We start from the raw sequence: 121,896 nt of genomic DNA, 5'->3' as shown, positions 1-121,896 counted from the left end.
TGGAACATTTACGATCGTAAAGCAGGCCTTCAAGGCCTATCACCAGAGCTGATGTCTCTGCAATTCAAATTCAAGTCTGAAGAAAACTAGGAGGTGGCACCCGATTGGATGATGTCAGTCTCACGTTCTTGATACACAAACAAGAACCTCTTACTGTTAACAAGAAAAGGGCTTATCTGTCCTTTACTTTGGCCCATCCCTCTGTTATGCACAGAGTTTATCAGTTGTTTGTAAAGGTCTAACCACATCCACCTCAAGACAGCCTTGATGGAACAGACCCTATCTCTTTGTGACCTAGTCCCTTATAGCTAATTAGTTTCCTTGATAAATCTGATCAGCCTGTTAGCAGAATTAAGTTTCTTTCCATTAAGTTTGCAATTTCTCCTTTCTTTTTCTCTTATGAATCTAGATATTTGAGAGAATGGGAACACACCAGTCTGATTTTAGCTGTCATTACTGTGTTGATGCTGGTTAGATTATTAGGCAAGAGAGCAAAAGCCACTTGAACTACAGAAGTTCTCAGTTTCCCTCAGTGGTGGTGAATACGTGACTACCGAGTGCAATGGTCAGACTTGTAGAGTATTTTTATCCACAGCATCCAGAGCCGTGGAAGAGGCTGCACAGTGATGGGGATCTGAAATCAGAGGGCTTAGACTCTAGGTGTGGTCCTGCTACTTACTGGCTCTGTGCCCCTGGCACATCCTCACCTGTAAAATGGAGAGCTGAGAGCTCATGTCTTCACAGAAAGCAAACCAAAGAACGTCGTAAATCATAAAGCAGTATTCAAGTGGCCAGTTTCTGTTTGTTTTCAGGTTGAGAGCCACATTTCCTTTCTCACATAAACATGCAAACCCTGAAGTGTGAACAGCTGGGCGGGTCAGGAATCACTGCAGCTGAGTGGCGTTGTAAGCTAGAGGCGCTGTCAAGTGCACACCCCACCTGAGTGCATCCTTAGCCCTGTGATGTTTCCAACACCTGCAGGTGCTACCGAAGGCAGGCACAGATTCAGCCACCTCCAACAACAGACTGGGGTTCAGCAGAGTAAGATGCATCAGTAGCCTGGGTACCACAGTGGCTTTGCTTCACGTTAAAAAAAAAAAACCCTTAGTGGGTGTCAAAACATTTTTTTGTTAATTCATTTGCTTTTCTCCTATTCACTGGAAAGTAAAAGAAATCATTTTTTTCTCTATTTTTCTGACATGAACATAAGCCACTGTGGATGGAGGTAACTTTAGTTACAAATACCACAGTGATGTTCAATACATGCATGAAACTAACTCTCGCTGTCTGAGTCTTGGGGTACTGAGGGACTACACTCAGATGCGAAGCAGATGACTGAAACCAGATTCTAGATCAGCTATGACACGCCAATCCGTGCCCCCCCAAACAATACAAAATCATAAAAATTTCTCATTTGTTTCTTTTAAAAGCACAACTGCCACTTAGAGAGATACAGATCTATTTTTTTAAGCATCTATTTGTTCTGAGGGGTGACCGAATTTCACACTCATTTTACAGATGAGTCCTTGGTCACAGCATTACGCTGTTTCCTTTGCTAGATGGTATTCTTTATTTTCTGTGTAGACGGCTTAGGAAATAAAGATGTCTGCTCCTACCCACGACAGTATTTTCCTCCGCCCTGGTTAAGAACTGTCATCTATTAGCCAGGTCAGGGAACACACTCTTAAACCGTGTGTGGGCTCCAGGGTACATGGTCTGTGTATACTTCTCTAATGCTGCCTGAGTCTATGGTTAAATATTTTTATTTTTGATAAGTATTAGAAAATATTGTGGCAGTGTAGCTCTGTTCTGAAGCTCATCCTATCAAAGGATCCAGAGGTAGAGAACCACACACATGCTTAGAACTGCAGATGACTACAGGTATATAATTATGTATGAAGACTTTTTTTTGGTTGTTTTGTTATTAGATCTTTTTTTCTTAATGGCGCTGGTCTGGATGAGTCAAGTCAGCAAGATCAAAGTGAAACTTAGAGAATAACAGTCAAGAACTGGCTTCCCATGGGTGCTGTAGATCAGTGAGTTCATTCGCCATTCAATTTCAAAGGGATAGAGTGTTAATTCTGGCACAATTATTAATTCACCAAAAGAATATGGAGAAAATTAATGTAAGATGAGCACATTTATACACTACTCTGTAGACTGAGCTAAGCAGAGAAAGTTACAGACTTTCTAACATTGCCTTAAGTCAGTATTCAAACAATGTCTACTACTATTAAAAGCTGCCTTTTATGACTATTCAAACTGTTACATTTAAACACAGGTTCAGAGACAGGAAAACTATATGATGAGTTCACTCAAGTTCAAATAATATTTCAAGAAAAACATGTTTTACTCAAGAAACAGAAAAGGCGTCATTTGGTGCCATGCTTTTATTGAAATGAAAGGGGAAACTACAGTGTGCCAGGAAATAGCAAATACGACAGCCTTTTACAGCACAGCATCTTTAAAAACCTGTACACAACGCTCTAGAGTGGACAGGTGAGCACACCATACGCTGTACATTGCCCAACAGTGTCCATGAAACCATAATTAAAAAGCGGAATTTGGCTTTAAACAGCCAAATAAACACTGTAACAGTCATTCTAAAACAAAACTGAAAAGCTGGGAGGAATTAAAAGCTTTCCAAAGCTGTGTTAAATAGCAGAATTTGACAGGCTGCACTGATAACTGTGACAAGTATTTGGCAAACTTAATTGAATAATTATAATAATAATTTGACCTCCAATGATGAAAGCACCAGAGTGTTTCAATAAGGTTGATGAAAATCTCCAGACTGTACGAAATGGCATAATTTTCATCTGTATAATTTTTAAAACATAATTCAAAAGAAAAAAAAAAGCTGCACCATAAAAACAAATCTGCAGACTTAAAGAAATATATCCATATTCCCTCTGCATGGATAAAGTAAAGTAAAACATTATACTGAGAGCAAGGGACTTTTGTGGCAATATTCACATTCTACCTTTAGACATCATGGACATTCAAGTTATACACACGGCAATTTAAGAATAAAGAGTGGTCCTGTTTAGTTTTAAATACTTCCTCCATTGTCTTGTGCCCAATTTTTAAAAACTTAATGGCCAAGTAACATCATGAAGAAGACTGCTCTGATAAGGGAAATTTAATTGATTGAAAAGAACAAATTTAGTAATGTAAAATGCTTATTAATTCTCCTTTTGACTATTATTTACCACATTTTGTTAGGTTCATTTACTACTTTTTTAAACTAATCTTAATCTAAACATGTATTTGACAATCACTTCCTTCTAACTGTGACAGAAACTTGTCTGAAAGGTAAAATGTGCAATTTCCCATTTTTAATATTCATATATTATATACACAGTATGTAGACACTTAAAATATAAGAGTTACACATCCTGGTTTCGTACATGCAAACAGTAGATCACAAATAGTTTTGAGCTACACATATATCTTGCACAGGTATTGGAAAAAAATCTGTGAAATTTTTTTTTACAGTTTTAACCAATATACATAAATATAAGAACATAAATTACAGTAAAATATTGACAGCATTTGAGAACATGTTGATAACCCAGATGCACTGCTGTAACAACAGAAAAGTACAGTTCAGGGCATCTCCTCTTTTTTTAAAATAAGTAAATACATCATATGAGATATTAGTAATTTCTCTAAACAACTCAATTAGAGAAATGGATATATTTTAGTCTCTACTTCCCGTGAAAGAAAACAAACTATGCATCTCATTTACGATAAATACTGTCTTTCCCCTAAGTCTACACAGTTGTCACAACACTGAAACATAACAGGGTCACATAATCATTCAAGTCTTTTCCTGAGAATGAAGTTTCCCCACTAACCCTCTGGTGTGCACTGCTAAAGGAACAGAGACCACGTAGAGAAGAGTTCAAGTGTGCACTTCATCTAAGCTGTTCCACTTGAAAAGGATAAAAAAGAAAAACTCAATGTAAGTAAAATAATGTGAAGCTATTTTAAAATTAAAATGTAGCCCTTTGTACATGTTTAAAAATTCTAAATATAATTTTTATATCAGTTATAAATATACCATAGAGACCTCTTGAGAACTAGGGGCAGAAGTCTTACATCTTCAGACTGAAAGACTACTCTCAAAGTGTCATTCACTTCCGCCAGCTTATAAAGTGACTTACTTTAAAAGAGATAGAAAGCCTTTTTTGTTAAAAGAAGAATCTAAATTATTCTGAGTTGGCCAGAAGTGGTGTAAAAACAGCACTGATTTAATCAGCAACTTCTTGTAACATATTCTTGGTTAAGCTCATGGTTTAAAGCGAGCCTACTAGCAGCTCTTTACAACACCTCCTCTTATTTAATAGAGAAATGTTAATACTTGAGTGAATAATAAATACAGACTTGTAAGTACTTAGTAGAATAATTCTTGCAAATGCTCTAACACCATTAAAACATGAGGGTTATTGTAAAACTAAACACTAGTGTTTCTCTTAGCATCATAAGAAAGGTGCAAGTTACCTCTGAAGGCATCATTTCCTACTCTCATGATCTCCAGGTGAAGCAAAATACAAACGTATCTTAGAACAAACCCCAGGAGAGAAAATAGCAAAATAAACCATCTGAAGACAAGCATGTATATTAAACAGTTAAAAAAAAAAAAAAGCAACAAATAAAACACGTAATTTGTCATCTTAACCATATTTCAACTGTAAGTCCAATTAGTGTCCATGAGAATTCAGTGCTTCACTGTGTCTAATATCAAGCAGGTGAACTCGATGACACAAATCTCCGTTTGTGAATCAAAACACTTCCTTCATCACTTATCACCTAAGTGAGAATCCTCTGCGCTCCAAAATACTATGGTTTACATTCCAGTTGTTCATGACAACAGAGCTTAATGTCCAGTTTCAACGAATAAAAGTCTTGTTGGCAATTAGAAAGATGTTCTAGAGGCAGGAAAGCTGAAGTGCAAATTTACTACGAATGTTCTGAAGCAAATATTTCTCAGCTCCTATGCTTTAGTGGGTAAAAGTTTTTTGGGTGTTACTGGTCTCTTAGTCTGCCATAAATGGCTATGAATGGTAATTGCATCAACACTGGCAGATAAAGTTTTAGCAGGTATGTGGCTAAACTGTTTCCTGTCAGAATTATATTTGTAAAGTCCCTCAATCATTTTTTTAGTGATAGATTTAGGGCCTATCCCAGTCAGTTTATTAATTTCTTCAGTTTCCGGGCAATAAGTATACAAAGACCTGAATTGGCAGCCTGAATCCCGGAACAAGATTAGGAAGTTGTTGGCATCTGACTTCTCCATTTCCTTCAGAATAAGAAACAAAAACAAAACAAAACAACAACAATAAACATCTCACTGAATAAAATTTATGTGATTGTATTACATTTTTTGGTCAAATTTTATGACATTTAATTTAAAATATGAATTTTTAATAGCCAAAATAAGCATATTATAAAAGCAAAGCACGCTTTAATTAAAAATGCATGCAAACACCTTACTATCAAGGTTCAGTTGGCTCTGTGTGGATACTATAATCCTGTAGGAAGTTGTTCAAGATGTGAACTATCTGCTAAATCTTGATCTTAGTCAAACTGTCTCTACCATTAACATCCAGGCGCTGATTATCTCCTTTACCATAGAGCTTAATTTTAAAAAAGGAAAATTATGTTATCTGTTTATGAATCAGGGAATCTGGGCAAGAAAATAATTTTATATTATCATCTATGTCTATTCCTGGTCTTTCATTAAATGTGCAGTCTTTCAGAACCCCACTTGAAAGTGAACTCACTCGATCTAATAATTAAAACATAGTTACAGATCTTATATATCATGTTGAAATTCTAGGAGCCTATGAAGAGTAATTTCTCTTGAATTGATAGAGAAGACTCCTACAATTTAAGAATGTTGCCAAACTTAATTTTCATGCAAACATGCTTACCTCCAGTATTTTTTTCTTCTGACCTTCATTTACTTTTCCAGCCAAACAGCAATGAGCTAAAGCATTCTGTATTATGTGCTTATTGGATTTTGCACTGGGTTCTTTGTAAAGCTTTGGTCCTGTGGTAAGAATTTAACAGTAATAATAAAAACATTCCTAAGTCAGAAATACTACTGTGTTTACATGATATAATTGTTCCTACACTGATAAAACACTGTAATAGAAAACCAAATTCTGTGCTGGAAGGCCCCTGACTGGCTGTACAGCAATCAGAACCCTGTTTTAGCCACACAGGGACACATCTTGAGGATGTCCTAGGTCTCCTGAGGCTGGTCCGGGAGAGCAGTGCTGGCAGGCTCCCTAGGCCTTTACAGAGCTTCCAGTTCCAGTGGGTCACAAGTAGATGGAGGCAACCTCCATGGCCCCCTGCTCTCCCCATGCATGTTCTCCTGGGCCTTTCCATCTTACCACTCAATAGCTGCTCACATTTCTTCTCATGTTCTCTCCTGCTTCATTTCTTGAGAAGTGTTCTTGAGCCAGCCTCGTGGCTTAGCGGTTAAGTGCGCACACTCCGCTACTGGCGGCCCGGGTTTGGATCCCGGGCGCGCACCGAGGCACCGCTTCTCCAGCCATGCTGAGGCCACGTCCCACATACAGCAACTAGAAGGATGTGCAACTATGACATACAACTATCTACTGGGGCTTTGGGGAAAAAAAAAGGAGGAGGATTGGCAATAGATGTTAGCTCAGAGCTGGTCTTCCTCAGCAAAAAGAGGAGGATTGGCATGGATGTTAGCTCAGGGCTGATCTTCCTCACGAAAAAAAAAAAATAGAAGTGTTCTTACCTACATTCTAGTCTTCAATTTGCTTTTATTTCAATAATCCTACCCAAACAAAGGCTAGAAGAGGACCAGAGGGGGTATGTGAGGCTGGATGTCCTCCTAGATCCAATGCATTCTTCTTATCTTTTAGAGCCTCTTAATTTTTTTTTTTTTTTTTGGTGAGGAAGATGGGCCCTGAGCTAATATCTGCCAATCGTCCTCTTTTTGCTGAGGAAGACTGGCCCTGGGCTAACATCCATGCCCATCTTCCTCCACTTTATATGGGATGCCGCCACAGCATGGCCTGACAAGTGGTAAGTCGGTGCGCACCTGGGATCTGAACCAGCGAACCCCGGGCTGCTGCAGCAAAGTGCGCACACTTAACCGCTGGCGCCACCGGGCCAGCCCCTCTTAATACTTTTTAAAGATGCACAGTTCTAGATACCTGAAATCCCAATGTTAGAGAGAGGATTTCATGGATTCTAGCCTTTTCTCAGTCCTCAGGACCTATGTATTCCTGACAGAACCTCTCTAAAATTTCTTCAGACCTAAACTACAACACAGAAAAGGCCAGCATTTTTTTTCTTCTCTTTTTCTCTCCTTCTTTCAAAAAAAAGAAGAAAATAAAGGAAAAGAAAGAAAGCAGAGAAGAATCAAGAGGAAAAATAACCAAAAAAACTCCCCCCCCCGACCCCCATCCCCAAGACAGTTTTCCGAAGTTCCTCACGTGCACGGGTAAGGCCAGCATTTTTCAGAGAGAAGCAGAGGGATGAGGTGTAAGTGGTATTGCTAATTTGGTGTACAAATGTATCTCGATTCCTCTGGGACAAGTCACTGCCTCCCTAGTGGAACTGTACCACTGACACTGACCCACCTGAGAGTGACCACCTGTGTTCACTGGTTTTGATCAGTCTCCCATGTTTAGACCCAGAGGTGAGCCAGTGAACCTTCTTTATAGCCTTTATCATTACTGTGTTAAATTGTTTCCCTAAAAATGTACAGACACTAACCTGTGTATTCCGTTCCAGAAGCCACTGAAGAAGTTGTTGATGCGTTTTCCCAGTCTTTTTCCCCATTTCGACTGCCACAACGACTTGGAGATAAGAAGGCTTCCACAGACTCTGATCTAAATAGTATATAAAATATTTTTTGTCTCAAACAGAGAAAGAACATTTGGGGGTCAGAAAAGTATATCTGACAGTACCAACCAAAATCAAACTAGAGACTTAAAAATAAAAAGATGGTGGTAACTTTGTCTTATTCACAGCTATACATCCAAGTGCCTAGAACGCAGAAACATCTGTTGACTGAAAAGAATGAATGTTCTTCCATATGAAAATTGGCAACTAACACAACAGACGGTAATACAAGGATGAGAACTCAGAGCTGATGTCTGTCACTAGAAACATTCTTTTTCTATATGGCTATTATAGTCTAAGATGAAATACTGAATTTTAGCTTCTAGTCTATATCCTAGAGAGAGAGAATCTTTCCTAAGTCATAGGCAATCTACTTTGGAATTATTCTAATGGGGAAAAACTCTTCACATTAGGTGGGAAACAAGCTAGAGAGGCTGGCTCTATGTAAACAATGTGCCTTCTATTTCTACAGACTGTGATTTTATCACAGCCACATTAGTAAGTACTGTTAGTATTTTATAGTTTATAAAAAGTATCTTATCAATGTCAGTGATCCTAAAATTGTACCAGAAAAAGTGAAAAATGAATAGACCTCTTTATATATACAGAAACCCAAACTGTCCTCGTCAGCAAAACTTACAAAAACTTGTGATTATAATCATTCATTAAAAAAAAAAGTAGGGGCCGGCCCGGTGGCGCAAGCGGTTAGGTGCGCTCCGCTGCGGCGGCCCAGGGTTCGCCAGTTCGGATCCTGGGCAGCCACTGCTGCACCACTTGGCAAGCCATGCTGTGGCGGTGTCCCATATAAAGTAGAGGAAGATGGGCATGGATGTTAGCCCAGGGCCAGTCTTCCTCAGCAAAAAGAGGAGAATTGGCAGATGGTAGCTCAGGGCAGATCTTCCTCACAAAAAAAAAAGGTAATTGCAGGAAACATTCTTTTCTAAGAAAAATGTTCACGTTACGGATTTACCTTGGTGTCCTCTTGCCTGAATGCACACTCTCGTTATCGCCTGTGTTCAGTGATGCCAAAGAAAGGCTAGAGACTGAAAAAACACGATAAATTCGTGATCCTGAATAAAAACAAAATTAGAAATTTAAGAGGAGGAACTAGAAAAGAGTCTGTTCATTAGATAACACCAGCATATGAAAATTGAGCTTCTGTAGTTTCTTTTCTTTCTCTTTTAATCTAAATACATAATATGCTTGCATGCATATATACACAATTTATTTAAAATTAGCAATGAGCCTACTTTTAAGAAATATTGATAAAACAAATTGCTGTTAGGACTTATTCCAAAAGGAAAGTGGTAATATGAGGCATGATACTGTGATCATAAGAAAAAAAGTTAACAAAAAGAAAAAATATGTTTAGGAGTATCTAATTCCTAAAATTAATTTATTAAATTATTTCCTAATTAATTAGGAAAATTAATTTATTAATTTCAGTCAATACTGGGTATCAAAAAACTCACTGACTAGAAAAGAAAGAGTTCTCTTTAAACAGTCAATGTTATGTTCTTTTCCCTCAGTTTTAGAATAACTATGGGAATTCTCTAAAATTTTCTGTGGTGTTTAGTTTAATAAAGTAAATATTTTTAAAAATGAGCATGCATGTTGAATTTTTTAAAAAGATATGTTCTCTCAACTCCAAAAAGTATAAATTTGACCCTTTCTGTCTTACAGGAGGGACTCGTGAACTCCTGATCTTATATTCCTTACACTGATGTGTTTCTTATACATTTCATGCACACTTTTATCCTTAAATTTACAAGTATAGAAAGGTTAGTTAATAATTCAGGGAGATTATATCAGAGGGCAGAGCTTCCTAACAGGTTAGTACTTAAACTGCATTTTTGAGCATTCACATTTGTTCTATTGAATATATGCATGCACACATAATGCACCTAAGTCATAAAAAACTACATTTGCTCATTTTGGTTTTCCAATAAGGAGCATGCATAATCTCAAATCGTGTATCCAATTTAGCATACCAAAGCACAGTCAAGTTAGTATGACAAACCAGGCTGGTGTTTTTTTATGAACAGACTCTTCATAATAAGCTGTGTTACCTGGAGGACCTTTTACTGGTGTTTTGGGAGATTCAATATGATCTCTGTGAATGGATTTCGGGCGTTGTTTTTTTTGTTTTGCTATTTGAGGACGGGGTTTAATTACTGTATCCATGTCTTCCATCAGTTTCAGCTGTTTTCGCCTCATATATTCTTGCCTAATAAATTCTCTGCGTGCTCTCTCATCTTCTTTCTTCTGACGTTCTTCCTCAGTTTTACGCCTATGAAACCAAATGGTTATATTTCCTATTCTGCACACCACAGAAAACAGACATTGGAGAGTACGTATTTGATGTGAGAAGGGAGAACTAGTGTATTTCAGCACTTTGGGAATAAATGGTTCATTTAAAATATACTTGAGGGCCGGCCCCGTGGCTTAGCGGTTAAGTGCGCGCGCTCTGCTACTGGCGGCCCAGGTTCAGATCCCAGGCGCACACCGACACACCACTTCTCAGGCCATGCTGAGGCCGCGTCCCACATACAGCAACTAGAAGGATGTGCAACTATTACATACAACTATCTACTGGGGCTTTGTGGGGTGGGGGGGGAAGGAGGAGGATTGGCAATAGATGTTAGCTCAGGGCCGGTCTTCCTCAGCAAAAAAAAAAGAGGAGGATTCAGCATGGATGTTAGCTCAGGGCTGCTCTTCCTCACAAAAAAATAATAAATAAATAAAAATAAATTAAAAAAATAATAATAATAAAATAAAATATACTTAAGATAATCTAGGTCATTAAAATATATATAAATAGACCATTAATAAATAAAATAACTACTTTAAAAAATGTGTGTGGGTGTGTGTAAAACCCAGTGAAGTTATTTTAAATTAATGTTTCCGGAACACTTTACTTTGAAATGCCTCAAACTTAGGATAAAAATATACAGTCAAGTAATACTTTGAGAAAATAAATTAACTTCTAAAAAGCACCAAAAATCAGCATTAATTCAGTTGTCTATATATACTGCAAATGTCTCTGAAAAATCTGTTAATAAAAAATTAGAGAAACTGCCTCCTCAAGTACATACTTACCAAATTTTTCTAAATATCCCCATGCATCATTTATCTCAGAATAAAAATTGGTAGAGCATTTCCTTTACCTTGTCTCCTCTTTCTTATGCTCCATTTCTGCTTCCAGCTGCTGTTTCCGAAGCTGAGTCTCTTTTTCCCTTCTTAATCGTTTCTCCAACAAAGCTGCCCGTTTCATTGCCATATCATTTTCTGCTTTTTGATCATCCTAAGAATGAATTTCATTGAAAAAGATGAAATGTTTTAGGTACCAATATTCTCATTTTCAACTGTTGTGGTCACAGTTAGCGGTACTCATAAGTGAAAATCTGAACAATCTGTTCAACCTTATTCCAACCCACCATATATGGACATGTTCCAGAAATTATGAAGGAAAAAATGAATTAAAGTGGTAACAGTTCTATCAAGTAAAAAGGACACTTGAATTAATTTAATTATATGTTTTCAAAACCTAGGAAGTTAGCAAAGAACAACCGCAAAAAGGAAAAAAAGGACAGAGCTTTTTTGGACCCTAATAAGAGAGGAGCGTTTCCCCCCAATTTTTAAAATTGCATCTAAATTGTATTGAAAATGCATGCTCAATAAAGAAAACTCAAGTAAAAGCACCAATTAGGTACCCAAAGTTATATCACACAAATGAAACTACTGCGGCAATGATTTTTTTTTTAAGTTGAGGTTCTGACTGTTTGCTTGATAGGTTCTGAACTATACTGAAGAAAAGTTTTTCCTTCAAAGAGATGATGGACATAATACTCCTCATCTAAACTTCCTTCAATCTGAGAGCTGGTTCATGATCTGTAGGCCTCCTGAGCCTGCCTCAGTTTCTACCTGAATCCTTAGGGACAGCCCCAGTTTTCCGAGAGCTTCCAAAATGCTTCAGAATTCAGGAAAGTAACAAGCTGTAGAAATGGTTCACTGTCTTAATGACTCCTTGTAATAAGTCAACAAGCATTTCCTGGGTGTCTAATATATTCACAACACAGTGCCAAGCACATAGATATGAAAATATGAAAAAAGATATGGCACCTTAGGGGAAGAGGTACAAAGTGCTTTTTCACAGGAACCCAGAGAGAGATGAACTCTGAATGGAGAAAGTCAGACAATACCATTCCAACAATCAGTCCAAACATTCATATGTCATATCTAACAAACTCCAGACACTTTGCAATTTGCCAGGCACTTTACTATGTACTCTCTGGGGATAAAAAGATGCCCATATAAAAACCTCTAGGAGTTCACAGTCCAAGAGAGAAATCATAACAAAAGAGTTGAAAACCCTGGGTCACTGGTACTACTATGAGTATGTCTAGGATCCAACACAGACACAAAAGAGAAAATATTTAACTTCTACTTAAGGAATTATAAAAGGCTTCAGGAAACAGATGAAGCTTGAAGTTAGTCTTAAAGAACAGTCCAAAAGAGAAGTTATGGGCAAGAGGGTGGACAAACAGGCTGGGGTTAGTCTGTGCAAGTCCCTGAATATTATGCTAAGGGGTCTGAACTTTATTCAACAGGCAACTCTAAGATTTCTGACTAGAAAGAGACTCAACTGGAGTTACGCTCTTGGAACAATTCTCTCAAGTTGCAGTATGAAGAATGGAATGGCATGATTTGAAGCAGGAAGCCCAGTTAAGAAGCAATAACCACAGTCCAAGGGATGAGTACTGGGGCAGTAAAGATATGGAAATGGAGGGAAGGGAAGGCGAGGAATGGACACAGAAGTACAGATGTACTGCCTGTTTTACGTTAAAGGAGTTTTTCTCTTCTGTTTTCCTTTCTCTGCAAGGAACAGAGGCAGCAAGAGTCTCTAAAATTAAACAGTAAACTATATTAGTGTCTACAGTAGCATTCTATTAAAAAATGGTAGTTTTACATGGTAAGAGACAAAACATGACTCATATTCAAATTTCTAAACATTAAAAAGGGCCTAAAGGGCAATCACCCTGAGATCAACTTTAGAATAAGTTACAGATTTCCAATGTTAAATGATCAAAAGTAAAAGTAGCAATTGTAATCACTTCAATATTCTTGGCTTCTTATTCCAGTAGGACTGCTGGTGTTTCAATTTAAAAACCTTAAATTTTAAATTGTTGCTGTTGAATGTTGTCTTTTCTATCTATATTCCAAATTGTGGAGCTATACAGGATCAGAGATGATCTACTTTAGTCCCTTAATTAAAAAAAGAAACATGAATAACACACACATATATGTTTCTGATTATAAAAAAACCATATTCTTCCCTATAGGTAATTTGGAAAATACAGAAAAATATAAAGATGAAGAAAATGGATGATAATTAGGAGAAAATTTTAAAATTATGAAGCTTTTCTTGTTTTTCTAATATCTACAATAAATTTTAAGATCTTCCCCATCAAGCGGTGACACTGTTCCATATTTGTGTTAGCTGGCGACAGTACTGTTTAAATATGTTATATCCAATACCAACACTGAGATTAGGAGTCATATGCCAGACCTTTATCCTATGCTTTTAAAGGAGCTATTTCAATGACAATTGTTCAAACCATGTATGTTTTTAAATGTTACACTTTGCAAGGTTCTGCCTGGGCAGTATTTTTAAAAGATTTTTAAAAAACAAAACATATAAGGGAAGATGTTCAAGATTAAAAAAAACTAAAACATACTTACAGGCAATGCCAAGTTTTGAGCTTTTTACAAATTGGTAACTGAATACCTTTGAAGAGATCTGAATAGCTTAATTTTTAAAAGGCTTTTGTGAAAGTGAGATAGAGAGGAAGAGGAACAAAAACAGCCTATGATAAAAAGAAGACTGTTGTAGAAATCACAGTGTGGCATTTTACTACAGTCCACCAGGGGAGCGCCAAAACCTGTTTTAGGATTAACGGCAGACTTGTAACAAAAGGGCTTGCTACTGAAAGAAGCAAGCATGCCAACGAAAAACCAACCCCATCCGACAGAGACGTCGAAAACTATGCAGGGTTAGTATTACCTTAAAAAAGAATCCACAGCATACTTTCTGGTCATCATCAAACTGTTCTCTATCACTTTCCCCATCATATTTTTCAACAGATACATCAGCCTTTTCAGGAGGTTTCAAATCTGAGAGGGAAACTTCAATCAGATTAACATTTTTAGGAGCCGTAAGTGGGAAAATGGGTTTAGAAGGAGGTTCTGCAGGTTGATTCAACTGGTCCTCATTTGGGGTCAGACATACAGTCTCTGTGATAGGCTGTGACAGGACTTCAGAAACTGTTGACTCAAAAGGTTTCATCTCCTTTTCTTCTGGATTATGTACAAGCTGTTCCAAAGCACCTTTAGATTGCAATTCCTCCTTTTTAACTTCTTCCTTAGGTTTGGATTCCTTTAACTGAGGTTCTCCATCATCCCCAAAACATACAAATGACCTAGTCTGAATAGGAACTTGACTTGGTGAAAACCTCCTTAACCGAGGAAGACTATCCACAGACCGAGGGGGTGTCAAGGTTCGATTCAAAGGTGTTATTTTTAGTTCATTTGGCCTAGGAGTCCTTTGATTTTTAACAGAAAAAGATGTGCTTTTCCTGTTAGTAGACTGCGGAGATGGGTGAGTGGGACGAGGGGAGTCTGACGAGAATGGTACAATGGTTGATGACAGGCCTGCCTGCCTAGAAGGTTTAAAATCTCTGATCTGTTTCTGGGGAGAGGGCTGGGGAGGTGAAATCACCCAAGACTGATGCTCTCTCATCTGCATTAGCATCTCCTGCTGAAGTGACAAGCGCTGCATTTCTTGTTGCAGAAAATGCAGAGATGAATTCAGCTTTTCAATGGATTTTGTGTATTCCAAAATCTCTCCTTCATTTAAAGTTTCCTCTGAGGGGCTTGCCAGGTTCCACTGCTTCTCAGGATCAATGGGTGCTGTTGGAGACTTTAGCCATTTGACTTGAGGATTCTCCATGCCTTCTTTTATATCTGCCAGAGACTTACTCCTCTGCCCATTAGCTTTTTGGGATTCCTTTTCTTTTGCTCTATCAGTATATATTTTCTCATCTTCTGCACCAGCTGCTTCCTCTCGAAGAGGGGAAATGCCATCCCCTTTCTTTTTCACTACAGTAAGAAATGCCGTCCTGCCCATTTTCTGCCTCTGTTTAGTAAAAGCGGCTTCCATCTTCTTCTTCTGGGCTTCTATGGCCCGCCTCTTCTCTTCTAGTTTCATCCTAAGATGCACCATTTCAGAGGCCAACAGCTGGGTAGTGTCTCGTCCTTGTGGAAGGCCTGTTTCTTCTGGAATGTGTGCCCAAGCAACCACATGAGGAATATTAAGTTCAGAGCCCTCTGGTGTAGTTTTTTGAGAACTGCTTCCACTACTTTTTCCATCAGTATGATTCAGTTTCCTGAACTTCTGTTCAGCAAAGCTGGTCATTTTTACTCCAGAACTAGAAGAGGCACTGCTGCCTGGTTGAGACTTGGTACTCACAGTACTTGGACAAGGACTCAAAGCTTCTCTGGGGTTGCTGGTTCGCATGTCATAATCCTGAAGAAATTTGGATGCATCGTCCATGTCAGAGTCTAAGCTTACAGTATAATCTCTCAAAGAAGAATCTTCATCCATAGTTTCAGGAATATCTTCTGAAGGAACATGAATTCCAGTGTCTACTTCAGTATTGTCAGTTATGGGACTCAAGGCACCTTTTGTATCAGTTATGTTATCAGGACTAGATTCATTTAGCTTGATATTTGAATTTAGGATACTCATTTCCTGGCGATGAAGAAAGAAGCCATTAGCAATTTGGTCTGGCTGAGGTGTATGGGGAGATTTTTCAGTATCATGAATTATTTGCAATGCTTCTTCAATGCTTGGTGTCTCGATCTGATTGCCAAACTCATCCAGAAGTACTCTATTTTGTAAAGCTCCATTTGGAAGCTTGTAGTGAATATTCTCATTAGAATTTAGTTCATTTGTATTAAGGGGCATGTAAGATTTAAAGTCACTGTAAGAGTCTATATTAAGTTCTTCTTCAATGTTTTCTTCTTCCTCTTCTCCATTTACTGGCTTGAAGGACAAATTTTTCCTAATGTTTTTAGAAACACGATTGTTGTTCAGAGTAAGTCCTTCGTTACTAATAGAACGAGTGATTCCTCTGTTTGGAGTGGATCTCTGTACAGTATTTTCTTTATCAAAAGAAATATCAAATGAAATTCCATGTACTGATGATCTAAAAAAATTTAAAGAGAAAATCCTTAAATAATCCCAGAAAAGAAATGATTTATATCATTGAACAACAACAAACATTTGAAACTGTACTTCCTTTCTTTTCCCATTTCTCATAATCATACTGTCCTCGAGGTAAGGTTAGGGCATCAGGCTACCTCTTACAGTTAGCCCCTTTGATCTATCATCTGACCCTGTTGCCCTTTCAAATATAGGTACTAATTAAAGTCTACTGCAACTTGGCTAACAACTAAAGAGAGACAGAGAGAAAGATAATTAGCATTTCTTGATAATGTGAATATACTAAAAATAATACTCTTTGTTTACCTTTTCTCTTTGGGCCATGTCCCTATGAACCCATCAACATAAGACATAGATGAAGATCTTCTAATTCCTCCTTCAAATGCAAAAAAGAAAAAGTCATTAAATCATGTAAAAAATTTTAACTTAAAGCAATTTAACAGATTTCACATATTTGAGGATTGATTACTAGCACTAAAAAGTAGGTACATATGGAGACACAGAGATCATTTTATTAAGAAAAGTAAGCACAGAGAAACAGATCAACCTTTTAGTGTGGATATAACACTTTTCAGAAAAAAAGACTGGATATTTTTGTTTATTGACATGTATTCTCAATAATTTCCTGAGCTTTTTAAATATATTACCTGAGGCTGAAGAATGAGCTTGGGGACTTGAATGCCGAGAAGGCAAATGATGATGAGAGTGTGTAAAAGTAGCTCCTTCTCCACTGCAATGTAAAATATTTTTAAAATGTTATGTTTTAGCTCTTTAATATAGATTTTATATAGAATGGCCAAAATTAGAAACACCACTGTTACCTCTGACTCTCCACCCTAAATTTAAAAAAATTTAAGAAAACATACTATATTGTTTAAACCAAAGAATGGCTATAATTATATGTATCTCTATGTATTCTGTCTTTTAGCCCGAGTTCCTGAAATATTTCACATACATCTTCTCACTGTCCTTGCAAGATACAATACGGCATATTATTTTCAGTTTACAAATAGAAAAACTGAGAAATAAAGAAGTCAAATGACAGTCATCAGTTTGAAATATTTTGGTTGAATCCAAAATCTCTAGGAACGATACGTATGATAAACCCTATAAAAGGCCCTGGCAGCCTCCCTGCTCACGGACCTACACCTGTACATCTCTGACAGTTACGTCAAGACTCATAAGGTGAGCTGCACCTTGAAGACCTCAATGCCTGCAAAGATAGGAAGCTTTCCTGTTATTTCTTCTTATTTAATTCCACCCTATTCCAACTAATGCAGGGGATTAGACAGTCAATTTCTCAAATTATAGTGACATTTGAGCAGAATTTAATTTTTCTCTTCCAAGTTTCAAGTCTGCCATGGCCTATCTTGTAGTCAGGTGAAGAAGTTAAGCATCCCCACCCCTAATCAGTTGAGAATACATTGGGGAACAGGTGCAGTGACTTCTGTAGCTCTCAAACCACATTATCTTTTGGCTACTGTAAACTGAGAAGATGAACAAGTCAACCACAGAATTCTAACGTAAACAACAATAGTGTATTCTTCTATTTAATGAAATCTTAATTAAACAGCTTTTCCAAAAGCAACAATACCTGAAGAACTGACATCACCCTTCTCTGTCCAGAGCAAATGCTGATCTGCTTCCAAGTGTCTTTTCCCCTCAAGTGCACATCATTTTCTCTCAGTTTTGTTTGTAATCGTTTGTTAGGACTATCAGAGAATCCTCACACTGCTCCCGTGTCACGTTTGTTTCTATTATCCCTCCCTCTACAATCATTTCCAGTTTCTACTCTCCCTTACATCTACAACAGCAGGGTGATCCTGAATACATGCATGTTAGTAATTAAAATATATTTACTCTTTTCTTCTCCCCCAAATAATGGCTAAAGTGTTGTAAATTCCTATTAATTGTCTCATTTTCACATTTGCACAGAGGATTTTGATCTGGTGTAACTGCTGAACAGGCTAGTAGCCCAGCGTGTGGAGTAGCTGCTAGAAATGTCTTCTGCTTTGCCCTTCTTCCTTTGGTTTTCTTTTTCTCATAAGATCATTATTTAGGTGGAATAACATTTGTAGATGGGACTGCATTATTCCCAGGAAGAGCAGAAATTCTTGACTCCTTCCTCAAAAGTTCTACAATGGGAGAGCTACAGTGGACCATATGGAGACATATAGAAATGAGAGGATTGCTAGGATGCTAGAATGATGGCTGCACAATGACTCTTCAAGGAAAGAAATTAGAAACCCATCTGGGTTACAGAAAGTTCTTCTGCTAGGAGAACAGGAATAGGTAGCCACTGAGATGCCTGACAGACAGAAAAGAGATGAGTCTTCCAGGGGACCTTAAGACATTTTCCAGTGTCAGAAATGTAGACTGTCAACTCACGTTCCTAGAAATAATAATTATGGAATAATCTAGTCTTCAAGTGGAAAGTTTCAGAGATTTTAAAGATTTAACAGAACAAGAGTTACGACCTAGTATACTGTTTTCTAAATTTTCAAGGAAGGAAATGTCACTATGTAACCAACCCAGGAAAGCATTGAGGAAATAATATGTAGAAAAAGGTTTCCCATGGGAAAAAATACAGAGAAACTCCTAGATGAGCAATATTCTAACTTAACCTCTTTGTGGTAAATATTAGGGATAGTTAGGGAATAGAAAACTTAATGGAAGTAGTAAGAAAATTCATAGTAGTAAATCAGAAAGCAAGGGAAGCAAAATGCTTTCTTACTTTGCAGGAAATGCTTTATAGACATAAGAAAGTTCAGAAGTAATAAGAGTATTGTAGGGCTTCCATCAAGGCTCCAGTTTCACACTCATTAGCATGCACTTGAGAGAGAAACTTCTTAAATGTGAGGAGTGGGTGACAGCTTCAGTACAAGTTCATATTTTTATGTTAAGCCAAGAATTCATAAAGTACTTTCAATTTCTTACTCATGATTTTTAAAATGTATTTTTAATGAATCTGCTTGAATTTCTAAAAAACCACAAAATACATCAATTTTAAACTTAAAAAAAAATCAGATAAATTAATTTTAGGTTCTAATAAATACACATCAAAAGCTGCTTACAGGAGCTGGTTAAAAGCATTTTTTTTTTTCCTGGCTGAGGAAGATTCGCCCTGAGCTAACATCTGTTGCCAATCTTCCTCTATTTCATATGTGAGCTGTCGCCACAGCAGGGCCACTGACAGGCGACTGGTATAGGCTGGTGACTGGGAACCAAACCCAGGCTGTGGACACAGAGCGTGCTGAACTTAACTTAACAACTAGGCTATGGGGGCTAGCCCTTAAAAACATTTTTAAACAAACTAAAGTCTCTATCATATACTTGGGTGAGAAGTCAGGATTATCCTGATATTAAATTTTTGCTTTGCTTTCAATTCAGTTCCTGATATTAACAACTAAAGCAATAGCTAAAGATTCAATATTACAATAAATATTCTACTGTGATCTCTCAATAGCTACAGTAACCAGCAAAAAAAACAGTAAGGAAAACTGCCTCAAAGATTAAAAAATCATTAAAACATTGAAAAATCCAAATAGAACTTAAAAATTTCCCCCTGAGGCCTAACAGTCCACCTATCATTTAAGCAGTTCTCAATTATAAACAAGTTATGCAGCAAAAGCTTGTTTTTAGGCTGGTTATTTGGACCTTAGAATATATTCTCCCACTTTTCAGTGTGATTCATAAATGCCTACTTATAAAACATTCATTTCAGTGTAAATTTCAATTACATTTAAGTTAAAACAGGCTTTAATAGGGCAAGCTAATTAAAACTTATTTAGTTCAAAGTCCAACTGAAATTTTAAAAACTCTAATGTAATAAATTTTTTTTTGATTTCATTAGTAAATAGAACGGAAATAGTGAAAATGAAGCATTCAGCAATCTACCTTGAAGTGAAGTCAGAACTACATGAACTGTCCAAGACATTTCTTTTGGCAGCATTCAAGACAGGAATTGAAGGCATATCATTCACAGGTTCAGCTACAAAAAAAGATAAAAACCTTAAAATTACATATTTAGCATGATTCCCACATTATTTCAAGAATTCTGGACCACAAATGGTTAAATTTAATCTCATTGTCCTTTATTACTTATAGAGAAATCATGGCATAAAGTTTTCTTCTTAAACTTAATTTTCAAAAGGTAAAATTTTCATTTGATAAAGATGTCATATATATACAATGGAATACTACTCAGCCATAAAAAAAGACAAAATCGTCCCATTTGCAACAACATGGACAGACCTGGAAGGTATTATGTTAAGTGAAATAAGTCAGACAGAGAAAGACAAACACTGTATGACTTCACTCGTGGAATATAAACTAACACATGGACAGAGAGAACAGTTTGGTGGTGACCAGTGGGAAGGGAGTTGGGGGGTGGGCACAAGGGGTGAAGAGGTACATATGGTGACTGACAAATAATAATGTACAACTGGAATCTCACAATGTTATAAACTATTATGACACTAATAAAAAAAATGACCAAAAAAAAAAAGGTAAAATTTTCTTTAAACTCTTCTTGAAGTGTTCTGGTTTAAAAAAATTCACTTGATTAAGGCTAATTGGGGGGAAAAAAGCCTAACATAAAATACAGATATTTAAGATAAAAATAAATCTGAGTGTCTAACTGTGCTAAAGCTTTCATAGAACTTTAGTTACATGTGGTCATTTTTTGCTTCTTTATGAGACAGTTGGTATTTTGGTAATCAATTAAAAAAAGAGAAAGAATTTCATTGGTTAATAATTAAACCCACTGGTATAGTTTACATTTTTGTAAATAACTCTGGAAGAAGATTCTAAATTACTTTTGGCCTTTGAGAACAAACATAACAGCTATTGAATATTTTGAATAGCGGGCTTCACAAATGAAATCATAGAAAGCAATGTATGTGAAAATTCTACATTAATTGTGAAAAGTTGTACAAATATTGGTTATGATAATTACTAAAGACATCTGACTTTACTTAATGGCCTTAGGGAAGGATTTCAATTTCTTTATAGGTATTCTTTGTTACATAATAGCTCAATATTCAGAATCTGCCTTAAGCAGCTTAGAGATGGAACAGATTAAATATTCATTATTGCCCATTTCACAGAATTTTGACTGAGATGGAGTGGGCTGCCTGAAATAGCTCATTCTACTCACTAGAGTGATATGCCTCCCCCTGATTACGTATTTTTTCCTCCTTCTTGATCTCTTTCTTTCTCTTTAATGTTTTTTGGGGGGAGGTGGTAGGGATGGGGATAAATAATAGTAGTGGTGAGAAAAATACCAAAATTTAGAGCCAAGGAAAGCAGCTAAGTAGTTGGGATGCACAATAATTCTGTTTTGTGTTGGGCAAGACAGCCACTGGTAGCAGAAAGAACTGGTCCCATAGTTCATAGTTATGCTGGAACAAAGTTCTTTAGTGGGGCTAAATTTATAATACAGGATCATATTTTCCCTGTAGAAATAAACCTCTGGTTTTATAATGGAAGCCAATGAAAAATTTGTTTTGCTTTAGAGAAAGTGCAGGAAGATTTTTTGTTCTTTATTTCTAGGGATCTTTATAATTATCCCTTTATTTCTTATTAGTTTTCTTATGTGCAATCAACAGATCATGCTACTGTAATAATCACAAAACCTACTAGGTTTAAAAATACATATACAGGGCCAGCCCCGTGGCTTAGCGGTTAACTGCGCACGCTCCGCTGCTGGTGGCCCGGGTTCGGATCCCAGGCGCGCAGGGACGCACCGCTTCTCCGGCCATGCTGAGGCCGCGTCCCACATACAGCAACTAGAAGGATGTGCAGCTATGACATACAACTATCTACTGGAGCTTTGGGGGAAAAAATAAATAAATAAAAATAAAAATACATATACAAACCTTTTTATGGTTTAATGGCAAATTCAAATTATAGATTAAAACCACGCTGTAATTTCAGGATTCTGGGTAACAATGTTAAAAAACTCCGAATTTAATACAGAATAAAAGCTAGGGGTAAGGGTAAAAGATGCAAAGAGAAGAAATGGGTAAACAGTTAAAGCTCAAAGTTCCACAATAGAAGGCTTCAAATTCAGAGCCATTCTCTCCATTTTCTTTCTCTCTCCTACATCATGTGTCTCTCACAGAGAATTTAGTGGCTTTAAATTTAAAATATTCAAAAGTTATCAAGGCTAACAGCTGGAATATGAAACAATAATAGGCTTCCCTCTAAAAGAATAACCAGGTGAGGTATATAAACTTTCCATTTTGTTTGTTTATAAGAAAACACAAAATTTAAGACTGTTTACCTCCCTGTGGACAAACAACACGGGGCTGTACAAACGACGGCTTCACAACTTCAAACCACCAGAAGAGTTCTGCCATGAACACCAAATAATTACTCTATATAGAAGAGAGTTAAGAAAAATTAGTGAAACTAGACCAAAAAGTAATGATAAATAGAATTTTATTCTGTTCTACTTACTAAAATATAGGTTTAAATCTCACTCATTCATCACTGCAGTATATCTACTCTAGGCTATTAAATGTAGGACAGAATATTAATGCTTGTAGGTAAAATTTATAACAACTATTTAAAACCTCTTTGCTGATTTGCTGTCTAGTTCCAGAATGCTAGTCCAGTTGATCTGGCAGGCATTAATATCTCTGTGTAGAACTTTGAGATAAGGTATAAGGCCCTCTTCTTTCAAAGTCAATATTAACAACTTCGCCTCTGACATTCTGAAGTCGTTATCATTTAAAAAAAAATAATTAAGTTCTTTCCAGATCCCCGGAAATTTCTTCAAAATGTAATCAGGCTGGGGCCGGCCCGGTGGTGCAAGCGGTTGGGTGCACGCGTTCCGCTGCGGTGGCCTGGGGTTCGCCGGTTTGGATCCCAGGCACACACTGACGCACCACTTGTCAAGCCGTGCTGTGGCGGCGTCCCATATAAAGTAGAGGAAGATGGGCACGGATGTTAGCCCAGGGCCAGTCTTCCTCAGCAAAAAGAGGAGGATTGGCAGATGTTAGCTCAGGGCCGATCTTCCTCACAAAAAGAAAAAAATGTAATCAGGTGTCTAGCTAAAAATCTTATACCTATACGCTTGCTAACGCTAAACTCAACAGCAATCCAGGCACTAAACAAGACCAAGACTCTAGACTGTTATGGCTAATTCTTAATAATTTTGAAATGTACAAAAACGTTATTCATACAATTTGATGTATCTACTTAATTTTGAAAAGTTATTAATAAGGATAAGTCAATAATGTCATTTGACTTTTATTATTTTTATTTGAAAATGTGAATAATTTTTAAAATGACTTAAAATTAAAAGAAAGGATTAAGAGGGTCCTCAAAAGCACACTTCTACTATAAACTTGTATTTTAAAATGCATACATCATAAAAGTTGAAAAACATGAACATGAAGAATTATTTTAATTGTAGGCATTTGGTAAGTTTAAAAAAATAGCACTATACAAAATCTGTTTTTATAATTATTTAAAATAAATCACACCGGGCCAGCCCGGTGGCTTAGCAGTTAAGTGCGCACGCTCCGCTACTGGTGGCCCGGGTTCGGATCCCTGGCGCGCACCAACGCACTGCTGCTCCGGCCATGCTGAGGCCGAGTCCCACATACAGCAACTAGAAGGATGTGCAGCTATGACATACAACTATCTACTGGGGCTTTGGGGGAAAAATAAATAAAAATAAAAAATAAAATAAAATAAATCATGCTTTTTAAAGTCTGGATGTTTGGCATCTAATTAAATTGTTACTATCAAATTGATTAATATTTGATGAGTGAGGTCTTACTTCATATTAAATTTCAGTTTTCAAAATTATAATTGGAAATACGGGTGTTTTCCAATGCCTTGCCTTCTTCGAACTACCTGTTAACTATAATCCCAAGGCTCTATAAACTCTCTTAGAGGTCATCCACTCTCTCTGTTTTCTCATATATAAGCTGGTGACTTTCAAATATTCATCTCTTATTTGATAGTTCCAGACAGCTATCTATCATGTATGTAGGAAGTGAGGAAAGAGAAGAATCAAGAGTGACTCAGGTTTGTCTTCAGCAACTGACAGTACCACTTAATAAAATGAGAAAACTTAATATAGTGGAAGGAGTCATGAGCTATTAGCTCTGAGATGCTGATTAGACATTGAAGTGGACTTGTCATGTAGGTGGCTGAACATAAGCGTCTGGAGTGTTACAGAGGATACGGCAGAGTAGGGAATAGAATTTGGTAGGTTTCCTACTTTCAGCATTTGCTTTTAACTATAAATTCCCAGAATATTCAAACATTTATATACAAATACATATTATTTTAAGCAGTCAATAAAATCTGTGATTTGTTTGTTTGTTTGTTTTTGTGAGGAAGATCAGCCCTGAGCTAACATCCATGCTAATCCTCCTCTTTTTGCTGAGGAAGACCAGCTCTGAGCTAACATCTATTGCCAATCCTCCTCCCTTTTTTTTTTTTTTCTTTTTCCCCCAAAGCCCCAGTAGATAGTTGTATGTCATAGTCGCACATCCTTCTAGTTGCTGTATGTGGGATGTGGCCTCAGCATGGCCGGAGAAGCGGTGCCTCGGTGCGTGCCCGGAATCCGAACCCGGGCCACCAGTAGCGGAGCGTGCACACTTAACCGCTAAGCCACGGGGCCGGCCCCCGAGCAGCTGCTTTTTAACTGGCACCTCAGAAGCAGTTATTCCTGTGACACATGTCTGTCTTCACCAGCGGAAAGTCAGTTCTAAAGGGACAGGGATCTTTTTGTGTTCACTGATTTATCCCAACCACCTAGAACACTAACAGGTGCTCAAGAAATATTTCTTGAAAGAATGGCAGTAAACACTGGCCTAAAGCTAACAGGCAGTGTGTGATCGTCTGCAGCAAAGGACACATGTAATCACTAATAAAATTGAATTCCTTTTTAAAAAGTTCATTTCCAGACTATTTCCTTCCCTTCTTTCCCTAGGTTTTGTCAAGTTCTGAGACCTGAAGGATTCCTTTTCCCCAGATGTATTCCCCTGCCCTGCTGAATGTTGAAAAGTGACCACTACTTCCTTTATGCTCCCACTATACTATGTTAGCATTTATCTAAGATCCAGAAACATTTAATCTATGCTGTGGCAGCGTCCCACAAAACAGAGGAAGACTGGCACAGATGTTAGCTCAGGGCTAATCTTCCTCACCAAAAAACAAAAAACAAAAAATAAGCAGAAAAATCAAACAAAAGCTGTTTTTTCAAAAGCTCTTTTGACTGATATTACAGTTAATTTGTAAGCTTAAAGTGGCTAGGCCATTTATACATCTAGTTACATGTTTTTTCAACAAACAAACAGAGCAAAGGAAAAAAGAATTATTTAATTTACCTTTATGGATGAAGCAGCATAGAGCATATCTTCCAGGGTGAAATGGCAACACTGGTTCAAATATTCTTGGCAAAATTCTTGAATCAGCTGCAGATTATACAGGCTATCAGCCAAAGACATGGTTTCTTTCAAACAAATATCTTCAAATAGCAAAAGAGGAAGGTGGTGACTTTGGGTTAATTTCGATAATATCCATTTCATTATTAGTGACTTAATACAAATACACAATTACATGGAATCTGTTTAACACACATACACATATAAATACAGCAGTCATTACACAGAAAGACTCAGAAACCAAGCACTACTTTACTCAACTCTCTTCCTCAGGATTATACGTAAATGTTCTTTTTAAAAAAGCCTTTATTACTTATTAAATATTGTTGTCTTAAATATTTCTTACCACCTATAGTTCAGAAATATCTCACTGGAACACTTACCCTCTAATCTGACAACACCAGGACAGTAAAAATGAATAAGGGCAGCTAAAGCACAGCCATCTGTACCATCTTTCAACAAATTTTCTACCAAGGGAATGCAAGGCAGTTGCTTCAGCAATGTCTGCTCTTTCCTATAACGAGCCTACAATATAAAAAAAGAGATGAAAATAAGTAAGTATTAAACAACATACAGAAAACACCAGTATTGTAGATTGTAACGTATCAGTAATAAAATATAAGCCAAGAGAAATGAGAACTACTCACCAACATCCTTCTTTTCTAAATAATACATTAGTTCCCCCCTTATCCAGGGTTTCAGTTAACCACAGTCAACCACAGACATCACCCGCTCCTGACATCCAACTATCGACAACATCATGCTCGACGATCCTCCTCTGACATACAGTCAGAAGGTCGATAGCAGCCTAACGCTAAGCCCCAATGCCTACGTCATTCACTTCTTCTCATCATGGAGGCATCGTATCATCTCACATCATCCCAAGAAGTGTGAGTACAGTACAATAAGATATTCTGAGACAGAGACCACATTCACATAACTTTTATTACAGTATATTGTTATAATTATTCTATTTTATTTTATTGTCATTAATCTCTTACTGTGCCTAATTTATAAATTAAACTTTATCACAGGTATGTATAGGAAAAAACATAGTATATATAGAGTCTAGTACTATCTGCAGTTTCAGGCATCCAATGGGTGTCTTGGAACGTATCCCCTGTGCATAAGGAGGGACTACTGTACTAGACATTACTTTACCAAGGTTAAATATGGAGCAATAGCACTATAGTTTCCAAGCTAAGTACTTAATATAATATTTTATATTGCTAATTTACATGTAATGACATTTAGCCTAAATATTTAAATATAAAAACATCACAAAATGGATTTGGAACTTTGCATCCAAATCATCAGTTCTGCTCTTCTGTAGATAATAAAATTCATTTACTTCGATGTTAGACTTAATTGAGACCACAAGTTCTTCTATGGAAAGACTCAAAGTTCTTACAAGAAAAGCACAAGAGTACTACTTGAGGAGAAAGAATTACAAGAGTTATCAAAATCAGGGAGGAGGGAGAAGAATATGACACCATTCTTAAAGGAAATTTGGCGATAAAAAACATCACTTTGATGGGCCAGACCGGTGGTATAGTGGTTAAGTTCTCGCCCTCCACTTCGGCAGCCCAGGGTTCGCCGGTTCGGATCCCAGGCATGGACCTACACACCGCTTATCCAGCCATGCTGTGGCGGCGTCCCATATAAAGTAGAGGAAGATGGGCATGGATGTTAGCCCAGGGCCAATCTTCCTCAGCAAAAAGAGGACTGGCAACAGATGTTAAAAAAAAAAATCACTCTGAGAAACTGCAATAATATCACCAAGATACTCTGGCTTATCATTTGAATGTTACGCTAACACAAACTTGAACAACTCTGAAACAGAAAAAAACCCTCCCAATTGAGGTTTCATTAACCAATAACAGAGCAAGATTAAGGGTTTCTCCTCCCCCTCAGAAAAACAGAAGAAACCTTTATTTTTTAAAGACTGCTTGGTGTGACTAGATACAAATTTGTAAGACAATTTTGAGACATGCTGTAAAACTCAGTGGTTAAGAGAACAAGCCCTTGAATCAGATTATCTAGGTTCAAATCCTAGTTCTGCCACTTTTTAGCTCTGTGATCTTGGACAAGTTACTTAAACTCTCATTTCTCAGTTTCCCCATCTGTAAAATGGGGATAATAATAGCACCTACTTCACAGAACCACTGGAGGATGACTTAAGATGAAAGACATGAAGTGCTGTGCACACTGCTGGGCACATAGGAAGCACTCACTAAAGGGAAGCTGGTATTAGCTAGCAGCTCTCCTGAGGCGAAGAAAAAATAATGCTGACTTAATGAAGATGCATACTGAAGTATTTTATTAGCAAAATATATGATTATATTGGTTACTGATATTTAAATAGTTTTTTTAAAAAAGTAATCAAACTAATTTTTCTTCTAACTCCATCTAAATTGGTCATCTCCATACATTATAATTAAAATGTAATTATGAAATAAAATACTTTTGTGAGAATAAAAATATAAAAACAATTTACTGAAAGAGAAAATTTAACGTTCAGTGGTGAAGTTAGAGTTCCTTTAAATGCTATCCCTCAGGGCCGGCCCCAGGGCTTAGCGGTTAAGTGCGTGTGCTCTGCTGCTGGCAACCCGGGTTCGGATCCCATGCGCGAACAGACGCACTGCTTGTCTGGCCATGCTAAGGCCACGTCCCACATACAGCGACTAGAAGGATGTGCAGCTATGACATACCACTATCTACTGGGGCTTTAGGGGAAAAAAAAAAATGCTATCCCTCAGAAAAGCATATGCACTAATGAAGAACGAGATATCTATTCCTATTTCTCTCTCACTGGCTACCTAAGAACAAGATTCATGGAACATTTTTTCCTCTTGAAGATTTTCAGAGGAGCTTGTTCTTATTAATCAGTGCAGGCTAGACATCTGTATTTAACTGTATGTTCCAGACTCATAGAGCACCTATATTCAGAAAACACATGACATACATGCACTATACAAATTCTTTGATTACTGATGTTTACATAAGCCTTAGAAAACTTCCTCACTTTGCTGCTAGCAGACAGTTTAAAAATCAACCATGAAAAAAGAGGAGAGAAGAGGTGAGAGGAGAGAAAGAAAAAACAAATCAACCAGTAGCATCTTCTAGCCTTAAGCTACCTTTCTCTCATTTGGTAAGCACTGTTCCAGATCCTTATACTCCTTTCTTTGGCCAGCTAGAAACAAAACAGTCTCCCTTCTTGGAAATCCTCTAAATTGGCTGGACTCAGTCCCTAACATCCCAGATCTCTAGGGCTAGCTTGTTTTCAGCCTACAACCTGAACTGAACTAAGCTGAGCACCCAGGGTCATGGAACAAAGAACTGAATTGTGTGATTTGTTCTACACTGCTCTCTGCCAAGTAGCACTTCCATACAAGGCACACATACATCCACACACAGCTTTTATAACGCTTTAGCAATAAATGCCTATGGTTTAGAATAGACAATCAGAGATTTACGAGTGGCAGGCCAAAACATTTTCCTGAAGATTATACCCTAAAAGATGTATCAGGTAAATTCAACTTTTAATCTTGAAGTCACATACATCTCCCAGAAAGTTCATTTGCAGTTCATGAAAGTTATAGAGTCTTTCTATAACTTCTATAGCAAATATGCTATAGAGCATATTTGAACATGCTATATGCTTTACAAACTTGTTGCATGAAAATATCCCCTGTTCTTTCCACAATAAATTGAGAAATTTGGCATTTAAAAGGGGCATCATATTGTCTATCTTTCAATATTATCGAGTCTGTCTAAATTATATTTTTATTTCTGAGGGTGTAAAATACCTCTGAAGTGGTCTAACCCCCCAGATTTAATCCTGAAAGATCAACCCTTAAAGTCGTAAGGATATGGAGAATCTGTCGCTTTTCTGTCACACACAAAGTGTTCCCTACAATTCAAGCTGAAAAGGAAATGATTCTTTCAAAAAGATAATTTAAAATACAAGTAATTTATACATGCAATTCATATTAACTTTTAGTAAAGTTATTAAAACTAATGATAATCTACATCCATACTTCTTTTTTTACCTAGTTTCTGATGGTCTCTGAATATTGACAAAACTAGCAAAAAGGTGCTTACACTTTAAACTATTTTTAAAGATTCTAATCCAAACTTTGGCTAGATTTTATCTTTTTATTTTACATTATGATCAATACCTTAAAATCCAATCTCTATGCAGTGACTAACAGAATTATATGAAATGACTATACCAGCAAGACATACATAATACCATTCTACAATTACAATTCTGGAGAGCAAATTGAAGTAGCTGGGCAAACTTACTGGAACCAGTTTCCAAAACCATTTGGAAGGAGACTTCAGAGGAAGCAGCGGAAAAAAAGGGAAAGCAAAAGGCAAAGGGAAAATTCATCAGAATGATTTTCGATTAACAAGTGACAGTAAAGCTGATAGTGGAGTTCCAAGTTTATAGTTCTCATAACATTTTTTAAAATGTTAATTAATACTTTAGTTTAAAATATACAGGCTCATGAGGATAAAGACCACCACCTTCTCCTCCCCTCATCTCCTCTCCCAGTACTGAAATTCATTTAGGATACTCAGGATATGTTGTGTACTTTGGCAGCAAAGAATTTTATTTCCGAGTTCTGGAATCACACATCATATTAAAAAATAAATCTACATCACAAAAGATAGGGAAGTAGAAAGTTTCTAGGGCTGGATTTGCAATCATTGTAATTCTTAGACATTAGTAGACCAAGTCTGATAAGGCAGTATTCTTCCTGAATGGAAAAGAAGAAAGATTGCATCAATAGCGCACAGATAAAGCAAAGAGAAACGCAGACTTGAATAAGATGATCATTTCTTTCAACTATATAATTTCTTTTAATTAATGGGGGAAAAAAACTAGTTGGCAATTCTTAACAGTTAAGATTTTTACAGTTTCTAAAGCAAGTAGCTACTTACATAATAATTATTAATTTTACTATCTAGAGGTGTCCCAAAGAATATAATTTTACTTCTTTAAAAAGATGAATAAACTCATAATTTCAGATAATATAAATTAATAATTTGTGATTGTTTATGTTTGTATTTCTTAGCACAATTTGCAGTAGCCTTGAATAAATATTTGTTGAAGTGAACCAAACTAATGGGGACTGAGTTAAAACTGATATTCAATTTTTATGTAGAAAGTTTTCCTACTAAATTAATGGTAAAAATAAGATTATTTGGAAAAATAATTTAAAGTATTTTCAAGAATTTCAAGAACCAGAAAAACGTCACCTCAAGAATCAGAAAAATACCAGCTTCCTCCAAAGAGGTGACATTTTAAATAAACTGTTCTTATTGCATCAGGAAGCATAACCCTAATACTTTTGTTATATTTGAATCTCTCATTTATCCAGAAGTTGTTGGCAGCTGCAGTTATAATAGCCATAAAAAGGGCAGGGGCAGAAGCAAAGAGCAGGAAGCTACTGAGAATGGGTCAGGGTTCCCAATGAATAACAGAAAATTCAAATACAAGTTGTCTTGTTTTCAAGACTAGAAAAATCCATTATATAGAAACTGATGATAACAAGAAATTATTGTGGACTGTTCAAAACAGGAGACGTGCAAAGGAGTCTCTAATGGTTCAAATTATTCTATATTTCTTATAAAATACTCAATAGGACTTTTTACTAATTCAGACTGCTCTGGCCTTCCTCCTGCCTCTCCATTGATCTAAATTCGTGATAGCAATCCTATTAGAGGAGAAAGGAAAACCATACAGATTGGTTATGTGAAGGAAATATGACTAAAAAAAGTAAATGTACTAAAAGAACAAATAAGTATCTACACTATTCATGCTTATAAACTTATGCTTCAAAAAGTTAGGGTTACGGGAAATGCTGAAAAGGGACAGGATATTTACAGTCTCAAAGTATATCCTCTCAAATCACTTCTTACAAAAGGAAAAATAATAACCATGCACTCAAGAAACCGGACAATATCATAACCAACCGATCAAGATGAACAGCATCTAGTAGGGGCAAATGGACATAATACTGTGAGAAGGACACACTTTAAACAGTGTTCCAGTCTAAAAAGCACAACTTTTATCTCATTATGAGAAAATATCAGAAAAACCCAAGTTGAGGGATATTCTAAGAAAATAACCTGGATTCTTCAAAAATGTCAAGGCCATAAAAAAAAGAAAAGCTAAGGAACTGTTCCAGTTTAAAGATGACCAGACATATGATAACTAAATATATTACATGATCTTAGATTGGATCTTGTACTGGAAAAAACAATATTATAAAGTACAACTGGAACAACTGACAAAATCAGAATACAGGCTGCAAGTCTGATCAAAGTATTACACTGACATTACATCACCTGGACTGTGGCTCTGTAAACGAACAGCCTTGTTCTTAGGAAATGTACATTGAAACATTAAGCGGTTAAGGGATATAATGTACGCAACCCTCTTTTAAATGTTTCAGAAAAATTTACACATATGTGTTTGTGTAATATATGTGTGTGTATAAATATATATACATACATAGAGAGAGAGAGAGAAAGAAAGCAAAGGTGGCAAAATGTTAAATTGATGATTCTGGATAAAGAGTATATAGAGTTCTTTTTACTATTCTTGCAACTTTTCTTAAGTCTGAAATATTTCAAAATAAATGTTTTTAAAAAGTTATACTAAGTCTACACCAATCCAAACCTTTGTAGAGTCTTGTGTCCAAATGCACACCACTACAAAGCTGTTGGAGACACCTAACTTTTTACTCTCTGGTAAAGACGAATATCATGGTACTAGGACAGCTACTAACAGGGAAGTCTCTTCAGGCCAAACCATCTTTATAAAATATTGCTTGGAGGAAAAAAATCATGGTATCATCTCTGAATTTAAAAAATGTTTAAAATGCCAAGTTCCTCATTTAACTATGCTAAATGAGTTGCTAACCCAACAGGACATGAATCTAGACGGGGGTGCTGTTTTACCAGTGAGGGCGAGTAAACGACTATGAAAGAGGAAAAGTACGTTAGCAACAGGCACAAAGCACGAAAGGAATTAGCAGTGATCGAAGTCCACACAGGGATAAACTGGAATTATAGAACAGAACCTTCGGGGTAGATACTTCAAAAATGACCTAATTTAGGCAGATGAAGTCTTCACAACTATTTAACTGAAATAATAGTATGAAAAAGGAAACCAAAGTAAATCTAAGAGTCAAACCAAATGATGTACCCGAGAATGACACACTATATTAGAACACTACATGTTCGTTTTATGTATTTACATGTGTATGAAATAGACAACTTGATCAATTACAAAGTTATAGGTTATAAATCAATGTTTCCCAATGTATGCTCCAAAGAACATTAATTCTATGGGACGTTAGTAGATGTCATTCATAAACGAGTTCAAAGATCATATATGTTTGGGCAACGGCTAGACAGGCTTCTTAACTGGTGGCCTTTAATGTACTAAAATGGGTTGTAACATTCTTAAAGGGACACAGAGTAGGCAGCATTTCTCAAATATATCTGACTTCAGAATCCTTTTCCCAAATAGTATCTTAGGTACCGTACGAAGAAATGCAGTTTAAAAAAAAAAGTGGGTTATAGTTTTTAATTTCCAAGGAACCTCGGTCAAGGTAGAAATTCACATGGGCTGAGGTAATCAAGCAAAGATGTCTAAGTGTTCACCTACTGTCTCACTGGGGAAAGTGTAGTCTATTTTGAGATTATACCTCTAAATGAAAAGCAATTAAAGCTCAGTGAGTATCCTTTCTCCAAAGGTAATTCCTTCATTCATCCAATTCCCACCCCTCTGTAAAATGCCTCACAAATATTTCTCTTTTAAAAGTGGCAAATGTTACAGTGAATAGACATGTATCTTTAATATTGTGAGATACAAACTTTACTCTATATAGTTAGTATTATAAACTTAAGAATACAAACCCATGAATTCACAGCTCTTTCAAAAATAATCCAAATGGTCTACTCACTAATTCCCAAATGTGCCATTTACTTGCAACTTAGTGTCTCCACTTATGTTATTCCCTATGACCTACTGCCCTCCTTTGCAAGTATCATAAAACCTACTAAGGCCCTGTTCAAGTCCCACATCCTCTAGAAGGCCGTCTTAGATACCTGACTCCCACCGTTACCATAAATCTACTAGTAATACATATATGGGAAAAATTTATGATAACCAGCTACTTAGTATTTTCGCTAACCTTTTCTTTTGAGTCCCTTAACGATTAGTAAAATATTGAGAAGGGAAGATTTGAGAATCGTTTTAGTCATAGAATTTAGGACCCATTTAATCCAACTTTTTAACTTTTACAGATTAAAAAAATGAGGCCTAGAGAGGTCAAGTGCCTTTGTAAAGGTCATGAAGCTAGTTAGTGGCAGAACTAATCTACTTTAAGTCCAGTATTCATTTTACCATAATACTTTGCACAAAGTCTTTAAGAGAACGAATGTTGGACTTAATGCCATTGGCTATAAACTTTAGAGATTTTAAAGTAGGGTTGTCAGATTAAGCAAATGAAAACAGGAGATACTCATGCAACTTATACCAAAAAATTATCTGTGGTTTATCCGAAATTCAAATTTAACTGGGCATCCTACTTTAGAATCAAAAGGATTATTAGAAGCAAAACGAGCGACTTGAAAAAAAAGAGAGAAAATAACATTAGTAAACTGTTTAAACAAAACATTTTCCTGGGGCATGGCACTGTCTAAAATGCCTTCCTCTCAGGACACCAACCAATCCAACAATCAGAAATACATCATCAGAAGATCTAATAATCTAAAGAAATACCTTTGGAATTTTAATTTTGGCCCAACACTAATAATATAAAGTGCAAGTAGCCCCCAACAAATGCATGTGTTTTACCAAGATGGTTGTAAAAAGTAGTTTCATAAAATAAACTCTACTGGACATCTGAGTTGAGAACAGTTGGAAAAGACAAAAGGTAAGATATGGTATCATCCAACACCACGGGCTCTGTCTATACCTGGGTAATAGACAACAGGGCTAGGCATCTGGGTATGCCTCACTAGGAAAGCTAGCTCAAGTAGGTGGAAGGCATGGCAACTTCTTACCAACTGTATAGCAATAAGAAAGAACGAGTCATTCTATCTCTCACCCCTAAAAGGAAACAAGATCAAGAATTTTGCTTTTACAGGAATAAAAATCAAGAATGAAACGACTGTATTTCCAGCCAAACCAAGTAGTCCAAATGCTAAAAATCCCATTGTTAGGTTACAGAGATTTCTCTCCCTAGTTTATGCTGTGACAATGTGTTTCTTCGTCATGCTGACACCTGTACTTTGCAGTAAGACTGTGAAATTAACACTTATTTTCACGAAGATTCTAACAATGGAAAAAAAGATAAAATTCATATGCAAATGAAGGTGTAAATGCTATGTTTGTGCTAAAACTAAAAATGTGTGCTTACCCAAATATTTAAAAGTGAGTCACATTCATTTATTCATTTACTCAATCACTCACTCAACAAATACTGATTGGGAGGTTAGTATGTGCAATTGCGTGGGGCTGCGTGGTATGAAAAAGTCAAAGCTTTTTCATAACACAAGTAGTGTCTAGATTCCGTATAGTTTGTTTTTCTTAAAGATCGCTTAATCTGGTTGTTTGGAAAACAAATGGCATTTTTTTCCATAGAAATAATGTTTATTGGGTCCTATGACAGCATATAAAATCCCCATTTAGTTCATATCGTGTAGGCAATACTACAGAATTTAATCATTATATATACTAAGATCTCTAGGGAGAAGGGTCATCAGTGTTACAATTTAGGATGATGCCATTTTAACCTTATTCCTGATGAGAGCCAGGAGCAATATGGGGGGGGCAAGATCTCCAAGGCAAAGGTTTCAGCTCCTATGGTATGGGAAAGAGAAAGGGAGGGCACCTAATAGGATAGAACCGGGGGAAGTGAGATGGGAGAGACAGGGAAAGAAGTTGGTTAAAGGCGGGAAAATGGAACACATAATCTGGGGTGATGGGGAAAGAGATTACCATTCTGATTGTCCTTTGGGGAAAGGAGGCCAACACAGTTAAGATGAAGTATCGGGCATTGGGCATGGACAGCATTTTCAGAAGCTAGGCAGTAAGCTAAATGAGGGAAATCACTGTGATCCCAAAACATCAAATTCAGACAAAATTTTAGGTGTCTTCTATAAAATTGTTCTATTGAAGTTGATAATACGCAAAACAGCCGTCCCTTTCCTTCCTTTTTTCTCTTTCTTACAGAGGTTTCAATTACTAACAGCATTGGCCCAAAATGAACAGAAGTATTGTATAATAATGAAGAGATTTAAAATAATCCAAACAAAAAACTAAGTCTCTGAATAATTATATCTTACACCTCAATTCAAATGCTACAAATTATGTTTAAAAGGCTTCCATTATAATACATTTTAAAAGATGTAAAAAATATACTTTGGTCTTAGTATATGACAAACATATAAATAAATTTTCAAAGAAGAAAACTCTAAAAGCCTGTTCAAGCATTTTTAAGGAATGAATCCATGTTAATGTTTCTTCTTTACTCACAGAATAACCATAGGTAAAACTTACAATTCCTGAATACATTTTAAAGGTTGGGCCTATTACAAATCATTATAAGGTTGAATACATTGAAAACTGTTTTCTTGTTGTTTCATATATTTTACCAAACAAAGCAAAACCATTATTTTTGCCAAAAGAACCTCAGAAATTGAGCTCTAGTCATTAACAATTTTTCCTAAACGCCATCATCCAATTAACTTTCATTTTGTACTTTTACTTACTTGGTGTTTATGGCACAGCTTTCTAGGGCACAGTTAACATCACCAAAAAATAATCCAATGAACACAGTTATTAACATTTCCCAAAACACTACATATATGTGAACATATATAGAGTCTCATAAAGGCATCTTTTTTTTTCTTTGAAATATATACCTTTTGACCTCCTGGAGCTTCAACTGTGTGATGTTCTTTCAATTTCTGTTCTTGTTCCATTATATCTTTCAAATGTTCATTTACCTGAAAATATAAAAATTTTATTTTTACAAAATTTTTTAATAAAAATACTAATTTGAATTTATATTCAAATATAACAATAAAATAACATGCACCTTAAAATGCCTATGGTCAGATCTCTGCTGTCAAATATCAGTACCACTCAAATGAAGAGAATTTCATTTTCCCAACCAGAAAAAAGTATTTTACAGGTGCTTTGATATTCTAAAATTCATTCATTAATTTATCAAATATTTATTGAGCACCTACTGTATGTTAGGACCTGGCTGGAGTGCTAGAGGAAAAAAGGTACTCCATAACTTCAATTTTAATGGTTAAGCGGCAATAAAACTTTTTTTTAGTAAAAATTTTACAATCTCTTTTAGGACTAGTAGATAACAATTATTTTCCCTAAAATTAACGTTTTCATTATCAACAGAAAACACTTTGAATCAAGTTCTTAAGCTGTGATTTCACAGACATGTCCCTGGATCATGAGTGGTTCTTTTACAGTGATAAGGCCACAGTTAACATGCATGAAAAATTTTTGCATATGGGAACATTTTCGGGAGAATGTCCAATTTATCTATCAGATTGTTCAAACAGTCCATAATCCAAAAACGTTAAGAAACAGTCTATCTAGTGCATAGAGTAATTCTTGAGACCAGTTTAGACAATTCTGGATTTTGAGTTAATGATTTTAAGGTCACTCTAGTAATAACAAAGTTCAAATTAATTAATAATGGCATTCTAGAAGATAGTAAAGCCATTATCAACCACTATAACTCTAAACTAAATCAATAATTTTCTAAACTCTTCTACTGTCTTTTTTTTGTGTGTGTGTGTGTGAGGAAGATCAGCCCTGAGCTAACATCCATGCCAATCCACCTCTTTTTGCTGTGGAAGACTGGTCCTGAGCTAACATCTATTGCCAATCCTCCTCCTTTTTTTTTTTTTTTCCCTTTTTCTCCCCAAAGCCCCAGTAGATAGTTGTATGTCATAGTTCCACATCCTTCTAGTTGCTCTATGTGGGACGCGGCCTCAGCATGGCCAGACAAGCGGTGCGTGGGTGCGCACCTGGGATCCAAACTCTGGCCGCCAGCAGCAGAGCACGTGCACTCAACCACTAAGCCGGGGGCTGGCCCCCTCTTCTACTGTCTTAAAATTCAGTTCAGTGGCTAAAAAAATTACTGGAGAGTTTTAATTTATGATAAATTTAAATAATAACAGTTACTAAGAGTCTTCTTAACTCATCGCATTTCTAAGGCATTAACAAGGAATTTAATCAACAAACAGGTTTACTTTGGTTTGTGAAGCTGCAGCACTCTAAGATCTCTTAGTTAATCATAGATCGTCAACTTGGTTGTATAAAATACTCTAAGAGACAGGAGGATTAGAAAAGACCTGGGTCTGACTCAAAAACCGCACTTACAAACTGTGACTTTAATAATTTCTTGATATTTCTGAGCCTTAGTTGCTAGTTTGAATAAGGTGGTTTGAGGGATTACGGCTCTAAAATTAGTCCCCAGTGATGCCCTTGAGTGTGGGTAGGACCTGTAATTTGCTTCTAACCAACAGAATACAACTAAGGTGATGGGACATCACTTCTGTGATTTCTGTTACATAACACTGTAATGTCCATCTTGCTAGCTGACTCTTGCTGGCTTTGATGAAGCCAGCTGCCACTCTGTGAGCTGCCCTATGGAGAGGCCCACATGGAAAGGAACTGAGGGCAGCCTACAGCCAACAGTCAGTAAGACAGTGAGGCCCTCAGTCTAACACCTGAACTGAACCCTGCCAACAACCAAATGAGCTGGGAAGTGGCTCCTTCCATGATCAGACTGTCAGATAAGACCTCAAGCCTGGCCAATATCTTGACTGCAGCCTTGTGAGAGACTCTAAGACAGAGGACGCAGTTAAGTATTGCCTGGATTTGTGACCCACAGAAATTGATAATACTGAGATAATAAAAATAAGCAAGTAATGGGGCCGGCCCGGTGGCATAGTTTTTAAGTTTGCGCGCTCTGCTTTGGCAGTCCAGGGTTCGTAGGTTTGGATCCCGGGCGCAGACCTATGTACTGCTTATCAAGCCATCTGTGGCAGGCATCCCACATATAAAGTAGAGGAAGATGGGCACGGATGTTAGCCCACGGCCAATCTCCCTCAGCAAAAAGAAAAATTTTAAAATAAGCAAGTAAATACATAAATAACTGAGGTAATACAAGTGTGTTGTTTTAAGCAGCTAAGTTTGTGGTAATTATTACACCACAACAGTTAATACAGAGAATAAAGAGATAATGTATAAAATGTACCAAGTAAAGTACATGACACACAGCACATATTCCATAAACAGAAACTACTGCCATTATTTATAAACAATATATCCCCAAAGTAATACCAGATAGTTAAGTGTCTATAAGGGCTTTAATAAATCCTAATCAAAATACTGTAAGCTGATGTAATGGTATAAATCATCCAAAATACCAAAATCATGATTATAAGGAAATTTTACATGTTGATAATTTATTAACTTTCATAATAGGGAGAATACAAGAAAACTATAAGATATGGTGTCACTTCAAGTTATTTAACCTACAGAAGACAGATAAATGAAATAATTAGCTTAGCGAGTCTCAAACCAGTTCCAAATGCTGGTAGAAAGTTCTACCGCTAAAGTTGAATCATGACATTCTTTGTACAACTCAAGGATAAAAGTTAAAGGAATGTATCAAAAAGCTCACCATGACTTAGAAATAGCTCACTACCTGAACAAGTGTTGAGGACTAATGAATTAGAGAACAATATATAACAAATAGTTGGCTCTAGCAATATGAATTAGTTAAAAATAAATTTGCTATAGTCACATACTAATTTTAAAATAGCCATTAATTTAAAAATATACACTACCTTTTATTTAAATTTTTTCATTTTAAAATACAAAATAGTAATGTGTATCTTTGCCTTAATTTAAGTCTCAAGTTAGTCGTGTGTGTGTGTGTGTGTGTGTGTGTGTGTGTGGAAGATTAGCCCTGAGCTATCATCTGCTGCCAATCCTCCTCTTTTTGCTGAGGAAGATTGGCCCTGGGCTAACATCCGTGCCCATCTTCCTCTACTCTATATGGGAGCCTGCCACAGATGGCTTGATAAGCAGTGCATAGGTCTGCACCCGGGATCCAAACCTGTGAACCCTGAGCCACCGAAGCAGAGCACGCAAATTTAACTACTATGCCACCGGGCCAGCCCCTGAAGTTAGTCAATATTTTTACCTTCCTCCTGAACAATACAAAGACCTCAGAAAGGCTTTAATTCCAATCACCTTCTCTCATCTTCCATGTTATTTTACCTAGAATTATAGTTCTTTCTTCTTATGGGCCTCAAAATCAGACATTATGATGGTTTTTTTCAACACTTAGATTTACTCATATGTATACCAATTTTGCTCTTTATCATTGCTTCCTACATCCCACTTCTTTCTTCTAGGTTCAATTTCTTTCTTCCTGAAGTACAACATTTTAGTAGTTCTTTCTGCCAAGGTCTGAGTGATAAACTACCTTTCTTTGTTTGAACAAATCTGATTTCACCTTTAACCCTAAAGGAAAGGTATAGAACTCTAGGTTCAGTTACTTTTCTTCAGCACTTTGAAGATTATGCTGCATTGTCTTCTGGCTTCAACTATTACTGCTGAGAAGTCTACTGTCAGTCTTTTATCTTTGGAGATCTGTAGTTTTATTACTATATGGGTGGGTAGATGTGGATTTATTTTAATTTATCCTGGTTGGAACTCGCTGTGGTTTCTGAATTTGAAAGTTTATCTTTCATCAATTGCAGAAAAATTTCATCCACTATCTCTTCAAATATATTCTCTCCTCCCCTTATCTCTGTTAATCTGTTTTTGGAATTCCAATTAGGCTATAGGCTTGTCATGTCAACCTTGGTTTTATATATTCCATCTCATCTCTCTGGGCTCCATTCTGGGTAATTTCCTCTTAGTTAACTAACTCCCTCTTCAACTATGTCTAATCTTCTATTTAAATTTTTGATTTTGAAATGACTAAAATTTTTCATTTCTAAAGTTACATTTGATTCTATTATACCCTCCATGATGCCTTATTCTTTCCTATGGCTTTTAGTTCATGTTCTATTTTCAGTCAATTAAACATTCATTTTTGTAGTCTTTTTTAGAATGTTCTACTATCTGAAGTTCTTAGAGTACACCCCCTTGTTTGTTATGTTTACTGACTCATATGTGCTAGATTTCTTCTCCATATGCGTCATCATTTTTGATTGTCAGCACTTTTGCATCTGCAGAGAAAATTCTCCCTCCCCCACTGCTGAAAGGCTTAAGGCTTTGGGTGTGGAAGTGAACTTGCAGAGCAGCTTCATGTTTGCTTCTCTGCCAGGTGCAGAAAGACACCACTGGCCTGGCACTAGCCTTTCTGTAAATTTGTTGCTTTCTCCCTCGTTATTCTTTGCCTCAGAACCACAGTTGGGTGCTCATCTTCCCATACGTTCAGTTAAGGAGGCCTCTTTCCCAGACCTAGAGGAGACTCACAATCAGCCTAACACAATCATGACAGTCTCATTCTTCTTGCCAGACGTTTAGGTATAGGCACGCGAACCAATCTTAGTCAGTGGGATCTCCTGGTGAGGGGACCTTCTGGGGGAAGGTTTTCCTTGCAAACAGAAGAGTCCAGAAGACCCTCTCATCTTTGCTGGATATTGTTATGACTGGAATCACTGCTGCCATTATATAGCCATCGTATATAGCTAAGAATGGAAATATCATATATAGTTAAGAATGACAGAATAGAAAAGATGGAAAGCCCCTGCATTATTGATGATGCTGTTGAGCCCCTAAATTAACTAACCCTGGACATGCCCCACCTCCAGACATCTTGCCATGTGAGATAATAAATCGCTTAAGCTACTTCTAGTTGATTGTTCTGACACCTAAAAGCAAAGACGTCACTGCTGATACTCTCCCTTTTACTGAGGGCACAACTTTTTATGGCTTTTAACTTTGTGGGTCTAAACAGAGGTCACAGTTTCAACTTTCTATAACAGGCAAAACTAAGGCCTCATCTTGTGTCCAAGCGACTTATAAAACTCCAGCCTAGGCTCAATACTCCACTAAGAGGGCCACCAAAACTTTCAGTCTCCACTTTGCTTCTGGCATCTGAGGAGTCCCTTTTCTTTCTTTAAAGCCCAGCTCTGCAGTATAGACTTTTCTAATTATATTTTATACAAACATGTCTAAGTGTTTTTAACAAGAAAGGTTGTAGTTTTAATCTGCCGTGTAGCCAAAATCACTAATATTTTCTGTCTTGGTAATATACGTATCATAAGGCAGTTTTATAACTTCCATGCATCTTGAAGTATTTTGGTCCATTTACCAATAGTGTGTGTAGGGGTCAGGGATACAAGTGGTGACAGGACCAAAACCTGGGAAAGTTTATAACTTTTTCTGTTTTTTGCTTGTTTTTAGTATTTTCATTCTTTTTTTTTTAAGTTAAAAAAGAAACACTTTCTAATTCATTGTCAGGTAGTTGTAACTGTTCTGTCAGTTTGGATATCTCTTCAAGATTTTTTTTTTAAGTTTTTATCTGATTCTGTCCAAAAAGCAAATTGATCACACATTAACATTTTAAACTACTCTTCACTCATGTATTTATTCACACCTTCAATAGTTAGTTACTGAATACTACTTATGTGCCCGACACTGTATTCAGGGGCTAGGGATAATATAGTGTATAAATCCAGAATGGTGCCTGTCTTCGTGGAGCAGGAGAGATGAGACCAAAAAAAAAAGGGTAAAAGACACAAAATGCAATTTATAAGAAAAGCTATAAATAAATAAGAGGTGAGGAAAAAATAATGGGAGCAGGGAGACCTATTTCAGAAAGGATGGCTGTATCGGAAAAGGTACCTCTTTGAAAGGTAACTTTAAGCTGAGACCTAAAGATGAGAAGTAGCTAGCCAAGATAAAAACAGAGAAAAGAGCATTCCAGACAGAGAATAAAAAACACAAGCAAAGCCCCTGTAGTGGAAAAATTTGATGTGTTTGAGGAACTGAGAGAAGAGTGTGGCTGGGACACGGTGAACCCCAAAAGAGGGGTTACAAGATGAAACTGGAGAGAGAGGCAGGGCCAGACAACAGGAGGCTCATGCAGTCAACTTCTGTGTGCCCCTGCTCAATTTAGTCATTTAGGATAATCTTGTCTTCTGTGATTTTGCTTTTCTTTTAAGTTTAAATTCCTTTTCAGCCAATAATGCTGATAACTATTTTAGCCATGTTATTCCTATTTTTCTATGGTAGATTTTTTACACTTCTGGATGTATTATACAGAAAAAAGGCTACTAGGTTAGGATGAGCCAAAGTAAGAGCCAGAAGGAACAAATACATGCTAAATCTGAGAGGCAACGGTGAAGTCATAATGACAGAATAAATAATGAAGCTGGCATTGGTATAATGAAGCAAGAAAAAAATACCCTCAGGTGCAGGTTGAATCAAATGGTTACAAACTTAATCTAAAAACCAAATAGGGTAGATATGGCTGCATAAAAGTGCTGAACATTCCTAATTAAGTGATTTCCTTCTCTTTCTACAGTAGATTCCCAGAGTTCTAAAGTACCTAGCTTAATTCTGCAGCTTAAAGTTTTATTTATTAAACATAATCTCTTTGCCAAACACTGCACTAGTCTAGGCACTAGAACTGAAAAAAAGAAAGATGAGCACAGTACCTGTCCTCACATGGATTATTCTAGTTTGTTTAAATGATTAAGTAAAGTAATTACAAACTCTGAAAAGTGCTATGAAGGAAAGAAATAGAGTTTTGTAGCAGAAAATAAGAGTTGACAGGCACCTATGTTAGATAAGGTTGTGAGGAAAAAGTGCTATCTAAACTGAGAAATGATGGAACAGAAGAAACGCACAAAGTTGGGAGACAAGCTACCAAGAACAAGAGACATCCTGTTCAAAGGCCCCGAGGTAAGCCATACAGCTGGAATGGAGAGAGAGAAGTGAGAAAGAACAGTGGCCATAAGCCCAGGACAGAGAGGCACACAGGCGTCAGACTAGATGGTGCTTTGTAGGTAATGGCAAACTTTGCACTTAAGTGTAAAATGAAGCCACTGAAGAGTTTTAGCAAAGACATACATGATCCAAGTTACCCTGTAAAAAAGATACTCTGCGAGTTCTGGTTCCGGTAACAGTGGAATAGCATCTATCACACTAAGCTTCCTGACTCTGGACAAACCATAAGGCAACTGTTGAAGGTCCTAGAGAGCAACTAGAAGCAAGTAGAAATGGGAAAGGATTTAACCCCTGAAAGAAAGGAACACACTGAGTGAAATGTATGTTTATTTTTTTATTTTGTTTTTTGTGAGGAAGATCAGCCCTGAGCTAACATCCATGCCAATCCTCCTCTTTTTGCCAAGGAAGACTGGCCCTGAGCTAACATCCGTGCCGATCTTCCTCCACTTTATGTGAGACATCGCCACAGCATGGCCTGACAAGCGGTGCATCGGTGCACGCCCGGGATCCGAACCCGGGCCGCCAACAGCGGAGCGCGCGCACTTAACCACTACACCACGGGGCTGGCCCCGAGATGTATGTTTATACGGCTTTCCCCTCAATCCCACAATGCACAGTGGCTACAACTCAAGCAGAAAACTGTAAGCTTGTTGGCTTGAGGAACAAAGGGAAAAATTTGGGACTGTCTGACTGAAACTCGGGACTGACCCAGAATGGCTGGATGTTGAGGAGGAGTATCCTGGAAAGGAAGGAATCATAAATGGGGGAGACACCAAATCCGCACATAAACTGCCCTCAAACCCTTGGGTGAGCTTTGAACTGTGCATGCACAGGAAAGACTCCATGGAGCCCAGGGAGAAAACAAGTGCTGGGCGGCTGCAGAAGCTGCCACTGCAGGGGAGACAGTGGCACTCAAGTCCCACCAACGTAGAGGGAGCTTGGTAAACACCTTGAGTTTCCCACAGAAACTTCAGAAGGGTCACACATGCTTTAGAAGACTGAATTTAAGATGAGTACAGAAAAGTATTCACTGGATTTGTCAAAATGGAAGCCTGTACTGACTAACTCAGGAGCAACTTCAGGGTAGGAATGGGGATGGGGGAGAGCATAGACAGCTAATGAATGAGTAAACAACTCTTTGGAGAGGTTCTGTGTACAGAGAAATGGAGTTGTGCCTGGATGGGGAAGTTTTGTTTATCAGGATGGGAGATACTAGAGAAAGTTTGCATTCTTATGAGAATCATCCAATAGGGAGGGAGAATGAGATGATGCAAGAGTGAGGGAATAACAGTGTGGTCCACAGACCAGCAGCATTAGCATCACCTGGAGCTTCTTGGACATGCAGACTTTCCACCTCTACCCCAGACATATGGAGTCAGATGCTGCATTTTAACAAGTTCCCAGGTGACTGTTATGCACAGTAAAGAGTGAGAAGAACTGAAACAGAAGACCAAAGATCACGAAAAAGGGAAGAAAGAGGAGTTCTAGAGTAACAAGTAGTGGGAGACTGGCCTTTGACAGGAAGGGGGAAGCTTTCTCCACCGTGACAGTCAGAAAGAAAGACAAGGAATGCTGATGCAGAAAGGTTTACAGATTTGCTAGTAAGAAGAGACAATTCCCGCCTGATGACTTCCCACCTCTGGTCTCAAAAAAGGATGAGGCAAGGTCCTCTGCTGACATGTAATAGGGGATGGGTTACGGGAAGTCTGAGGATTAGAGGAGAAAGGATGAAACAGTCACCTTGAAGTGTGGGAAAACGAACACCTTAGGGACACACTTGTCAGAGTGGCAGTGAGTGCTGAGTGTCCCTTTGAAGTTAGAGCTTACGAATTTAAAGTGAAACTAGATTCCTTGTGTAAATTTCTCCAGCAACATTTACCTCCATAGGTGCACCTTAGAGATAAGGTGGGTAACTGAGCTCAACCAGGGTTCTATCAGATAAGTAACGGAGGGAAAAAGAGGCAGAATAACTGACAGTACTTGCAAGAATCGAAATTCAAGAAGGAAAAATGTGAAGTCAAGTGAGATTGTGAGAATTAACAGGCTCAATGGTTTGGAACTCATGGTGAAGTGGAACATTCTTAACAGTAGAGGATATTAGAGTAAGTGAAGGAATTGTTCAAGAATGGGATGTGAAGGTCACACAGTTTCTGGTGGTGAATATGTCTAGGACGTGACCATGAGTCTCTGTAGCTAAGGAGGAGTGGAGAAAAAGATCGCTAAAGATGAAGAAATAAAGGAACTCCAGGGGCCGAGTATTAAATGGGCCTTCTCGGGCCGGCCCGTGGCTTAGCAGTTAAGTGCACGCGCTCCACTACTGGCGGCCCGGGTTCAGATCCTGGGCGTGCACCGACACACCGCTTCTCCGGCCATGCTGAGGCTGTGTCCCACGTATAGCAATAGAAGGATGTGCAACTATAACATACAACTATCTACTGGGGTTTTGGGGAGAAAAAGGGAAAAAAAAAAGGAGGAGGATGGGCAATAGATGTTAGCTCAGAGCCGGTCTTCCTCAGCAAAAAGAGGAGGATTAGCACGGATGTTAGCTCAGGGCTGATCTTCCTCACAAAAAAAAAAGAAAGAAAGAAATAACACAAACCCCCCCCAAAAAATAAATAAAAATAAATAAATGGGCCTTCTACACTGATATTGATATTATGGATAATGATGATGATAAATGTACTAGTCTTTACATTTAGCTTCTTGTTACAAGCTTCATACAAACATTCAAGGAAGGATACCTGAAGATATAACTTTCCTTAGATCTATTCAGATCTTGCTCATGGATAAGGTTTCATTTTCTCTCAGGTGATAGTTGTAAATGAAAGAGAATCAAGAGGAATTAACTACTCAAACTAGCAAAGGGGGTAATAAATTGATAATTTAAGCATCTTCAGAGCACAAATAACTAATCACAGTTTCCATAAAAATTTCTAAGAGGACTCTACAATCAATATAATCTTATGCAACTCAGTCAAGCAAACCTAAGAATCATCTAATAGGAAACATGATAAAATTATTTCATTCTTGTATTCAACAAACACTTACTGAATACCCCCAGTATATAGTGCCCTGCTCTGAGTGCTCTGAATTTTGTAATAATCGGATATGAACTAAATCAATCATCATTAAATGTAATTATAAATACTGCAGAATATATAGAAATCTATTTTCATCATTTTAACAGTATTTAGTCAAAAAGGAATGGGAAATTATAAGTAACTTACACAACTTTAGCTTTCACTGATTTAAAACAAAAAGAGTAATGGAGTGTGCCTTAGACTGGTCAGGCTGCTCTAACAAAAATATCATAGACTAGGGGGCTTATAAACAGCAAAAATTTATTTCTCACTGTTCTGGAGGCTGGGAAGTCCAAGGCATCACCAGATTCAGTGTCTGGTGAGGGCCTCCTTCCTGGCCATCTTCTTGCTGGGACCTCACATGGCAGAAGGGGCAAGGGAGTTCTCTGGGATCTCTTTTATAAAGACATCAATTCCATTCACGGGGGCTCTGCCCTAATGACCTAATCACCTCCCAGAGGCCCCACTGCCTAATAACATCATACTGGGGATTAAGATTTCAACATATGAATTTTGGGAAGACACATTCAATCTACCAATCTATAATTGAGGATTTCACTGTTTCTGGTTATAAGACTCATTTTTACTCATGTGAGTATATACCTACCTTATTTATCCAGTACATGACAGCATCCTCAATATCATAGGGCAGATCTGTGGCTTGAAAAAAAGCTGAATACTGTTGAGCACATGCAATTACTTTCTCTATACTGACCATTTCCACGGTATAAGCCATCATTAGGGTATCTATCATGGCCAAATGAGCACTCTGAAAATACAAAACAAGAAAAAATAGTTAAAATTACACTTAGAAATATTTATATATTTGTTTGCTGTATATATATTTTAAAATATTAATAACATTTCCTAACAAACAGTAGCAGAACTAAAGATTATAGAAGATGAGCATTAATAAGAAAACACAAATGGTACATGCTAAAGATAAGCTAACTGAACCAAACCAATTTATCAAATTCTTACTGAGGATCTATGTTTAAGACCCTCATGGGCCGGCCCCCTGGCTTAGTGGTTAAGTGCGCACGCTCCACTGCTGGCGGCCCGGGTTCGGATCCGGACACGCACCGACGCACCGCTTCTCCGGCCATGCTGAGGCCGCGACCCACATACAGCAACTAGAAGGATGTGCAACTACGACATACAACTATCTACTGGGGCTTTGGGGAAAAAAAAGAGGAGGATTGGCAATAGACGTTAGCTCAGAGCCAGTCTTTCTCAGGGAAAAAGAGGAGGATTAGCATGGATGTTAGCTCAGCGCTGATCTTCCTCACAAAAAATAAAAAAACAAAAAAAAAATAAAAAGACCCTCATTATCCTCTACTCAAAAGATGCTCCTTTTCCTGTTTTTCCTATTTTTGATAATGCCATAATCATTTACTCAGCAATGCAATTTACAAACTTCAGAGTCATCTTCAACTACGCTCTTTCCTCACACTTCACATTCACATAGTAGAAATTCATAGATTCTACTTCTAAAATGTCTCTCATATCTACCTTCTTCCTCTTTCTGATTGCCAAAGTTCCAGTCAGACCATCAATAACGCTCACACTTGAACAAGGCAAAAAATCTTCTAACTGATTTTCCTGGCTCCAATCCTTTCCTCATAACCTATTCATCCAGCATAAGGACTTCTTACCTTTCCTTTGGCTTTTTTTTGGGGGGCGTTTCGGTTTTTTGTATTTAAATACAAAAGTGTTATATGGTGGTTTTCCAAACATTACAAAATATATAAAGTAGAAAGTAACCCTCTCCCAGCCCTACTCCCCTAGCAATGTCTACAATTTGATATGTATTCTTACAAAAAAAATTAATGCACACCAAACAGGTAGACATTTACATTGCTTCCTATTCTTTAGCATTACAAGCAATGCTACCACACTGTATTTCTCCAGGGATAACTCTTCATTGTGGGGCTACTGGGCCCAAAAGCAACCACATTTTAAGTTTTGATAGATAACCATTAATCTGCTCTCTACAAAGTTCGTAGCAACTTTTACATCCCACCAAGAAACGTTATCAGAGTGCCCATTTCCCTGCATTTTTTGCCAACATTAGATATCATTCACTTTTTATAATCTCTATCAGTCTGAAAGATTAAAAACCCACATTCTTATTCAACTTTGCATTTCTCTGATTAATAAGGATGAGCATCTTTTTCTATGTCTAGCAACTATTCGTATTTTTTGCTTGGAAAACCGCTTGCTCATATCTATCACCTATTTTTCTCTTTGGGATGTTCATCTTTATTTCTTGATTCATAAAAACTCATTATATATTAGGTACATTAGCTCTGTGTCATTCAGAGAGTAAACACTTCAGAAAGTATTTATTCTTTCCCAATTTGTCTTTGGATTTTCAACTTTATTTAGAGTGTCGTTTGCTGCACACAAGTTCTAAATATTTACTTGGTAAACTCTGTCAATCTCAATGTTCTCCTTTGGAATGTATCCTATGTTTACAAACGGCTTCCCCACCCCAAGAATATAGAAATAATGTCCTCTATTTTTTCTATTACTTTAAATAAAGTAAATTACTGAAATTTATTTTTGAAGATGTTATAAACTAGTGACTAGTTATTTTTCAAAATCACAGATTTCATATCATTCTCTCAAAGTCTACCTCATTTTCTACATAATAAAGTCTGAACTCCTTAACAGAGGTAAAGCTCTTTATTAGAGGTCCCTACCTATCAGTCTAGTTTTATAATTTACGATTTCCTTCCCCCAATCTATATTCCTTTCAAAACAGCCACAGAAGACTATTTGCTGTTCCCCAAATCTGTCACCAGTTTTCCAGCTTCCATGCCCTTGCCTGTTGTTGCCCTCCTTACAATGTAGACTAAGTCCTGTCCCTGGTCTGACTGTTACCCTCATTGTAAAGGCTTTTCCCAATTCCCTTTCCAATCAAAATGGCTCAGTCTTCCCAAATACTGAGTATAGGTTCCTATAGAATATTGCTTATACTTGCATTAAATTCTGATTTAGTTATCTGAAGCAGGGCATAGGCACTGGTATTTTTAAAAAGCTCCCCAGATGATGGTAACGAGCAACCAGGGTTGAGAATCACTGACTTATCTCACTGTAGTACAGTCAACAACACTATTTCTCTAGTTAAGACTCTTAACGGTAAGGACATTATCTTAGTTATCATTATATTTCCTACACCTAACATGGTACCTGGCAATTAGCAAGGGCTGAAGAAAGGAAAGAAGGCAGGAAAGAAGTCTATTGGTCACTTCACCACAAAGAATGAAGAGCTGGCTTTACACAGGAAGCTGAGGAAGTGGGTTCTGACTAGGAGGTGCTGGACTAGCCTATCGATAACTGAGAAGTTTCTATAGGAAGGCAGATGCTTTGGCTGAGGCAGAATGCTTAATAATGGCAATCATAAAACCAATGGTGATTCCTACTCATTAAGTCTAACTTTATGTGCCAAATACTATGCTAAGTACTTTATTAATAATATTAACTCTTTCATTTCAAATCTTTTCTGAAACAGGCTGGAGAAAATATACTTTCTATAACCCTCACAACTCTGAAGGAAGTATCATTTACGTTTTATATGTGAGGAAGCTGCAGTTCAAACAATTAATTTGTTTGTCCAACCCAATGTGCTCTATCTACTGTATCACACAGTTGGCAGAAATTAAGTCATTTAGTTAGGCAAGAAATATGTTTTGGAAATGATAAATAGACGTCATATGCAAGAAAGAAAAATAAGCATCAATAATTATTTCAAATTCAAATCATATTTTCATATTCTACCTCATCCATGAAGTCTTTCCAGATTGCTACTGCCCAGACATCCAAGCTCCTCCTTCAGACTCACAGTGGCACGCCACATCAGTTCCAGCATGCCTTTCACTCAAGTCACTCACCTGTAGTGTCCTCTCTAGTAAACCCTAACCCTAGAGAGCAGGGATCCCGTCTTTTTCATCTTTGGTCCTAGCACAATGTTTTAAGGATGAAAGCTTTTAGTAATTAGTATTTCATAGCATTAAAAAGCATAACTCTTTTGAACAAAAACGTGGGAAAACATTTCAAGAGCTGTAAAGCCACTCATGTACTCTTCATCAAAACCCTTTCTCTTGGGGCCGGCCCCGTGGCTTAGTGGTTCAGTGCGCGCGCTCCGCCGCTGGTGGCCCGGGTTCGGATCCCGGGCGCGCACCGACGCACCACTTCTCCGGCCATGTTGAGGCCGCATCCCACATACAGCAACTAGAAGGATCTGCAGCTATGACATACAACTATCTACTGGGGCTTTGGGGGAAAAAATAAATAAATAAATAAAATTTTTAAAAAACCCTTTCTCTTGGCAACTTATTTTATAGATATAATTTGAGAGAGGAAAAAAGGGCTATATGAATGAAACTAACCATTAGAGTATTATATATTACAACAAGAAAAAAAACAATGTTATAACTATAATGAGCAATGTACAATATCTTAAACTATTTAACAACAGGGGAAAATGTGCATGATACAATACTGAGTGGAAAAAAACACCACCATACTATAATAATGTTCAAAATATATATGTACACATGTATATACATACATCTTGAACATATAAATATAATGTATAAAAAACAGGAAGGGAAAAGGAACGAATGAAAGTAAAACTCACTTCGAAACTACCTGTTACAGTATGCAAAAATACATATAAAGTTTATAGTTTACTTCAAAAATTAGGATAGTAAACACTAAGTATAATTAGCAATACATTTTCAGAACAAAGCTCATTTCACTAATTACTTAACTTCCTAAATCAAAAAACAGATTTTAAAAAATCCCACTATTGCGCTTATAGTTATTTCCATATGATATTCACCCACTTTTAAACTACGAACCTTCAAATTTTAGTATGATCTTTTTACCCTTTAACTTTACAATATGAGGTAGTGGTAAATTAAAAATTATGTATAACAGAAAGTATATACATAATGAATCTAGAAAATCAACAGTAAAAAATAAACTCTAAGCTACAATCAGTCAATATGGAGTGATTTGTGTCTCTAAATAAAATACACATATTTAATTTCTTACCCAAAGCATTAATGTCAGAATAACAACAACAATAGCTAACACTGAGTGTTACGTGCCATGCAATGTTTTCAGCTTTTGTATTAAACTCATTTAATACAACAATTCTGTGAGAGGCACTATTATCCCTACTTTACAGATGAGAAAACTGTGTAATCTATTCAAGGTTACACAGCAAGGAGGTAGGAATGTAGGGATGCAAACCTAGAAGTCCGGCCTTAGAGCCCATACCATCCAACACCAAGCCTGCAGAATTATCCCACACTCTACACTTTGACTCAGCATTTTGCAGTAGGAGGCAACAGCAGCAGCGATAGAAGCAACAGTTGTACACTGAGACCACCAGGGGGCAGAGCAGAATGTGATGTCTAAGAGTAGCGGTATTAAATACTAGTCATGGAAAAAAAACCAGGAGAGCTTCCTGGCATTTCAATGAAAAAAGAAAGAATGTGGAGTTGCAAGGAATTTGCTAAGTGAGAGCTTCAAGTATCATGCAAAGCTCAATATTAGGTTCTATATCTGTGTTACAAGGGTTATGTTTTTGTTATCTCCAATCAGTGGAGTCTAGAGAAAAATAAGTTACATTTATGTATTAGAAATGAAAGTTAAAGCTATTAAATCAAAGAAAAGCATTTAAGTGTTATAGGCAAGAAGTTTATTAGCCTCATAAGTTAATAAGATACAAGTTCTAGTATTGTATGGCTTTTATTATTCTTGTATCAGATTTATAACACAGAACTAAGAAAAAATTTCCTAAAATGGACTCAGGTCTTGCCCTACAGTGGTACAGTGGCTACAGCTACAGCTACAATGTCCAAGTACTCCTAGAGGGAGACAGGAAGGAACAAAGGCTTAACCATCAACCACAAACATTAAGTATTTGAATTATTCTGCTAAAATGGTAAAACCAGCATATACATATCAGACCATAGTTTGTCAGTTAATTCCAATTTAGAAATAATCTTGGACATATCATTTATTTATATAAATAGGTTTACTGTAAGTTTCACTGGTCTTCAATTTACATGAAGATAAATGTAAACCAGCACTTATAAGCCTACTGAGATACCACTACACACCCAAAAGAAGGCTATAATTAAAGAGTCAGATAACAACAACTGTTGGCAAGGGTGTGGAGAAGACGGAACCCTCATATACTGCTGGTGGGAATGTAAAATGCTGCAACCGCTGCGAAAAACAGTTTGGCAGTTCCTCAAAAAGTAAAACAAAGAGTTACCATTTGACCTAGCAATTCCATTTTTAGGTATATAAGCAAGAGAAATGAAGACTTACGTCCACACAAAATTTGTACACGAGAATTCAGAGTAGCATTATTCATGATAGCCAAAAAGGTGGTAACAACCCAAATATCCATCAATTGCTGAATAGATAAAGCAAAGTGTGATACATCCATACAATGGAATACAATTTGGCAATAAAACAGAATAAAGACTGATAGATGCTACAAGCCAGATGAACCTTGAAAACAATATGTTAAGTAAAAGATGCCAGTCACACACACACAAATAAATACATACTGTATTAATCCATTTATATAAAATATCCAGCATGGGCAAATACAGAGATAGAACGTAGATTAGTGGTTGTTTAGGGTTGGGGCGGGAGGTGAGGAGATAGGGAGGGTGACAGTAAGGGGTGTGGGGGTATTTTTTGAGGTGATAAAAATTTCCTAAAATTGAGTGTGGTGATGTTTGCACAACTCTGAATATACTAAAAACCATTGCGTTGTACACTTCAAATGGGTGAATTGTATGGTATGTCAATTATATCTCAAGCTATTACCAAAAGAAAAAAAATCAGATTAATTTATGATGCTCTCCTCCCACTTTTCCAGTGTAAATACCTCATAAATCATCATTTATGGCTCTAAGTAAGGTAGTTAGCCATTATCCATTTGTTTGCAAAGTATCTTTATAAGTACTTCAAGTTAGAGGGTCATTTATTTTTCTCGACAGTGGGGTATTTTAGATATTATTTAAAAATAAATGAACATTTTCTTATTTCTGTAAGTTTGCATTTATGCATACATTTAAGCAGGAAACATCTATATATAGATTCATGATAAAAAGAAAAATAAATAAATATGCTAAATTAATTCTATTTTCCTCCCACAGATTTTTATTTTCAATTTCTTAAGGCTCCAACTAATCTGGATAAAAGGTATATAGTTTATTTTTAAAGATCATCATTTATGATCTTTCTTAGATATCTCAATTATTTTAGTGGCTAGATACTTAGATAGATTTCTACAGTTGGTATGAGAATAGACATTTTCCAGAAAAAAAATTTCTGTTTCCAATCATAATTTCCGTCTTCTTATATGATAAGGAAATCTTAGCGTATTAAAAAATCCAGCCTATCAAAAGTGGGTTGGTCCAAGAAGCAAAAAGCACTGGCATTAAAAACAAAGTCAGAAATACACCCTGACCAGCAAAGATTCTAGGTGTAGCCTACAGGAGGATTACAGCATTGTTGTTGCAGACATACTGCTATTGTATCCAAGCTGTATTAAATCACGTTCAGAAACAAAGAGGACTACTGCTGCTCTGCTATACCCAGATGGAATGGAATGGCAGCACTGACAAGGGAGGTGATGTCCACGAGATTCAAAATACCTCTCTTAGGAGATTCAAAATCTTAATACGACATTTGCTTGTGACTACACAAAACTGATACCTCTATTTTATTTGGACCTCCCTAGTTAGACACATGAAGGAATTACAGAGAGAAAATAAAAAAGTATTACCAGCATGTAACTTATTACTAGCATGATACTTATTTAGCTACCATTTAACTCTGCCTAAATTTAACAAATATAACATATAATGAAGCAGTTGCGAGTTCTCTTTAATCTGTTTCTATAAGGGTAGTGGGAGCATCTGGTTTACATTCTGTCATCTGGTGAATCTGATAATCACACCACCCAATGGAGAACTGTTTTCAAGATAATGTTGAACCAAACTGACATTAAGCTTTATTGCAAATGGAATATACACAAGAAACAGTACAGCCCAAATGTCTATTAAAATGCAAGTCCCAGGCCAATGAAAGATATTATGGCTCCTGAGCAGTTCCATTCACTTCATCTGGACTATATTTAACCTCAAACAGCAAGTTAAGTATGTTTAAATGAGGCTCTAACTGGGTGGACACATACAGGAACTACATACTAGTAGCCAAATAAATATGGTAAACAAAGGAAATAGTTTACAGCAGTGGGTCTAAATCCGGCAGAGCATCAAGAAATCACAAATTCCCTGGCTCCAAACCTTAGAGACTGCGATTCATTAGATCCCTAGAGATAGGCCCACGAACAGCATCCTAACAGGAATCTTACCTCCAACAGGAATCTCACCTCCAACAGTCGCTCACGGCCACAAGAGATTAACCTTTCTACAGCGCATCTCCAATCACATCATTCTACAATCAAAAGCCTTCAGTGACTTCCCAGGGCCTACCAAACAAGTCCAAAATTACTTGAATAATTAAGTTCTTCATGATCTCAAAATAGTCACTCCTTTCAGGTCTCATCTTCTACTTCTCTATGCAAACTCTATGGTCTACCAGCATAGATTAAGAGCAAGGACTATTTAAGCAGAGTGCCTGGGTTCAACCTTGACTCTACCACATACTAGGTGATCTTGGGCAAAGTCCTCAATTTCTCTGTGCTTCAATATCCTCATCTGTAAAATGGGGTGACAGTAATGGTACAAAGCAATTCATGCCTAAAAATAACATGGTTTATGTCAAGAATAGGGTTGGGGTGGACCACTCAAAAGCTAAACATTTTGTAACCTGGGCTGCCAAAACAGAGCTCAACCTGGCTGGAAGTTCCCACAGTATATATTGAAAAATGTACAAAAACAAGTGTGGAAATGCTGCTGGTACTCTAATTAGACCATGGCTGGTGGATGCTCAGATAACGCAGATGGATGTGGATCTCAGCCAGGAGAGCTGTATTAAGGTGGGCATAGGAGGCAATGTAACTGTCCCTAGCCAAGAGCTGCATTAGGCTGGGGAAGCACCCCTCTGGGAAGGAGTGCTGGGGGCAGATGCTCATTTTAACATTTAAATATGGATGGATCCTGTGGTGTCAGTTTTGAATTAGAGGTTACCAGTAAAAACTACTCATGATTATATACTTACACTTTTCCTAGCCCTATCTTGAAGAAAGGGCCTAGAAGCAGTCACACCAAAGTGGCAGTCAATACATCTGTGCCTAGATCTTGGTTTCTAAACAACACTTTCCCATTAAAATAAACCCAAGGCTCTTTGGAAAATGGCTGATTCCAAGACAGAGACCGGAAAAGTACAAAGGGAGCTTGGAACAGATGGTTGTGTCAGAAAGAAAAAAGTATTCAAAGACTGACGGGGAGACGCTAAAAGGATACAGGAGCCAGCCTGAAGGGGACTCCCACTGGCCAAGTATGGGCTGGCATAAGTATAAAAAAGATTAATAAGAGTGACGTCAGCATCACGATGGAGTGAGCTTTCCTGTAAACTCTTCCGCCGATAAGATACAACAAAACGGTCAGGCACAGACCAACAACGGACTCCTACACAGCAAAAAGGAAGATCGGAAAGATCCACACTGCCACATCTGAGAGAGGACATGCTGGGCCCCCAGAGGAAGTGGGGAGAGTTAAGGAGAAATCCTGTCCCTCCCCATCAGATTGATCCGGGACCGCACGGCTCCCAGTGAGGGGGGAGGGGCGGCCCTCTGCAGGGAAACCATAGCTCTTCAGGCTCTTTCAGCCAGTGGGAAACTCCCACACAGAGGACTCAGCACTGCTGCAGGGGTGCCATCAACATCTGAGCACGCCAGGAGAACGGATAGTGAGGGGCAAGTGAGAAACCCCCCACTCCAGGGACCCAGCGGGCAAAAGAGAGAGCCCCCCCACTGCCATGCCCGACACTGCAGCTCAGCCAACCAGACCAGACCAATTGCAGGGAGGAGCTGGGGCAGAGCACAGGGGGCTCAGATTACACAGCCCTTAACCCCCACACAGTGGCGGCAGGTGGAAACTACAACCAGATATCTCCAGGATGAGGAAAAACAAAGCGAATACAGGAACCACAATGCAAAGGTACATGAAATCACCAGACCAAAAGGAAAATGACAAGCACCCAGAAACCAACACTGAAGGCACAGAAATCCATAAGTTATGTAAACGACAGAGATTTCAAAATAGCTATCATAAAAAAACTCAATGAAATACAAGATAACACAGACAAACAATTCAACGAGATAAGGAGTTTCTTCACAAAAGAGATGGAAATCATAAAGAAAAACCAATCAGTACTGATGGAGATGAAGAACACAATGGAGGAGACAAAGGAGAATCTGGAATCTTTAAGGAACAGAGCTGACAATATGGAGGAAAGAATTAGCATTATAGAGGATAAGAATACAGATATGCTCCAGATGGAGGAGGAGAGAGAACTAAGACTAAAAAGAAATGAAGAAAGTCTCCGAGAAATATCCCACTCTATTAGGAAATGTAACATAAGAATTATAGGTATTCCAGAGGGAGAAGAGAGGGAAAGAGGAACAGAGAGCCTAGTCAAGGAAATAATAGCTGTGAACCTCCCAAATCTGGGGAAGGAGCAGGAAATACCAGTAAGTGAAGCCAATAGGTCACCTAACTACATCAACAAGCAAAGGCCCACTCCACAGCATATAGTGGTAAGGCTGGCTAAAGTCAACGACAAACAATATTAAGGGCAGCTAGACAAAAACAAAAAATAATGTACAAAAGAACTCCCATCAGGCTCTCAGCGGATCTCTCAACAGAAACTTTACAGGCTAGGAAAGAGTGGAACGATATATTGAAAATACTGAAAGACAAAAAACTTTCAGCCAAGAATACTCTATCTAGCAAAAATATCCTTCAAATATGATGGAGAAATAGGAACTTCCCCAGATAAACAAAAGCTAAGGGAGTTCATGACCACGAGACCTCCACTATGAGAAATACTCAAGGCGGCCCTCAGGCATGAAAAAAAGAAGAGACAGGGAATACGAACCTTGGAGCAAGGAGAAAAATAGGTAGACAAAATCAGAAAAATAGTAGATCTTTACCAGAATAGGTTAGCAACCTCTTAAATACCAAAATCAAAGATCAAAGGAAGGAAATCACCAAAAGTAAATATAACCTCATCACTGTAAACATACACCCACAACACAAGACAGAATAAGTTGTAACAAAAATGACTTAGAAGGGAAAGGGAAAGAGATTGAATTGTCTTAGTATAAGGAAATAAGAGGCCATCATAAAATCGACTATCTCATACACAGGATTTTTTATACAAACCTCAAGGTAACCATTAAACAAATAATCAAAACAAAATCACATATGATAAACAAAGAGAAAACTAGAAGAGTCATAAGACAGAGTAACCAAACTGAATTGGCAGTCTGAAACACATGGGACAAGAAACAAAGGAAATGCAACAGAACCAGAAAATAAGTGACAAAACAGCAACATTAAGCCCTCATATATCAATAATTGCCCTAAGTGTAAATGGATTGAACTCTCCAATCAAAAGATACAGAGTGGCAGGATGGATTAAAAAGCAAGACCCAACAATATGCTGCCTCCAGGAAACACATCTCAGCTCTAAAGACAAGCACAGGCTCAGAGTGAAAGGATGGATGACGATACTCCAAGCTAATGGCAAACAAAAGAAAGCAGGTGTTGCCATAGTCATATCAGACAAAGCAGACTTCAAGATAAAACAGGTTAAGGGAGACAAAGAAGGGAAAAATATAATGATAAAAGGGACACTCCACCAAGAAGACACATCCATTATAAATATATATGCACCCAACATAGGAGCACCAAAGTACATAAAGCAACTATTAACAAACCTAAAAGGAGATATTAACAACAACACAATAATAGTAAGGGATCTTAATACCCAACTTACACCAATACATAGATCATCCAGACAAAAAGTCAATAAAGTAACAGTGGACTTAATGAAACACGGGACGAGATGGACCTAGTAGACATATACAAAGCACTCCATCCAAAAACAGGTGACTACACACTCTTCTCAAGCACGCATGGAACATTCTCAAGGATAGACCATATGTTGGGAAACAAAGCACGCCTCAATAAATTTAAGAGGACTGAAACCATAACAAGCATCTTTTCAGACCATAATGCTATGAAACTGGAAATCAACTTTGAGGAAAAAACCAGGAAAGTGACAAAGATGTGGAGATTAAACAACAGGCTACTGAACAACCAATGGATCATTGATGAAATTAAAGGAGAAATCGAAAAATATCTGGAAACAAATGAAAATGAAAATATGCCATATCAAATCATATGGGATGCAGCAAAAGCAGTCCTGAGAAGGAAACTCATAGCGATACAAGCCCACCTTAACAAACAAGAAAAAGCCCGAATAAGCAACCTTAAATTACACCTAACAGAACTAGGAAAAGAAAAACAAAGCCCAAAGTCAGCAGAAGGAGAGAAATAATAAAAATCAGAGCAGAAATAAATGCAATTGAGACCAAAAAAACAGTAGAAAGGATTAATGAAACAAAGAGTTGGTTCTTTGAGAAGATAAACAAAATTGACGAACACTTAGCCAGACTTACTAAGAAAAAAAGAGAAAAGGCTCAAATAAAATTAGAAATGAAAGAGGGAAATTACAATGGATACCATGGAAATACAAAGGATTATAAGAGAATACTAGGAGAAATTATATGCAAACAAATTGGACAATCTAGAAGAAATGGATAAATTCCTAGACTCATACAACCTCCCAAAACTGAACCAAGAAGAAACGGAGAATCTGAATAGACCAATCACAAGTAAAGAGATTGAAATAGTAATCAAAAACCTCCCAAAAAATGAAAGTCCAGGACCAGATGGCTTCTCCAGTGAATTTTACCAAACATTCAAAGAAGAATTTAATAACCATCCTTCTCAAACTATTCCAAAAAATAGAGGAAGATGGAATACTTCCTAACTCATTCTACAAGGCCAACATCACCCTGATACCAAAGCCAGACAAAGACAATACAAAGAAGGAAAATTATAGGCCAATATCGCTGATGAACATAGATGCAAAAATCCTCAAGAAAATATTGGCAAACCGAATACAGCAATACATTAAAAAGATCATACACTATGATCAAGTGGGATTTATACCAGGGACACAGCGATGGTTCAACATCCGCAAATCAATGAACGTGATACACCACATCAACAAAACAAAGAATAAAAACCACATGGTCATCTCAATAGACGCAGAGACAGCATTTGACAAGATGCAACATCCATTTATGATAAAAACTCTTAACAAAATGGGTATAGAAGGAAAGTACCTCAACATAATAAAGGCTATTTATGACAAACCCACAGCCAACATCATACTCAACAGGGAAAGGCTGAAAGCCATTCCTCTGAGAAGAGGAACGAGACAAGGCTACCCACTCTCACCACTCTTATTCAACGTAGTACTGGAGGTTTTGGCCAGAGCAATTAGGCAAGAAAAAGGAATAAAAGGGGGCCGGCCCCGTGGCTTAGGGGTTAAGTGCGCACGTTCCGCTGCTGGCGGCCGGGGTTCGGATCCTGAGCACACCAACGCACCGCTTCTCCAGCCATGCTGAGGCCGCGTCCCACATACAGCAAGTAGAAAGATGTGCAACTACGACATACAACTACCTACTGGGGCTTTGGGGGAAAAAACAAGGAGGAGGATTGGCAACAGATGTTAGCTCAGAGCCGGTCTTCCTCAGCAAAAAGAGGAGGATTAGCATGGATGTTAGCTCAGGGCTGATCTTCCTCAAAAAAAAAAAAGGAATAAAAGGACTACAAATAGGCAACGAAGGAGTGAAACTCTCACTATTTGCAGACGACATGATTTTATACACAGAAAACCCTAAAGAATCCATCGCAAAACTATTACAAATAATCAACAATTACAGCAAAGTCGCAGGGTACAAAATCAACCTACAAAAATCAGTTGCATTTCTGTATGCTAACAACAAACTAACAGAAAGAGAGCTCAAAAAGATAATACCATTTACAATTGCATCAAAAAGAATAAAATATCTAGAAATAAATCTTACCAAGGAGGTGAAAGACCTATACAATGAAAACTATAAGACATTATCGAAAGAAATCGATGATGACATAAAGAAATGGAAAGACATCCCATGCACATGGATTGGAAGAATAAACATAGCTAAAATGTCTATATTACCTAAAGCAATCTACAGATTCAATGCAATCCCAATCAGAATCCCAAGGACATTCTTCACGGAAATAGAAAAAAGAATACTAAAATTCATATGGGGCAACAAAAGACCCCGAATAGCTAAAGCAATCCTAAGAAAAAAGAACAAAGCTGGAGGCATCACAATCCCTGACTTCAAAACATACTACAAAGCAATAGTAATCAAAACAGCATGGTACTGGTACAAAAACAGACAACACAGATCAATGGAACAGAATTGAAAGCCCAGAAATAAAACCACACATATACGGACAGCTAATTTTCGACAAAGGAGCTAAGAACATACAGTGGAGAAAGGAAAGTCTCTTCAATAAATGGTGTTGGGAAAACTGGACAGCCACATGCAAAAGAATGAAAGTGGACCATCTGCTATCGCCATTCACAAAAACTAACTCAAAATGGTTCAAAGACCTGAAGGTGAGACCTGAAACTATAAAACTCGCAGAAGAAAATATAGGCAACACACTATATGACATTGGTCATAAAGGAATCTTTTCGGATGCCATGCCTACCCAGACTAGGGAAACTAAAGAAAAAATAAGCAAGTGGGACTTTATCAGATTAAAGAGCTTCTACAAGACAAAGGAAACGAGAATCAAAATGAACAGACAACCCACCAGCTGGGAGAAAATATTTGCAAAACATAACTGACAAGGGGTTAATCTCCATAATATATAAAGAACTCACACAACTGAACAACAAAAAAACAAACAACCCAGTCGAAAAATGGGCAGAGGAAATGAACAGACACTTCTCCAAAGAAGATATACAGATGGCCAACAGGCACATGAAAAGATGTTCAACATCACTAATCATCAGGGAAATGCAAATCAAAACAACACTAAGATATCACCTCACGCCCGTTAGAATGGCTATAATCACCAAGACAAAAAGCAACAAATGTTGGAGAGGACGTGGAGAAACAGGAACCCTCATACACAGCTGGTGGGAATACAAACTGGTGCAGCCTCTATGAAAAACGGTATGGAGATTTCTCAAAAAATTAAAAATAGAAATACCCCATGATCCAGCTATCCCACTACTGGGAATCTATCCAATGAACCTGAAATCAACAATCCAAAGAGGCTTATGCACCCCTGTGTTCATTGCAGCATTATTCACTATAGCCAAGAAGTGGAAGCAACCCAAGTGTCCCTCGACTGATGACTGGATCAAGAAGATGTGGTCTATGTATACAATGGAACACTACTCAGCCATTAAAAAAAGGCAAAATCGTCCCATTTGCAACAACATGGATGAACCTGGAGGGTATTATGTTAAGTGAAATCAGCCAGAAAGAGAAAGACAAACACTGTATGATCTCACTCATATGTGGAATATAAACCAACACATGGACAGAGAAAACTGTATTGTGGTTACCAGGGGCAATGGGGGTGGGGGGTGGGCACAAGGGGTGAAGGGAGACATGTATATGGTGATGGACAAACAAAAATGTACAACCAAAAATTTCACAATGTGATAAACTATTAAAACATCAATAAAAAAGAATAATAAGAATAATGACATAACACAAAGAATTAAAAACAAAAAGAATCCATGAGTCCATGGTGATAATCATTAAGGGGCAAAGAAGGAAGAGAAAGCTCTTCTTTACAGAACAATGCCAGGTGAGAAACGTAAAAGGAATGCAGAATTTAAAAATCACCACATTGCAACCACCAATGTGGTAATTAATTCAGGCACAGATCATCAATAGATGCTAAAACCACTAGGTGGAGCATTATTGGGAAACACAACAATGTCAAGGTATCACTCCACATAATGCTTCCTAATTATAAAGGGAAAAGTGGTCAAACTTAGTATCACCAATAATGAGACCAACTGACACGATATGCCTCCTGATTAAATTCAATCGCAATTATACAATACCACCTGTGTAGCATTCATGCCAAAAAATTTTAATCTGAATCTAATCAGGAGGAAACAATCAGACAAATCAAGATTAGGGTATATTCTACAAGCCAATACGCTTACTTTCTTTGAAAATGTCAAAATAAGGTGGAGGAGGCAACTGTTCTAGACTTAAGGAGAACAAAAAGATATGACAACAGGGGCCAACCCAGTGGCGCAAGTGATTAAGTGCGCGCGCTCCGCTGTGGCAGCCCGGGGTTCGCCAGTTCGGATCCCGGGTGCGCACCAACGCACCGCTTGGCAAGCCATGCTGTGGCGGCGTCCTATATAAAGTGGAGGAAGATGGACATGGATGTTAGCCCAGGGCCAGTCTTCCTCAGCAACAAAAGAGGAGGATTGGCAGATGTTAGCACAGGGCTGATCTTTCTCACAAAAAAAAAAGATATGACAACAAAAAGTAGTAAATGATCTTTGATTGGTTCCTAGTTTGAAAAATGAAATAAAAAAGCTAAAAAGAACATTTTAGGCACAATAATTAGGGAAATATGAATATGAACTACGTGTTAGATAGTATTTTTGTAACAACATTTAATTCCTTGATGTGATCATGGTATTGTAGTTATGCAGAAAAATGTCCTTGTTTTCATAAGATTCTGAAATCACTGTGTGTGTGTGTGTGTGTGTGTGTGTGTGTGTGTGTGTAGACAGAGAGACAGAAAAAGAGAGGGAGGGAAGACAGGAGGGAGAGGGAGAACGGGAGGGAGAGGGAAGAGAGAAGATAAAAGCAAATATGGCAAAATGTTGGCGTCAAATTACTCTTTAACTTTTTAGCAGAATAAAAAGTTAAAAGAAAATGTAATTTAGAAGCCAAGCTCATATTTGATTCCCACAGAAATCATTAAGTACATTTTATACACACATTCTTATATACGCTATACTTAAGTCAGCTAAGGTCTAAAGATGAATTTAAGGTTCTTGTATTGATATTCTTATCCTACAAAATTATGTTTACAAAGCAAGCTTTGAGTAATATCTGGCTAAAAAGGAGCTGCTAATACATCCATAGAATAACTTGTTCCTGTTTACTTTCTAAATTCCTAGGTTAATTGTTGAGGGCTTTCTTCCCAAGCCATATCTCATAAGGAATGCATTCCAAATATTTATTTGTTCAACAAACAAGTCATTAGATGGGTACAGGACAGTACACAGTCTTAATGTAGTTCTCCTTAAGCAATACTCGCCAGTCCTGTTGCTACAATTAGATACAGAAACTAAGGAGTTTCTATAAGCCAAAAGTAAAAAGATAAGATAAAATCAAGAAGATCAGGGGGCTGCCCCGGTGGCGTAGCGGTTAAGTGTGTGGGCTCCACTTCGGCGGCCCAGGGTTCAGAGGTTCGGATCCCAGGTACACATCGACACACGTCAAGCCATTCTGTGGCAGCATCCCATATAAAGTAGAGGAAGATGGGCACGGATGTTAGCCCAGGGCCAATCTTCCTCAGCAAAAAGAGGAGGATTGGCATCGGATGTTAGCTCAGGGCTGATCTTCCTCACCAAAAAAAAAAAAGAAGAAGAAGAAGAACAGCTTTAAGAATAAAATGCCTTCAATTGGGGTTTCAAAGCAAATATAAGCCACTTCAATGACACCATAAGTATACAGAGCAAGAGGACGCAGGTGTTTTTAGGTCAGAATATTGTATTCAGTAACATCCAAATGAGGCAGGTTTCTTTGCAGCAACCCTTTCAAAAACAATTCTACTCTTAAGAAATTTTAGGATGTGAAGTAAAAATAAATTTTATTCTTTTTAGTTATTATTTCACTTTACCATATATAAGTAACCATTTTTATAACAATACATACCTAAATGTTATTTTGAACTAATTTATATACTAATATTCAGTTTAAAAAAACCTAGAAATAGAAGTGGGGCAATAAAAACCAATCATGAATGCTAAAGTTTTACTGCTCGCTTCTTATAGGTCAAGTACTACACTGGCTGCTTCACAGGCTCTATTCTGTTTAATCCTCACAACTGTAGAAGGTACACGATATTATCATTCCTTAATACAGATGAGAACACTGAAGCTTAGAGAGTTTTAGAATTAGTCCAAAGTCAAACAGCTAATTGTTGCAAACCCAGGACTGTCCCATTCTAGATTCAAAATACTCAATCACTACAATTCTCCCTCATTAGCAGCGAAGCATTTGCCAAAAGACACTGACACCATTTCTGCTCCAAACTGTAGCATTTCCTTTTAATCTTAAACATCCATTCTCCATAAACCTTTTTTTTAATTAATTTTTTATTTAGAGATAATTGTAGGTTCACATGCAATTGTAAGAAATAACAGAGATCCCATGTACCCTTTACCCGGTTTTCCCCAAAGGTAACATCTTGTAAAACCACGGTACAGTATCACTACCAGGATACTAACGTTGATACAATTAAACTATAGACACGTCCATCACAAGATCCCTTCTGATGCCCTCTTATAGCCATATCTACCCCTTCTGCCCTCCTTCTCTTTAAACCCTGGCAACCACTAATCTGTTCTCTGTTTCTATAATTTTGTCATTTCAAGACTGTTACACAAATGGAATCATACAGTATGAAACTTTTGGGGATTGGCTTTTTTTTAATCAGCATAATTCTATGGAGATTCATCCAAGCTGTTATATGTATCAACAGTCTGTTTCTTTTTATTGCTGAATAGCATTCCAATAAACCTAAACCTAACACACTGATTATTTGAGATTATGATAATCCACACTTTTATAGATGTAAACATATCAGCTTGACCTACACTTTGAACATTCAACAGAAACTATCTCACTTATACTTTTAGGAGCCTGCTAAATATATTAAATTAAAGTACTATCAGTGGCCAAATTTTCCCAATTTAACTTACCTTTCTTATGAATGTTTAAAGTTCTAACTAAATTCAAGTTTGCACTCTTAAAAAGAAGATTCTAGGTTGTATGGCACAGTTAAAATAAAAAGTAATTTATTTTTGGTCAGTATTAATTTAATTTTTAACCTAACTAGCTCATACATAAAGTAAATCTCTGTGAGGGTCTTTAAGGAAAGGAAATAATCACAAGAAAAAGCTGCCCCAGAATACATCTTTGAAGAGAACACAGGAATAAGACCAGAAATGTAACAGACTTTCCTGTTTTCCACTTCCAGTGGTATTTCAAGCTATCAAAGAAGTGGCAACATCAGGCAGCCTGCCCAGAGATACTCGTACAGTTTTTAGTCATCTCCTACCAGGTGCCATCATTTTGAGTGCTCATTTATGAAGGACACAAGCACATGCACACACGCACACACAGAGAAAAGCACCAAACCATAAATGTCTAAAAATGTAAAGATTTCACAAGTACTTGTTTAGCAGTGAACAAAATGCACATCTTCTTTTCTGTGCTTTTGTATGTAATCATCAGTCGACTTTTTCTTTTACCCATGAGTAAAATTTTAAGCTAATCTCTACACATTTCTTTAGGTCTCAGACTAAGTATCACAACACCCAGAAAGTGTTCCCTGCCACTACTCCCTACTCTGACTAGATCAGGTGTAGGTGCCCCTCTGACGGGTTCCACAGCACCTCACAGAGCAGTTACCGTGAAGAAACTGCTGACTTTCTCCTCTGTCTCTCCCTCTAGACTCTAGGTGTCCTGAAAACAAGGACTGTCCTCATGGTGTACCTCCATATTTAACACATAGTATGTGATCAATAGATAAACATTTGCTGAACGCATAAAAAACATATTGTTAACACTGACCAGAAGACCTAGAAACTAGTCCTTCCCTGACATTATGTTCAATGTCAACAGAATTATCCTAATGTGCTTTTCCATGGCACCCACTTTGATGGAGGCTGTTAGTTACTTTAAAATTATGCACCTTACTTATGATATAATGCTTTTTTTAATTGATGTTTTAATAGTTTATAACATTGTGAAATTTTGGGTTGTACATTTTTGTTTGTCCATCACCATATATATATGTCTCCCTTCACCCCTTGTGCCTACCCCCTACCCCCACTGCCCCTGGTAACCACAATCCAGTTTTCTCTGTCCATGTGTTGGTTTATATTCCACATATGAGTGAGATCACACAGTGTTTGTCTTTCTCTTTCTGCCTTATTTCGCTTAACATAAAGCCTCCAGGCCCATCCATGTTGTTGCAAATCGGACGATTTTGTCTTTTTTTATGGCTGAGTAGTATTCCATTGTATACATAGACCACATCTTCTTGATCCAATCATAGGATATAATGCTTTTAAAAACAATTACCATAATAAAAAGAGTATACCATCACTCTACCTGAATCCTCTAGAACCATGCCATTTTTCAGTCTAACATTCACTTACTACGTAGACAAGCACTTTTAGAATTTCAGATGTTTTAGATAAGTACTGGAGTCTTCTTGCTAAAAAAAAAATTCTTCTAAACTATACCTGCGAGTAGCTAAAAATAGTTCAGTTCACTATTTAATTGTAATAAAGTAAACAACGCTACATATGGTTAATTCCATCCACTTTATGTCATCTTCATTGCTACTACCCTAGTACCACTTGTTTAAAAAGCCTCATTAGACTTCCCACTTTCCTTCTTACAATACATCCTCTTGAGAGCACCTGAGATATCTCTTCTCAAAAAACAAATCAGATCCCATCACCTCCATGGTTAAAAAAACCTTCCAACTTCCCACTGCACTTGAAATAAAAATCTTATCATGATTCATTAGATGCAATAGAATCTGGTCCCTGACTACCTCTGGGATTTCATTCAGACAGGGTGGGGTCGTCCAAATTATTAGAGCCATGCAGTTTTTTCCGTTCCTGGATTATGACACGTCTGTTCTTGCCTAGAAATTCTACACTTGCTAGTTCCTCTGAATGAATAGCTCTGCTCACACAACTGTGCATATCTAGCTTGTTTGTTTCTTTTTTCTTCTGGTCCCAGTCAAAATATCATCACCTCAGAGATCTTCCCTAAAGACTGTGCCTGCCTCGATCCAATTACTCCTTATCAAATCATGCTGTTTTATTTTCTTAGTGGCAGTTAATACTATCTGATGTTATCTAATTCATGTTTGTTTTCTGTCTGCCATGTTGTCCCCTCTTTACCTACCTCTGTTACTCTCTGCTACTCCAGAAAACATACTCAACGCAGACAGGGTCCTTGTCTAGTTTACAAAGGGCCTAACACAGAGCAGGGCTGAATGAAGGAGTAAATGTTCAACCCCAAAGAAACCAGCTCCTAACACCCATACTTCGTTCTGGACCATTTTGTCTCATCCTGACTTGTACTTGGCAGTGCTCCTTGACCTTGCTTTGTCTCCCACTAATAGCTTTATCCTTTTCTTCTCAAGCCTTGTATTTGATACTGCTCCTTAACAGTTGGTTCTCCTCGTCAATATAAACTCATATTTACCTCTTGGATCATGACTCTTTTGACTGGTTTCATTTAGACATCCGCCTGACTCAGTTAGCCCCAGAACTCCATCACAAGATGGACCCTCCAGGTCCAGAGCTCCAAGCTGGGAGGCAACACAGAGCACGGGTAAGTGAGCAGGTTCTGGAGTCAAGCTGCCTGGGGCAAATCCTGGCTCCATCAATGATTTGCTCTGTGACTCACAACAGTGCACTTAACACCTCTGTACCTCATTTTCCTCATTTCTAAAATAGGAGATAATAATACTACAGACCTCAAATGAATTGTTAGGGATAAAATGAATTAATGTAAAGGGCATAGAGCAGTGCCTGTACCTAGTATTCTATAAATATTATCTACTGTTAGCTAAAACACAATCACTTCTGACCATGAAGGAGTAACTGGTACCAGACTTGCCCTCCTGCCATAAACAACTCAAAAATCAGACAAAATATATAAAACAACTATTTTCAGACACTGGAATACAGACAACATAGTGCAGTGATCCCTCAGAGAAGGAAAACCAAGGAGAGCCCTACAATCACCTGACCTTATGCCTGAAGGCACTTCTGGAACACTAAACAGGGAGAGAAAAAACCACCCTCTGCATGGTGAGCTCACAGAGTTGAAGAGACAAAGACTGGAGTTCGGGGGAGGGAGGGAAAGGTAGCTAAAACCTGTGGGGCAGAGTACCAGAGAGGAGGAAGCTACACAGAGGAATCTGTATGAGGTCCCCTTTGGCAGCATATTAACCTGCACAGTAACTAGGTAAGACTCGACAAGGCTGGACAGAAACAACCACGAGGGAAAGGACAACTACAAAGGAGCTATAAGTGGAATAATTCCCACGGCTGATGTGGGCTTACAAACATTCAAATTCCAACCAGCAAAAATGCAGAGACCACACTGAATATCCAGGGTATTTAGAAGAGACCCCAGAGGGTCACATCTGAGAGGTAGGCTTAAAATAGCCCTAGAGCAAAGGCTACTCTAGACTCACCCTAATGAAGCTCTAAAACAAGTCCCAAAAGGATCAAGCTGATTTGCTAGTAATTTAATTGCCTACGAAAACAAAATTCAAAATGCTTTTTAACTTTTTATCTTACAATAATTATAGGTTCAGAAGAAGTTTACTACAATTCAAAACTTTCTGAAGGAGGAAAAAATTTCACTAAAAAAATCTGACAGTTACAATGTCTAGCATTAAAAAAAGATTACTAGACACAGCAGCAGGAACATGTCTCATAATTAGCAGAGGATCGGACAGAAACAGCAAAGATGATGGAATTACCACACAAAGACTTTAAAACAAATATTACACAAGAACATATTGAGGTGAGACACGTAAGTTATATAAAAAGAAACAAACGGAATTTTTAGAACTTAAAAATATCAGAAATGAAAGATTCCTCAGATGAGCTTAACAGCAGATAAAGCACTGAAGTGAACTTGAAGACATCATAAGAGAAAGTGTTCAAACTAAAGCACAAAAAAAAAAAAAGCATGAAACAAACAAAAGTGAACAGAGCCTCAATGACCTGTGGGACAACAGCAAGCAGTTAGGTAAATGCAGTCCAAAAAACGTGGTGAGGGAAGATATATTCAAAGAAATAGTGGCTGAAATTCTTCTAATTTTGATGAAAACTACAATCTCACAGATCCAAGTAGTTCAAAATAGTTCCAAACAGGGTAAAGACAAAAGATTGCTAATGCACATCATAACCAAACTGCTGAAAAACTATAATAAAAAAAGAAATCTTAAAAGCAGCTAAAGAAAATGACACAGTACATACCGAGGAACACTAATAAGAATAACATCTGACTTCTCACAGAAATAATGCAAGCTAGGAGACTTAGAATACCATCTTTACTGTTCTGAAAGAAAAAGCTGTCAAATTACAATTCGATAACTATCAAGACTATCCTTCAAAAATAGAGGCAAAATAAAGACATCTTTAGATAAACAAATACTGAGAGAATTTGTCATCAGCAGATGCGTACTACAAAAAATGTTGAAGAAAGCACTTCAGGATGAAGGAAAATAATACCAGACGGAAACTCATATCTAATCAAAGGAATGAAGAGCACCAAAAAAAGTATATATGTGCACGAATATGAAAGAATTTGCCTCTCTCATTTTTTAAAACTTTTAAAAACATAACTGACGGTTTCAAAGCAAAAAAAAAGTATTGTGGGGTTTATAAAATAAGTACAAGTCATAATGTGAGAATAACTCAAAGGACAAACAAGGGAAATATTGTCGTGTTTACATTAGACATGAATTGATATGATATGATTTGAAGGTAGAACGTCATAAGATGCATAATGGAAATTCTAGAGCTGCAATGTCCAATATAATAGTTATTAACCGCATGTGGCTTCTGAGCACTTTAAATGTGAGTAATGCGATAGAGGAACTGAATTTTTACTTTTATAAAATTTTAAAACTGATACTCAACAATAAAAAGATAAAACAACCCAATGAAAAAATGGGCAAAGAACGTGAACAGACATTTCTCCAAAGAAGATATACAAATGGCCAACAAGCATGTGAAAAGATGTGCAAGGTTATCAGAGAAATGGATATCAAAACCACAATGAGACACCACTTCACACCCACTAGGATGACTATAATTTTAAAAACAGGAAATAAGTATTTGTGAGGATGTGGAGAAATTAGAACCCTCATACATTGCTGGTAGGAGTGTAAAATGCTGCAGCTCTTGTGGAAAACTGTTTGTCAGTTCCTCAAAAAGTTAAACATAGAATTATCATTATGACCCAGTAATTCTCCCCCTAGGTATATACCCAAAAAAACTAAAAACAGGTACTCAAACAAAAACTTGTAAATGGATGTTCATAGCAGCATTATTCATAGTAGCCAAAAAGAATAAACAACCTAAATATCCATCAAGTGATGAATGGATAAATAAAATGTGTCATATCCATACAAGAGAATGCTATTCGACAATAAAAAGAAATGAAGTATGGTTATGTGCTACAACATAGGAGAACCTTGAAAGTTTTATGCAAAGTAAAGAAGCCAATCAAAAAAGGTCATATATTATATGATTCCATTTATATAAAATGTCCAGAATGGACAAATCCATAGAGATAGGAAGTAGACTAATGGTTGCTTAGGGCTGGGCAAGGGAGGGGGGAGGTTAGGGAGTAATTGCTAATGGGTACAGGGTTTCAGTATGGGGTGATAAAAAGTTCTAGAACTAAATAATGGTGCTGATGGCACAACATTGTGAATGTACTTAATGCCACTGAATTGTACACTTTAAAATGGTAAATATTATATATATTTTACCATGATATATAAATAAATATAGATGAATGAATGAATAAGCAAATAAATAGGTGAAGCAGATCACACAACCAAAAAAAAAAAAAAATTGGTACTCAAGTCAATTACTGAAAAAGTTTTAAGGTTCTTTGGAATAACTTGAGTATGTGACTCAATTTTCAACCTAAATCTTATACAATTTAAGTACAGATACAGTTTTTCTGATGAAAATTTAGCATCTAAATTGCAATGTGCTATAAGTATAACATACTGGATTTTAAAGACAATACAAAAATAAGAATACAAAGTATCTCAATTTTTAAACGTTTATTAAATGTTGAAACAATAACAATTCTATATGTTGGGTTAAAATATATTCTTAAAATTAACTTCACCTGTTTTTCCCATTTTTAATGTGGCTACTACTAGACAATTTAAAATGACACATGTGGCTCACCTTATGTCACCATTGCACAGTGCTTGTCTAAAGTACATGTAACTGGAGTACCAGAAAGAGAAGAGAGAATGCAGCAGAAGAAATATCTGAAGACAGAGTAGGCAAAACCAAGACTTTTCCAAAATTAATGAAAGATATCAACCCAAACAACCAAAAATTTCAGTGAACCCTTAGCAGAATGTATATAAAGAAAACCACATGTAGGCATCTCATAGTCAAACTTCTGAAAAACAAAGATAGAAAATCTTGAAAAAAGCCAAAATACATGAGGAAAAATGGACAGAATTAAAAAGAGAGATAGAAAAATCCACAATTAAAATTGAAGTTCTCAATACTCCTTTTTCAAGAATTATTAGAATAAAGGGACAGAATATCAGAGAGGATACAGAAGACTTGAAAAGTATTAATTATCAAGCAAAATGACCTGACATTCACAGAACAGTACACCCAAGAACAGCAGGATACACGTTCTTTTCAAGTGTACATAAACGCTCATCAAGATATCCAAATGCTGGACCAAAAACAGTCTGAACATATTCAAAAAGACTGAAATCATACAAAATATGTTCTCTAACCACAACAGATATAACTTAGAAATAAAAAATTAAAAAAGGTATCTGGAAAATATTCAGCTACTTGGAAATTAAATAAGACACTTCTAAATAACTGATGAGTCAAAGAAGAAATCACAGGAGAATTTAAATAAGGTTTGGAACTAAATGGTAATGAAACGCTATTCACTGGTGTTTGGCACCATGTCAAAATTTGCAGGTTGCAGCTAAACCAGAGCTTTGAGGGCAATTTATGGCTTTAAGTGTTTCCAACACTACAGAAGAATATTTTGAAATCAATTTACCTAAGATTCCATCCTGAAGAAGCTAGAAAAAGAAGAGCAAATTAAATCAAAATAAAGAGAAGAAATAATAAAAGAGCAGAAATCAATGAAATAGAAAACAAGAAAAAAGATAGTAAAAAACAATGAAATGAAAAGCTGGTTCTTGGAAAAGATTAATAGAACTGATACAACTCTAAATAAAAAATCAGTAACATCAAGAAAGAGGGGCTATCACTACAGGTTCCATAGATATTAAAAGGATAAAAAGGGAATATGATGAACAGTCTAGTGCAAACAAATTTGACAAATTTAGATGAAATGGACAAATTCCTTGACAAGATACAAATAACCAAAATTGACAGAAGAAATAAAAAATCTTTATAGCTGTATATCTATTTTTAAAAATGAAGTAATTGTAATTTAAAAACTTTCCCCCAAAGAAAACATCAAGCCCTGACAGCTTCATTGTTGAATTCTATCAAACACTTAAGGAAGAAATGACACTAATCTTAGATGAAGTCTTTCACAAAATAGAAGAGGAAGGAACACTTTGCATTTCATGATGTAAGGTCAGTATTACCCTGATACTGAAACCAAAGAAATGAGAAGGAAAGAAAAACATCTTTCATGAACACGGCTGCCAATATCCCTGAAAAAACAATTAGCAAATTAAATCCACCAATATATAAAAGAGATAATAAAACATCACAACCAAATGAATTTAATTCCAGGAATTCAAGACTGGTTTAATATTTGAAAACCAATCAATGTAATTCACACAGTCACATAACAGGATAAATGAGAAAAGCCATATGATTATCTCAATAAAGGCAAAATAAAAAAAGCATTCTGGGCCGGCCCAGTGGCATAGTGGTTAAGTTCTCACACTCCACTTTGGATCCTGGCCATGGACCGCTATGCTGTGGCGATACCTCACATACAAAACAGAGGAAGATGGGCACAGATGTTAGTTCAGGGCCAATCTTCCTCACCAAAAAAAAAAAAAAAAAGCATTTGACGAAATACAGCACCTATTCATGATTTAAAACACATACATACACACAATTCTTAGCAAACCAGGAATAGAAGGGAACTTCGTAAACTTGATAAAGGACATCTTCAAAATTCCTACAGAAAACATCATACTTAACAATGAGAACCAAACACATTCACCATAAGATCAGGAATGAGGCAAGGATGTCTGGTCTCACCACTTTTACTTAACTTTGTCGGGAAGTCTTAGGCAGTGCAATAAGAGAAGGAAAAAAAAGGCATACATACTGGAAAGGAAGAAAAACTGTGTTTATTTACAAACAACATGATTGTATATGTAGAGAATTCTGACAAATCCACAAAAAACCTACTGTGAAGAACTGCATTTAGCAAGGTTGCAACACACAAAAATCAATGTTCAAAATTCAATTCACTTTTCCATATTAGCAATGAAAAATTGGAAATTAAGTTTAAAAAACAATTCCATTTACAATCAAAATCAAAAATATGAAATAGAGTAAAATTTAACAAAATATATACAAGACATACACTAAAAACTACAAACATTGCTGAAATAAATTAAAGAAGACCTAAGTAAATGGGAAGAGATACCATGTTTACATTGGGAGACTCGATACTGCTAAAATATCAATTCTTCCTAAAGTGATCTATAGATACAACACAACTCCAATCTAAATCTAAGCTTTTTTGTAGAGACTGACAAGTGATTCTAAAATTTATATGGAACTGCAAAGAACCTAGAATAACTAAAACAATTTTGACAAAGAACAACAAAGTTGGATGACTTACACTACCACATTTTAAGACTTATAAAACTACAGTAAACAAGACTGTGTGGCACTGGCCTAACACATATAAATCAACGGCACAGACACATGTGTCAAACTAAGTCAATGAGGAAAGAACAGTCTTCAACAAATGATGCTGGAACAACTAGATATCCTTGTTTAAACAAAGTTAAAATAAAATAAACCTCTACTCTTTCCCCCCATTATGCAAAAAAATTAATCCAAAATGAACCACAGAACTAAACGTAAAAGCTAAAACTATAAACTTCTGGAAGAAAAAACATAGAAAAAATTCTTCACAATCATGATGCTCGCAAAGATTTCTTAGGACACAAGAGCACCAGCCGTAAAAGGAAAAAATTATAAATTGGCCTTCATCAGAATTTAAAATTTCTTCAAAGACACCATTAAGAAAATGAAAATGAGGGCTGGCCCCGTGGCTTAGTGGTTAAGTGCGCGCGCTCAGCTGCTGGTGGCCCGGGTTCGGATCCCGGGCGCGCACCGACGCACCGACGCACCACTTCTCCAGCCATGCTGAGGCCGCATCCCACATACAGCAACTAGAAGGATGTGCACATATGACATACAACTATCTACTGGGGCTTTAGGGGGAAAATAAATAAATAAATAAAATCTTTAAAAAAAAAAAAGAAAAGAAAAGAAAAGAAAAGAAAATGAAATGAGGTTGAGGCTGGCCCGGTGGCATAGCGGTTAAGTGCACGCACTCCGCTGCTGGCGGCACGGGTTCAGATCTTGGGCGTGCACCGATGCACCGCTTGTCAGGCCATGCTGTGGCGGCATCCCATATAAAGTGGAGGAAGATGGGCACGGATGTTAGCCCAGGGCCAGTATTCCTCAGGAAAAAGAGGAGGATTGGCAGATGTTAGCTCAGGGCTGACCTTCCTCACAAAAAAAAGAAGAAGAAAAAAGAAATGAGGGGCCAGCCCGGTGGCGCAAGCCCAGGGTTCGCTGGTTCGGATCCTGGGTGTGCACTGACGTACCGCTTGGCAAGCCATGCTGTGGCGGCATCCCATATAAAGTGGAGGAAGACGGGCACGGATGTTAGCTCAGGGCCAGTCTTCCTCAGCAAAAAAAGAGGAGGATTGGCAGATGTTAGCTCAGGGCTGATCTTCCTCACACAAAAAAATATGTAAATAAAAAACAGAAAAAAAATAAAAAAAAATAAAAAAAAGAAAATGAAATGATAAACCACAGGCAAGGAGAAAATATTTGCAATATATGTAATTGGCAAAGGACTTTTCAGAAGATATAAAGAACACTTACAGTAATAACAAAACAAAAAGCCCAATAAGAAAACAGAAAAAGATTTAAAAGGACACTCCACAAAAGAAGTTGTATGAATGACGAATAAGCACATGAAAAACCACCAAATTACTTAGTCATCAGGGAAATGCAAATTAAAACCACAAGAGATACTGATTCACACCAGAATGGCTAAAATTAAAAAGACTAACAATACCAAAAGCGTTGGCAAGGATGTGGAGCAACTGGAACTCGTATACATTGCTGGTGGCAAAATAACAAGTACAACCACTTTGGGAAACTACTTGACGGCCACTTAAAAGTTAAACACTCTCACATATGTATGGCCACCAATTCAACTCCTAGGTATTTTACCCAGGAGAAATGAAAATGTATGTCCTCAGAAAAACGTACACAAACGTTCATAGCTGCTTTATTTATAACAGGCCAAAACCTGAAAACATCTATGTCTACCAACAGGCAAATGAATAAATAAATAGTGGTATTCATACAATGGAATAATACTAAGCAATAACAAGGAACAAACTACACACAACATCATGGATGAATCTCAAAAATATGAGCAAAAGAATCCAATTTAAACAGAGTTCAGGGGCCGGCCCCATGGCGTAGTGGTTAAGTTTGGTGCGTTACGCTTTGGCGGCCTGGGTTCATGGGTTCGGATCCCAGGCACAGATCTACACCACTCGTCAGCCATGCTGTGGTGGCGTCCCACATACAAAATAGAGGAAGACTGGCACAGCTGTTAGCTCAGAGCTAATCTTTCTCAAGCAAAAAAAGAGGAAGATTGGCAACAGATGTTAGCTCAGGGCAAATCTTTCTCAGCTAAAAAGAAGGAAAAAAAAAAGAGTTCATACATTATGCTTTCATTTATATGAAATTATAGAACTGGTAAAACTAACCTACAGTGACAGAAAGGAGATTAATGGATGCCTGGAATAGGATACGGAAAGGCGGCTAAGAGCACAGAGGCACAAGGGAATTTGGGGGTGATAAAAATGGTCTATATCTTAACTGAACAAGTATTTACATGAGTGTATACATTTGTCAAAACTCAAACTATTTACTTCAAATAGGATACTTTATTTTATTTAAATCATGTCTCAACAAAGTTGATTTTTAAAAAGAAAACTCTAACCATAGGAAGTCACTTAGACTTCACTGAGCTTCATCTTCTTCACCTGTTAAATGTGGATAATACTTGATTTCTCACCTCACACGGCATCAAATGAGATGTATATCAAAGTACTCTAAAAAGTTCTAAGTGATATGAAGATTTACAGTGTTTTTATTACTTCAGGCATTATACAGTCAGTGTTTGACTATGGAATTAGCCTACACGATAGTTTATTATCTAAAGATAATCTTCAAACTTCACTGTAATCATTTATTTTTATGTTTTCCCAAGCAAATGTTATATCAATTACTACTTTAAGGAATTAAATTAGGAGATTTCTATAATATCACTCTTCATGTACCTGACCCACTAATAATGGAGTTGTCCATGAACCATCAAACCTGCTTTCCTGTAAGCAGGAAAACAACAACAATAATCACCAAGACAATAAAACACGGGTTGCTTTTTGGAAAACCCACTCACATAGATGATTATATCCAACAAATCAAGATTTAAGCACAGAACATATATATTTTCCAAATGTCCCGACCGTAGTGACCTCGGCAAGATTTATTTTTGTGATAGTTTATATACGGCAGCTCAGGCCTGTCCACCACCACTCAACATAATTGCTGCTACCTTATGCCAACCACGTAAAATGACAGCTATGTTCTTTCATTTGCTAACCAACATGACATTCCTAGTATAGTTTAACCCATCACATATGACTTCAAAGTATGCTTGTGTTTGACAGCTTTCTACATTTGAAAGTTTCCCAGGCATATGTGATGCTGAGCCAAAAATTGTGCTTCAAATCTAAAAATCTCAAACAAGTTGCATAAAATACACTGAAACATGCTTTATCATATTAAAAAAACCATCAGTAAAAGCTCCACTTAACACACAAAAAATTGCCTGAAAGGAAGTATGTCAGCAAATTTCTTTCAGCTGGGTGTGTACGAAGACCAAGCCTGACAGCACTAGCTTTACCAAAAAAAGAAACTGAACCACACAAGGTCACAACACGATCATAGCTGTTCCCTAATCTGCCTCTACCACCTCGTCAGGATTCAGTTCCCAAGCACTATCTATGAGAAAGAGAAAAAGGAAGGTCACGATGCCTCCCTTGGTACCACGCAAAGTTACTATCCAGGTTTTTAGAAACTACAAAGACAATGTACAGTTGAATAACAGCAGGGAAGTTTCACAAGACTGGAACATAGCTATGGCACAAACTCAAACAGCATGGTAAGAAGTACAAACACCTTTCTGCAACCTACTAAGTACCTAGAGGTCACCCATCTCCTTCTAGATGAATGCCTGCTGGCAAGCAGTGCTGAGATTAACATGCCATAGTGGTGAACTAAGACACCAAACTTGACCCAAGCCAGCCTCATGGCCTCTACACATAGATACCGGCCAGAGCCCAAAAAGCTCTTGCTCTCAGGAAGTAAGGAACTGTAGATTTGGGAGGTACCTCACTAGCTAACTGGCAGGAAAATGCTTGCCTGCAAGGAGTCTGAAGACACAAACCAGTGTGCTTAGAATGGATGCTAGTCAGCCACAGAGCAGTTATTTTCCTTGCCCTCCACAGTAACCTGATGTCATAATTCTCAAGAAAGGCTCCTAACTACAATAAAACTGTCACATCTTCACTCTGTTAATTCTATCTAACTAAGGTGAAGAAACACGTAAAGGGATCAAAAGACTATCAAGATTTTTTAACTCTCTCAACTGGTAACACAGCAGTCCCGCCATATCCGCGGTTTGCCTTTCCACAGTTTCAGTTACCTGCAGTCAACAACTACGGTTCAAAAATATTAAATAGAAAATCCCAGGAACAAACAATTCATAAGTTTTAAATAATTTTATTTGTTTATTTTTTCTCCCAAAGCCCCAGTAGAGAGTTGTATGTCATAGCTGCACATCCTTCTAGTTGCTGTATGTGGGACATGGCCTCAGCATGGCTGGAGAAGCAGTGCGTCGGTGCGCGACAGGGATCCGAACCCGGCCGCCAGCAGCGGAGCGTGCGCACTTAACCGCTAAGCCACGGGGCCGGCCCCATAAGTTTTATATTGCATGCAGTTCTGAGCAGAATGAAGAAATCTCGTGCTCGCGCTGTCCCACTCCGCCCGGGACGACTCATCCCTCCGTCCAGCGGATTCACGCTGTATATGCTGCCCATCTGTTAGTCACTTAGTAGCCATCTCGGTTATCAGACTGGTGAGGATCACAGTGCCTGTGCTCAAGTAACCCTTATTTTACTGAACAGTGGTCCCAAAGCGCAAGAGTAGTGATGCTGGCAATTCGGATGTGCCAAAGAGAAGCTGTAAAGTGCTTCCTTTAAGTGAAAAGGTGATAGTTCTCAACTTAATAAGAAAAAAAAAGTTGTAAGCTGAGGCTGCTAAAATCTATGGTAAGAATGAATCTTCTATCCATGAAATTGTGAAGAAGAAAAAAGAAATTCATGCTAGTTTTGCTGTCACACCTGAAATATGTAAAAAACACAGCATATGTATGGTTCAGTACTATGTGTGGTTTCAGGCATCCACTGGGAACCTTGGAAAGTATTCTCCACAGATAAGGGGGGACTACTGTACCTTACCAGTACTGATTTTTCAAATACTAGCTGACAAGTACTACCTACATAAAATACTACCTCGGTAGTTTTGGTAGACCATGACACATATAGCTCCTTAAAACATTAATTTGTAACAATTCATTAATATTGACATTATTTAAACCTAAATTCTAATTCATTAAAAAGTCAATAAATAATGCTATTATTTATCAATAATAATGCTATTTAACAAAAGAAAGACTGAAAAAAATCAGTGTCCCTTGCATTTTTCAGGCTTTCTCCAGTAATATGGAAACTAGTGGTAAGGCATAAGCTCTGTTAAAGATGGAGAGGAAAAGCTTATTACAGACAATGATACCAATACATAGTATTGCAATTAATAAAATGTCAAAATATTCAAAGGATTTCTGAACCTATATGCCTCATCATTTAAAATTTTTTTTTAAATGGAACTTATAGTTTTTTATTCCAAAACTACTTTAGAAAAATCTATGAGATCACTCTTAGTATATCATGATGTCCTATATTTGTTAAACAGATAGTTTAAAATATTTTCCCAATCTGAGATACAAGACTGAAAAATGATTAACTAGCAAAATGAGGGAGGAAAAAAATCACAAGAAAGTAGTATTACACAGAACAACACTCTGATACTACTCAAGAGTTGTTCAAGTCTTTATCCTATGCCTCTGACTATTCTCCACAGTATCTACTGCGCATTACTCAAACATTTGTGCCTCTAACAGTTCTATCCCTGGCCTTTTCTTTCCACTCTACAACACACCCTCCCTGGGCATCTCAATCCCACGGATTCAGTAACTAACCACTACTACTCAGGCGAGGAATCGCTATCTTTAGCCCACACCTCACTAGGTATCTCTTCCTGGATGTCCTAAAGGCATCTTAAACTTAAACCCGGCCCAAACTGAATTCATTATCTATTCACTCTACCACGGCCATTTCCCCTACTCCAATTCTTTCCCCTCCTCTTTTCTCTATTTCAATAAAGGTTGCTACAATATACACTCAGTTGGCTTAGACTAGGTTACACAGTCTCATTATTTCTATCTTTTAAAAATGGAACTCTGATCATGTCATTGTTGTGCTTAAAAACCCTCTGGTAAAGGGAGGTCCTAAATATCCCTCAACAAGGGACTGGCAAATAAATGATAGTATTTTCATACTCAAGAATATTGTGCAGCCTTCAAAAATGCTGGTGTGGCCCTATATTCGTTAATATGGAAAGATGGTTCTGAAGCCTTTCCAGGCACTCTCCCCACCCCAACTCCATGGTTTGCCATGGCTCCTCCAGGCCTAACTCTACCTCAAGATGCTGCTTAAGTTCCCCATTTGCTAACAAGCAATTTCCTTCCACGATTGGTTCACATTTCTGAGGCAAAGAATCTGACTGGCCTCATTCATCATCTTGTGCCAGGCAACTGGCAGAAGCCACAGGTCACCAGCTACTCTTTGGATTTTATCTGCTTTTAGAAAAAATGGCTCTGGCCAAATGCAATAGAACTCTAAATTAACTTTTATAATTAAAATATTTCTAGATCAATACAAAGCAACTATATTATGAAAGAATTTGAGCAACAACCTAAAATCTACTGTAGCTGGATTTAGTTTCTAAAATATATCCTTGGTATTAATAGGTCTGTTTATATCTTAATCATGCTTCACTTCATGAAAACAAACTAGTAAAAATGTAAGTGTTATTAAATAAGATTAATTGTTAAATTTTATTTTTTTTAAATTTCAGCTTCACTGAGGTATAACTGACATATAAAACTGTAAGATATTTAAAGTGTACATCGTGGTGATTTGATATACATATATTGTTAAATTTTAAACAACACAGCTGGATACAAAAAACAGAGAGGAAAGTCAGCAAACGATTATGAGCTAATGGAAACAAAAAGTCCACACTCTTTTTCCCATGATTATTTAAAAGCAGACAGGCACTTATTATGTTGAAATGATAAAGCAGAAAACTAACAATCTAATCACTTAATTAGATTTTCTCGTAAACTCCATGAGCTCAGGAGCCTCCTCCAGAAAACCCAATACTGGAAGCTCAATAAATATGTATTTCATGAATAATTACAGCTCACTCTATTCAAATCTATAGGAAAAGAAAAAACAGAATCTCCACCACTCTCTAAGTATTAATTCTGAATGACTTCTCTTTCAAAATATATTTAATTCTTAATTTAAATATTCGCTAACTTCTCTTATTCCTTTACTGACTCGGCATCTTCTCTGGGTCAGGTGCTGGGAATACGACAGATGTGATCAACAAGGCCCTGTCTTTGTGAAGTTGATTCTATATAAAAAGTGCACTTTCCACTAGCCTTGCCTGGGTGGAACAACTGTATAGTAGACATTTTTTCCCTATTAAGAACTTGATTTGAGTAATTTCACCTTGGCTCCATCACATAAAAATAAGCACGGTGGGGGGGCGGCCCGGTGGCGCAAGTGGTTAAGTGTGCGCGCTCCGCTGCGGCAGCCCAGGGTTCGCTGGTTCGGATCCTGGGCACGCACCGATGCACCGCTTGTCAAGCCATGCTGTGGCAGCGTCCCATATAAAGTGGAGGAAGATGGGCATGGATGTTAGCCCAGGGCCAGTCTTCCTCAGCAAAAAGAGGACGATTGGTAGATGTTAGCTCAGGGCCGATCTTCCTCACAAAAAACAATATATATATATAAGCAGAGGGGGCCAGCCTGGTCGCACAGCAGTTGTGAGTGCCCTTCGCTTCAGCAGCCCGGGGTTCGCAGGTTCGGATCCCGGGCACGCACTGTCGCACGCTTGTCAAGCCATGCTGTGGCGGCGTCCCATATAAAGTAGAGGAAGATGGACACGGATGTTAGCTCAGGGCCAATCTTCCTCAGCAAAAAAGAGGAGGATTGGCAACTGATGTTAGCTCAGGGCTGGTCTTCCTCACAAAAAATTAAAAAAAAATAAGCTGCTATCTATAATCCATCTTTTTTTTTTTTTAACTTTTTTTTTTTTTTTTTAATTTTTTCCCCCCAAAGCCCCAGTAGATAGTTGTATGTCATAGCTGCACATCCTTCTAGCCGCTGCATGTGGGACGCATCCCCAGCATGGCCGGACAAGCAGTGCACCTGTGCGCGCCCGGGGTTCCGAACCCGGGCCGCCAGCAGCAGAGCGCGCGCACCTAACCGCCAAGCCACAGGGCCGGCCCCTATAATCCATCTTTTTTAAAACAAGACTTCTTCTAGAAGTTAAGAAAACAAAAGCTTTAAGAGAGAGTTGTTTGGTACTTTAGTGTATCAGTACCATTTTTCTCTCCTCACTTATCAGAGAGAAACAAAAGGCTTAAGAATGGGGATATAACTAAACTTACTGTAGTAATCATTTCACAATATATACACTTATCAAATCATTATGCTGTATACCTTAAACTAATACAATGTTACACATCAATTATATCTCAGTAAAAATAAAACATTAAAAGAAAAAATGGAGATGAAGGCAATATTCTATTTTCTCTCAGGTTGTTACACAAGATGTCCTCCATGCCTCTTTCAATTAATTCTGAATGTTTCTCTGAAGCAGCTTTATCATACAGACAAAAAATCAAAAATCTGAACCCTTTTTATTTTTTTTGTGAGGAAGATCAGTCCTGAGCTAACATCCATGCTAATCCTCCTCTTTTTGCTGAGGAAGATCGGCTCTGAGCTAACATCTGCCAATCCTCCTTCCCGCCCCGGCCCCACCGAAAGCCCCAGTAGGTAGCTGTATGTCATAGTTGCACAGCCTTCTAGTTGCTGTATGTGGGACGCAACCTCAGCATGACATCAGTGCACGCCCAAGATCCAAACCCAGACCGCCAGAAACGGAGCGTGCGCACTTAACCACTAAGCCACGGGGCCGGCCCTGAACACTTTTAATCATAAAGTTGGCTTAAGAAGAAGGAAATTCTCTCTCCTAAACACCCCCATCCCTCCCTTTACTACATACCCAGCAAAGAAATATCGGTAAGAAACAGACTCCAAAACACTGACTGGGCCCCCACCTTTTGCAGGGGTGGTACAAAGGAGTTAAAGGTCGGTACTGAGTCAGGGCCTCCTCTTTGCTGTCTGTCCACGTGGCTGCAACACTCATGAGCCCAGGACCTGCTCCCTCAGGAGGAAAGACTTCTCTCTTCCTCTCTTCTGGTCATAAGGACCAGAAATAAGACAGTAAGAGGATCTGTGAGAAACCGAGGTTCTTTCTCTCTCCTTTAAACATTTTCCAAGTAACGGGCCTGGAGGCAGCGCCTGCCTGGACCCTGTCTTCTCCCCATTCCAGCTCCTTCCTTTCCCCACCTTCAACTCACACTGCATGTCCCTCCTTTTTCTCACCTCACTTCCCCGACTCTTTTCCACCACTGACCAGTTCTCTCTTTCCTCCTGCCTTCCCTGCACCCTTGCCCAGGCTTCTCTCTCTTACTCTCAGGTTCTTTTTCCTCTGAAACAGGCAGGATGGCCATCGACCCTACTGGAATAATAAGTTCCACGTTTGGTTGTTATAGGAAAATAAAGGACATCCTATGACTACTTGGTTCTAGGCCAACCTAGCTTAGGACAAAAAGAGCCCTTTTACTTGGTCCAGTTTAGCATACCAGAATTGTGCATTGGGAGTTGGAACCAAACGTGAGCTAACACTAAAATGTTCGTCTTGCTTTGCCTTTTCTGTGCATAGCTCTCTCTCAAGTATTTTTCTACAAAGCAACCTGAAGTCTGGGTCAAAGAACAATATGAATGTTCCTGAGCTCCCTAACCAAATATCACGATAATAGCACCCAACTCCATACATTTTCAACACCCAAGACCACTATGTTTTTCAAAAGAGTAACCCTGGCAGAACTTTTGAGGTAAGGAAGAAGCTTTTCAACGTCCGTATCTGGATTATGAATCAGGTTAACTCCCTGCTTCACCATAGAAGTAGTGATTTTATATCTATAGAGCACTCTGCACTCATTAAAGTTATCACATACACGTCATCCAGTCTTTTCTCAAATTATTTTGCTTTACTCTAATGTACTATATTAAAATACTGACACATTTACGAGAAAGGAAGCTTTTCTACTATACTATAATTACTATAATGGCTCAATGATTCTCTATCCACATTCTCTTCTTAAGTGCTTTCATTCAGTCCCATGGGCTTTAAATGTTGATAACTCCCAAATTTAAATCTTAACACAGGACCTCTAAACTTCAGACTCAGATACTCAACTACTTACTTGACAGCTAGAAGGCATTTAAAACTTAATATTTCCAAAATACCAGTCCTGATTCTCTAGCTGCCTCACCACAACCCCTTCCCACCCTTACCTCCTATACCCATCATCTACAAAGCAACCCGAAGGCACTTTAAAAAAGTAAACCAGATTAAACTCATTGCCCTACTTAAAATCCTCCAATGATTTCCTTGTAGGCTCAAGAATAAAATTCAAACTTGGTCTGCAGGGTTCTACCTGCTTTGGCTACAATCTTTCTCTCTAACCAGGTCTCACTCCACTCTCCCTATCAATCTTGCTTACCACCAACCTCAGCCGCCTTCTTTCAGCTCTTGAAACACACCAAACTCACTCCTACATCAGACCGTTAAGCTTGCTTTTCCTTTTGTCGGGAACGTCCTTTTCCCAGATCATCACATGATGGTTCCTTCTGGTATTTAGGTCTCAGTTCAAATGTCAACTCTTGAGACAGGCCTTCCCTGACCACCTCCTACGAAAATAGCATGTTCCACTCTCTCTAGCTCCTTCTCGATTTATTTTCTTCAAAGTTTACCACTGTCTGAAACTGTTATGATTTGTTTAGCTTTTTACTACTTGTCTTTGCTACTAAAATATTATCTCTGTGAAAGCAAGGGCTTGGTCTGTCTCCTCATTACTGCATCCCATTGCCTAGACCCAGAGTATTTCTCGACAAACGCTTACTGAATGAATCAAATACATCATCACATCATACAAATTATATGGTAAATAAACATGGCCCTAAAATTTCAAATTCCTGAAAATATTCCCTCCAGGAAATTATCAGTAGGAACTTTATCATCCAGACATGAAGTTTATTTATTTTGTGGATTGTCTACCAACTCAGGGCCTTTGTATTTGTTCCCTCTGTCAGCAATGCTCTTCCTTCCCTCTTATCTCTGCCTAACTGGTTCCTTATCATGTAGATCTCTGCTCAAATATATTCTCCTGTCTAAGGCTGCCCCTAACCATTCTAACCATAATAGAATGGCACATAATTCCCTCACATCACTCTATCACATTATCCTGCTTTTATTTTCTTCAAAGTCCTTACCACTCTCTAAAGTTACCTTTTTGAATTTGTCTGCTTGTTTCACTGCTTACCACAAACTAAAATTTCTAGCTTCAAGAAAATAGGAAATCAGCATTCTTACATCTGCAAGTATATCAAAAGAACTTCCTGAGAAGACAGGACCCTGGGACAGCTCTGTAACATAGCTCATTATAACCCTCTTTCCAACCACAGAACAGCACAGGCTCAGAAGGAACCTGAGTATTATAAAGATTTCTTTTCTATTACAGAAGCTCGTTTATCCAGGTGTCTGAACACAGGAAAGGAGCCAAATGGAATCGTTTTTAAAGTTTTTTTTTTTTTAATGATCATCTATTTTCATCCTTTAAATCACATCCTGACATTAATTAAAATCAATCTGCTAAACTGCTATGATCTACCAAGCTGCAAAAATGGGTCAGTATCATGGCGAGGGGGTGGGGGGTCCATCTGTTCAACACAGACTGCGGTGCGAAGGGCTACAGACGACTGCTATGACATTCCACTGTTCTAGATAGCATGGGATTGTAACTGTGCAAATTAGAAAAATCTACATTTCTATACCAAACTTGCTAAAACATCTTAATCTCTGTGCTCCAATTATATATATATAAATATATATAAAGATAAATCACCTTCTACTATACCATCTACTTAAGTTCAGTAACCCACAAGGAATATAGTTATCTCTTCTCCTTTTAAAAGACGAAAAGTCCAAGTTAATATACATTTAATCCTCAAAAATTACTGCTGGAAGGTGTGTAACCAGACAACTTCCTAAGTTATTTAGCTTTTGCTACTCTGAATGAGTTATGAAGATGAGATTACAAACAAGAAGAATATAAAATTTCACTATTCAAAACTGAATTATCTATTTTATAGACAAAGTTCGAAGCAACATCATACTTCGGATGCTAGCTCTGAAAGGTCAAAGCTAAAAAAAAAAAAGCAACATGCACCTGAAACCGTAATCTATGTTACATTTCAAGCCAAATAAAATGATTAAAGTTTTTTGAATTGGAAAATAAGACAAATACCAAGTGTTATTTCAGGAAAATTAATCTGGCAGCAGTATTCCATAAAGATTAGATAAAATAAATATTAAGGAAACAAGTCCACTTACCAATTCTATTCCCATAATTCTTTTCATTAAAACAGAAGCTGTTGGTAATTTGTTTACTCAAATATATTTTTAAGAAAAACATGGGTATGGGATATTTAATTTTTAGTAACAACGCTGTTGTTTTACCACTCTTCTCTATAAAATATAGCAATTTAACTAGTTTTTTTAAAATGTGGGTTTATAATCCATTCACAGGCCATACATGAAGTCACGTAATTAAAGAAACCAATTAAATCATTTAAATATGAAAAACCAAAGGGAATTTGGTGGGGAGAGGCAAGAGAGGAAAGGAATTGGAGTTTCTTGGGCAGGAAGGGTCTCCCATGTGCCCCCGCCCATTCATTAATGGGCTTGTGGCCTGGGATACATCTGGGATAGTCACAACTCATTTTTCCAAATAGAATAGAAAAAAAAAAAATCAAGTTGCAAAGATAAATACTTTTGTTTCTGTTTATATATAACTAAGTAAACCAGGTGAGGATGTGGTAGTAAAATGTATTTCTGTGAGTTACAGTCAAAAGAATTTCCAAACTCTAGAGCAGATGATTGCTAGGGTCTCTTTCAGCTCTAAAACTTTACTTCTGTAGCTAAATCTGTCCTCACCTGGGAAAAAAGGTCAATGGGTAGGTTTTTCTTTACTGTTTAGCTACAGTTCTTTTAATGGCAAGCAACAGAATCTAACTGTTGAATTAACTATGTTAATTTAAACAAAAATTGGGACTTACTGCGAAGACACTGAAGTAGTTCCCAGAATCTAAGGAAGAGCTGAACCACCAAGCTCAGAAGGACAGAAACCAAGCAGCTCCAGGGACCTCAGCAGCAGGAGCTCACAGACTTATCCCTAGGGCATTGCCTCTATAGGATGAGGTGGCTCCAACCACCTTCCACCACTGTGCTGGGATTTTCCCTCCATTCGAGTTCTCAGATTCCCAGCAAACAATCTGATCAGCCCACCGCACATCAGGTAACTTTGCCCTTCGACAAATCAGCAAGTGCCAAGAGCAGGGCAAGGAGCATACACATAGTCTCTGGGGAAATAAAATGTCCACTATCCCAATCTGTCTAAAACATCTGCTCTTTATGGCCAGAAATTAACACTTCATTTATTGAGCTCTTATGTACCAGGCATAATACTTGGTTCAATATGATAAATATACACAATGTATACGTACATTAAAACATTAAGCTGTACCCCTTAAATATATGCAATTTTTGTCAATAAAGCTGGAAAAAACATGAGAAATATAAAACGTTTTCAACAGATAAAGGAGAATGTGGATTATACTTAAGAACTAGACTTTTAATACAACGCACATTATATTGAACAATATAATGAATAGGATATTTTTCATTTCCCATAATGTGTTCTTGAAAACTAAGGTTATTTTAAGTCATATTTTTCTAAACCAATGTTGTGAAAATGAATCCTAAAGTAAAATATTTTTTAAATTAAGAAATTATTTTGCAAGACAAAATCGTCCCATTTGCAACAACATGGATGGATCTGGAGGGTAGTATGTTAAGTGAAATATGCCAGAGAGAGAAAGACAAACACGGCATGATTTCACTCAAACTAACACATGGACAGAGAGAACTGTTTGGTGGTTATCAGGGGCAAGGGGGTTGGGGGTAGGCACAAGGGGGAAAGGGATGCATGTATATGGTGACCGACAAACAATAACGTACAACTAAAATTTCAAAATGTTATAAACTATTATGACATCAATAAAAAAACAGATTAACAGGAAAAAAAATTATTTTGCAAAGTGAATCACTCTATCTTTAAAAAGCTGTATCTTTATATGTCAGTGGTCACTAAATGAGATACATCCCTTACATAAGAAAAAATGCTATAGTCTGAATGTTTGTGTTCCCCCAAAATTAATATGTTGAAATCCTAACCCCTAAGGTGATGGTATTAGTAGGTGGGGCCTTTGGGAGGTGATTAGGTCAGGAGGGCAGGGCCCTCATGAATGGGATTAGTGCCCTTACAAAAGAGGCTACAGAGAGATCCCTGCTCTTTCCACCATGTGAGGACACAGTGAGAAACTGGCAGTCTACAACCCAGAAGAGGGCCTTGTGGGGGAAGGGAAAATTTCTCCCCTTTACCCTTCTGGTTCTTATGGCTGGTTGAATAAATAAAATGATATAAGGCAGGTTAAGAGGAGAAAATCAAACAAAGTTTAACACGTGTGCACAGGGAATTTACATAAGCATTAAGAATTCCAAAGCCAGTCAGGCAAAATGAGGTATATATGTCATCCTGGACTAAGGAGAAGAGGGCAGAGGTCTGGGCCTTCAAAATGAAAGGAGGCGATTTACAGGAAGATGACAAGAGTTAATATTTGGTAAATAAATGTTTGCATGCCTTGCAGAGACAATGGGACATGGAGGGGACCCTGATCAAATGGGCCTTGCTAGGTTCCTCCCTGTCTACCACACAAGTTCATATTATACTATAGTTATCTATGGTGACAGCTCCTTCCTAGACTAGGCCTTCTATCTTAAATTGCTTTAGACAGTTAGGAGGAAGGTCAAAGTTCCTTCCTGAATTTTTTGTTCTTAAGAATAATCAGCCCAAAATAATCCTCAAGCCAAAGAGAGACATTTTGGGTGGTGAATTTTGTTCCCCTTCAGCCTTCACCACAACCCACCCAAAGTGCTGACACTTTGATCTTCAACTTCCCAGCCTCCAGAACTGTGAGAAGTTAATTTCTGTTGTTTATCAACTAGCTAGCCTGTGGTATTTTGTTATATAGCAGCCTGAAGGGACTAAGATAGTCCCTTAGTCAGGGGACCAAAACAATTCTCTTTTCTCCCTACTATTTCTGTTCTTGGGATTCCTACCCTGCTCCCCTCTCACCATATTCCCCTTCATTGCTGCATACCCTCTCACTGTTTGACATCCTACTTCATGCTGATTTCTCTGCTGTTCTCCCCAGGATCAATGGAGAGCATAATCCACAAGGACAGGAAAAAGGACAGCAGCACAATGTACGCAAAACAGCACCGGGTAGGGAGCCAGGAAGACCTGGGGTCTATCTCTGCTCCGTCACTACCTACCTATAGGATCATGATCTGTCCACTTCCTCTTTCTACACCTCTTTCAGCAGGAACTGAATAAGTATCTATTAAATACATCCATCCAAAAAGTTTCCTTACTCGTCAAAAAGAGATGGTAATAACTGCCCTATTTACCTTTTCTGGTTGTTACCAAAAAAAAAAAAAAAAAAAGGGTAAATGCTTTATAAGCTATTAAGCACTATAGAAATAGCAGGGGTTTTTTTTTTAATTGAGGTACAATTGACATATATTTATTAGTTTCAGGAGTACAAATAATGATTTGATATTTGTATATATTGCCAAACAATCACTACAATAAGTTGAGTTAACATACACGACCACACAGTTACAAAATTTTTTTTCTTGTGATAACATATAAGATCTAATCTCTTAGCAACTTTCAAATATGCAATACAGTATTATTAACTATAGTCACCATGCTGCACATTATACCCCCATGGCTTACTTCATAGCTGGAAGTTTGTAACTTTTAACCCCCTTCACCCATTTCTCCCGCCTCTAGCAACCACCAATCTGTTCTCTGTATCTATGAGCTTGTTTTTTTTTTTTGTTGGTTTGTTTAGATTCCACATACGATTTCACTTTTCTTTTATATGTTTGTCGTGTTGAGGTTTTTTTGGAAGGCCATATGGTGTAAATGGGATAAGCAGGGGCTTTGGAGTCAGCAGAAACCAATTTAAATCCCACCATCATCATCTATTACGTGCTTGGCCTTGGGCAAGTTAACTCACTGTTCAGAGTGCCAGTTTCCTCATCTTTAAAACAGGAATAGGGCCGGCCCCGTGGCTTAGCGGGTAAGTGCGCGCGCTCTGCTGCTAGCGGCCCAGGTTCGGATCCCGGGCGCGCACCGACGCACCGCTTCTCCGGCCATGCTGAGGCCGCGTCCCACATACAGCAACTAGAAGGATGTGCAGCTATGACATACAACTATCTACTGGGGCTTTGGGGGAAAAAAATAAATAAATAAATAAAATTATAAATAAAAAATAAAACAGGAATAATACCACCTATATCACATACTGCATTAAGAATGGACATTTGTAAAGTACATTCGATTCTCCTTCTCCCCCATTTCATCCCCATAATTTTGTACCTTCAGTCCTATCCCATTTCCACATTGTAGCTCTTTCAATCCCACATAACCCCTCACCTCATGTCTTCTAAGAGCATCTTCCCAGAGATCATTTACTTTATCACCAATGCCTAGCCTGGAGTACACAGTAGGAATGAGTAAGTTATCTATTAAATAAATGAATTCCTATCTGTTTTTGTGGTAAATATGTTAAGTGTAACATAGCAAACTAAAAAACTGAATATTCTAACAAAATGCATACCAATCTAATTTCATTTCTCTGTACACACAAAGACCCACTTTCACTTACATACAACTCTATCTTTTTCAACAGGCAGTGAGAAAAAAAGAGAAACTGAGGACAAGACCTAGAGTCGCCTTTATCTTTCTCATCAAAAATAAGAGATTTAAGAACATCAGCTCAAGATTTTTAAACTACAAGGCTGTCCCTTCACTTATTTTGTTTTTTTACCATTATTAGGTAAAAATATCAGGGTTCAAAAGCACCAGGAGCAACAGAGGATGGAGAAGCTAACATCTAGACCCTGAGGCTCTCAGAATAGAACGAAACCAAGAGCTGGTTTTTCCCAGCTTCTAGTATTTAACCACCAATTAGTTATTAGAGTTGACACCAGGGATAACATATTTTTGCCAGTCCTAGTCTAAGTTCTCTTCTCCTTCATTTCCAACTCTTGATGAGTCAAAAAATCATCTCAATTCTACCTCAAAAATGTCTCTCCCAAATCAACCCCTCTTCTGCATCTCAATGACCTCTACTTTAGTGCACGTCCTGGCTATGTCAACAGCCTCCTGAGTGGTGTCTCTTTCACAGCACCACCACAGTGACTTTCTGTAACACTAATCTGATGATATTCCCTCTAGTCTAAAACCCTATACTGGGTAGCTCCCTATCATTTCCAGGATAAAGTACACACTCGGCATGACATAAAAAGTCATTTATGCCCTGTCCCCATCTAACTCTCTGGTCTCATTCCTCGTCATTCCCTATGCACGTAGCGCTAAAGCTACAACCAAACCCCTTGCTCTTCCCTGAGTGTGTCATGCTCCCACACTCCCTCCCTTTCAACATCCCATTACACTCTCATAACACTCTCATTACACCTTATAACATGCACTCCATTTCCCTACCTGGCAAACTCCTTAATATCCTGCAAAACACAGCTTAAGAGTAGGATCAAGTTTGGTGCCTCTGTACTCCTAAAACATACATATTATAATTTGGTTATTTTTCTATAATACCCAGTAGAAAGTGAGACACTAAAGGATAGAACCTCTTTTTTAATCACAGTAGATGATACACAGTACATAGCAGAAGCTCCATAAATACACTGAATAAATTAATAAATGGACTGACTGACTTCAGTTTTATTATAAATATAAAAGGTTTCTGTGAGATCATCTGGTACAATAAGCACCATTCATCAAGGTACTTCTATGAGAAAGTAAACTTGGAGTTCTAAATAAATTATTACAAATACACACTGACTCAAACATAATAAACACGGTTGTAAGATAACAAAAGATAATGTGAGTTTATAACTGAAGTGCATATGTAACTAGAAACAATGGAATCCAAATTAGGTATATGATTAGTGGGAAACAGAAAACTGAGATCCAGCTCTATGCACGCAGGAAAAAAACCCTGTTCAACAAAACTACGAGAATTTAAAATGACTTTTCACAGACAAGTCCTGCTCATAAATTTGCAAGGCATTATTATACAAGGGTGACTAGAAATTAATAACTACTACTGTAATGTTAAATTTATATAATCCTTTTCCTCTAAAGTGCAATTTTTAATCTTCTCAAATGGGAGAAAGATTTTTTTTAAAGCTTCTACATGAGTAAATGACACTGAGCTCCAACAGATGGTAACACCATGGAAATCCATAAGAATAGCTGCCTAAAGGACCAATATGTCGGAAGGGAGGGAGGTAGGAAGAAAAAGAAAAAAGGGACAACACAATGTTCCTGAGATCAGCTTCTCCGTTCTCAAGACCTTTCCTGTATCCAGCAAAAATAATGGTAACTAGGGGATTACTCTGCACATTCTTAAAATCAAGAAACTCGTATCCACCCAGACAGACTATCCCAACTCTGCTTCACCCTCTATCAGCAGTCATCCAACTCAGAGGCTACAGTTACTCCCCAGTACATGAAATTAACATAACCTTCCAGACAGGAACAGAATGGGTAAATTACTTTGAAAAGAAGCCTGGGCAAATTACCAAGATTTTAAACCACCAGGCAGATTTCCAGGTAGCACACTGGATCTACCTTCCACCTCTCCATACCCACCCTCCTATTATCCTATTCCTGTTACTTTCCTATTACCTAGGCAAAGACAAAAAATACAGCTTAGTGATTAAGAATGTGGGATTTATAGTTAAAGCAGAGATGGTCTTAATCCTGCCTTCACTATCTACTGTGCTTGCTCTGTGACCTTAATTATGTTCTCAAAGCCTCAGTTTCCTCATCAGTAGAACAGGGACAATGTACTTTCCTGTTAGGGTTCTTAAAAGAATTAAACTATATGAGACACAGTATGTAAAGTGTAAGCACAGTGCATGGCACATATAAACCAAATAAAAAGAGCTACCAGATAGTCTGATAAGGGAACAAGTATACAGATAGATATAAGCAAATTGGGAAGATCTGAGTTAATAAATTGTAGCAATTTACACCAAGCTGACAGTATAGCAGTTCACAAAGTGTTTCAGTGTTTTGCAATGCTTTGTTTAATGTAGGCAAGGAAAAAAAACCAATAAACCACCCTCAAAACAACAAAAACAAAAATACTATGAAAATTTATTCCATGATCCTGTAACCCACAAAAAAGTTAAAAATCCTTAACTTCAGTTCATAGCCTCTTCATGATCTAACCTATTTTTTAGCCTCATCTTACATTTAGGCTTTCATGCAGTCAACGTTGTAACTTCTAATAACATACTTTCACAATTCAAACTTGACTCAAACAATTTCTTCCACCTGGTTAGCACTCTCACCCAATCCATCTTCCCACCCATTGAAACCCCACTGATCATTCTACCCTATGATGACTTCCTTCACATTCCCTAGCAGAAATCATCACATCAACCTCCACAGTCCCAATGCCTATTGCTTAAACTCGTATTAGAGCCCTTATTTCATGGTGTCTAATTAGTTTTTTTCCAGTCTTCTTCCTCACTAGATTCTAAGCTCAATATCATTCAAGTGGAAGCGTCAGTGGTCAGCTGAATGCACAGACTACAAAATACGAAAAAATGAAATCGCACATCTTATATATAGGAATATCCTTCTTGAGGGTAGAAAAATATTTCCATCATCTGTGTTTTAGCCAGAGTTTCAATGGCCTTCCCATCATGATAAAGCAGTGTAATGTCTAGTAACAAAGATGCACAATAACTCTTTAGGTTATATTTTCTGAATACCCAAAAACATCCATTATAACAATACTGACACTTTATGAGAGAATGTTTTATGCCTTACTTATCAAATGACCTATGAGCCCACTTTAATTTCCATCAAGCAAACAGAATATTTGATCTCTTTGGTACTTATTAAAGGAAAGCACTTCAAAACAAATTTTTGGTTTTTATAATAATGATTGTTCCAAAACAAGATTTGATTAAATAATAAACGTTATTTTACAAGTCATATATGAAAAGCAATCTCATTATTTCATATCACACATACTATATACATTTACTTAAATAACTGAGTTTTATAAATATCAACTCATTTCCTATATACGCAAACATGGTTGGAAAGCTGATTCACAACCAAGAAAGCTGATTCACAACCAAGAGTGTGATTCGTAACCAGTCTACAGTTTAGATAAATAGCTGGGTAAATATGATTCCAAATATTTAAGTGTGGAAATTGGTTTTGTAAATTAGAAAGTCACAGTTCTAGCTCATTCAGATTCTAACTCTAGTTTTGCTATTAACAGTCCTACCTTAGGCAAATCACTTAACCTCTCTAAACTCGAAGTATAACATACACAAAATGACTCTGAATTAGATCAATATTTCCCATACATTCTTGATCATAAAAATCACCCAGAACATTTGTTTAAAAATCCATGTCCCAACCCCTCTTCTAAAGGTTCTAATTTAGAAGCTCTGACTAGAGGGTCAGGGAATCTGTATTCAAAGTTCCTCAGGTACTCATGTTCCTCATGATCAGGAAGTTTTATCCATACCGGTTTCTGATTTCCAAGGTTCTTTCTGGCTATAAAATTCTATGAATTTAAGATTTTTATGACACTGATCAAATCCCCCAGCCCTACCTGATAATACTGAATGCAATACACATATAACTTCATTTTGCTGTGGAAGATCAAAACCTTCTCTGTACTCTTAGGCTATCTTTTTTAGCATCTGGCTCCATTTGCTACAAGTCCCTCAATCTTCACATCATTCTAGATACCAGTATTTATTCTGACAAATAATTTGATAGATAACGTGATTTGGAGTAGAACACACCTTTGGTAAAAAGATGTTCCCCTGGGATTTTAATGTATACAACTCTTCTCTGGTACATACCCATTCAGTCATACACTCAATGTTGATTCAAGCATACACTAATGTTAGCTCTCAGAACAACGTGCATTTTACCATTCTAACTGTATAGTGTTTACATTTGTCCTTCACTCACATTATTTGTAATATTCATTAGGCAGATCACAATTACAGTCCCTTCTAGCAATCTTAATAATGATTATGTCCTGAATAAACTTTAATATATTATAATTATTAATTGGCTTTAAAAAACAGTGTCTGAAAATACTTTTCCATTGACATAAGTATAGAAGAAAACATTTTAAAGGCTATACTCTTTTTTTAAAAAATCTGTCTTTAAAAGCACTGTGATAAAAAGGATATATCCTCCAACATGTGTTTTCATTAAAAAAAAAACATTCCTCTCAATCCCCACCCACCCCAAAATTACTAAGATCTGCTTAGTCAAAATTGCCTTACACTTATGATTATACTTTTGCTACCACCACAGTTTTTTTTCCAAAAGGCTGTGAGGCAGCATACAGAAATAAAAGATCTCAAAAGCATTAAGATAATTTAGAGGTGAGAGGGAGGGGGTAAATATATTCAGTACAATTAAACATGCTATTTTTCACTGTCCTTCCCAAAAAGCAGGACAATGAAGGAAACTGATACTTATTACTCGCAAACCAAACAAAACAGTTTCTTAAGGAACAAAGTTTTTACTAGTAGTCTGAGAAATCTTCTCACACAGGTTTTAGAAAAATAGTAATATTACAATATGATCAATCAAAACTTCACAGCTTTGGAAAACTTTAAATCAAATTGTGACAAAAACTGAAAGTAAACAGTTAAAACATAGGTCAATAAATGTGACACTACAACGAGTTAAGATGATGGAATCAAGTATGAAGTGTTCTAACAACCCCCAGATAGAAGTCAGAAACAGAGAAACAGAGAGATTCCATATCACTTAAATTACACTCCTTAAATATCATTTCCTGCAATCAGATGTACACGCGTCCACAGCTAATCAGCAAGATCAATACAGCGTGAAAGAAACCTGACACTAATGCATTTGGCACTCTACAAACGCCTCATTTTTAGAAGCTACAAATATCTTCATACTGTATCTTCAGACAAACTGCCCTAGAAAAATAATGTAGAAAATGTTAAGTTTGTTTCATTCTTACTAAAAATGATCTAAAATAGATAACCCACTCTAAGGACAACTGGGTTATGTAACATATACCTATCTGTATCTGAAAGAACAGCCACTAAGCAAACACTGATTCACCAAGTCATCAACGTGCTTTATAACTATCACTTGGCCTTAAAACAATGGAAGTGGAAATAGTCAAAGCAGGAGCACCCAACTAGTGCAGTGATACTAGAAAGGCTGGATGTGAGATACTGCTAGGACACCAAGGTAGAATGCTCACCCCTGCTGCTGGCAAACTGTTCACATATATGATATGTACACAAAGAAGGTATACAAAAATCAGAGGGTAACCATAAAGTGAATTTGAAGCCATCAATGAAAGTTGAAAATCGAAAATCTCATATCTGGTAATAAATATTCTTAGTTATCCTCAGCAATTCTATTATAAATCTATAACTAAATTAATTAAATTTTTATTGAAACATTCTTCTCCATTCCTTGAAAGTAATAAGTTTTTTCAAGAAGGAAAATAGGCAGAAAGCAAAGTAGGTCATCACCTCATTTAGTACTAGATTTGGTAAACTAATTTTTGTTCATCTTTCAATTTCATAATTTCATATATTTCTTAATATATTCTTCTACATATACCTCTCCTCTTCCTCCCAAGTAAGACAACTAGTCTCATATAAGAGCATGATTTAATCAAATGTGCAAAGCCCTCTTTCTTTCTAATATCATTCTTGATGATGCCCAGCATTTTGTAAACTTAAGCTAAAGCAGACCAACAGACTGAAGCGGCACACAGTGAACTTGAACATGTGGACTTGTCTCCAGAGACTATCATGAGCAAGTTCCTGCAGGCTTGTCTCAGGCCAGTTTAGAGTCCTTCATTGTGTGTCTTCCACAAGAATGAATTAATGGTTATTAAATAAACTAAAATACCTGATATGCAGAAATTCACATGCATTCAAGCATGTAAATGAACACTTAAAAAGCTCACCTCTTTGCTAATGAGAATAAAATCAAGGATGGACTTTCCATCTCTCCTAGCTAGTCTAGGATGGAAAAAAAAAAGTTTTAAAATTGAGTAAAAATCACTTTAAAGTAGTTGGAAATAAGTATTTGTTTATCCCAGGCATTATGATGACATCAAACTTTCCAAAATAGTTTATTAAAAGAATTTTCCTTATTTTGGAAACGAGGTTTGGAAAAAAAAAAAAAAAGATACTTTTTAAACTTAGGCAGAAATGACAATCCAATTTCAAAACATATTTCCTTCTGTTTTATAATACAATTCACACTCAAATTACGTACTTCAAACAAAGCAATCTAGGGTATATAAAGACTCACCATCTGTATGGGTTTCTTGTGGAGATCTCGTTCAGTTACCAATTTTTCTTGGTCAGTGACATAAAGACCTTTCTGTGCTAAAGCCTGGATTACAGCATCATGGCCCAAAAGGGGTTTTGCAGCATCACTCTTGAGAATGAGACTCCCAGCACGACAGTACAGTTCAGCCGATAGAAGCAAATTAACAACAGGTGGTTTGATGTGTTCCTGGTCATACTGATCTGTGTAAAATGGTTCTCGAAGTTCCTCTGGCACATTTTCTATAAAGATTAAGCGGAAAAAAATTCTTACAAGATTTTTATAAAGAAACAATTTATTTAGTAAGTATTATTCATGTCATAGAAACTAAGATTCCTTGTACAAACAACAATATAAGCCTTTAACTGCAAAGATGATTTATTAGACCTTGGCAGATAATCTAGAATGAGAAAGAGATAGAAATTTCCTTTCCAGAAGATATGGTTCCAAGTCTATTCTAAAAGGGACTACAAAGCAAACAAGGAGGAAAGTTTTCTGAGTCTGGCGGCTCTGGGGAAAGTCGCATTCCCACATGTACACTCAGCTATACAGAATGAGCTAGAAGATTCCTAAAAACCAGTATCAGTGAATCCCCTCACATTCAAGCAGTCACCAGGAAATGCACTGGAACAGCTATTGCAGGAGATTGCTTGTCCTTGCCACGTGAGAGTATAAAATCATTTGTCCAAAATTTTACAGCTAATCAGTTGCAAAACATCAACTGCCTAATTTATTCCGTCCCTCTGCCTCAAGGCCTCTGGTCTCTCTCCCCTCTTGCTTTGCCTGCTGAAGCTACTGAGAGGGAGATATGGGTATAATTTAGGGGAGAACTACTCTTAAAAATCCCTTACATTGGGGCCAGCCCCATGGCGTAGGTATTAAGTGCACATGCTCTGCTGCTGGTGGTCCAGGTTCGGATCCCGGGCACACACCGACGCACTGCTTGTCAGGCCATGCTGTGGCAGCGTCCCACGTAAAGTGGAGGAAGACAAGCACAGATGTTAGCTTAGGGCCAGTCTTCCTCAGCAAAAAAAAAAAAAAAAAAGAGGAGGATTGGCATGGATGTTAGCTCAGGGCTGATCTTCCTCACAAAAAAAAAAAAAATCTCTTACACTAGTAAACCACCGTTACCTCCACCTTCCCATTGACCACTCCCCATCCTACCCCCAAAAGCCCTCCCAGGCACCCAACTGACCTATTCAATGGAGACACAGAAAAGGTAGTTTACAAATGGGACATGAGAGGAAAACAAATCTCCTTCCGAGTTTCTTTGCTGTTAGCCATCTCCCTTGAAGAGTGTCAAGTCCACTCTCCCAATGTCTACTTCCAAATCAACCTCAGGAGCTATCTTCACATTTGCTGGCAGCAGGATCACTAACACAAGACAAACAAAACATTTCTCACTGTTTTACAAGTTTTCTTGCCTTTTCTACCCTGTGTCTCTTCCTCTTCCTCCCTACTCCTTACTTGGGCTCTACACTTTTCATCAAAACCAAGACAAGAATGAGGTTTGTCCCCTCAAAAGGAAAGGTGGGGCATCGAAGTTAAAAGTCAATAAGGAGTTGCAATCAGAGAACCTGAACTCTGGCTGACACTTAGCCAGTCCCTCACCTGCCTTCTCTGTGCAAAGTGAGGTTCTGAGGCCAGCCATCCCCTATCACGGATTTTAGGAGTCTCCTGAACAGAGAGCTTTAATGTAAGCTCAATAATGCCACGGTACTAATCCAAGTTAGCATTTCAAAAAATTTCTTCACAAAGTATTAAAATACTCCTTAACAATTTTCACCCTAAAGTTTCTGAAAGGCTTTTATTATTTAGAAAAATATTTTCATCAAACAATACTATAGTAACGACTGCTGTTCATTTTATATACCAGCATGGTTCTAGGGAATTAAAAGCAATAGGAATAATCCCTACCCTCAAGGAGCCAATAATCTACAAAAGACTAGACAGACAGGTAAGTTAAGCACTTCAGAAACTGGAGACAATACTAAGTAGTAAATGATTAAGCACCAAATGAAAGAAATGAACACAAGTGCTAAGAGCTCAGAGGAGGAAGCGTTATGGTGAGCTGACATGACTTCATCTTAAAGAAACAGGATAGGAGGAATACGCAGAATTTGTTTAGTCAAAAAAAGGGGTCTTTCTAAACACAAGGGGAGAGAGAGAAGATGTGAAGAGAAACCCACCTGAACAGCGGGATGGAGAAAAGCTTCATGTAGGAGAGCAGTGAGAGGTAAAGCTGGATGGGAGGCTGGCGCTAAGACTTTAAAGTAACATCTCTTTGAAACTTGAGGCCTTTATGTAACAGCTAACAAAGAACTGCTGACAGTGTCAAAGGAGGAGAGTGACACACTAAGCGTTATGTTTGGGAACAATTAACCTGGTATTCAATACTGATGGCGGTAAAAAATCAGAGATAGAATATTACAGAGATAAACAAATGAAGTTGGAAGACAGCAGTGGAAACAGGAAATGAAGGACATAAGAGACTGCCAAAGACAAACTCAAAAGGACCCAGAAATAAAGGAAAGAGAGGGGGTCACGACAACAATCAAAGATGAGCAAGCCTGAGTCTTGGGAAATGGTGGTATCATTAATAGAAAAAGGAAAATCAGAGGAAGCATCAATTCTGGAAGCAAGATCATAAACTCAGTTTTATATACGTTGAGCTTGAAACAATAGCAAAAATATCCAAGTGGAAATATCCAAAAAGCAGCTGGCGATATAGAACTCTGGAAAGAGGTCAAGAGTAGATGTATCAATTTGGGATTTCGGTGACATCTAAAAATATCATCCTCCTTTAATAATTGAAAACATTTTCCTTCCTTCATAGCTGCATTAACCAGCAGTGAGCCAGCCTTAAACTTAACAGCTACCTCAGCATCAGCTGGAAACTACAGAATACAGTCCTGGTATTCATCTAAATTTTAGTATCACAGAAACTAAATAGAAGCTATTTAGTACAACAACTCTAAAAGGGAAATTATTTGATTTTAAAAGATTATAAAATATATACATAGTGGATTTTTACTTCCTGTACCAATTTAAAAAATGACTAATATAGGTGACTTGGTATCTAAACACTAGTTGTGCAAAGAAAAGTGACTGCTCATTATCAGGATTACAAACTTCTCTAACATACCTGTACATCCATCTAACATTTATTTACTGCTTTTACATCCATTCTCACTTGGTGAAACTGGCAAATCAGATAATATACAGATAAATATTAGGAATATACTAATACCTATTAAGGATCTTCTATGTGTCAGACACTGTCCTAAACATGCATTCTGTCTTTCAGTCCTAACAATCCTCTTGTCCCCATTTTACAGATAAGGAACCCAAGAAAGGTTATTGTGCCCAAGGGCACATAGCTGACAAATGCAGAGCCCAGCTCTAAACCATCTAGCTAAACAGATTCAAAAATAACAACCGTTTTGCCAAGAGCACAAGGTTAGAAGGTGGAAGACACACAGCTCTGGGGCTATTTCCATTTTATTACGGCATACCCACAAACCTAAATTATGAAAGTGTAAGTTTTAAAAAGTTCCCAAAGCAAAGAAAAGCGAAAGGATCCAAAACAAGTCAAAGAACGTTTCAAAAATATGACAAAAACAGATTTTTTCCACCCCCAAAAGAATGCAAAACTGCATACTGAATATTATAAAATAGGTCACTTTTAAAAACAAGTCTTCAAGAACTAAATATGCTTAAGAGAAGACTTCAAAAATGTTTATCATTTTTGCCAATAGCAAAAGACTATTTTTTTTTTAAAAATTTGGAGTTCTACCACATTTTAAAACAAATGAACTGAAACAGCATATTAGAAAATAAACAAAATCAAAAAGGCAAAATCAAAGATGAGAGGTTTCACCGTCTCCCCGACCTCCAGAGCACAAAAGCTAAGACATTAACACTTATGGAACAGATGAATGAAACACCATAGGAGACAAGCTTTTCTTGTGCACCAGGACTTGAGCAGAACCTACCTTAATCATGTTGTTATAAATCCTGACTAGATCCAAGTTTTGAAATTAACAATCACCTGCAATGCTTAAGATACAAGTAGAGGGAGTAGAGAGAGTACTGCTCAAGGCAATTTTCTATAAAGCTGGGTCAGCTACTAGTTGCATCCATATGCCAGTAAATGATACAGAATTCTTTAAAACAATGAAAGGCGGGAGGCAAGAGCGGTATGCATTTTAGAAATATCACCACACCTAATCATGGGAACACTACCTTATTTTCCAAATGTAAAAAATTATTTCTAAAACAATCGCTAAGACAGAACTCATGAGTTTCAAAAACTCCAACGGAAAGTAAGCCATAGACAAACTCTAAGTTAACCAAAAGACACAAAAATGGTCAATAACATGAAAAAAATACATAGTACCAGTAATCAAAGTTACCAGACAACATTTTTTTCCCCGTCAAAACAGCAGAATTTTTTTTAAACCCACTATTGATGGGGATGTACTGAAATGAGTACCCTCACACATGACCAGAGGGCAAGGACCAGGTCTGTCTAATTCACCATAATACAAATCCCCAGGCACCTAACTCAGTGCCTAGTATATGGTGAGCACTCAATAAACATATGATAAGTGAATGAAAACGTTATTTTTTTAAAAATTTCAGTCATTAGCCTTTTCCTGAAGAGACTCCCAGATTTCAATTTTTCCAGACTCTGCATTAGTAATCATAATTCACTTCTTATACCGGCTTTGAAAAACTTGAGAGTTTTCCCCTAGGCCACTCTACTTCTGCAATATATTCCCTCTCAAACTCAAACCTTTTCTTAGCTAACCTATATTCCCTACCATTAGGAGGCAGCATGATATAGCAGGAAAAATAGGGGCTTTGAATTAAAAAAGATGAGTCACCATACCCAAAGCAATCTACAGATTCAGTGCAATCCTTATCAAAATCCCAATGGCATCTTTCACAATTCTAAAATTCGTATGGAGTCACATAAGACCCCTAACAGCCAAAGCAATCTTGAAAAAGAAGAACAAAGCTGAAAACATCACACTCCCTGATTTCAAACTATATTACAAAACTACAGTAATCAAAATAGTATGGTACTGGCATAAAAACAGACACATAGGGGCCGGCCTGGTGGTGTAGCGGTTAAGTTTGTGCACTCAGCTTCGGCGGGCCGGGGTTCACAGGTTCGGATTCTGGGCGCGCACCGATGCACCGCCTGTCAAGCCCTGCTGTGGCAGCGTCCCACATAAAGTAGAGGAAAATGGGTACGGATATTAGCCCAGGGCCAATCTTCCTCAGCAAAAAGAGGAAGATTGGCAACGGATGTTAGCTCAGGGCTAATCTTCCTCACAAAAAAAAAAAAAAAAACCAGACACACAGATCAACGGAACAGAATAAAGAGCCCAGAAATAACCCACAGATCCATGGTCAACTAATTTTATGACAAAGGGGCCAAAAATATACAATGGGGAAAGGACAGTCTCTTCAATAAATGGTGTTGGGAAAACTGGACAGTCACATGCAAAAAAGAATGAAACTAGACCCTTACCTTAAACCATACACTAAAGTCAATTCAAAATGGATTAAAGACTTGAACGTAAGACCTGAAACTATAAAACTCCTAGAAGAAAACATAGGTGGTAAGCTCCTTTGACATCAGTGTTGCTAACGATTTTTTGGATTTGACACCAAAAGTAAAGGCAACAAAAGCAAAAATAAACAAGCGGGACTACAACAAACTAAAAAGCTTCTGCACAGCAAAGGAAACCATCAACAAAATGAAAAGGCAATACTGACTGGGAGAAGATATTTGCAAATCACATATCTGATAATGGGTTAATATCCAAAATATATAAAGAACTCAGAACTCAACAGCAAAAAAATAAGCAACCTGATTAAAAAATGGGCAGAGGATCTGAATACACATTTTTCCAACGAAGACAAACAGATGGCGAACAGGTACATGAAAAATTGCTAAACATCACTAATCATCACCGAAATGCAAATCAAAACCACAACAAGATACCATCTCACATCTATTAGAATGGCTATTATCAAAAAGACAAGAAATAACAAGTGTTGGCGAGGTGGTGGAGAAAACGGAACCCTTGTGCACTGTTGGTGGAAATGTAAATTGGTGTAGCCACTACGGAAAACAGTATGGAGATTCTTCAAAAAATATAAAATAGAACTACCGTGTGATCCAGCAATTCCACTTCTGGGTATTTACCTGAAGAAAAAGAAAACACTAACTTGAAAAGATACATGCACCCCCACGTTCACTGCAGCATTATGTACAACAGCCAAGATATGGAAACAACCTAAGTGTCCATCAGTGGATGAATGGATAAAGACAATGTGGTACATACATACAATGGAGTATTATTCAGCCATAAAATAGAATGAAATCTTAGGGCTTGTCCAGTGGCATAGCGCTTAAATCTGCACACTTCACTTCGGCGGCCCGGGGTTCCCAAGTTTGGATCCCAGGCGCAGACCAAAGCACCACTTGTCAAGCCATGCTGTGGCAGCATCCCATATAAAGTAGAGGAAGATGGGCACGGATGTTAGCTCAGGGCTAATCTTCCTCACCAAAAAAAAAAAAAAAAAAAGAATGAAATCTTGCCATTTGCAACAACATGGATGGACCTGGAGGGTATTATGCTAAGTGAAATAAGTCAGAGAAAGACAAATACTGTATGATCTCACCTATATGTGGAATTAAAAAAAAAAAAATGAGCTCATAGATAACAGAGAAGAGATTGGTGGTTGCCACAGGCAGGAAGTGGGGGGTGGGAGGAATGGGTGAAGGGGGTCAAAGGTAGAAACTTAGTTATAAAATAAATAACTCATGGAGATGTAATGTATAGCATGATGACTATAGTTAATAATGCTGCATTGCATATTTGAAAGTTGCTGTGAGTAGATCTTAAAAGTTCTCATCACAAAAAAAATTTTGCCACTATGAATGGTGACAGTGATGATAATTTCACGATATATACAAATAATGAATCATTATGTTGTACATCTAAAACTAATATATGTCAATTATACCTCAATTTAAAAAAAAACAAAAGACGAGCCTTAATTTTCCCACTTGATACGGGATCTTGAAGGCAGTAATTAACTTCTCTGAGTTCAAATTTCCCCATATGTCACAGATGTGCCTACTACTTCTACTCTGACTTTAACTTCCCCCACCTCCCCCTGGCCCACTGTCCTCCAGACACCCAAGTCTTTCTGTTGCTACAATATGCCAAGCTCTTGCCTTCTGGCATGAGAAACAGCACTAGCTGTTTCTCCTGCCTCTAACGTTCCTCCCTTTAACCTTCACATGGTTGGCTCTTTCCATTCAGACCTCAGTTAAATGTCACCTCCTCAGATATACCTTCTCTGACCACCCAATCAGTCATCCTATTTTAAATCTCTATATAACAGTTATTATTATCTTGTAATATTTATGTTTGTTTATTTCCGCCCCCTCCCACTATAATGTCACCTTGGAGGAGAAGAGGATACTTCTCTATCCTGTGTCACTAGCACCTAGAATGTAGCCTGCACTAAAGTATTTATTAAAAGAATGTGCAGTACCTAAACACAGAGCTTTGCCTTCAAAGAAAAGGTCAATTAAAAGTTAGCTCCCTCCTTCCCTCCACTTACCAAACCATGTGCTAAGCGCTGTATGGCATTCCTGAACTTAAATTACCTCCTTCACTTCTCCCACTACCCTATGAGACTAAAGCACCTCTTCTGAGCTCCAGATCCTTATAAGCCACCTACTCAACTCTTCACTTGGAGGTCACAAAGAAACTTCAAACTCAAAATGGGAGCCAGGTTTCTCAGTGACAAGTAGAGTTACAAATATGAAAAGGGAAAAGACTAGAAAGAACTCTATGGTGCTGGACTGAAATGGGAAGTGTCAGTATGAACACATGGTGTTTTATATCTATCTATATATAGAGAAAGAAATAAATGTAGCTATATGTTATGCACGCATGTGAGTTTCCCAGCTCCATCTGCTAAACTCCAGTAGCAATAAGCCTAGCACCTATAGCTTGGTTTCTAACATCCTTTCCACTAGAAGGACCCAGGCTCTTAAAGAAACAGCTGTTTCCAGGGCTGGAACAGGAAAAGTACAAGATGAGCTAATAATGTATTTGTGTGTGCCTGTGTGTGCATGCCAGAAAGTAAGGAAATGCTAACAAGTGATGGGGCCATGTCAAAAGGACACAGGATCCAGCTGAAAGGACATCTCATTGGCCAACTCTGAGACAACGTGAACAGCAAAATAAATAATGATAATAAAGGATTATAACCCATTAAATAAAGCAGGAATCAATGAGCCTGTCCTGATACAAATAAATGAAAAAATAAGTAAAAGAGAAAGAGAAAGCTCTTCTTTGTAGTAGAATACCAACTAATAAATGGGAAAAAAACAACAGTAATAAATAATAGCAATAATTGATTCAAGTAAGAATCATTATTGGATGCTAAAGTGTTGGGTAAAAGTATGATGAACAAGGTATTTCAAATTATCTCCCTATAAATTACTTATTAATTAAAAGTGAAAAAATAATAATTTTATAGTGGAGAAAAGTGGCAGATACCACTTTACCAAGTGATCCAAGTTAACATCACCAACACTGGAACAAACATTATGCACCTCCTGATGCGATCTACTGAGGATAAAGCACCTCTTCCGTGGTAGTCCTGCCAGATTTACATAACTTGAATTTAATCATTAAGACACATTAGACAAATCCAAATTGAGGGACATTCTGTAATATAACTGGCCTGTTGTTTTTATAAGATAAAAATATATTTTAGTAAAGGAGCAAATCAACACAAAGGGTATTTGAGAGTTCTTTGTACTATACTTACACGTTTAAAACTATGCTGAAAAAAGTTATGAAATCTCAAAATGCCCCAAATCAATCTTTTCCTTCAAATTTGATCATCTTCCAGTGTTCCCGACATCAATGAACTACCCCACCATCCATCTAGTTGCACAAGCCAGAAACCTAGGAGTCATCATTAACGCCTCCCTCTCCCTCAACCCCCAAATAAAATCCACCCCTTCTCACAATCTCAGTTCACGTCTCCCAGGTCCAGGCTATCAATACTCTTCAGCTGAATTACTGCCTTTACTCCTAAATTTCTCTTCGCACATTCACTCTTGTCCTCACTCCAAACCATTCTCTACTACAGCCAGAATTCCCTTATTTCCCATAAGCAAATTTGATCATATCACACACACCACCACCAAACCCTAGGGTTCTCAATGACTTCCAACTTCTTTCAGGATTAAAATCCTTCCTCTGACTTAAAAGAAAGCAATGATCCTGCCCTGCCCATCTCCTTGTATTATGCCACATGTAGTTCCTGGAAACCACGCCCCCTTCTGCTATAAAGCCTTTGCCTTTGCACATTCTGATCACTCAGTTCAGAATGCTCTTTCTCCCTGTTCTTTACATCCTTTCAGATTCTTGGGGGCCAGTAATCCATTCAGTTTGGTCCAATTTCTTTCCAATAAAGGGAAAGAACATAGCATTTATCCTTCTTGCCCTGTACGTCAGTGTAATGTACTTCTACTTCCAAGCCTATTCAATTCTCTATTATAAAAGATGAATAAGTTTGTAGTTTGTAAAACATACATGAAATCTTTTAAGATACTTTAATTATAAATAAGTACTAATAAGCAAAAAGTTTGTGTCAGGCATGGACAGAATTCATAGAATGTGTTAAATAAAGGTAAGAAGTTAGTGGCATATATATGTTAAACATAGAAAGGGATAGAAAAAAACAAGATATCTGATATTCATGAGGTATGCAGGTGCTAAAGATTCATGATACACTAAATATACAAGATACTAAATATTCATGATATATTAAATATGCATGAGACTGAAGAAACAAGAGGCAACGAACACTAAATATACATGAACACTTAATACTCATGAGTCCTTAATTTGGCCACCCACTGGTGACACCCACTCTGGCCTACGTGTCCTCTGCTCAAGGAACACAAAACCCATGGCTATTCACCAGGCTTACTGGCAAGCTACAGCTGTGGTAGGCACGTCTGTCCCATGTCTCTCTGACACAGCAAGTGTGTATCACGGGCCTGTGCGTCACTGTGGGCCTCTTTATTCGAACCTCAACTCTGGTCCTTGTGACCACACCATCAGTGGGGAAGACCAATGTAACAGAAAGAGACGGATATATGAACACCATATACTGCAGGATTCAGGGTGTGGCTCTTTCTCCCTCCTTGCACTCTATCCTAAAAGTGTTGTTAACTTATCCAATCCCTTTCTGCTCTGTGAGCTCTGGGGTACTTTGCCTGGTAGTATACTTGGAGGTTACCATTCACCAAAGTAATTTCCCAAATACTTAAAAAAGAGAAATTTCTTTTAAAGGAGTATTCCAGCTAATAAATGAAGAAGTCATGACAGACAGATAACTAGACATTAAGTGCCTCCTAGTAGAAGTACACACGACCTATGAAGTAGGAAAAAAAAAATCTGAATCCATATAATTCGCTAGATCTATCAATATATAAGAAATACAGGGGACAAAGAGAAATCTATTAAACAACATACAAAGATCCAGACCGCGGGAAACTTTACAGGACAAATACTCCAGTTTCTCCAAAAAATAAATTGCAAGGAAAACAAAATTAGATGGAGGGGGAACCTATGTATTAAAAAAACATAAAAAGACATTCCAACCAATTGCAAAGTATGGCCCTCATTTGGGTATTGATTGGAACAAATGAACTGTAAAACAAAAAAAAGACAAAAAACAAAAAGATTTGAGACAATCAGAGAAACCTTAATACTGATGATATGGAGTCGTGTGATGATGGCAGCACCACGGCTATGTTTAAAAAGGGAGTCCCTGAGCCAGCCCTGATGGCCTAGTGGTTAAGTTCAGCACACTCCGCTCTGGCAGCCCCAGTTCGGTTCCCAGGCGCAGAACTACACCATTTGTCTGTCAGTAGCCACGTTGTGGCGGCGGCTCACATAGAAGAACCAGAAGAACTCAGAACTATACACAACTATGTACAGTTGGGGGGCGGTGGGGAGGAAGACTGGCAACAAATGTTAGCTTAGAGAAAATCTTTCCCTGCAAAAAAAAAAAGGGGGGGGGAGTCCTTGACTTTTAGAGATACATACATACATATATTTATAAATGAAATGATATAATGTATGAGATTTGCTTCAAATAACTGGCCAGGTAGGGGTGTGGGGCCTGTTTACAGACTAATCAAGATTGGCCATGAGCTGATGACTGTGGAAGTTGGGTGAAAAGCACATGAAGGTTTACTGTCATTGTATACATTAGAGATTTTCTATAATCAAATGGCTTGGTTTAAAGAGAAAGAAAAAAGCAAGAGGAGAGTACAGAACCTCCATTCAACCATTAGGGAAGAGCTATGTAATGGTGTGGTACATGGATGTGAGGCCTGGAACTACTACAGCCATTTGCTACCATGAGAGAAAACATCTGGAGAAATGAAACTCACATGAAGAAGAGCACAGTTAAGGGAAGCACAGAGAAATGGAGCTGGATCCCTGATCAAACCAGATCCCAAGCCCATTCTACCTCAGAACTTTTTCAGTTGTATGAGCCAATAAATCCTCTCTATTGCTAGCCAATTTGAGTTGGATTTTCTGTTACTACAAGTGCAAGTATCCTGATACAACCTCCCATTCACTTCCCACCCACTCTAGTCACAGTTCTGCCTCCACATTCTCCTCAATATGTTCTCAGCCAAGTCATCAATAACTTCGTTGTTGCTGAATCCAATAGATTTTCTGAGACCTCTTCTTGCTTATTAATCTCTCTCAACTGCACCTTATACTGCCTCATCCTCAATGTTCTCTTCCCTAGGCTTGAGATGGCATACTGGCCTGATTTTCTTTCTTCCTCTCTGGTTACTCTATGTCTGGCTCCTTTGCTGGCTCTCCTCTCTTGGGCCCCTTCTCTCTTCACTCTCCTTCAAAGCGACTGGCAGTCACTCATTCTTTTCATTTTAATTACCACCTATCTCTCTCACCCCTGAGATGTCCTGAGCTCCACATATGAATTTTCAAGGGTCTCATGTACACACCACCATTTTAGATATGCCTCAAACTCAACACTCTCTCCCACTCTCTTTCTCTCTCACACACACAACCTGGCCCTCTGCCATTGTTCCCTTTCTCAATAAATAGAGTCAGTCTTAACACCTCCCACAATCTCATCCTTCCTTCCATATGTCCAATCACCAAGTCTTATCTTTTACATCCATCCATTCCTTTCCATATCCATTGCTACCATCTAAATTCAAGCTGCCATCCTCTCTCACCTGGACCACAGTAACTTCCTAATTGTCTTCCTCCTTCATAACTCTTAGTACCCTCGCCCCCAGTACATTTTCTACTCTGTTTCTGAGTGATCTTTTTTTTATTGTGGTAAAATATACACAAGATTTACCACTTTAACCATTTTTAAGTGTACACCAAGAGATCCTTTGAAAATCAGACTTCCAATGATGTCAGCTGGCTTAAAACAGAAACGGAGCAGCTCTGGGTCCAGGTGGGAAGGAAACTTTTCACTAGATCTATCCTTTTCTACCCTTTGAGTTTTGAATCTGTGCCTGTCTCACCTATTCAAAAAACATTTTTAAGTGTCAAAAAGTAAATTTTCAAGAACTTATAATCAAGACCTCCAGCATCTATGTAAAAAAAAAAATTGAAGTAGCTTAAAAAAAAGAATATTTCTGCTGTTTCAAAATCTGTTACAATATAAATTCTACAAAACATATAAATTAGAGAAAAATTTACAAGGTCAGCAACCTCTTTATTTGAATGTCATCCAAAAAGAGAACGGAAAAACATGGAGACAGTTGAAAAAGAGAATCTTGAGAGTAGTATTAAAATGCCAGCAGAAATGAAACCTTCTACTTTGAAACTTGGCTTCCCTGAGGACAAATGTCTTTTAAAGTATTTCAAACATTTCAAATGTCCTTTATTCCAAGGGTCTAAAGTACTTAAAATTTGCATGCAATTCCCATTTTAGGGACAGAAAATGTCGTGAAGGACAGGGGTGGGAACAGGGGAACAAAGGTCAAAACAATCTTTTAAGATCATGCACAGACCAGGAACCTGTGTTTGTGAAAGATGGAGTGGGGAGATGAACACTTCTTCCAGTTAAATGAAATTCCATCTCTTTACCTCAAGACGATAGGATACACGTACGGCATAAACATTACTAGGCATAATAGTGCAGAGCGCAATTCTCTACTGCTGTATTCCCAGCCTGTTCTATCTTTGCTAGTTTGTAGTAAAAAATATTTTTAACAAAAAGAATTCTTTGAAATTATTATAAGAAATATAATCCCATTCCACAATGGCAAAGAGAATACCTAAAGGCAGTCTAAATTTGAAACTGATAAATTCCAACACTTTGCAATTTGTGTTTTCTTCTAAAGAACTCAAAGCAGTATAAAGATACTTATTGTCATGACTCTTCAGCAAGCAGGGAAACTGCGACAAAGAGTCTTTAGGAAAATGCCCCTCCAAAAAGGGAGTGAGTGGTAGAGGGAGATCTGGAAAGATACTACTATGGAGGCCTTTAATCTAAAATGTTATGTTGACGAAAAGTCAATGTTTAAAAAGAAAAGGAAAAACTATGCAAGACGGTGGAAAAAGTGCTAAATGTGATCAATGAAAACAATTACCTCAGCTAAAGCATCAAGCTTGTCACTACTAATCAATGTGTAATATTTAATTTAAATATCATTCTTTATAATTTACCATTAGAAAACATCCATAAACTAGTACACAGGGAAAACTAGATCCACAGGGGGCACAGGGGAAGGCCCTGAAATGACAGACCAATGCTAAATATATTTCCTATTTCTGTACTAATCAAATATAAATGGGTTTGTTCAAGAAAAATTAAATATACTTTAAAATTCTGCAAAAAAAATTTTAAGACTTACACTTGAAAGGTTTGACACTTTATACCTTCACTCCCAGTACTATGCTATAAAATTGTAGTGAACTATAGGAAAATATAAAGCATAGAAGTTAAAACACAAATTTTAGTATCATAAAGGCTTGGTTCCACCCCTTCAAGCTGGATGATCAAGGGCAAGTTATTTAACCCCTCTAAACCTGTTTCCTCATTTATAAAAATGGCAAACTATCATATTTCCTAAATTCTTATTTTCCATGTGAATATTTGTGAAATCAGAATGCCTAATTAATTTGTACTTTAATGTACAAAAGACTTTTTTAAATTGAGTGTATCTTATAATCTTTACAGCGGTGGTTCTCAGCTGGAGTCATTTTGCCCCCCAGGAGACATCTGGCAATATCTGGAGACATTTTTGCTTGTCACAAGTGGGGTGGAAGCAGGGGTGGGTAATACTACTGTCATCTAGTGGGTAGAGTCCAGGGATGCTGCTAAAATCCTACAATGCATAGGACAGCCTCCCACAACAAAGAATTACCCAGCCAATAGTTCTGTGATTGGGAAACCCTGCTTTAGAGTTGTAGAAGAAGAAATAAAATACTACCTACTTAAAATAGGGTCATTCTCAGAATAAAAGAAATAATACATGTAAAATGTTCAAAATTGTACTTAGCACAAAGTATGTGTTCAATAAATTAGTTATATATATTTTTTAAATCCAATATGCTTAAGATAATTTACTTATCTACTAAATAAATACCAAATTCCCTAACCTGGCCCTTCAAACAATTCTGTCCCAATTTACCTTTCAAGCTGGATCTCCCACTACTTCATTACATAAACCTCCTCCAATCCAACTGGTCTATGCTGTTTCACTAACACTACCTGGGTTTCACAACTCCATGCCTGCACACAAACCACTTCCTCCATCTACAATACAAGCCTGACTCCCTTCAGGGTCTAGTCTAACTACCACCTCCACTTCAGAGGCCTTCCTTCATAGATCAAGAGGCTGAAAGTGACCTCTCTCCCCTGTCTCCTACCCCGCCCTCTCTCCGCATGTCACTGTTCCAGTTACATGGCTCATATATTTCCTCAACTAAACTATAGTTATTCATTTATTCTATCTCTCCTACTAGAGCACAAACTCTTAGAAGAAAGGCATGGTTTAAAAACCTGTAGCATTTGCCACTGCTAATAAGACCACCCCCCTTGAAACTTTCTCCTTCCAGGGCCTCAGTATTATTATACTTTCTTAATTCTCTTCCTAACTCCCTGATTGCTCTATTTCTGCCTCTTTTCCTCAGTGCTCCCCCACCCACAAAACCATTCTAAGTGTTCACTACCCTAGATTCTGTCTCAAATTTCTTCTCTCCCTCTACGATCTCATCTGCTTCCAACTTCAATTACACTGCTATTCACAGAAGGTTCCCAAATTATTTCTAGCCTCAAGTTCTCAATCATATTCCATACCTACATGTATAGCTACCTACTTCACTAAATTTCTCAGATATTTGGCCAACATATCAAGTTCAAAGTTTCCAAAAACAAAGCTGACTTCTGATTCCAACTTGTGTCTTTCTCTCTCCCTGCCAATGGCATCACAATTCATCCTCCCAGTCACTAAATTTCAAAAGCTCAGGTAACCTCATCCTTAAAACCTCAGGTGACCTCATCCTCTCATGTATTACCTTTTTATTTAAACCACTCCCCATGCACCCCAAATTCAGTCTTTAGAAATACCAGGGATTGGGGCCGGCCCGGTGGCGCAAGCAGTTAAGTGCGCGCACTGCACTCTGGCGGCCCGGGGTTTGCCGGTTCGGATCCCGGGCGTGCAGGGACACACTGCTTGTCAAGCCATGCTGTGGCGGCATCCCAAATAAAGTGGAGGAAGACGGGCACAGATGTTAGCCCACGGTCAGTCTTCCTCAGCAAAAAAAGAGGAGGATTGGCAGATGTTAGCACAGGGCTGATCTCCTCACAAAGAAAAAAACAAGAAATACTAGGGATTAAATCTCTGCAACATTTTTTGTATTTTCTGCCTCTTTTCCACTAATTTGGCTTCTACACCTATAGCATAGTGGTTAAGAGCAGAGACGGAAATCAGATTCCCCAGGTCCCAGCTCTGTAAGCTGGGTGGCTTTGGATGAGTTCTTAAACCTCTGGGCCCCATTTTCCTCATCAGTACAACTGGTATGATTAATAGTTTCCACTCTTTAGGTGGTCATGAGGATTAAAATGAGATAATACATGTAAAGCACTTGACACACAGTAAGTACTCAATAAATATTAGCAGCTTTATCATCATTTCCAACCTTCAAGCCCTCATGATCTCTTGCCTGGACTCCTGCAATAACTTCCCAAACTGCCCTCTCTGCTGTTAAGTCTCTCTTAAACACAATGCTACCCACTGCCATCACAATCTTCATATATGCACAAGAGTTACAGTTTATGTAGGACTGTGACAACAAAATGTGTTGGGATATATGATGAAATGTAACAAGGTATATTTACAACAGCAAACAATTTTATATTACTAAACTAAATGGTATAAAAGGGAGAATGATAGTTGATAAAGCTGAAATAATAGACTGACACTAGAAAATGAGCCTTAAATTCCACATTAAGAACTCTAAATTCAAGAATTTAGTAAGGAAGAGAGTCATAAGAGGTTGTGCACCTACCATTTTCCCCAAAGGATGTAAGGGAGGAGAACATTTAAAGCAAACTCAGTAATATCACTGCTAAAATGGGTCAAGCTGTTCAAAGACAGTAGAGACAGCACGAATAGTTTAATTTCTTCTTCTTTTGCAATTTGCTTAAAGTAATCAGAGTATCTGTTTAACTGTGTGAAATTCATCTAAACAAACTTATTCTTCATCTGATCAAAACTGTATCTGCATTCTTCCACAAAATAAACTATTAAGATTTGGGCTATCTGGAATATTTTTAGTGTAAAGAGAAGAATATGATTCAGGGCCGGCCCCGTGGCTTAGCGGTTAAGTGCGCGCGCTCCGCTACTGGCGGCCCGGGTTCGGATTCCGGGCGCGCACCGATGCACCGCTTCTCCGGCCATGCTGAGGCCGCATCCCACATACAGCAACAAAAAGAATGTGCAACTATGACATACAACCATCTACTGGGGCTTTGGGGAAAAAAAGGAGGAGGGCTGGCAGTGGATGTTAGCTCAGAGCCCGTCTTCCTCAGCAAAAAGAGGAGGATTAGCACGGATGTTAGCTCAGGGCTGATCTCCCTCACAAGAAAAAAAAAAAAAAGAATATGATTCAAAGCTCGTGACATAAGACTTCAAATTAAGCAAATACTCCATCTACTTTCTAGGTACTACAATGCTAGTGGTTTACTTACTTTTTTGTGGTTCAATAACTTCATTCTATGCCCACAATTGATTTCAAGCTTTCATTTTAAATCTTTACCAACATATAGTTCTAAAAGTGACCACTTTTTAATATGTCAAAAGTTAGAAAGCTTCTGACGGAAAAAGACTAAATCAGTGCCTGAAGACTCTACATGTCATCATTAAAGTGATTTTAGTAAATTGTGATTTAAAATTGGGCTAATTTTTTGAATGATTAACTGAATACCATTAGGTAATACCTTTGAAATATGTTGTCTATTAACATTGATAACAGTGTCTGCAGCAAATGAAGAATACTTACATCAAAAGAAATGAAATCTTATTTCTTTTCCATTCACTCCATATAAATTTATACTTTGAAAGACTAGTAATTAAAGAATAAACAGAACGTACAAACATAATATTCTTAATAATGTATTGATTTCTTGTTACGAAGTCACTCTCTTAAAGTCTTCTCAACTTGTTTTTCACATTTTGAACATGATGTTTTTATCCATTCCAACTGCTGCCAAGGCAAATGTAGGTAAGTAACAACAATATTCATCTAAATCATCTGAGAGTATGTTAAGATCTGCCCACTCTTCAAAGAAAAAGGAAAAGAAAAAGACTTTTACCATGTACTATGTGCACATTTTTGCAGATAAAAAGACTACGCTGCAGAGTGGTGTAAAGAGCAAAGACTTCAGAGTCAGAAAGGCGAGCTGGCATGCAGAATCCACCACTTGCCAAATGTTTAATCTTAAGCAAATTCATCTCCCTGAGCCTGCTCCCTCACCTATAAGATGAGAACAGTATCTATCTGGAGGGTTGCTGTAGTAATAAACAAAGCACAGATGTACAGTACTTGGACATAAGAGGTGTGCCCTGTCTCCAGCAATGCCATACCCTTAGGTGTCAGGCAGTCACATCAAAACTCATCTCTGCTCTCAATAAAGTGTGATAGGAGGAAAGCTGTTCATCCTCTCTGTGCACTGGCATCCTCAGTTTTTTTAAATGGGGAACACACCACCACCTCACAGCCTTGCTGTGACTCCTCAAAGTACAACCCAATGACAGCATCTAACACAGTGCCTGGCACATGACAGACTCCACTGGGATCAGATTCCTTTCACCTCCTCCCTTCCTCAAGTGTGTCCAATGTGTATTCCTCCCTGGTCCAGAATCCAGGAAACTGGCCTGACAGATATCCAGCAAGTAGGCCATTGTCTGGTGAGTAGCCTTGTGAATCCAGGGCAAGATTCTGACATCTGTACTATAAGGATCCTTCCAGTTTCAGAAGGAAAGAAAGTATTTCTGCCATTCCCTCTTACTTCCATTGTGTACACACTGCTTGTCTACGTAGGTCACTATATAAATTTCTCTTTTTCCATTTTTCCTAAATATTTAAACAGCTTTCATTTCTCCTCCAAACAGATATGAGCTTCAGCATGCTGCTTAAGTTAAAACCAAAATACGTCTATTATTCCCACTGCTATCAGCGGTTCCAGAAAATAAAAACACACTAACACTTTGTGCTTCTTCCTCTGTGCAACTCTGCACATTTTGTTCCAAAGAAATCCTTAAAATTATTTCAAAATGACTTTTTTATTATATTTACTCCTAATGCCAGTTTTAAAACCTTTAACATCTTTGTACTTCAGTATCAGAGCATGACAATTCAAATAAAACGAAACCTGTCATAAACTTAAAATCACCCTAATGTGAAGTTTCCCTCAAAATTCCACTAATTTTCCAAACACTTAAATGCATTTGCTAGTCAACTAAAAGGTGCCGTCCCGAAAACACTCAGTTGTGTATGTTCAAGCAGTCATAAATAAAACCATTTACCCACCTATTTTCACTGTCCTAAAACTGGAAATAAGCCATCCTCCCTCCTCCAAAAAACCCTATATTTAACATCTAGAGAAAAATCTGTAAATACCAAGAAGCTTTTCAACAAACATCTTATATATCCAAAATTTGTTAACTGGGGCACAGAAATTTTACAAAACGACTCTGCAAGTTACCGACGAACCACCTTACAGGAGCCTCTTCAAGTGAAATGCTCCCTAATTTTGGGGACGTTCCACAACACGGGCTCCTGAAGCAACAGTTAAGGAATTACAACCGGAGGCCCTTTTCCTGTTATTCTGCAAAGCCTGGGTAGCAGGGGGAGTGGTGGATCGCTGCTGCACTATACAATAGTGTCAACAGCACATGCCCTCAAAACACTCTTGTATCCAAAAAAAAAAAATCCACAGTGGGGAGTTTTTGTTTCTCTAAATTGAGGAAGTCGAAGTACGTTTGAAAAAGGAATACGTCTGGCTGATAACACAAAATGAAAACAGCACCCTACAGCCAGCCAGCTAGATGGGGTTTCGAGTAACCAGTCTAACAGCGCGTGAATGCGTAGGGAGGAGGATCCAGGCTTGAAGGATGACACTGAAACCGATTCGGCACCTCGACCAGGCCACCCTCCAGCCCGGGAGCCCGATCGCAGCATCACCAACGTCAGAACGGACATCCCACTGGGTGCCGTCCGCCTCCTTCCCATACATAATGAAGAAACCACCCAAGCGTCAGGGCGGTGTCATCACAGCCGTGCCCAAGGGGAACGCGCGCAGCACAAAGAGGAAAATCACGAATCCACACCACCCCACACGACAGAGCCGCCCCCGAAAACAGCAGCAACCACACTCGTGCCGTCCGATGAAAGCACCCGGCCAGCACCGCCGCCCGCTGAACGGCACCGGGTCCGGACCAGACCCGCCGAATCCATCCCTCCTCCCCCGACCCCGCGACCACGCTCGTGGGGGGCCCACTCACCGGTCCCGAAGGCCTTGGCCACCAGCCAGGCCAGGTTGCAGGCCACCTTGGCCCGGGAGAAGTCGTAGTGGTCGAAGGGCTTGATGGCCGGCACGATGAACGTCCTCCGCAGGTCCCGCGCCTCCGCGGCATCCTCCATCTTTCCCGGCGGTCCTCGGGGTCCGGGCGCGACCCTTCACATGGCGCGGCCGGCGGGGGACGGGCCGGCGCGGACCCTCGCGGCCGGGGCGGGGCCCCCCGGGCGGACACCGAGCGCAGCCGTCGGCGCGGCGGGCATAGGAATGGGGCGGCGCCGCGTCGGTCCGTGTGTCCGCCCGTCTGTCCGTCCGCCCGCGAGCGCGCGCGTGGCGCGGCCGCCTCCCCTTTGTCTCCCCTCAGTCACACGGGCGGCGAGGGCGGGGGCTGGAAGGGCCCGGAATGTGAGAGGAGGAGGCTCTCACAGTCACGTTGTGGAAAATGCCCCCGCCATCGCCACCCCCGCCCGCCCTCCCTCCCACGGAGCCGGGACCCTCGGCCGGTGGCCGCCGGGCGGTGGGCGGAGGCCGAGCGCGCCCGGCAGGGGTGGAGGGCCCACTCGGCGCAGCCCGGCCGGCCGCGGGAGACGCCGCGAGGAGACGCCGAAACCACTGCGGCGCCCGCCCGGCCCGCCTCAGCGCTCCCCCCGCCGCCGTCTCCGCCCGCCGCCGCCTCCCGCGTCTTCCTCCCGCAGACAGCGAAAGCGGCGGTGCGAGAGGCCGTGGACCCCAGGCTCTGAGTTCCTGCCTCAGCGGGGATGCCCTTGGACTCCTGCCCCTCAGTCGCCCCCTCGACCGCCCCCTCAGCCGCCGCCGCCGCCGCTGCGGTGTTCCGGCTGCGGCACGGGACGGATCCAGTCGACGCGAGCATTGAGCATGCGCCCTCGTGCGGCCGCGGCCCCACCCCCCCGCCGCCCGCCCGCGGAGCATGCGCAGCCTCGCTCCCCGCCCGCGCCCGGGGTTCCGTGCGGCTAGTTTTTGATGCTGCCTGGGGAGTGCGAGCTGGAGTGGACGTCCTCCACGTCCCTGGCGTTTGCTTCTGCTGCTCCCGCTGCTGAAAGAGGAAAGGGAAGGAAGGAAGGAGAGAGAGGCCTAGCAGTAGCTTTCATTGTTTGGCTACAGAGTGGTTAAGCAAAGAGAACTGATATTTATTGACAGGCTTGTTATGTGCCCACGCTTTGCTGCGAACTTGAAGTGCGTAATCCTGTTTAGTCCTGGAAGAACCCTAAGGGGTAGGTGTTATCGCTGATTGACCATGGAATTGCAGAGGTGAAGTGAGTTGAGTAAGTTACACATGGGGCTTAGCCAGAATTGAGGAGCTGTGAAGCTCCAAACCTGTATTATTTTCACATCAAGATACTTTTTCTTTTAACTCGATGCTCACCACTTAAACGTCTTCTCTAGGTGAGGGGGCACGTCCATCATTGCCTCCCCGTTCTTTCCAAATAAAGCGTGAATTCTTTTGCAAAGAAAACTGGTCCCACCGTGATCTGGCATCTACAAACTTTTATCCCTTCGTTTGTCAGAGCTGCTCCCCATTTTCCCAAAGGGACGTGCTTTCTCAGATCTCTGCGTCCTTGTTCGGTGTGCTCCCTCTGTCCACTGGGCTTACTCCTACTCCAGCAGCAAGCCTCTTCACAGTAATCACTTCCTCTAGGAAGCCTCCCCTGACACCTTCCCAGTCAGGGCTGTCTACTAGGTGCCTCCTCTACGGTTCCCAGAGCACCCTGTTATTTCTGTCACAGCACTTGCCACATACATGCGATCATCAATTAACTTGTCTGTTTTTTCCACTGACGAGGGGGTCTGTCTTCAGCTTCTGTATAGCACCCAGCCCATAGGAGTTGCTCAATTAATTAATGTATAGGGACTAAGGATGGACGTTATTGTAGTTCACACTTATTGAGCTTAACTCACTAATGCCTCATGTTGTCGAAAATAACCAATAACCATTCTATTGGTAAGAGAGATAAGGTGAGATTTGAGCTAAGCTGAGAACTAGCTTAAGAAGGCAGTCCCCACAAAGGAAGAAAGCCTTCTGGACAAACATGGTTTTCAGTACAGTTTTATACCTTTTTAGAACAAAAAACATACATTAAACACGCCCAGGATACATATTCATCAAAGTTTCAAAGAGATATTCAGTTACAGATTAGCAGGTCAACAGGACCCTGATGTCCGGGAAAGGAACTTACCTTCAGGAGCACTGATACCGGTGTCCTAGGAAAGGAAGTATGCATCCTTATCTTCGAAGAGTGCATTCTTTTACTTTGAGTGTTGAATGCATTCTTTACTTTCATGGTTAAAGCAGATTACAACGTGTGTTTGACAGGCCATAAATTAGGCTTCTTTACTTCAGGCCGAATCAGGTTTAATCCAGGATAGGGCCCCCAAATACCTCAATATGTGAAAATTTCTTATCACTCACAGTATCTCATTTTAATACATTATCTAATTTTAATCATTCTCAAGCCCTACGTTATCTTCATTTCACAGAAGAGAAAACTAAAGCTCAGAAAAATTTAAAAATTACCCTGTGTCACACAACTGGTAAACTGGTAGACCCAAAATTTGAACTCAGGGCTGTCATACGCCAAAGTTCATGTTTTAGCTACTAGGGCCTCCCTGGTATTACCTGCCCTTAAAACAGAAGTGACAAGAGATTCTCACATATTGAGGTATATGGGGTAACTATTTAGGTTCAAAACTTATCGGGCTTGGGGCTGGCCTGGTGGCGCAAGTGGTTAGGTGCTTGCGCTCTGCTTGGGAGGCCTGGGGTTCGCAGGTTGGGATCCCAGACGCACACCAATGCACCTCTTACATAAGCCATGCTGTGGCAGCATCCCAAATAAAGTTAGAGGAAGATGGGCATGGATGTTAGCCCAGGGCCAAACTTCCTCAGCAAAAAAAAGAAGAGGACTGGCATCGGATGTTAGCTCAGGGCTGATCTTCCTCACAAAAAAAAAAAAAAAAACTGATTTGGCTTGAACTAAAAAGCCTAACTTACGGTCTGTCAAACATACATTGTACGTCTGCTTAACCATTAAAGTAAAGAGTGCACTCTCTTAATATAAGAATGCATACTTCCCTTCCTACGCCCTATTGGTAACGCCTTGTATTAGTCCCTTTCCCACGTTGACCTGCTAATTTGCAACTGAATACCTCTTTGAAACTTTGAAACTTCACTGAATATGTATCTTAGGCGTGTTTAATGTATGATCCTTTGTTCTGTTTTATTTTTTTAAGATTTTATTTTATTTTTTCCCCCCCAAAGCCCCAGTAGATAGTTGTATGTCATAGCTGCACACCCTTCTAGTTGCTGTATGTGGGACGCGGCCTCAGCATGGCCG

The 121,896-nt window shown here is 38.1% G+C and overlaps 1 protein-coding gene across 4 annotated transcripts; it reads right to left on the bottom strand.

Annotated features, from left to right (window-relative positions):
• Positions 1-2,375: 2,375 nt before the first annotated feature.
• Positions 2,376-119,013, bottom strand: CAMSAP2 (calmodulin regulated spectrin associated protein family member 2). 4 transcript variants are annotated; one of them, XM_058533762.1, is made up of 17 exons: positions 118,533-119,013; positions 98,375-98,634; positions 47,327-47,488; positions 36,547-36,630; positions 25,977-26,118; positions 25,537-25,676; positions 22,470-22,563; positions 20,081-20,174; positions 16,831-16,913; positions 16,490-16,559; positions 13,964-16,166; positions 11,067-11,203; positions 9,969-10,189; positions 8,870-8,969; positions 7,771-7,886; positions 5,940-6,058; positions 2,376-5,305 (listed from the first exon to the last, which is right to left on the bottom strand). In XM_058533762.1, exons 1-17 carry the CDS (start codon positions 118,669-118,671, stop codon positions 5,000-5,002), a joined length of 4,470 nt encoding a protein of 1,489 aa, XP_058389745.1. In that variant the 5' UTR covers positions 118,672-119,013; the 3' UTR covers positions 2,376-4,999. The 4 variants fall into 4 exon arrangements, with proteins under 4 accessions (XP_058389745.1, XP_058389746.1, XP_058389747.1 ...); XM_058533763.1 differs by having other exon boundaries at positions 8,870-8,942; XM_058533764.1 differs by lacking the exon at positions 98,375-98,634.
• Positions 119,014-121,896: the final 2,883 nt, after the last annotated feature.

Source organism: Diceros bicornis, chromosome 38 (genome assembly GCF_020826845.1).
Source record: "Diceros bicornis minor isolate mBicDic1 chromosome 38, mDicBic1.mat.cur, whole genome shotgun sequence".
In the NCBI taxonomy this organism is placed as follows: Eukaryota; Metazoa; Chordata; class Mammalia; order Perissodactyla; family Rhinocerotidae; genus Diceros; species Diceros bicornis.
Note: the sequence above shows the minus strand (reverse complement) of the source record. Positions and strands in the feature narration are given on the sequence as shown.

Bases quoted from the DNA above. Each gene is read 5' to 3' on its own strand.
- CAMSAP2 (XM_058533762.1), bottom strand. From the start codon at position 118,671: ATGGAGGATGCCGCGGAGGCGCGGGACCTGCGGAGGACGTTCATCGTG. The intron at 22,564-25,536 runs GTAAATTAAATA...TCTTCTATATAG, and splicing joins ATGCTGCTTCATCCATAAAG to AGTAATTATTTGGTGTTCAT. The intron at 8,970-9,968 runs GTAACACAGCTT...GTTTTTATTCAG, and splicing joins ACCAGTAAAAGGTCCTCCAG to GATCACGAATTTATCGTGTT.